We start from the raw sequence: 144,179 nt of genomic DNA on the forward strand, positions 1-144,179 counted from the left end.
GTAGAAAGCGTAAGCTTGTTGATGGTACATTCACAGCTGAATAGGGAGTCATTGGAACGCAGCGCTTTCAAAACCTGGGGCACTTCCGGATTGGATTTTTCTCAGGCTTTCGCCTGCAACATCAGTTCTGTTATACTCACAGACAATATCTTTACAGTTTTGGAAACGTTAGAGTGTTTTCTATCCAAAGCTGTCAATTATATGCATATTCTAGCATCATTTTCATGACAAAATATCCCGTTTAAAACGGGAACGTTTTTTTTCCAAAAATGAAAATACTGCCCCCTAACACCAAGAGGTTTTTTAAACAAGTCAATATTCACAAGGCCACAGGGCCAGACGGACTACGAGGACGTGTTCTCCGAGCATGCGCTGACCAATTGGCAAGTGTCCTTACTGACACTTTCAACCTCTCCCAGTCTGTAATACCAACATGTTTCAAGCAAACCACCATAGTCCCTGTGTCCAAAAATAATAAGGTAACCTGCCTAAATGACTACCGATCCATAGCACTGTGCTTTGAAAGGCTGGCCATGGTTCACATCAACACCATTATCCCAGAAACCATAGACCGACTCCAATTTGCATACCGCCCCAACAGATCCACAGATGATGCAATTATATTTCACTCCACACTGCACATTCACGCCTGGACAAAAGGAACACCTATGTGAGAATGCTATTCATTGACTACAGCTCAGCGTTCAACGCCCTAGTGCCCTCAAAGCTCATCACTAAGCTAAGGACCTTGGGACTAAACACCTATGAAACTGGATCCTGGACTTCCTGACGGGCCACACCCAGGTGGTAAGGGTAGGTAACAACATATCTGCCACGCTGATCCTCAACACGGAGGCCCCTCGGGGTTGTGTGCCCAGTCCCCTCCTGTGCTCCCTGTCACACTTATGACTGCTCCTCCAGGCATGACTCCAACACCATCATTAAGTTAGCAGATGACACAACAGTGGTAGGCCTGATATACGACAATGACAAGACAGCCTGTAGGGAGGAGGTCAGAGACCTGGCCGTGTGGTACAAGGACAACAACCTCTCCCTAAAAGTGATCAAGACAAACAAGTTTATTGTGGACTTCAGGAAAAGGAGGACCGAGCACGCCCCCATTCTCATCAATGGGGCTATATTGGAGCAGGTTGTGAACTTCAAGTTCCTTGGCGTTCACATCACCTACAAACTAACATGGTCCAAGCACACCAGGACAGTCGTGAAGACGGTACGACAAAACCTATTCCCCCTCAGGAGACTGAAAAGTTTTGGCATTGGTCCTCAGATTCTCAAAAGGTTCTACAGCTGCACCATCGGGAGCATGGTTACATCACTGCCTGGTATGGCAACTGCTCGGCCTCCGACCGCAAGGCACTACAGAGGGTAGTGTGTACGGCCCAGTACATCACTGGGGTAAAGCTTCCTGCCATCCATGACCTCCATACCAGGCGGTGTCAGAGGAAGACCCTAAAAATTGTCAAAGACTCCAGCCACCCTAGTCATGGACTGTTCTCTCGGCTACCGCATGGCGAGCGGTACCGGAGCTCCAAGTCTAGGTCCAAGAGGCTTCTAAACAGCTTCTACCCCAAAGCCATAAGACTCCTGAACAGCTAATCAAATCACTACCCAGACTGCTTGCATTGCCCGTCCCCCCCTCCCCCTCCCCCACTCTTCTACGCTGCTGCTACTTTCTGTTTATTATCTATGCATAGTCACTTTATTAACTCTACATGTGCATTTTACCTGAATGACCTTGACTAACCTGTGCCCCCGCACATTAACTCTGTACCGGTACCCCCTGTATAAAGCCTCGCCATTGTTATTTTACAGCTGCTCTTTAATTATTTGTTACTTTTATTTCTTCATTTTTTGGGGTATTTTCTTAACTGCCTTTTTTTTTAAGGGGTGGATCAGCTTAATATTGCGGAAAGAATATTGCTTCCAATGTAATTGTCTGCATCATTTCCAATCTCCCATATTTTTGGGGTAAATATATCCAAACACACATGCATACACATACACATATATACATACGCATACATACTTTTTTTTAAAGAATTTACCTTTATTCCCCGCAAACCCTACTGCCGATCCCCCAATTGGAGTAAACGAATAAACACTTCTGCTATTACCTTCAATTTATACATCTTATACACATTTTACAGCGTTAGTTCTAGGCAAATGTTGCAATTCTTCAGCCATTCCTGGACCTGTGACCAAAAACGAGCTACATATGGACAATACCAAAATAAATGATCTAATGACTGCCTCCTCACAGCAGAATCTGCAGAGCTGGGAAGATTGTATCCCCCATATATATAACATTCTATTAGTTGCAAGAATTTTGTATAGTCATTTAAATTGAAAAATGTGAAGTTTTGAATCCGGCGTTGTTTTGCATATCAATTCATAAACCATGTGCCAAGGAATGGGTACATCAAAAATCTCTTCCCAACTATTTTGCAATTTATATGGCACAGCTGTCAGTTTTTTGGTCCTTAAATGAAATTGGTATATGTTTTTATTTATCACACTTTTCTTTAACCATTTATGTTTTTAATACAGGGCCGACATACAAGTTCCTTACATTTTTCCTCTTCTGCTTGCCTCTTCCATTTTTGTGGTAATGCTGCAATTAATTGGTTTTAATTTTGGATAGAGCAGACATTTCCATATGTCTGTGTTCGCTGCATGTGTGACATAACTCCACCAGTCATATTTATGATATCATTCACTAAAATTATACCTTTTTTACACATTTCTTCGATAAATACAGTTTTTTTTAATCAATTAGTATATTTGAATTTAACCACAATATTTGTTGTACTATTTGTTCCGTCCTTTCAGGTGGAAAGGAGAAATTGCAACCAACTTTCTAAGGCTTGTTTAAAAAATAAAGATATTTTGGAGATGGTTTCCTTTTCAAACAACCGAAAGTGAGCAGGTGTAATCTGAATAAAGGGTTAAAGGCCCTTCCTAAATATAGGATGAGACATTCGTACCAATTGACTAGAGAACCAGTTTGGATTTAAGTATAACTTTTGTATGACTGATGCCTTTAGTGAGAGGTCTAATGCTTTAATATTTAATCATTTCTGCCCACTGAATTCATATTCATTATAGAAATAGGCCCTTTTAATTTTATCTGGCTTGCCGTTCCAAATAAAATTGAATATTTTTTGTTCATATAATTTAAAAAGCAGGTCACTAGGTGTAGGCAAAACCATAAGCAAATAGGTAAACTGTGATAGAACTTCACTGCCTTGTTAGTCTAGACCTGTTGTAGTCGGCGCATGTGACAAATAACATTTGATTTGATTAGATTTTCTAAAAGTGATACAAATGTGAAAGGAATGTCAAACATTCTTCCTCCCGTTGAAGTTTCTATATGAGAATTGCCGGAACAATCTGAGATATCAAAAATATTTTAAGTCCACACTCACATGGAATCGCCCTATTGGGCCCTGGTCAAAAGTAGTGCACTATTTAGGGAATAGGGTGCCATTTGGAATGTCGCCGCTGTTTTCTCCCTCCAATCTGTGTAGTGGTGTTGGCCGCCGAGCCGGATCCAACAGGGCCCCTTTCATAGCTGCTAGTAGCCAGTCTCGGTCAGCTGTTCTGGGGAGGGCAGGCAGCCCTGCAGCTGTTCCTCCAGGGTGGAGGAAGGAGGGGTGGAGGAGGGAAGGGGGTAGGGGCAGTGAATGAGGAGATCTCCCCAGCAAGGTCCCAAATGACACCATATTCCCTGTATAATGCACTACTTAAATGTAGTGCACTATACTGTATAGGGAATAGGGTGACATTTGGAACACAACCTTCTATTCAGCTGCACATCCAATCAGCAAGCTCACTGTGATCAACTAGACTAGGGGCATAAAACAACAAAGATTGGTCTATGCCAATAGTAGACTTTTCCCTTGGCTTGTGATGCTTTGATGTTGTTTTCTTGCATCTGTACTGTAGGTTGATGCTAGAAAGTGGCTGGTCATGTAGTCTACAGTGTATTTGTGGATGATGAACTAACTGCAAAGGCATGGTTGTGTTCTGCGCTATGTGATCTCTTTCACACGGACTTATTGATGACACAACAGGGGAAACAGAGTAGGGAAACTGTCAATAATGGATGTTTGAGGCAGGTCATAAATGGTTGAAAATCTTAGGCATCAGAATCCTGCCAAACAGAGGCTTTGAATCAAATTAGGAACTGGGGCCTTTTTTTTGTTCCATTTGTTATATTATTTATTTGCTTTGGATGGTCCCATGTGGATCAGTTGGCAGAGCATGTTGCGTGCAACGCATTGATTGTGGGTTTGATTCCTACCACTGAGAAAGTACAACAATATATTCACTCACTGTTGCTCTGGATAAGAGCGTCTGCTCAAATGTAAAATGTAGACCAACTTTCATCTGAACTGACATACTTCCCTAACTCATACATCGATTCAGTCTCTTGAAACACATTTTAGCATAGCAACCTAGATAATAGGGAGACTTTTTTCCTGTTTCTACAGCATAATAACCCATAAGCAGGCCTTCATGACTTGAGAACTGTTTTATTAGATTGTTGTTGCAACGTGTTATTATTATAACCTTCTTTGGGAAATATGAGCTGCCTGTCATTACTTTCTCTCTGGCTTTTATTGTGTCTGTCTGTCTGTCTGTCTGTCTGTCTGTCTGTCTGTCTGTCTGTCTGTCTGTCTGTCTGTCTGTCTGTCTGTCTGTCTGTCTGTCTGTCTGTCTGTCTGTCTGTCCTTATCACAACAGAATAGTGTGACAGCAGGTCGGTCCTCATAACAACAACAGGAAGTGAGTGACACAACACAACACTCTTCAATCATTCAGTCAGTCATCACCACAGAGGAAGTCATGATGAATCCATGTCTCATCTCAGCCGCAAATGCCCACAATGGCCAGAAGCCATCTAATAACCCATGGAGGGGGCTTACATGAATGGACTCACAGAGCTATATGGCTGTGCTGCTTCCAATAGACCCTAATCAATAGGGTCTATTCAGTTTACACTCTTAAGGCCGGTTTCCAGGACACAGATTCAGTTTAGTAGGTAGTCCTGGACTAAAAAGCATTTTAAATGGAGAATCTCTATTGAAAGTATTTTTTTAGTCCAGGACTAATCCATGTCTGGGAAACTACCCTTTAGAGAGTTAAATTATATTTATGTTGATGGCCTTCCCACTGGGCACAAACTTTTTGAATCAACATTGTTTCAGTGTAATTTGTCAACGTATTATGGTGTGTAATCTACATAGAAAATACACTGGATTTGAAAAAAGTAATCAACTGTTGTTTTGAGGATGAAATTTCAACCACAGGATTATGTCATCATAACCAAATTTGAACATAGACAAACCTTGTACAAAAAAATCAGAACTTTTAGGCTGGGCAGCACCTTATACTGGAGAATAGGATGCCACCTTTCCAACAAGTCAGTATGTCAATTTTCTGCCCTGCTAGAGCTGCCCCGGTCAACTGTAAGTGCTGTTCTTGTGAAGTGGAAACGTCTAAGAGCAACAACAGCTCAGCCGTGAAGTGGTGGGCCACACAAGCTCACAGAACGGGACCACCGAGTGCTGAAGCGCGTAGCGCATAAAAATCATCTGTCCTCGTTTGCAACACTCACTACCGAGTTCCAAACTGCTTATGGAAGCAACATCAGCACAACAACTGTTTGCCGGGAGCTTCATGGAATGGGTTTCCATGGCTGAGCAGCCATACACAAGCCTAAGATCACCATGCGCAATGCCAAGCATCAGCTGGAGTGGCGTAAAGCTCGCCGCCATTGGACTCTAGAGCAGTGGAAACACGTCCTCTGGAGTGATGAATCACGCTTTACCATCTGACAGTTCGATTGACAAATCTGGGTTTGGTGGATGCCAGAAGAACGCTAACTGCCTGAATGCATAGTGCCAACTGTAAAGTTGGGCAGAGGAGGAATAATGGTCTGGGGCTGTTTTTCATGTTTCGTGCTAAGCCCCTTAGTTCCAGTGTAGGGAAATCTTAACGCTATAGCATGTAATGACATTCTAGATTATTCTGTGCTTCCAACTTTGTGGCAACAGTTTGGGAAAGGCCCTTTCCAGTTTCAGCATGACAGTGCCCCCTTGCACAAAGTGAGGTCCACACAGAAATGGTTTGTTGTGATCGGTGTGGAAGAACTTGACTGGCCTGCACAGCCCTGACCTCAACCCCATCGAACACCTTTGGCATGGAATGCTGACTGCAAGCCAGGTCTAATCGCCCAACATCAGTGGCCGACCTCACTAATGCTCTTGTGGCTGAATCAAAGCAAGTCCCCGCAAGCAAAGTTCCAACATCTAGTGGAAAGTCTTCCCAGAAGAGTGGAGTCTGTGATAGCAGCAAAGGGGGGACCATCTCCATATTAATGCCCATGATTTTGGAATGAGATGTTCGACGAGCAGGGGTCCACATCCTTTTGGTCATGTAGTGTATTTGTCACTAACTATAACCAATGTGCTATCGTGAGAATTATTGTTGAGAGGTCTCCACTTAAAAGCTAAATAGATTCACTGTTGCTATTGAAGCCATTCCAAAGGTTAGGTTTAACAGAGCAAATTAAATGTGACCATACATTATCCTCACATATCATCAATGATGCTATTTAGGCCTACATAGCATTTGCAAAGTCACCAACAGCTATTGTTTCAATTTAACCCAGAATAAATAAATAAATAAAAAAAACTTTTCAGTCTCCTGAGGGGGAATAGGCTTTGTCGTGCCCTCTTCACAACAGTCTTTGTGTGTTTTGACCATGATACAGTAGTTTGTTGGTGATGTGGACACCAAGAAACTTGAAGCTCTCAACCTGCTCCGCTACTGCCCCGTCAATGAGCATGGGGGCGTGCTCGGTCCTCCTTTTCCTGTAGTCCACAATCATCTCCTTTGTCTTGATCACATTGAGGGAGAGGTTGTTATCCTGGCACCTGACGGCCAGGTCACTGACCTCCTCCCTATAGGCTCATCATTGTCGGTGATCAGGCCTACCACTGTTCTGTCATCTGCTAACTTAATGATGGTGTTGGAGTCATGCCTGGCCTTGCAGTCATGGCCTTGCAGTGGCCTTGCAGTCATGAGTGAACAAGGAGTACAGGAGGGGACAGAGCACGCACCCCTGAGGAGCCCCCGTGTTGAGGATCAGCGTGGCAAATGTGCTGTTACCTGCCCTTACCACCTGGGGGAAGCCCATCAAAAAGTATAGTCGCAGAGGGAGGTGTTAAGTCCAAGGGTTAAGTCCAAGCTTTGAGGGCACTATGGGTGTTGAACGCTAAGCTGTAGTCCATGAATAGCATTCTCACATAGGTGTTATTATTGTCCAGGTGTGAAAGGGCAGTGTGGAGTGCAATACAGATTGCATTATTTGGGGATCTGTTGGGGTGGAATGCAAATTGGAGTGGATCTATAGTTTCTGGGATAATGGTGTTGATGTCAGCCATGACCAGCCTTTCAAAGCACTTCATGGCTACAGACATGAGTGCTACGGGTCAGTAGTCATTTAGGCAGGTTAACTTAGTGTTCTTGGGCACAGGGACTATGGTGGTCTGCTTGAAACATGTTGGTATTACAGACTCAGTCAGGGACAAGTTGAAAATGTCAATGAAGACATTTGCCGGTTGGTCAGCGCATGCTCGCAGTACATGTCCTGGTTATCTGTCTGGTAATGCAATAGGCCTAGGCTTTAGTGATATTGAATTGTGTTTGGTTGTCAATGCAACCAAATATCAACATTTGAAGGACATTTGTATTCTGCTTGAATAGTTCCATCTGTGCCACTGGCTTTAATTTCCGTTTGTCTACAAATAAATCATTGATATGTTGGTTTGATGTCTCCATCTCAACCAAAAATCAAGGTTAAAGAATAGTACTAAATTAAATTAAAATGTAATTTAAAGTGCATTTAAAGTTTGATTTGATTTTGTCCTATTTTGTCCCCCGGTGCGCAGGCATAGCCCGTTGCGATACATAGCAGCGCCTCGTATCGGCCGGGCTAGAGTGGGCATCGAGCCAGGTGCCATGAAGCCGGCTCAGCGCATCTGGTCTCCAGTGCGTCTCACAGCCCAGTGCGAGCTATTCCACCTCGCCGCACTGGCCTGGCTACGGGGAGCATTCAACCAGGTAAGGTTTGGCAGGCTCGGTGCTCGAGAGCTCCAGTGCGCCTTCACGGTCCGGTCTATCCGGTGCCACCTCCACACACCAGCCTTCCGGTGAAAGCCCCCCGCATCAGACTGTCTCCCCGTCTCCTTTCTACAGGTGTTCCCGCCTGCTCAACTCTGTCAGAATCTTCCTCCTGCCCAGCGCTGCCAGAGTCGCACGTCTGTCCTGAGCTGCCAGAGTCGCACGTCTGTCCTGAGTTGCCAGAGTCGCCCGTCTGTCCTGAGCTGCCAGAGTCGCCCGTCTGTCCTGAGCTGGCAGAGTTGCCCGTCTGTCCTGAGCTGCCAGAGTCTCCCGTCTGTCCTGAGCTGCCAGAGTCTCGCGTCTGTCCTGAGCTGCCAGAGTCTCGCGTCTGTCCTGAGCTGCCAGAGTCTCGCGGCTGTCCTGAACTGCCAGAGTCTCCCGTCTGTCCTGAGCTGACAGAGTCGCCCGTCTGTCCTGAGCTGCCAGAGTCGCCCGTCTGTCCTGAGCTGCCAGAGTCTCCCGTCTGTCCTGAGCTGCCAGAGTCTCGCGTCTGTCCTGAGCTGCCAGAGTCTCCCGTCTGTCCTGAGCTGACAGAGTCTCCCGTCTGTCCTGAGCTGCCAGAGTCGCCCGTCTGTCCTGAGCTGCCAGAGTCGCCCGTCTGTCCTGAGCTGCCAGAGTCGCCCGTCTGTCCTGAGCTGCCAGAGTCGCCCGTCTGTCCTGAGCTGCCAGAGTCGCCCGTCTGTCCTGAGCTGCCAGAGTTGCCCGTCTGTCCTGAGCTGCCAGAGTCGCCCATCAGCCAGGAGCTGCCAGAGCCGCCAGTCAGCCAGGGGCTGCCAGAGCCGCCAGTCAGCCAGGAGCAGCCAGAATCGCCCTTCACTCCGGAGCTGCCGGAGTCTCCCGCCTGTCCTGTGCTGCCGGAATCTCCCGTCCATTCGGGACCCATTGCTAGGGTCCCCAGTCCGAGGTTGGCGGCGAGGGTCGCCGCTCTTAAGAGGCCACGGAGGCGGGCTAAGAGGCGGACAAGGACTTGTTGTCCCTGATTGAGAACCATATTTAGGTAGCCTATTGTGTTTCGTGGGTGATTATTTTCTGTTTTCTGTTGTGTGTCTGCACCAGCCAGAACTGTTTTCGGTCGTTCTCTTTGTTAGTTTTGTTATTTCCGTGTTCATTTAATAAATATGGACACATAACACGCTGCACCTTGGTCCTCACCTTCTTCCACCAACAACGACCGTTACACAGACACCTTCCCTTTCTCCACATGGTGTTACGTTAGACTTATTCTAAAATGTATGGAATAATTTTTTCCCTTCATCAATCTACGCACAGCACTCCATAATGACAAAGCAAAAAAAAGTACATTTTCTTTGCAAATCTATAAAAATAAAAAAAAAACTGAAATACCTTATTTACATAAGTATTCTGACCCTTTGCTATAAGGCTGAAGATGTTGCTCAGGTGCATCCTGTTTCCACTGATCATCTTTGAGATGTTTCTACAACTTGATTGGAGTCCACCAGTGGTAAATTCAATTGACTGGACATGATTTTGAAAGGCAGACACCTGTCTGCATAAGGTCCCACAGTTGACAGTGCATGTCTGAGCAAGAAGCTATGAGGTCGAAGGAATTGTCCATAGAGCTCAGAGACAGGATTGTGTCGAGGCACAGATCTGGGAAAGGGTACAAAAAAATATCTGAAGCATTGATGGTATCCCATGAACACAGTGGCCTCCATCATCCTTAAATGGAAGGAGTTTGGAAACACCTAGAATCTTCCTAGAGCCAGCCAAACTGAGCAATCGGGGGAGAAGGGCCTTGGTCAGGGAGGTTACCAAGAACCCGATGGTCACTCTGAGTATTTGGTCACCTACAAACAAGCAAGATTTCTGGCTCTCACAGATCTGTAACTTCTTCTTTAAGAGGCTCCTCTGTCCTCCACTCGTTACCTGTATTAACGGCACCTGTTTGAACTTGTTATCAGTATAAAAGACACCTGTCCACAACCTCAAACAGTCACACTCCAAACTCCACTATGGCCAAGACCAAAGAGCTGTCAAAGGACACCAGAAACAAAATTGTAGACCTGCACCAGGCTGGGTAGACTGAATCTGCAATAGGTAAGCAGCTTGGTTTGAAGAAATCAACTGTGGGAGCAATTATTATGAAATGGAAGACATACAAGACCACTGATAATCTCCCTCGATCTGGGGCTCCATGGCAAGATCTCACCCCGTGTGGTCAAAATGATCACAAGAACGGTGAGCAAAAATCCCAGAACCACACGGGGGGACCTAGTGAATGACCTGCAGAGAGCTGGGACCAAAGTAACAAAGCCTACCATCAGTAACACACTACGCCGCCAGGGACTCAAATCCTGCAGTGCCAGCCGTGTCCCCCTGCTTAAGTCAGTACATGTCCAGGCCCGTCTGAAGTTTGCTAGAGAGCATTTGGAGGATCCAGAAGAAGATTGGGAGAATGTGCAAATCAATCCCAGAACAACAGCAAAGGACCTTGGGAAGATGCTGGCGGAAGCAGGTACAAAAGTGTCTATATCCCCAGTAAAATGAGTCCTATATTGACATAACCTGAAGGCCCGCTCTCAAGGAAGAAGCCACTGCTCAAAAACCTCCATAGAAAAGCCAGACTAAGGTTTGCAACTGCACATGGGGATAAAGATTGTACTTTTTGGAGAAATGTCCTCTGGTCTGATGAAACAAAAATATAACTTTTTGGACATAATGAATATTGTTATGTTTGGAGGAAAGAGGAGGATGCTTGCAAGCCGAAGAACACCATACCAACAGTGAAGCACAGGGGTGGCAGCATCATGTTGTGGGGGTGCTTTGCTGCAGTAGGGACTGGTGCACTTCACAAAATAGATGGCATCATGAGAGAGGGTAATTATGTGGATATATTGAAGCAACATCAGGAAGTTGAAGCTTGGTCGCAAATGGGTCTTCCAAATGGACAATGACCCCAAGCATACTTCCAAAGTTGTGGCAAAATGGCTTAACGACAACAAAGTCAAGGTATTGGAGTGGCCATCACAAAGCCGTGACCTCAACCCCATATAAAATTTGTGGGCAGAACTGAAAATCAGAGTGCGAGCAAGGAGGCCTACAAACCTTACTCAGTTACACCAGCTCTGTCAGGAGGAATGGGCCAAAATTCACCCAACTTATTGTGGGAAGCTTCTGGTTACCCGAAACTTTTGACCCAAGTTAAACCATTCTAAAGGCAATACTACCAAATACTGTCACGACTCCTACCGAAGGTGGCTCCTCTTCCTGTTTGGGCGGCGGTCGTTGTCACAGGTCTACTAGCTGCCACCGATCCCTTTTCCCTTTTCTGTTGGTTTTGTCTTATTGGTTACACCAGTTTCTTGTTTAGGTTTTTAGTTGGGCTATGTAAGCCGGTAAGGCCCGCCTGCTCTTTTTGCCGGCTTATTTTCCTCTGTGTTTATTGTGTGGTGGTGTGTTACATTGTGTTTTTTCCTCCGCACTAGTTGGGTCCTAGTTTTGGGCCAATCGTTTATGTGCGCCCGGTATTTGGCGTGTATGATCTTCTCTGTGCCAGAATAAAAACATTATTCCGTACCTTTTGCCTCCTGCGCCTGACTCCCCACCCACTCCTCCTAGTGCGTCACAAATACTAAATGAGTGTATGTACACTTGTGACCCACTGGGAATGTGATGAAATAAATCAAAGCTGAAATAAATCATTCCCTCAACCATTATTCAACAGATTTCCTGAATTAAAATCACTTGGAACTGATTTTCTGGTGTTTTTCTATTATTTTATGTACATGAATAAAAATACAAATATTTATTTGAGTTTTGTTTGCATAGAAACTTGGGGGGGGGGGGGGGGGGGGTATAATCACCTGCGGGCCACCAGTTAGGAAGGAACCTTGTGCTAGAGTTTCACCATACTGTAACTATATGTTATAGACCACGGTCACCTACTGGGTATGAGACATGTAATATCTATTGTAGACCATGCCTGCAGGTAGCTTAGCTGGAAAACTATGAGAGACACACTGAAGCCACTTACCCGTTATACCACTCCCAAACACATGATAAAACAAGCAAAATATCGTAATCTACAGCCACAGTTTCTAATAATTTACAACATCACTCGAATGCGATGAGGATAGTCTTGTGATCTAGCAATGTAGTGTCGAACAACACATTGCCATCAGTGAGTGAGTGTGTTTGTGCGCGCGTCAGGCAGCTGAGCAGTACACGCACCCCTGCTAGGAGGAGTCAGTAAACGATTTGATTATCCGCCTCGCTCAACTCTGTGCGCTCAGTGGTTTACGGGGACCGATTTGAAGGGTTGACAAGGAGAATCGCTTCCCCGGTACCCTGTCCCTCTTCACCGGGCAGCCTAGAAGCATAGTATGCTATCCCTGTCCCTCCGCTCGTTCCACGTTGAACAGAATAGCCAGAGACGCATAGAGAACTGTCTGGATTTTGAAGGTGAAGGACTTTGTATTTACATAAAGTTCTGTAGGCTATAAATACTGAAAATTTGATCGCGAGGATGACTGCGAAGATGGAATTAATCAAAAGGATAGTAAGGTCCGATATCAGAGTGAAAGTTTGCACAGCACTCCCTCTGAGATGGAGACGCGAATGACATAATCATTTATTCACTTTTTCTCATAACGGAGCGGCCTTTTGGATTTATTGTCTGCAGCTATTACGCGGCGCCGGACACCTGCACCCGACTTGGCCGAGACGGCTTCTACGCGGCTCTCCGCTCAATAACAAATTGTTCAGAAGCGCTTCTTAAACTGAATCGATCATTTCTACTCGTATTTGAACTGTTGTCAATGGTAGGCTACTTCCACACAGGCAGTTCATTTGTTGCGCTTTGTTGTGCAGTTCTGTAAATCACTGAATGCGACGGATAGGCGACAGTGGACATCCGATAATAAATTGGTGAGCACCTCTATTCTCTTCATATTGATTATTATACAACCTCTTTGTAGTTACATGCAGGTATTTTATAAATGTTACATTATCCTGTTAATTATTTTCTGTGTTTGTGGGGATTCATTCATTGTGTGATGTTATTGTCTGAGGTTGGGGTTTGCGGCTTTATGCTCTTGTTATAGTGCGCACTGTGGCATGTTGTTGTAACCTGTCCTAGAATATCATTGTGTTTTGTGAAAAAAATAATAGTTATTGATTTATCCCACTGCAGTAGCCTAGGTTACAATATGTTGCATTGATTCGACAATTATTGCTGCATGTACAGGCTGTCTGAGTCAGTCTAGTGACTAAAGAGACAGGCGCATGAGGAACAGTCCTCACACTAGGCTAGGGAATTAATTGTCTGTACTAGCTCTGGTCCAGGGCGTTAGTTTGCGTTCGTAGATGTTAGTAGAAGAACACGCACTAACGTCCTGGACCAGAGCTTTGTCTTGATATGCATGTGGGAATAATGTAGCGTCGCTGCTTAACGGGATTTTTTTTTTTTTTTACATTACATTATTATACGTTATTACAAATGTATTATTTTAAATGTTAAAGTATTACCTTGTTTATTCTCAAAATCATGCGTTTGCCTGTTCTTATGTGTTGCAGATACTGGATGTGTTTGAATAGTGTCAGCATCAACTGAAAAGTAACAAAGCTCAACTAAGCTTTATAAATGTCTTCCTCAGTCATCTCTTCATATCGCTTCTCCGTCCAGTATTCACTGCCTGACTTGTAATAGCTAAAACAGGAGAGAACTGTGCCTCGCCCCTGTCCAAATTCAAAGCCAGTGTAATATTCTTTACAGCACTGACTCACAATGGGCACAGTATTATCCCTTTCCCCTGCATTCAGGAAGAACAGCTACTATGACACGCGGCCTGGCTCACTCAACCACTACCCGAGCCTGAGCAGCCGTTCGCTCAACACTCAGAAAGACCGCGCCAGTGGCCTGAAACGGGGACAGTCAATCTTTCTCCCAGCCCTCACCTGGAAACGCCTTGTCGCCTCCACCAAGAAACGAGGGGGCTCTAAGAAATGTCCTGGGGGTCCGGGGTCACTTGGAGACCCCCTCAACAACAACAACATCTACCAGAAGGATCCGGTGTTGCACCTCAACCGCGAGAATGTCAAGAAGTCTCTGTCGTGTGCCAACCTCTCAAGCTACGACGGGCCAACGGGACTGGGTCTGGGGATAGGCTTCGGCCAGGGGCACTACAGCTATGGCATGGGCATGAAGCCCCAGCAGCTGTCCTCTGTCAAGAAGGTGCCCCACCAAGGAACGGCCACCTCATCCCCCAAGCGCATCATTGTCCAGGCGTCCACCAGTGAACTTCTCCGGTGCCTGGGTGAGTTCCTGTGTGGCCGCTGCTACCGGCTGAAGCACCTCTCCCCTGCGGACCCGGTGCTGTGGCTGCGGGCGGTGGACCGCTCTCTGCTCCTCCAGGGCTGGCAGGATCAGGCCTTCGTGACTCCGGCCAACGTGGTGTTTGTCTACATGCTGTGTCGTGATGTGGTGGATGGAGACCTGGTGGCGTCAGAGCACGAGCTTCAGGCCACACTACTCACCTGTCTCTACCTGTCCTATTCCTACATGGGCAATGAGATATCCTACCCACTGAAACCTTTTCTGGTGGAGGCTGGCAAGGAGGCCTTCTGGGACCGCTGCCTAGCCATCATCGACGCCACCAGCGCCAAGATGTTGCGCATCAACGCCGACCCGCACTTCTTCACCCAGGTGTTCGCTGAGCTGAAGAGTGAAGGGGGCTGCAGCCCACAGGACTACAGCCGCGTGCTGGACCGGTGAGAGGAGGGGTAGTGGGGTACAACCCCCCCAATCCCCATCCCCCTGTCCTCCTCCCCCCCCCAGCCCCGCCCACCTCTCTGCCAAACATTTCCCACCCGCTCCAGCCACCTACCTCCAAGAATGTAACACAGGGATAAGGGACTGCCCCCCCCCTCCATCCCCCCCGTCTAATGGTACATCCCGAGACCCTGCCATTAACCATCAGTGAGCCATCCACATTAAGACAATGGGGAAACTTGTCCCCCTAAGACTAGATCAGAAATTTGCATGTGTCATCAATAGGGTTGAGTGCTTGTGTTGTTAGCACAAGCCCTTTTGTGTTATGTTATACTCACCTGATTTTACTTGAATGGTGGAACCATTTGGTCCACCTGTCCTTTGTGACCCCATTCTCACCTCTTGTGTCTCAGTGAGCTGGGGGAACAGAAACAGAAACAGTCATCTCAGCTGTTCCCCCCTCCAGTCTCTCCCCACTCTCCTCCCTTCCCTCTCCCCACTCTCCCCTCTTTCTCCCCTCTCCACTCTCTCTCCCCTCCTCTTTCTCCCCTCTCTTCTCTCCCCTATCTCCTCCCTCCCATTTCCTCTATCTCCTCTCTCCCCTCTCCTCTCTCTCTCCTCCCCTCTCTCCTCTTTCCCCTCTTCCCTCTCCTCTCTCCCGTCTCTTCCCTCACTTCTCCCCTCTCTCTCCTCTCCTATCCCCTCTCCTCTCCTATCCCCTCTCCCCCTCTCTCCTTTCTCCTCTCTCCTTTGCCCTATCTCCCCTTCCATCTTCCCTATGCTCTCTCCCCTCTCCTCACTCTCCTCTCTCTCTCTCCTCCCTTCACTCTCTCCTCTCCCCTCTCCTCGCTTTCCTCCCTCCACTCTCTCTCCTCCCACCTCCCACCTCTACCACAGCCAATAATCCCTGTCTGAATGTGATAGCAACATCCGTTTGCATGGAACAGTTTTTTTTGTCAGAAAAAAAGGCATTCACTATTACAACCACATTCAGAGCCGGGTCAGCGCTGCTACTGTGGCATTAATGAGACTACACCCTCCCACCTCCTCCTCCACCACTCCTCCAGTCTTACTCTGGCCCCATACCCTCCATCCACCTCTGTCCCCCTCTAGGCTACTTTACAGGCCTAGAGGTTCAATCACTGGCTAATCCAGGCTTGCCTGGAATTTACACACACACACACACACACACACACACACACACACACACACACACACACACACACACACACACACACACACACACACACACACACACACACTTAAATACCTAGTCTCCTGCGCCGGGAGTCCCCTGAAACAATGTATGAGAGGGAGAGAGGAGGGGTGTAGATATGAGTCTCACGTGCCCTGTAAAAGGGTAGAGGTAGCTGAAGGTGGTCCTTAGTCCCAGTGCAAGGCTGGCCTTGAATGGCAAGATGTGTGTAGTTGTGGTTAAATGCTGCTGTTATTGCTGTTAGCCTCGCTGTCTCATTCTAGGGATTACATCTGTGTCCCAAATGGCTCCTTATTCTGTTTATAGTGCACTACTTTTGGCCAGGACCCATAGGTCTTGTTGTTCTCCTCTTTATAAAATGTTTTTAATGAAACCTTGGAATTTCTGGTTCACACGTTTTGATCTAAGTCACATGTGCTCTAATGTGTGTTTGTGTCTGTCAGGAATAGACCACAGATGTACCTCAGGGCCAGAGGGCGGGATTTTTTCTGTGTGCAAGCTGTGCTCATAAAAATATATTTATCATGGTTGCCAAGGCATTAAAAAAATCTGATTTGAAATATGAACAGAGAGCGCGAGAGGCTTTGGATCCTCTCATTCCCTTCTGGCCATGGCAGACTGTTAGCCTGCTAATGAGCAAAACTACAATAGCTACAATATGAAAACGAGGTGTGTAGAATGTAGAAACACACCTAAGGTGAGACATGGGAATTGTCCCAAATGGCCCATAGCGCTCATAAGACCCATAGGCCCCTGGTCTATTAGTGCACTATGTAGGGAATAGGGCGCTATTTTGGGATGCACCCATACAGTAGGATCACAAAGATAGTTACTCCCGGTATGAGAGGGTGAGGACGTTCTTCTATCGCCTTCTATGCAGACAGGTCTTGCTGCGAAACCAATTGTATTTCTGTTGATGCTAAAGCAACATAACAGCCTCTCAGTCTCTCTTCACTCTGATTCTGGATGAGAGTGCTATAGGTTGCAATGGGTTGCTATGGGTTTGTTGAACCAAGGCAACTGGTCTACTGTCCTAGACCTAGAAGACATGTTTCAGGGTCTGGAACCTCGGCGCTCAATGCTCCTCTTTCGCCCAGACGGGTGGTGGGTGGCATTCAGGAACAGTATATGGCAGTACTGTGCTGTGCCACCCTAACCGTCCCCTCCCCCTCCCCCATGCCAGGCAAAATACATTTACACACTTATGTTATGTGGGCTGAGCATACTGTACTGGAATACCCCCTCACACACACCTATCTATGGATTTACACTCCACTCTCTGACTGACAAACCCTCACGCTAGATCCACCCCTTGACACGTGCATACAGTACGTACACACACACTCAAGCAGACACACACACCGTGGTAATCCACGATTAATCCTCCCATCCAATCAAATAGAGCAAGGGGGAATAAGTAAATGCCAAAAGGTTCAAAATCTGAGAGAGATTTGGTCTTGCACTTCCATCCTTCCCTCTGCGTTGGCCCTCCGCTCAGCCTTCCAATTCATGACACACTCCTTATAACAACTTGGAGGTCCCCCAAGACCAATGGACAAACCTCATGTTCACTCCTTCAGCTCAGACCGAGGTTTATTGGTGTTGGAGGCAGTCCAGTCCAGTGGTTCCTGCCTGCCTGCCCAGGGGCCTTGTATTTCTATCTAAGAAGTGGGAGACTAGAGCTGGGCGAGGTTGGCAAGGATGTCTCATTGCTGGGGACCACCGTCTCTGTTTCAGGAACCTTGGTCGACGGCCATCTTGGAAGACCGCCGGTCACTCCTATTGTTGTGGACGTTGTTGTGCATTCAGTACGACACTGGCCACTGTCCAGCACTCAAGGCCTCTAGTGTGTTGACAGCAATGAACCCTATCCCCCTCCTCTTACCCGCTCCTCCTTTCTCCTCCTCTCCCTGATCCCCGTCTCGCTTTCCACACACTCGGCTGTTGTTCCCCCGCCTGTTGCCATTTGATTGGATGTTCAACCACATTGTGGAGAGAGGAGCAGATAGAATGGTGGTGTTTGTTGGCCAACAGTCAGTCACAGACACAGCCTTAGTAATGGGGCTCTGTGGCCTCTATCTATACCGTGTGTTGTATGCTATCCTGTCTATAGGGGTGATAGGGATTGCACGTGGGTCATAGTATTGGGAGGATTTTGCTTACACCAGGAGTCTCCTAGTCAAGTCCTGTTCTCCTCTTATGTTATATTATTGCATCTTTCAGGGAAATCGTAAAATGTTGCATGTCTATGTGTGTGACCTTTTAGGCATCATAACGTTAAAACATGTACACGCTACATGTAACTGGCAGTTTTGTTGGAAATCATCATTCCATTGATGTCAGTGGGAGATAGGCATGAAGATTTCAGTTATGTGTATGGATCTCAAGTTAAGATGTGGCCCATACAGGTTACAGCTATGGGACTACGCTGTAGTCCATGTGAACAAGAGTATTTCTTACTGTAAAGTACATGTAGTCCATGGAGATATAGAGAGAGACATAGGCCCTGCAGATGGTATATTTATTATTAGCATGTTATTGTAATGTGACATCCATCAACCTTGAGTCCACCCTCACCTTCACCTTAAGCAGATTACCCCTTTATCTCTTTACCTCCACCCACCCAAACAAAACCTTGAGCTGGATCCCTGTTTATCCAATCGTATGCCTATACCAGACCTGTTTCTCTGTTTCCAACCAATCATATGCTACTCAACAGGAACTGTGACTCTACCTGTCCAATCAAACACCTCAGCAGAACCCTGGAACTCGGTTTGACTGTTGGATGAAACTACTGATTGGCCGACAGAATATTCTTTGCAACCCCGTTGGTCAAGAGATTCTCCTTCACTACAAATGGACTAAATATGGAAAGTCAACCAGGAATAAAACAAAAGACTGTTGGACCCTATTCTATGAACTACATGGGTAGGACTCAAGCAAAGACTATTGCACCTAAACCATCCAGGATATTTCAAATGGATCTCAGGCCCTAGTTTGGCATAGTGGGAGACTGTGGTTTGGCGGGAATATCAGGCGAAAGCTGTTTAAGTCACCATTGCTCTGTGAGTTCTGGTGAACTTGTTTTCTCAGTGTGTTTTTCTGCTGTGTTGGAGTAGAATTTCAATGGCACACCTATAACAGTCTAAGTGCAGACTTAAAGGGATAGTTAAAATGACAAAATGACATAATGGTTTGAAATATCCCTTTAAAAGAAGTAGAAAATTGTGCAGCTTAAATATGTTGCTGTGTGACAAAATAAACTGACGACAGGAAAAACAAAAAAAATAGGTCATATCTTGTTACTGTGGTGGTGAGCATGCCAGATAGACTAGCATTTTTTGTTTTGTTTTACGTTTGCTTTTTTGTTTTGATTAGCTTTTGTTTTAATGCCGTAAATGTGTTTTCAATTAAATGTTATTTCCTTAACTTAAAAAATGTAATCAGTTCATCCCTAGTCGTGGGAGAAGATCTGATGTCAAACAGTATTAGTATGTAATTCAAGGGGTAATTCAAGTCATGATGACTGTTATGATTATAACTGCACATTTGAAGTGTTATTGTCATTGTGGATGTTATGTTATTGAATGACAGAGATAGAGAATCTACAGTACCTGTATTCTCATTTTATTTTGATGAACGTTTGTCTTTAACATCTCGAAGAATGTGAAATCACGTAAACAATGATAACATAGTTTCTCCCATTTCTCCACCGCTATGTCTTAGTGTTCAAAGATGTCAACACTGCGATTTCAGACACAGCTTTTGACACAACACTGTTCAGACACGGCAGATCTGGTGGTATAATTGGCATCATTGTGATGGGTGGTGGGTCAGGAGGCTGGGTACGTAGGGTCGCATCCCAAATGGTACCCTATTCCCTATATAGTGCACTACTTTTAACCAGAGCCCTATAGACTATATAGGGAATAGAGTAATATTTGGGACACAACCCTAGCTTTCTGTTAGAGGGAAGTGTTTCAGTTTGTGCTTGTCTCACTTCCTCTGAGCATGTTGTGAAATGGGCGGATGATTGATTTTCACGAAAACATCAACATAATTTTGTAATGGCTGCTGTGTGTATAGCAAATGCATAATCAATGGAATCAATGGCGAGGCCTCATCAATGCGACAACAGACGGTGAATTGATGCACAATGGAAGACATTGTAGTGGTCAGATCACAGACAGGCGTCCCCACACAAGCACCTCCGTCCGGTCCTTACCCTCATTGTAGCTATGTCTTAACCCACAGCACTGCATATAATTGAGGCCTCTGCTTCTTTTCAAGGCTACATAGCACTCCTATTTATATGAAAGGAAAATACTTAAACAAAATACTGAACAAAACATCAATAAAGAACTGTCTGAATGATCAGTGCTTTGATTTAGACACTTACCTGTTGCCAACCCTCTCATAAGACCTGTACCCTTTAGTCTCCTCTCACCGTTGCTGCCAACTCAACCCTTACCCCAGGTTTCCATGGTTACCTGGCACTGACTGACAATGTCATTGTGATAAAACTCAGTTGAAATGGAGAGACCAGAGTTACTTTTATAAAGCCACCTCATATGTGTGTACAGATGTAGGATCTTACTTTGATCACCCTAGTGTGGGGACTTATTTATTTATTTATTTATTTCACCTTTATTTAACCAGGTAGGCAAGTTGAGAACAAGTTCTCATTTACAATTGTGACCTGGCACGTGGCACTTAACCGCCATGCTGGACATTTAAAACTTGTAGTGTATTTGAGGTTTAAAAAGGCTTCTGAAGTTTGTAATTTACACTTTGAAATTTCAGAATGAATGTCTTCCCTTTTGAAAAATGTATCAACCCTTACAAAATGTCCATTAATTATAATCCACATAATAATCCACATTTCCTGTTGCTGCAGGATTATTTTCCTGTTGTAGCAAACTGGCTCAAATTAAGATCCTACATCTGTATGCAACTCGATGTGTCTAATATTGTTGTTGGGGAACACTTGAAGATGAAAACAATGTGACTTTGTTTTTCATGTTAAAATGCAATTTTGTTTCCTTTTTTCATTACGATGTTGATGATTATTACTATTATTATTCAATAAAGTATTGAGGTGAAATTCCTCTCCTGTGGTGTTAACGTTATTTGGGTGATGGCTTAAGAGCTTTATATTGTATGCTCTCTCTCTCTGTGTCACACACTCACTCACTCACTCACTCACTCACTCATATGGTATACTCTGCCTGTCTGGGCCCAGCAACACAGCACCTGGCTGGCCGACAGTAAAATAGCATAATGTATGTCACCCACAATAGCCTGGCTGTGCAGATAGCACATTGGGTTTTAGTTAGTGGGCTGATCTGTGCTCTCTATTGGAGCATGTCTCTAGTCAATCAATTTCCCACTGGTGTGATCCACAAGAGGGACTGGTCTCTCAGCTCACAGGTGGGTGTGGGTGGCATGCTGGGTCTATGTATCTAAGAAAACAGCAACCCCGGGATTCAACCAGAGGAGAGTTCTCGCACTACCACAAGCCATCATGGTAAACCCTGTAGATGTCGGTTCAAGCAGAAATGACCTTCTCTACAATGCACCTTTGATTGAGTCCCAGCCTTGGTCAGGATGTGTCTGCAGCATGCTGTGTTATGCACTAGCCTGGCTGCTTGCACTAGCCTGGCTGCTTGCACTAGCCTGGCTGCTTGCACTACACTAGCCTGGCTGTTGCAGCATGCTGTGTTATGTACTAGCCTGGCTGATTGCACTAGCCTGGCTGTTGCAGCATGCTGTGTTATGTACTAGCCTGGCTGTTTGCACTAGCCTGGCTGTTGCAGCATGCTGTGTTATGTACTAGCCTGGCTGCTTGCACTAGCCTGGCTGTTGCAGCATGCTGTGTTATGCACTAGCCTGGCTGCTTGCACTAGCCTGGCTGCTTGCACTAGCCTGGCTGTTGCAGCATGCTGTGTTATGTACTAGCCTGGCTGTTTGCAGGATGTGTGTGTGTGTGCATGTGTGTGTTTATGAGAGGGAGATGTAGAGAGCACAACAGGTTGTATGTGTAGTTTGAGTACTAGCTAGCAAGCACTGGACAGTGGGTCTACCTCAGGCCACCTCTAGCTGCCTGTCACTATATATTATGGTGATACAGAGTACCCCTGTAGAGGGACTGGATACAAACACTGATGTGCCCTTGTTGTCTTCTTGCTGGTTAGCTTAAGTCTATGCATAAACAATTAAAATCCCTGCAACAAAGCAAACACATAGATATGCTTTAAAACAACACAGTAAAGCACATTATCCTTGACACGGACACACTCTCTCTCTCTCTCTCTCTCTTCTGACAGGAACAGAGTACTGGGCAATGCTGAGTAAAAGAAAAACACAACAATGAAACTAGTAACTAGAGGATTTAGGGTGTTTCATTATGAATAGACATTACATCCTCCTATAACGTTCATAGAACTAAATTAAAATAACTTTTCGGCAGTGAAGGCAGCTTACTTATTTTGGTAGAGTATTGTATTTGACAATTCATTTTAAATGGCCATTCATGATCTGGGCACAATGCTTAGAGCAGGGTGAAGCCATATGGTATTAGGGATGGGGCCGGGTTGTGTCCAGGGACCCTGCTCTTGGTCACTGGGGGCACAGAGGTTACCGAAGCCAGCCCAGGACACAAGGATGGAGGGAGGGAGGGAGGGATAGAACAAGATGGAGAAGAGAGGGGTGTCAAAAGGAGTGGATGCAGATGGTTGATCTAGACTGTTGGTCCGGCCCTCTCCCTCGTCTGTCGAAGACACAAATCACCCTGCTCACTCGCTTCCTCCCATCTCTCCCTCCCATCTCTCTCTCCCTATTTCCCTCCTTCCCAGTGTTGTGGTCCTTTGTGCCTCTGTGAGAGCCTCTACTGCTGTTCTCAGTCTTTTATCGGTCCTCTGCTATTAGTTCCCTATGGGGACAGCCGAAGAACCCTTTGGAACCGTTTTTTTCTAAGAGTGTAGCAGCCTTTCATAGAAGGGTGTGTCCCAAATACCAACCTATTGCCTTTATATTGAACTACTTTGACCAGGGCCCTTACGGTTCTGATCACAAGTAGTGCACTTTTAAGGGAATAGGGTGCCATTTGAGACTCAACCATAGGCTGTGCTCTGCCTCTCCAGAAGTTATTACCATTGGTAATTGGTATTTTTGACTGGTATACAATAATCCACATAGGTTACACAGCACTTTAAAGAGTAGCTTTGTCAATTTAGAATGATTAAAGCCAACCTAAATTGCTCTCATCTTAATACATAATAATGCATAATAGGATATACCATAGCTTGAATTAATATCATATAATTTACTCTAGGAAGATCATGTCCAAGTCTAACTCAAACCATATAGTCAGAATTAAGGAAATAGTCTAATTATACTATGGGGAGTCTCTAACTAAAAACATAAATATTGGGTCAGTTTCTACAGTGCATTGGTTTGTAGATCACAGTACAGTTCATACTTAAAGCATCAATATGGGGTCAGTTTCTTTCTACAGAACATTGGTTTAAATAGATCATGGTACAGTTGGGACCTTGAAAAGAGGCCACCTGCTGGCCTGGCAGCCTCCAACTGGGAGAACAGATGGTTGGTGAGGTAGTCGCTGTACCAAGTTCCAGAGCCATGTTGCACCCAAAAGGCATCGAGCCTAGGTCAGTGCCAGGGGCAACACCAGTCCAGAAGAGCCCAAGGGAACACCAGAAGACACATGGGCCCTGACCAAAAGTAGTGCACTAACTAGGGAATAGGGTTCCATTTAGGACACATACAAAGAACACAAAGTACAGCAGAACTGAGATTTGTTATCTTTTCATAAAACAACTGGTTGCAGTAAAGAGCCAACCTGGATACTAAGGAGATCCTGAGGGAAATCGACGAGTACCAACAGCTTTACGCTATGGAGGAACAACATAGTCCATCGTGGAAAGATCCGACTACCTCGCAAAACAACTTTAAACCGACAAAAAAAAGAAAAACAGATTAATCTACAGACATGGATGATTTTACTTGCCATTAAAGTAGAGGCTAGTGCTCTGGCTGGAATCCATGCAACACTGGAAAGGTTGTGTGAGGAGGTAGCAGGGCTGAGGGGGAGTTTGGAGTTTAACCAGAGTTAAATTCTCACGCTCCAATGAGAGAACAAGGCACCCACAGCCAAGGTAAAAATCCACGATTCCAACATGGATTGTCTACTCAGGGAAAACAGGGTGCAGAAGGAGTCGCTACTAGACATAGAAAGTCATAGCATGCGTGAAAATCTATTTTTACCTGGGATTCCTGAGGACGCATCCAATAATCCAGAGGGCGAGATCAGAGAAATCATGCAATCTGCCTTGAAACTTCCTATAGAGACTGTAAACAAGGTGGCTTTCCACCGAGTACACAGACTTGGAGCTCGGAGCGACAAGACCAAGTGTCCCTGACCGATCATTGCAAAATTTGAACACTACCAACAAAAGGAGCTGATCAAAAGCAGGGGAAGGGAGCTTAAAGGGACCAAATTCGGTCTCAATGACCAATTTCCAAGGGAGATGAACTAACTTCGTAAGAGACTGTATCCGGTACAAAGGCAACAGAGGGAGAAGGGTAAGCGTGCCTTTCTCATTGTGGACAAACTCTTTATAGATGGACAGCTATTCCGAGACAGCTCCATATCACCATGGCTGTACTAAATTCTACAGGGACTTCAGGTTACGACAAAAAGAAAGTATGGGAACTGTAAAAATATCTGAACACTATGAAGTGGATATAAACACAAGTACTCAATTACATGCTCACTTACACATTTTTTTTATTTTTATTTCACCTTTATTTAACCAGGTAGGCTAGTTGAGAACAAGTTCTCATTTGCAACTGCGACCTGGCCAAGATAAAGCATAGCAGTATGAGCAGACAACACAGAGTTACACATGGAGTAAACAATTAACAAGTCAATAACACAGTAGAAAACAAAGGGGGAGTCTATATACAATGTGTGCAAAAGGCATGAGGTAGGCGAATAATTACAATTTTGCAGATTAACACTGGAGTGATAAATGATCAGATGGTCATGTACAGGTAGAGATATTGGTGTGCAAAAGAGCAGAAAAATAAATAAATAAAAACAGTATGGGGATGAGGTAGGTGAAAATGGGTGGGCTATTTACCAATAGACTATGTACAGCTGCAGCGATCGGTTAGCTGCTCAGATAGCTGATGTTTGAAGTTGGTGAGGGAGATAAAAGTCTCCAACTTCAGCGATTTTTGCAATTCGTTCCAGTCACAGGCAGCAGAGTACTGGAACGAAAGGCGGCCAAATGAGGTGTTGGCTTTAGGGATGATCAGTGAGATACACCTGCTGGAGCGCGCGCTACGGATGGGTGTTGCCATCGTGACCAGTGAGCTGAGATAAGGCGGAGCTTTACCTAGCATGGACTTGTAGATGACCTGGAGCCAGTGGGTCTGGCGACGAATATGTAGCGAGGGCCAGCCGACTAGCGCATACAAGTCGCAGTGGTGGGTGGTATAAGGTGCTTTAGTGACAAAACGGATGGCACTGTGATAGACTGCATCCAGTTTGCTGAGTAGAGTGTTGGAAGCCATTTTGTAGATGACATCGCCGAAGTCGAGGATCGGTAGGATAGTCAGTTTTACTAGGGTAAGCTTGGCGACATGAGTGAAGGAGGCTTTGTTGCGGAATAGAAAGCCGACTCTTGATTTGATTTTCGATTGGAGATGTTTGATATGAGTCTGGAAGGAGAGTTTGCAGTCTAGCCAGACACCTAGGTACTTATAGATGTCCACATATTCTAGGTCGGAACCATCCAGGGTGGTGATGCTAGGCGGGCATGCGGGTGCAGGCAGCGATCGGTTGAAAAGCATGCATTTGGTTTTACTAGCGTTTAAGAGCAGTCGGAGGCCACGGAAGGAGTGTTGTATGGCATTGAAGCTTGTTTGGAGGTTAGATAGCACAGTGTCCAATGACGGGCCGAAAGTATATAGAATGGTGTCGTCTGCGTAGAGGTGGATCAGGGAATCGCCCGCAGCAAGAGCAACATCATTGATGTATACAGAGAAAAGAGTCGGCCCGAGAATTGAACCCTGTGGCACCCCCATAGAGACTGCCAGAGGACCGGACAGCATGCCCTCCGATTTGACACACTGAACTCTGTCTGCAAAGTAATTGGTGAACCAGGCAAGGCAGTCATCCGAAAAACCGAGGCTACTGAGTCTGCCGATAAGAATATGGTGATTGACAGAGTCGAAAGCCTTGGCAAGGTCGATGAAGACGGCTGCACAGTACTGTCTTTTATCGATGGCGGTTATGATATCGTTTAGTACCTTGAGTGTGGCTGAGGTGCACCCGTGACCGGCTCGGAAACCAGATTGCACAGCGGAGAAGGTACAGTGGGATTCGAGATGGTCAGTGACCTGTTTGTTGACTTGGCTTTTGAAGACCTTAGATAGGCAGGGCAGGATGGATATAGGTCTGTAACAGTTTGGGTCCAGGGTGTCTCCCCCTTTGAAGAGGGGGATGACTGCGGCAGCTTTCCAATCCTTGGGGATCTCAGACAATATGAAAGAGAGGTTGAACAGGCTGGTAATAGGGGTTGCGACAATGGTGGCGGATAGTTTCAGAAATAGAGGGTCCAGATTGTCAAGCCCAGCTGATTTGTACGGGTCCAGGTTTTGCAGCTCTTTCAGAACATCTGCTATCTGGATTTGGGTAAAGGAGAACCTGGAGAGGCTTGGGCGAGGAGCAGCGGGGGGGGGCGGGGCTGTTGGCCGAGGTTGAAGTAGCCAGGCGGAAGGCATGGCCAGCCGTTGAGAAATGCTTATTGAAGTTTTCGATAATCATGGATTTATCGGTGGTGACCGTGTTACCTAGCCTCAGTGCAGTGGGCAGCTGGGAGGAGGTGCTCTTGTTCTCCATTGACTTCACAGTGTCCCAGAACTTTTTGGAGTTGGAGCTACAGGATGCAAACTTCTGCCTGAAGAAGCTGGCCTTAGCTTTCCTGACTGACTGCGTGTATTGGTTCCGGACTTCCCTGAACAGTTACATATCACGGGGACTATTCGATGCTATTGCAGTCCGCCACAGGATGTTTTTGTGCTGGTCGAGGGCAGTCAGGTCTGGGGTGAACCAAGGGCTGTATCTGTTCTTAGTTCTGCATTTTTTGAACGGAGCATGCTTATCTAAAATGGTGAGGAAGTTACTTTTAAAGAATGACCAGGCATCCTCAACTGACGGGATGAGGTCAATGTCCTTCCAGGATACCCGGGCCAGGTCGATTAGTAAGGCCTGCTCACAGAAGTGTTTTAGGGAGCGTTTGACAGTGATGAGGGGTGGTCGTTTGACTGCGGCTCCGTAGCGGATGCAGGCAATGAGGCAGTGATCGCTGAGATCCTGGTTGAAGACAGCGGAGGTGTATTTGGAGGGCCAGTTGGTCAGGATGACGTCTATGAGGGTGCCCTTGTTTACAGAGTTAGGGTTGTACCTGGTGGGTTCCTTGATGATTTGTGTGAGATTGAGGGCATCTAGCTTAGATTGTAGGACTGCCGGGGTGTTAAGCATATCCCAGTTTAGGTCACCTAACAGAACAAACTCTGAAGCTAGATGGGGGGCGATCAATTCACAAATGGTGTCCAGGGCACAGCTGGGAGCTGAGGCAGGTCGGTAGCAGGCGGCAACAGTGAGAGACTTATTTCTGGAGAGAGTAATTTTCAAAATTAGTAGTTCGAACTGTTTGGGTATGGACCTGGAAAGTATGACATTACTTTGCAGGCTATCTCTGCAGTAGACTGCAACTCCTCCCCCTTTGGCAGTTCTATCTTGATGGAAGATGTTATAGTTGGGCATGGAAATCTCTGAATTTTTGGTGGCCTTCCTGAGCCAGGATTCAGACACAGCAAGGACATCAGGGTTAGCAGAGTGTGCTAGAGCAGTGAGTAAAACAAACTTAGGGAGGAGGCTTCTGATGTTGACATGCATGAAACCAAGGCTTTTTCGATCACAGAAGTCAACAAATGAGGGTGCCTGGGGACATGCAGGGCCTGGGTTTACCTCCCCATCACCCGCGGAACAGAGAAGGAGTAGTATGAGAGTGCGGCTAAAGGCTATCAAAACTGGTCGCCTAGAGCGTTGGGGACAGAGAATAAGAGGAGCAGGTTTCTGGACATGGTAGAATATATTCAGGGCATAATGCGCAGACAGGGGTATGGTGGGGTGAGGGTACAGCGGAGGTAAGCCCAGGCACTGGGTGATGATGAGAGAGGTTGTATCTCTGGACATGCTGGTTGTAATGGGTGAGGTCACCGCATGTGTGGGAGGTGGGACAAAGGAGTTATCAGGGGTATGAAGAGTGGAACTAGGGGCTCCATTGTGAACTAAAACAATGATAACTAACCTGAACAACAGTATACAAGGCATATTGACACTTGAGAGAGACATACAGCGAGGCATACAGTAATCACAGGTGTTGAGTTGGGAAAGCTAGCTAAAACAGCAGGTGAGACAACAGCTAAGAGATCAGTGTCCAGGGGGCAGCGGTGGATGGGGCAGGGAAGCTGGACTGGCGAGTGTTATCCAGGTTAAAAAAACTAACAATGACATACGGACTTATACATACTCACACACACCTGATCTCGCTCTCTTCTCTCACTCTCCCCTTCTCTCTTTTCTTTTCTCTTCTCTCACTCTCTCTATTGTCGAGACAAGTTTTATAATTTAATATGTTTCTTGTTTGTCTCTTTATTATGTATTTGTCTACAAGTTTATATATGTTTACAACAAGCAAGGTTTACAACAAGCAACAATATCAGAATAGAGGCATTGGGGAATAATAACCTATTGTACTGTAGTGAAGCCGTCTCTAGAGTAATGTAAGGTCGCTTTCATGATCATGTGAAACGTCAATTGCTGTGGAAAACTGGGATGTGTTTTTCAATGACCTTAAAGGTAATTATGATGCAACTATTATGTTGATATGATATGGATTACAATTATCATCATGAATATTAAGGCTATAAGCACTACATGTTACACACATAGACACTCAACCATGCAAATTGGCAGAGTTATTATTTATTTGGACAGCATACATTGTCTTCTTACTCTTATTTAGACATCGTACACACTCTCACTAAATCACATCCAATATCATACCTACTCAGATTTACTACACACATAATATCTTGTATCAATTTTTCTAACATCTGTGGTATTGGCTCACAGGCAAACAGGCAAGGGAATAAAACAAATATTGCTAGAACCTATTTCTTGAATTCTAAATATCAGACATTTGAAAGCTCTAATTGTGACCGTCATAATATCTCCGATGGAAGCAACTTTACAAGCACTAATTATGGTCAATTTAGACTGAGAATAGTATCTAGTTATATAAGTATACCCAGTTATAATTGTAACAGTTTAGCAGACTATAAAAAAAGAAGATCAGTCTTTACGTGGCTGAAAGAAAAGGAATATAACATATACTGTTTACAGGAAACTCACTCTACATCCTTAGATGAAGTTGCGTGGAAAAGGGAATGGGGTGGTGAAATAGTTTTCTGTCATGGACAAAGGAACTCAAAAGATGTGATGATATTAATTAACAAAAATGTCGATCTGAATGTGCAAATAGTCAGGAATCATTCTCAAGGAAGGTGGATCTTTTTGAATATGAAAGTGGACGAAAAAGAAATTTGGCTCATTAATCTATATGGTCCAAATCAGGATGATCCACACTTCTTCGAAAACATTTATACCGATTTATTGACAATGATCATATCATTATGTTAGGAGACTATAACACAGTGTTAAGTACCTCAATGGACCGTAAAGGTAATCACTCTACAAACTATCATCACCGTGCCCTCAAGGAAATCACAAATATTATGGACACATTAGAAATAGAATTAGAAAGAGACAGAATGCGATCGGATCACCATCTAATTGTCATTCACATAACTCTTATAGTTTTCCCATGTGGACACTGGAAATGTAATCAAAGTTTACAGTTTACTGTCTTTTTAACTAAGACAAAATAATTTATAACTGCATTTTTAGGTATAATATAGGTTCAGCGCATCCCCGTATTGTTTTGGATACCTTTAAATGTAAAATGTTGGTAACTTTTCTGTACTCTCTGGACTAAAACCTAATTATGATAAATGTACAAGATTACGTATTGGATCTTTCAAAAATACAACTTTTACATTACTCTGTGGTTTACCTATAAAATGGGCTGATGGTGAAGTAGACATTCTTGGTATTCATGTCACAAAATATATGAATAAGCTCTCCATATTGAATTTCAATAGAAAAAATAGACAAGATCCTGCAACCATGGAGAGGTAAATACCTGTCTATTTATGGAAAAATTGCCCTGATTAACTCCTTAGTCAGATCTCAGTTTACTCACTTACTTATGACGCTGCCTACTCCTGATGATTCGTTTTTCAAATCACATGAGCAAAAAATATTTAGCTTTATCTGGGATGCTAAACCAGACAAAATAAAGTGTTCCTATCTATATAATGAATATGAATTGTGTGGGTTGAGATTATTAAATATAAAAGCACTAATCCTCTCGCTAAAAGCTTCAATTATTAAAATGTTTTACTTGAACCCTAAATGGTTCTAAAGTAGATTACTAAGAAAAACTCATCCATTGTTTAAAAATTGCCTTTTGCCTTTGTGCAGATCGCCATGTCTCATTTCGATTAATTGAAAATGATACTTTTTTCAAAGTATCTCTCTTTTTCAAACAAGCATTGCAGAGCTGGCTATAATTTCAATTTCATCCCCCTGAAAAGATAGAACCAATATTCTAACAAATATTATGGTGAACTCAAATGTGCTGGTTGATAAAATGCCTGTATTTATGGGAAAGATATTTGAAAATGGTATTTTGTTCTTAAATGATATTCTAAATTGGAATGGTCGAGTTATTTCCTTCATTGAGTTATCAGAATTGTATGGGAAGGTCTGCTCAATCCAAGAGTACAACTAATTGATTATAGCATTACCCCAAAAATGGAGGAGGCAGGTGGCAGTGGTAGGAGGTAGGTAACTAGTCTGTCTGCCCAATATAAAGGATCAAAACTGGTGGACGAATATAAATAGCATAACTAAGAAAGTATACCAGTTTCATTTGAGAACCAGGATGTTGACAACTGTGCCATACAGATTTTAAAATAGCTGGGAAGAGATTTTTGATGTACCGATTCCATGGTATTCATCTGTATGAGTTGAAATATAAAACAACGCGAGATTCAAGACTTTGTGCTTTTACGCTAAAATTATTATATAGAATTCTTGTCACCAACAAAATGTTGAATGTTTGGGGCATAAAATCATCGAAGCTCTGCAGATTTTGTTGTGAGGATACAGAATCATTAGACCATTAATTTTGGTATTGCCATCAGGTAGCCTGTTTCTGGTCTCAAGTTCAGGAATGGCTGAAAATGCATAGCATTGATCTAAAATTGACCCTAGAAATTGTACTGTTAGGAGATCTGGAGAGACCGGGTTAGTCAATTACTAATATACTAATACTGTTAGTAAAATTATTTATCTTCAACTCACAATATGTGGATTCTATTAGATTAGATAGATTGAAATTGTACATTAAACATCACAGCATAGTTGAAAGATATATGTTGCATAGACATCCAAAGAGGGTGACCTTTAGAGATAGGTGGGATGGGCTGAGGGAAGCTGAGGGTTGGGATGTGGAATTGGAGATAGGTGGGATGGGCTGAGGGAAGCTGAGGGTTGGGATGTGGAATTGGAGATAGGTGGGATGGGCTGAGGGAAGCTGAGGGTTGGGATGTGGAATTGGAGACAAGTGGGAGTGGAGTTGCTGTGCAGGAGATAGAATGATGGTCAAAGATCAAAATTTAAAAAAAATAAGGGTTCGGTTTACGGAGGGTTCGGTTTACGTTTTTTGGCCTGGTGGGAGATCTGTCAATGTACCCTTGAGCAGGGTGTTGCCCCGGGATGCTTCTGTGTGTCACTCTGAATGGGAGTCTGTTGGATGACTGGTATGGTGTATATATATATATACACCATACCACCATATATACACCAAAAATATATGCACACAAAATATATATATATATATATATATATATATATATATATATATATATATATATATATATATTTTGTGTGCATATATTTTATATATATATAAAGAACAGCAGAACTCCAAGAAGTCACATGGGTCCTGAACATGCTGGTAAGTGTCTGAGAATATCACCCTCTCTCATACAGACTGGACTCTCTCATACAATCACATGCCTTGCAATTGACTAGCGTCCTGTCCAGCAAGCTGCCTTGAGCTACAGAAACAGGAGATAGGCTCCTGCCCTATGGGCCTTTCTGGCTTGGACAAGGCTTACTTACATAAAATCACATAGTACAAATATTCATTATCATTATACAACATTAAAATAGTATCAGAGTTCTCAGTGTAGGCGACAGGTTTGGTCTGTTAAACGTTTCCTGATTAGTTGTTATTACCACTGATGGCATGTTGATTCAGCTCAACCAAGCAGAAAGCAATCTCCCCCTCACATTAAAGTAATCTTTCCCATGTGACCTTCCTCTGCTCAGCCTAAAGGGGAGACATACAAGATATGTCCCAAATTGCACCCTATTCCCTATATAGTGGCATAGGGCTCTGGTCAAAAGTAGTGCATTATGTAGGGGAATAGGGTGCCATTTGGAACTCAGGATTAGAAAACCTGCAGTGCTTACCAAACCGGTGGTGGAGGCCTAGCCTGAGAGGATTTAGGAGAATAAAAACCTGCATGGTAGACTACAGTAGCTGCTCCTGGACCATGTTATATAATCCCAAATGGCACCCTATTTCCTATGTAGAACACTACTTTTGATCAGTGGGGGGCTCTGGTCAAACGTAGTGCACTACATAGGGAATAGGATGTCATTTGGGACACAGAGGTATTATATTCCCATTGACAAATCCTCCCCAACTGATTAACAAACTGTGGTGGGTTCTAATCTCTAAGTAGAGATAGAACCAGGTGCCAGATCCGTCCCGAATGGTACCCTATCACCTATTTAGTGCACTACTTTTGATCAAGGACCACATCGTTCTGGTCAAAATTAGTGCACTATATAGGGAATAGGGTGCCATGTGGGACGGATCCTTTTCAGTAATGGAATTTAATTGAACACCCCCTCTAGAGATAATGCATTAACAATGACCAATCCCAATAGATTAGTTTAGAATAAGACTTTGGATCCAATTAGTTGATAATACACTGAAGTACAATAGCCTAACTGTAACATCAACCAATGGGCCGAATTGCATCATCATCATCATCATCACAAAACAAAGAACAGGATTTAGAAAATGCCTTCTTCAGACTAGTTGAGTATCTGGAGCATCAGCGTTTGTTGGTTTGATTACAGGCTCAAAATGGCCAGAAACAAATACCTTTCTTCTGAAACTCATCAGTCTATTCTTGTTCTGAGAAATGAAGGCTATTCCGTGCGAGAAATTTCCAAAGCTTTGTACTACTCCCCTCACAGAACAGCGCAAACTGGCCCTAACCAGAATAGAAATAGGAGTGGGAGGCCAAAGTGCACAACTGAGCAAGATTACAAGTACATTAGGGTGTCTAGTTTTGGAAAAAGACGCCTCACAAGTCCTTAACTGACAGCTTCATTAAATAGTACATGCCAAACCCCAGTCTCAACATCAACAGTGAAAGGACGACTCCGGGATGCTGGCCTTCTAGGCAGAGTTGCAAAGAGAATGCCATATCTCAGACTGGCCAATAAAGAGAAAAGATTAAGAAGGGCACTGGACAGAGGAACTCTGCCTAAAAGGCCAGCATCCCGGAGTCGCCTCTTCACTGTTGACATTGAGACTGGTGTTTTGCAGGTACTATTTAATGAAGCTGCCAGTTGAGGACTTGTGAGGAGTCCTGTTTCTCAAACTAGACACTCCAATGTACTTGTCCTCTTGCTCAGTTGTGCACCGGGGCCTCCCACTCCTATTTCTATTCTGGTTAGAGTCAGTTTGCGCTGTTCTGTGAAGGGAGTAGTACACAGCGCTGTACCATATCTTCAGTTTCTTGCCAATTTCTCACATGGAATACCCTTCATTTCTTAAAACAAGAATAGACTGATGAGTTCCAGAAGAAAGTTATTTGTTTCTGGCCATTTTGAGCCTGTAATCGAACCTACAAATGCTGATGCTCCAGATACTCAACTAGTCTGAAGGCCAGTTTTCAGCTGTGCTAACATACTTGCAAAAGGGTTTTCTAATGATCAATTAACCTTTTAAAATGATAAACTTGGAATAGCTAACACAACGTGCCATTGGAACACAGGAGTGATGGTCGCTGATAATGGGCCTCTGTACGCCTATGTAGATATTCCATAAAAATCTGCCGTTTTCGGCTACAAAAGTCATTTACAACATTAACAATGTCTACACTGTACTTCTGATCAATTTGCTGTTATTTTAATGGGGACAACATGTTTTTTTCCCCTCAAAAACAAGGACATATCTAAGTGACCTCAAACTTTTGAAAGGTAGTGTATGTCAACACTAACTTTCATGCAGCAGTAGTCTGGAGATGTGTGTGTGTGTGTATGTGGTTTGGTAGCTAATTAACAAACAGAACAAGGGCTCTGTTATCAGGAGTAAAGAGCAGGCCTGTCACAGATGGAAGCATGTGATTGGAGGAGCTATCATTGAGTCTAGCAGCTGATAGGAGGAACGGTGCAGCTGATAGGAGGAACGGTGACAGAGATGAGTGCCTGACCCTGGAAGCCATGAGTGATGGTTGAGGTGATTGGAGGAGGAATTGTGGCTCTCTCTGTATAATGATTGGACCAACTGTCTTCAAACCTCATCCCATTGGAGTTTACTATTGAGGTGTAGTGGAGCTGCAGTCTATACAGTTCACTACTTTTGAGCAGAGCCCATAGGGTTCTTCATTCACCAGGGCCAATAGGACTCTCTATTCAACGTAGTGCACCATAGGGAATAGGGTTTCATTCAGGACACGTAGAATTGTACCTTATACCTCTACCTCATTCCTAACTGTAGAAGGCTGAAAGCATCCCAAATACCAAACTACATACAGAGGCAACAGTCAATCAATACCCAGTTAGAGTTATCTACTGTACTCTAACCTTAAAACATTATACGGGAAAAGATTGACTGTCCTATAGATCAATGATTAAGGGAAGTTACATAGACTTTTTGAATCAATGACCACTGTACGTGATAGCTACAGTAGCTGTCTCTAAGCAAGTTTGTGATTGGTGTATGTATTAGTAAGAACAGATGTCTATCTCAGCAGGAGAGACTGTTATGTCCCAAATGGCACGCTATCTATTTAGTGCACTACTTTTGACCAGAGCCCTATAGGCCCTGGTCAAAACTAGTGCACTATATAAAGAGTAGGGTGCCATTTAGGACACCACCAATAGATTACCACAGAGAGTTGTCAAGTAATCTGTTTTGGCCAAAGAACACACAACTATCAGCAAGAGAGCTCTGTCTCACTCAGGTTGGCAAAGGATAAGACACTGTTCAAAATATGTTTTGAAATTATCCTGAAAAAAGTTTCTGAGAAAAAAGTTATGTTTTAACAACTTCATATTCATCCAGTCCAGTTTAGATGACATCTAAGTCAAGTGTTTTGGACCAAAATGGAACTACACTCAGCAAAAAAAGAAACGTCCTCTCACTGTCAACTGCATTTATTTTCAGAAAACTTAACATGTGTAAATATTTGTATGAACATAACAAGATTCAACAACTGAGACATAAACTGAACAAGTTCCACAGACATGTGACTAACAGAAATGGAATAATGTGTCACTGAACAAAGGGGAGGTCAAAATCAAAAATAACAGTCAGTATCTAGTGTTGGTAAGTTGCATTAAGTACTGCAGTGCATCTCCTCCTCGTGGATTGCACCAGATTTGCCAGTTCTTGCTGTGAGATGTTACCCCATTCTTCCACCAAGGCACCTGCAAGTTCCCGGACATTTCTGGAGGGAATGGCCCTAGCCCTCACGCTCCGATCCAGAAGGTCCCAGGCGTGCTCAATGGGATTGAGATCCGGGCTCCTCGCTGGCCATGTCAGAACACTGACATTCCTGTGTTGCAGGAAGTCACACACAGAACAAGCAGTATGGCTGGTGGCATTGTCATGCTGGAGGGTCATGTCAGGATGAGCCTCCAGGAAGGGTACCATATGAGGGAGGAGGATGTCTTCCCTGTAAAGCACAGCATTGAGATTGCCTGCAATGACAACAAGCTCAGTCTGATGATGCTGTGACACACTGCCCCAGACGATGACAGGCCCTCTGGCTCCAAATCAATCCCGCTCCAGAGTACAGGCCTTGGTGTAACGCTCATTCATTCGACGATAAACACTAATCCGACTATCACCCCTGGTGAGACAAAACCGCAACTCGTCAGTGAAGAGCACTTTTTGCCAGTCCTGTCTGTTCCAGCGACGGTGGGTTTGTGCCCATAGGCGACGTTGTTGCCAGTGATGTCTGGTGAGGACCTGCCTAACAACAGGCCTACAAGCCCTCAGTCCAGCCTCTCTCAGCCTATTGCTGTTTTCATAACTGTAACCTTAATTGCCTACCATCTGTAAGCTGTTAATGTCTTAATGACCGTTCCACAGGTGCATGTTCATTAATTGTTTATGGTTCATTGAACATACATGGGAAACAGTGTTTAAACCCTTTACAATGAAGGTCTGTGAAGTTATTCTGATTTTTATGAATTGGGCGATTTGGGCGAGGGAGAGGGTAGCGAGAGAAGACAGCTATTTCTGCTCGGTATTAATTTGCACTATATCATCATTAATGAGATCTGAAAAAAAAAGAGGCTTCGCTTCTAACTTGTAGCCTGGTTGACGTGACTTACAACGCAGGGAGCGCTGTACCACTCTGGTCTGGAAAGGAGAACGTTTGTTATTGCACTATTCGCCAGAAATTGTGCAAGGGTTTTATCGGTTCTCTTAAATATTGTAATGAAACAGCAGGGAGCAGGTCTCAAACCCTCGACCTTCTAGCCCGAGGTCCGGCGCGGTATCGACTGTTCCGCAAAAGCATGCTCAAACGGCAGAGTCGATTTCCGCGCTTATAAACCCAGGGTCGTTACACTACTCCCTCCTTTCAAAGAGTGCGTCCGGCCAAGCACACGCACTGTCATGGATGAAAGGTCCGATCACTTCCGACACCAATGTAATGAAACAATAGGGAGCAGGTCTCGAACCCTCGACCTTCTAGCCCGAGGTGCGGCGTTCTATCGACTGTGCCGCAAAAGCATGCTCGTGCGGCAGGGTCGATTTCCGCGCTTATAAACCCAGGGTCGTTACAATATATATTTTGCTCTTCTGGGGTTGAAAATCCAACCATTTTTTTGGAAGGGGGCGGCGCTCGGGGGCTATGTGTGGTGTGGCTGTTTGAGAGAGAAAGACACAGATGTAGTAGAGTTAAAATGGTTATTCCATCAAACTTCAAATGATTAGAATAGTACACAACGCAGAACTGAACAACCAGGTTGAGGGTCAGTGGCCAAAGCCCGCGAACAGGAATATTCTAAGTTCAGACAGAAGGGGGAGTCAGATCGCTACGATCGCCAGGAACTTTACTTTTGGTGTCTATTTTTAATTGTTGCTCTACTGGTGCTGCCAGTTGACGTTAGGTAGGCAGCTACAGGAGCTGAATGATGTTAACATCTTCGGGTTTTGTTTCATGAAAATATATTTTTTTCATCTGGGTGCTTGCCTCACCTACTAACACCCTGGTACTACCCGTAGCTCCCGTTCTCCTCTGTCCGAGAAAACACAGAGAGAAAGGTATATGTTGCAGATTACTCCTCTGTAGAGGTCCATAACGTGAAATAAATAAAACATCCCAAGGTTAATGCTGTAGATATTGTTATAAGGGAGAGTGAGACTATTGCAACATGTAACTTTCAGAGTTTTATTGTTGTTATTAATATAGTTTACAGATTGCTAAAAGTGCTGCGGTTGCTAGCTAGCATGCCTTTCTGTGATGCAGACGGTTAGCTGAGCTGCCGACTGGTGCTGGCGTTGTATTATAGGAGATGTAGTTTTTGCCCTACAGGTCTGAATGGGATAGAGGCAATTTCACGTTGTAACTTGTTTGTGTTGCCGTGTTTTTGTACATGAGTTGTTGTATTCTGGTACTGTCAACACTGAAAGCACCTAGCAATGTATTGGGGATGTGAGACAGGCTATGTGGTTTACCTTTCTTCATGCTCCTGTGTAGAACAACTTGTCAGATGGTGCATTGGAGACTGATGTGTTCCTTTCCTGTCTTTTCACAATACTATTGCAGATCAACATAAAAGCCAAAATGACAGCCTTGGTGTCGCTCTTCATTTCTTGGTTCTCCTGTAGTACATACCAAACCCGCTACACAGAGAAGAGCCAAACAGTAAAAACACAGCCCCCTTCATTTATTATACACACATTGTGCCAACAACATAAAAGAGCCATTTCAGACTTTGAGGTATTAAGTGTTATCCAGACTAGCTGATTTAAGTTAGCAGGTTAAATAACACTCTGAGGAGAGAGGTGTCATGGGAGATGTTAGGCACTGTGTCTGTGTTGCAGCCTTGATGCAGGCCTATCATCTCCTAATGTCACGGAAAGTGGAGAGAGTACTTGACATCTCAAGAGGCTCAGCTTGAAAGAACAGAAGAAAGTGAAGATTAAGGGAGAGATAGATAGAGAGGAATGCTTTTCCGGTTGTCCGGTAAGATGAGAGACATGCTCAGACACATGCAATCACAAAGAAATACATGCAACCACACAAGAGGAAGTTGACACTAACCACGTTTCTATCCAACCATTCCATGAGGATGAATTATCTGAAGCATGAAAAAAGTCAAAACCAAGTTATTATGGAAATATGAAAACCGGTACAATTTTAGAAATGCTGACAGACAAGACAATTTGTTTGTTCAACCTGGTGTGATCTTTTTGTTTCTGTAAAATTAATTATGCGAGAAATGGCAGTGGAAATACAGTGCATTGCGAAAGTATTCACCCCCTTGGCATTTTTTCTATTTTGTTGCCTTACAACCTGGAATTAAAATATATTTTTTGGGGGGGGTTGTATCTTCTGAATTACACAACATGCCTACCACTTTGAAGATACAAAATATATTTTTTTGTGAAGCAAACAAGAAGTAGGACAAAAAAACAGAAAACTTGAGCGTGCATAACTATTCACCACCCCAAAGTCAATACTTTGTAGAGCCACCTTTTCAGCAATTACAGCTGCAAGTCTCTTTGGATATGTCTCTATAAACTTGTCACATCTAGGCACTGGGATGTATGCCCATTCTTCAAGGCAAAACTGCTCCAGCTCTTTCAAGTTGGATGGGTTCCTGCTGGGGTACAGAAATCTTTAAGTCATGCCACAGATTCTCAATTGAAATGAGGTCTGGGCATTGACTAGGCCATTCCAAAACATGTAAATGTTTCCCCTTAAACTACTCAAGTGTTTCTTTAGCAGTATGCTTAGGGTCATTGTCCTGCTGGAAGGTGAACCTCTGTCCCAGTCTCAAATCTCTCAAGAATTTTCCTGTATTTAGCACAATCCATCATTCCTTCAATTCTGACCAGTTTCCCAGTCCCTGCCGATGAAAAACATCCCCACAGCATGATGATGCCACCACCATGCTTCACTGTGGGGATGGTGTTTTCAGGGTGATGAGAGGTGTTGGGTTTGTGTCAGACATAGCATTTCCCTTGATGGCCAAGAAACTCAATTTTAGTCTCATCTGACCAGAGTACCTTCTTTCATATGTTTGGGAAGTCTCCCACATGCCTTTTGGTGAACACCAAACGTGTTTGCATATTTCTATCTTTAAGAAATTGCTTTTTTCTGGCCACTGTTCCGTAAAGCCCAGCTCTGTGGAGTGTACTGCTTAAAGTGGTCCTATGGACAGATACTCCAATCTCCGCTGTAGAGCTTTGCAGCTCCTTAAGTGTTATCTTTAGACTCTTTGTTGCCTCTCTGATTAATGCCCTCATTGCCTGGTCTGTGAATTTAGTGAATCTTGGCAGGTTTGTTGTGGTGCCATATTCGTTCTATTTTTTAATAATGGATTTAATGGTACTCTGTGGGATGTTCAAAGTTTCAGATATTTTTTATTACCCAACTCTGATCTGTACTTCTCCACAACTTTGTCCCTGACCTGTTTGGAGAGCTCTTTATCGTCCACCATAATGTAGTCCATCACAACTTTTTCCCACTGATCTTTGTCAATAGTGCCTGTTAACTTCAGGGCAGAAATGTGGAGAGAAGTAGCAACACTTTCAGTTCTTCATGATGTCTTTAAAAAAAAGCTGCGGTAGAAAGGATTATCTACACATACTGAGAAGCTCATGTTATAGACAGAAGCATGCTACATGGCAGACCAATCTGAACTCATCTCTCAGCATGTCCAGTCCATCCAATCGTGACTAAACCAACTAGGATCGTAATTTAACAATTGTATTTGTATTTACAGATGGCATACAAGTTTTTTATTAAGGCACATGAAAGTTCACGTTTCAAAAGGCAGTTCTGCCAAAAACACATTTAGAAAAAATATATATATAATCAAATGCCTGTCCTGTGAAGTAGTGACGTGTGACATTTTTTGAAACAGGTCTTGTGACAAAACCAACAGTAGAGTTGGAAATGCGATGGAAACTCATTTAACATTATAAGCAAAAGTGATTTTTATGTGCACTATGTCATCACGGCAAAAAGTATGCTTGATGGAAACACATCTCTGCTGGGAAAATGCTCATATTATTTATCGCAAATTGGATGGAAACCTAGCTATAGACACACAAATTGACACACTGAAAAGGGAGATACATGCACACATAGTGGTGTGAAGAACTTAAGTAAAAATACTTTAAAGTACTACTTAAGTCGTTTTTGGGGTATCTGTACTTTACTATTTACTATTTATATTTTTGACAACTTTTACTCCACTACATTCCTAAAGAAAATAATGTACTTTTTACTCCGTACATTTTCCCTGACACCTAAAAGTACTCGTTACATTTAGAATGCTCAAGCAGGACAGAATTATGGCACCTATCAATATAGCACTTTGTCATCCCTACTGCCTCTGATCTGGCAGAATCACAAAACACCAATACTATGTTTGTAAATTATGTGTTGGAGTGTGTCCCTGTCTGTCTGTAATTAAAAATAATAAGAAAATCATACCGTCTAGTTTGCTCACTATAAGGAATATGATGTATAGCATTTACTTTTACTTTGTACTTTTACTCAAGTATGACGATTGAGTACTCTTTCGACCATTGTACTTAAGTACATTTAAAACCAGATACTTTTAGACTTTTACTCAAGTAGTATTTTACTGGGTAACTTTCACTTTACATGAGTCATTTTCTGTTTTCGGTATCTTTACTTTAACTACAGTATGACATTTGAGTACTTTTTCTACCAATGTGCACACACACACTTGCGTACACACACACACACACACACACACACACACACACACACACACACACTTGTCAGAATGGATTAGAGAGAGACTGGGAGACTCACAATATGAGGGATGTCAGGGGAGGGGATGATGGAGAGGGAGGATGTCAGGAGAGGGGAGGAGAGGAGGATGGAGATAGAGGATGTCAGGAGAGGGGAGGATGGAGATAGATGATGTCAGGAGAGGAGGATGGAGAGGGTGGATGTCAGGGGAGGGGATGATGGAGAGGGAGGATGTCAGGAGAGGGGAGGAGATGAGGATGGAGATAGAGGATGTCAGGAGAGGGGAGGATGGAGATAGAGGATGTCAGGAGAGGAGGATGGAGAGGGTAGATGTCAGGGGAGGGGATGATGGAGAGGGAGGATGTCAGGAGAGGAGGATGGAGATAGAGGATGTCAGGAGAGGGGAGGATGGAGATAGAGGATGTCAGGGCATGGAGAAGAAAGCAGAGTCACACTGAGGCCAGGCCATCACTAAGCAGTACCATCAGGACAAAGTGGAGAGAGGCACAGAAAGAGAGTGTGAGAGAGAGAGATGGGGGGGGGGGCAGAGAAAGGAAGAGAGATGGAGGTAGAAAGGGAGAGAGGAAGACAGAGAAAGACTGATATGCTCTCGGTTACATTACAGTGTATAGGGTTGGTATCTCTAACCCAGAATAAGACTGTTCAATGGACTTAATCTGGGTCCAGAAAATTGGCCCATAATATAAAAATATAATAATATATCAAATGAAAATAAATAGTATGAATAATATAATATTAACATATTATATATACTTTTGTGGTAGAGTAAAAACATCTACACATACTGCGATAAAAGACATTTTAATAAATATTTATTAGCTTTTTTATTATTGCTATTAATCTCATGGTCTGCCCTTTCAAGGCAGTGTGTTGAGATGATGCGCTTTAAAGGAGTATTCCCATTTCTCAAAGGCAGTAAAATAGCTGTCTTCTCTGCTGAATATACAGTATAAAAACACTGTATCTAAACTAAGTTAGTCTGACAAAATGTATGTGAAATATTGCTATTCTTGTTTGCATTTCAATCTCTTGGCTATATATCTCTGTTAATTCCCTGAAAAGTGCAAAAACATGAAATCATATAGAAAATATGTTTTTAAAGTTAAATGTTATACCTGTGAGCATCTAAACCATACATAATGACAAAAAACATCTAATGGCCAGTGTGAGTCCCTGCCATAATGAGTAGTTCCAACTCCAACCATCAGTGCATTGGTTTGACATTTTCAACCAATAAGATTGAAGCTCCTTTTCCAAGAACATGAAAATCAGCAGGCTTTGAGGTCCAGATTAGAATGTGCCTGGGGTAGCTGGTGGTGACTGTTTCAGTTGGAGGGGATCAGGAGGGTGAAACCATCGCGGTTCTTACGGAAGTCTGCGTGGGCCTGGCCGGCCTTGGTCTCCAGGGTTACACTCTTGGGCTTGCCCCGCATGTACAGCTGGACGGCCGAGCAGCAAACCTTCACTGGTAGCGGGGCGTTCCTCACTCTGAAACACACACACACTGACTGTTAACTCACTGATCATGATCTACAAAACAAGATAAAATATATTGTATCATCGGAAAGTATTCAGACCACATTACATTTTCCACGTTTTGTTACTTTACAGTCTTATTCTAAAATTGATTAAATCGTTTTTTTCCCTCATCAATCTACACACAATACCCCATAGTGTTTATTTTTTTAGAAATGTTAGAACATTTGAAATATCACATCTACATAAGTATTCAGACCCTTTACTCAGTACTTTGTTGAAGCACCTTTGGCAGCGATTACAACTTCAAGTCTTCTTGGGTATGACGCTACAAGCTTGGCACACCTGTATTTGGGGAGTTTCTCCCATTCTTCTCTGCAGACCCTCTCAAGCTCTGTCAGGTTGGATGTGGAGCATCGCTGCAAAACTATTTTCAGGTCTCTCCAGAGATTATCAATCGGGTTCAAGTCTGAGCTCTGGCTGGGCCACTCAAGGACATTCAGAGACTTGTCCCAAAGCCACACCTGTGATGTCTTGGCTGTATGCTTTGGGTCGTTGTCCTGTTGGAAGGTGAACCTTCACCCCAGTGTATGGTCCTGAGTTCTCTGGAGCAGGTGTTCATGGATCACGGATCTCTCTTCATCACGGACCTCACCACCATGCTTCACCGTAGGGATGGTGCCAGGTTTCCTCCAAACTTCACGCTTGGCATTCAGGCCAAAGAGTTCAATCTTGGTTTCATCAGACCAGATAATCTTGTTTCTCATGGTCTGAGAGTCCTTTAGGTGGCTTTTGGCAATCTCCAAGGGGGCCATTATGTGCCTTTCACTGAGTGGCTTCCGTCTGGTAACTCTACCATAAAGGCCTGATTGGTGGAGTGCTGCAGAGATGGTTGTCCTTCTGGAAAGTTCTCCCATCTCCACAGAGGAACTCTGGAGCTCTGACAGAGTGACCATCGAGTTCTTGGTCACCTTCCGGACCAAAGGTATATTACACCTCTCATCAGCTCCATATGACATGTTTTAATTGGTATTCCAACATGTCAGTAAAGGACTGTAAACACAGCACCAATAGTGTGCCCATTAGTTATACTTAAGCAATAAAGCATGATGAGAGGGTGTGGTATATGGCCAATATACCACGGCTAAGGGCTGTTCTAACGCATGACGCAACGCAGAGTGCCTGGATACAGACTTTAGCCGTGGTATATTGGCTATATACCACAAACCCTTGAGGTGCCTTATTGCTATTATAAACTTGTGACCAACGTAATTAGAGCAGTAAAAATAAATGTTTTCTCATACCTGTGGTATACAGTTTGATATACCACGGCTGTCAGCCAATCAGCATTCAGGGCTCGAACTACCCAGTTTATAAAAGCTAATAGTCCTTATCTAATTGAAAACTCTACACTGCCTCTCAGAGGGGTTTGACTGACTGACTGCCATCCTCTCCTCTCATCTATCTAGTATCCTGTGTGCAGGTGCTGTGGTGTCACACACCCTATCCTTGAGCTGACAGCTGCCAAGGGGAGGGGAGAGATGGGGATGAGAGGGGGAGAGAGAGGGACAAGAGGGGGAAGAAGGGCTTTGGCCACTGCACAGTCAGCTGAAGATGATCTGTTCCGAAGGCCATACTACAGTCTCTGTTTCCATGCCAAATGGCACCCCATTTCCTACATAGTGCACTTTATGGCCCTGGTCAAATGTATTGCAAATGTATTGCACTATATAGAGAATAGGGTGCCATTTGGGACACAGGCTCTGACTGACCAGCGGGATCCTCCAGCCTGGCTGCACTTCTGCACCACACTGACTCTAGTTAACACACAGGACCAGCACATGGCCAAATACACAGAGAGCCTTATCTATCTGTCTATGCTATGGGATTAGATGGGTGCACAGTGCATTGTTAAACTGCTCTATATCTCGGCTGGTTAAGGAGCTTCTTGTGTGTTATTCTTCTGGGAGCACAGGCTTTTTTGTGGGGGGGAAATGGTTTGAAAGAGCAGTACCTGCATTTATCACAGTATGAATTGATGATGCCACTCCCTCTAGTATAGCAGGAAAGTGTGCCTGTGTGTCTGCGTGTGCCTGTGTGTGTGTGTGTGTGTGTGTGTGTGCCTGTGTGTGTGTGTGTATTGTTATTGTATCTGAACCCTTTATACAGTGCTTGGGTACTGTGCTAAAGCTTAATTCAAGGTTTCCTTCCAGTTCCAGCACCCTTGTTTCACAAAGCTGCATGGCGTCCATCAATAAGCCACTCTAACAGGTGTGACCCCAGTCCCATAGTCCCCAGTGCCCAAAGTCAAGTAAACCCCAAACCCCTTCTTCCTCCCTCTTCCTCTTCCCTTCCTCCTCCTTCCACCAGTTTCCACCAGCTGTCCCCCTCCCAGAGACACACCCCCCCAGCCCTGCGACCCATTACCCCACTGACTTCCTAGCTTCCCTGGGTTTTGATGATTTGCGTGCAATACTGATTTCAGCACAGATTGATTGACCAACTGTCCAGAGGAATGGCCCAGTGTAAACCGACACCAGAGTAAGGCTCTTTGAACTTCACACTGAGCCATGGGCTATGACAGAGAGATTTGACTACTATGGCTGGGCTAGAATGAGATGAGGGAATAGGCTGCCATTTCAGACACAGCCCAAGACAGGTCTACCTATCTATTTCTATGGCTGGGCTGTGGTACTGCAGTGTAGTAGAGGGGGGAATCTACAGGACATGACCAAAAGTATATGGACACCTGCTTGTCGAACATCTCATTCCAAAATCATGGGAATTAATTTGGAGTTGGTCCCCCCTTTACTGCTATAACAGCCTCCACTCTTCTGGGAGGGCATTCCACTAGATGTTGGAACATTGCTGCGGGGACTTGCTTCCATTCAGCCACAAGGTAATTAGTGAGATCAGGCACTGATGTTGGGCAAATAGGCCTGGCTCGCAGTCGGAGTTCCAATTCATCACATAGGTGTTCGATGGGGTTGAGGTCAGAGCTCTGTGCAGGCTAGTCAAGTTCTTCCAAACCGATCTCACAAAAACATTTCTGTATGGACCTTTGTGTATGGGGACATTGTCATGCTGAAACAAGAAAGGGCCTGCCCCAAACTGTTGCCACAAAGTTGGAAACACAGAATCATCTTGTATGTCATTGTATGCTGTAGTGTTAAGATTTTCCTTCACTGGAACTAAGGGGCCTAGCTGGATCATGAAAAACAGCCCCAGACCATTATTCCTCCTCCACCAAACTTTACAGTTGACACTATGCATTGGGGCAGGTAGCATTCTCCTTGCATCCGCCAAACCCAGATTTGTCCGTCGGACTGCCAAATGGTGATTCATCACACGTTTCCACTGCTCCAGAGTCCCATGGCAGTGAGCTTTACACCACTCCAGTCGACGCTTGGCATTGTGATCTTAGGCTTGTGTGTGGCTGCTCGGCCATGGAAACCCATTTCATGAAGCTCCCGATGAACAGTTCTTGAGGTAGTTTGACCCTCTGTAGTGAGTGTTGCGGCTGAGGAGAAGCGATTTATACACGCTACGCGCTTGGTCCGGTTCTGTAATCTTGTGTGGTCTAACACTTCGCGGCTGAGCCATTGTTGCTCCTGGACATTTCCACTTCACAATAACAGCACTTACAGTTGACTGGGGCAGCTCTTGCAGGGCAGAAATTTTACAAACTAACTTGTTGGAAAGGTGGCATCCTATGTTGGTGTCACTGAGCTCTTCAGTAAGGCCATTCTACTGACAATGTTTGTCTATGGAGATTGCATGGCTACGTGATCGATTTTATACACTTGTCACTAACAGCTGTGGCTGAAATAGCCGAATCCACTAATTTGAAGGGCTATCCACATACTTTTGTATATATAGTGTATGTGTGAAGCCTAAAGGGCTGTGGTGGGATTGATTGAGATGGTCCAGATTTCTCAATGAGACAGACCTGGATTGCATCTGAAATAGGATACTATTCTCTTTATAGTGTACTACTTTTGACCAGGGACCCTATTTCCTATTTAGTGCACTATCCGCATAGAGTGTAGTGCACTACGGCCTCCCGAGTGGTGCATTGGTCTAAGGCACTCCATCGCAATGCTTGAGGTGTCACTACAGACCTGGGTTCAATCCCAGGCTGTGCCTTGCTTCAGAGGACCCACGGCTCTCAACGTTCACCTCTCCTGAGTCAGTACAGGGGTTGCAGTGATGGGATAAGACTGTAACTACAAATTGGATACCATGAAATAGGGGAGAAAAAGTAAAACCCCAAAAAACATATACCCTTTGCACTACATAGGGAAAATGGTGCCATTTCAGGCACAGGCCTGGTGTTTACAACCTGGTTTGTCTCACTGCTCTGGTTCATAAACAAGGAGATGTGCCAACGAGGCCTCCTGATGCTGCAGCCAAATTATTCATTCTCCTGGAAATGACCGCTGACAGAACTGGGGCGCAGCAGCAACTCCTGGGCTGTGTCCCAAATGGCACTCTATTCCCTATTTAGTGCATTACTTTTGACAAGAACCCATATGGCTATGATCACTATGTAGGGAATAGGGTGCCATTTGAGAAGTAACCCTGCCTGAGGACCGCCTCCACACCTCCTTCCTTCTCCGCCTTTTCCTTTCTTCCTATTCCTCCTTCCCCACCTCCCTCTCCTCATCTTCCCTCTTTCCCCTGTCATCTCCTCTATAGTGTTGGAGTGTAATAATCCGATGTGAATATATGCCTCCTGTGTCTCCATTATGGAGAATTATGAGACCATTTTGTGCTGGGCTGTGGCTGGGTGTATGTGCTGTAAGACATTGCCTCTGCTGTGCCTCCTGCCACACTCAGTTACTGTGTTAGTGATGCTGCTGCTAGACTGTGTGTGTGTATGTGTGTGTGTGTGGGGGGGGGGGGGGGGCACCAGAGGTACCAGCACTAGATCCCATTGTGTAGAAATCAAATCATCAACACTGAGGCCTGTACAACGTCCCTGCCAGGAAATACGTGTCACTCCAAATAAAACATGTTTATGATGGGGGAGTGTGTGTGTGTGTGTGTGTGTGTGTGTGTGTGTGTGTGTGTGTGTGTATACACACAAGCTGTCCAACCTAGGACATTATTATCAGTGGAACCCCAAAACCATATTACATAATCTCTACATAATCTTGCCAAAGACAAGACAGCACAACGAGATCCAGGACCAAGCTAACAACGCTATGCTTTGAGAATAAAGTTACCATTCCTTTGGTTTACATATTCTCATACACCTTTTCCTGATTTCCAATGAAAGCAACACTGCCATCCACACTGACTCTCTGACTCACAATCTAGTAATCAATGGGTCCCAAGCAGTTAGCTGCCTGTTCTGTGGAGGCTCAGTGCACATTCATAAAGCATCTGAGAGTAGGAGTGCTGATCTAGGATTGCGTCCCCCCTGTCAATGTAATCTTATTCATTATGATATAAAAGGCAAAGCTGATCCTAGATCAGCACTCCAACTCTGAGACACTGTATATATACAGTGTCTGGGCTGCAGCTGTGATGACTGCTTCTCCGAATAATACCACTGACCACAGAACAGCCCGATGATGATCACACTACCGGAGCCTGAAGACACAGCTTACTGCCAAGCGACACAATGGCTGTCTGGGGCTCACTGAGTCACTACGGCTGCTCGGGCACCCTATTCCCTATATAATGCATTGCTTTTGACCAGGACCCATAGGGCTCAGGTCAAAAGTAGTGCACTGCATAGGGAATAGTGGGCCATTAGGGACACAGAACACTACATGCATCCATGCTGCACACACAACTGTCTCTGTAATCACTGCTAGCCAGTGCTTTCTCTGTAACAGCATAAAGCCTACTTAGCACATGGCATCACCTCACTCATAGCACCTCAATAGCACTTGGTTTACCACTGCATCTGTTTGTGAAGATGGCATGTAGGCTGTTTATAGCAGTGTGTGCATGGGGTGTTAAAAGTATGCCCTAGATGAAGTATGTTGCATTGTGTTTGAATGGTTGGAATAATATATATATTTTTTTTACTTATCCCAAAGAAAGGTATGCTTTTCCTTAACCTTCTTTTAACTCACTAAACTAACATTCTCCCCTCATCCCTCTCTCCCTCCATCCATCCAGGCAGGTATAATTGGCCCTGAGGGGATCAGAGAGGACATCTGTTGGTCAACAGAGTGAAAGAGAGAAAGAGTGAAAGAAAGAGAGGAAACTAACTGTGGAGGGGTCAGGCCCTCTACCGAGCCAGCTACAGTATCCCACCAGGTGAGACATTGATGGAGAGAGTGATAGAAGAGGAAATAAAGGAGTCATTTTAAGAAGGATAAAGAGGACATGGATGGACAGTTTCTGGAATAGACGTCTCTCCCCTGAGCATTCAAAAGACGCATGATGGTAGTTTACCGGACTAGTTCATCATGTACTTATGATGTACGGTACCAGTCAAAATTTTGGACACACCTACTCATTCCAGGGTTTTTCTTTATTTGTACTATTTTCTACATTGTAGAATAATAGTGAAGACATCAAAACTATGAAATAACATATATGGAATCCTGTAGTAACAAAAAAAAAACTTAAACAAATCAAAATATATTGTAGATTCTTCAAAGTAGCCACCCTTTGCCTTGATGACAGCTTTGCACACTCTTGGCATTCTCTCAACCATCTTCATGAGGTAGTCACCTGGAATGCATTTCAATTAACAGGTGTGCCTTGTTAAAAGTTAATCTGTGGAATTGTTTTCCTTAATGCGTTTGAGCCAATCAGTTCTGTTGTGACAAGGTAGGGGTGGTATACAGAAGATAGCTCTATTTGGTAAAAACCAAGTCCATATTCTGGCAAGAACAGCTCAAATAAGCAAAGCGAAATGAGAGTCCATCATTACTTCAACAAAAGAAGGTCAGTCAATGTGGAAAATTTCAAGAACTTTGAAAGTTTCTTCAAGTGCAGTCGCAAAAATCATCAAGTGCTATGATGAAACTGGCTCTCATGAGGACTGCCACAGGAAATGAGTGGCAGTCCTCATGAGAGCTCATGAGAGCCAAATGAGTTACCTCTGCTGCAGAGGATAAGTTCATTACAGTTACCAGCCTCAGAAATTGCAGCCAAAATAAATGCTTCACAGAGTTCAAGTAACAGACACATCTCAACATCAACTGTTCAGATGAGACTGTGTGAATCAGGCCTTCATGGTTGAATTGCTGCAAAGAAACCACTACTAAAGGACACAAATAATAAGAAGAGACTTGCTCGGGCCAAGAAACACGAGGAATGTATATTAGACCAGTGGAAATCTGTCTATTGGTCTGATGCGTCCAAATTCAAGATTTTTGGCTCCAACCGCTGTGTCTTTGTGAGACGCAGAGTAGGTAAAAGGATTATCTCCCCACATGTGGTTCCCACTGTGAAGCATGGAGGAGGGGTGATGGTGTGGGGGTGATTTGCTGGTGACACTCCAGGCTGGGTAAGGGCTATTTGACCAAGAAGGGGAGTGAAGGAGGGCTGCATCAGATGACCTGGCCTCCACAATCACCTGACCTCAACCCAATTGGAATGAGTTGGACCGCAGAGTGAAGGAAAAGCACCCAACAAGGGCTCAGCATATGTGGGAGCTCCTTTAAGACTGTTGGAAAAGCACTCCAGGTGAAGCTAGCTGAGAGACTGCCAAGAGTGTGCAAAGTTGTCATCAAGGCAAAGGGTGGCTAATTTGAAGAATTTCAAATAAACTATGTTTAGATTTGTTTAACACTTTTTTTGTTACTACATGATTCCATGTGTTATTTAATAGTTTTGATATCTTCACTATTATTCTAAAATGTAGAAAATACTTTTAAAAAATTGAAAAACCCTTGAATGAGTAGGTGTGTCCAAACTTTTGACTGGTACTGTACATTTATCTCATGGAACTGGAACTTCAGGTAACTGTCAAAATAAACACTTGAGAAAATGAGGGATACAAAGTATATTGAAAGCAGGTGCTTCCATACAGGTGTGCTTCCTGAGTTAATTAAGAAATTAACATCCCATAATGCTTAGGTTCATGTATAAAAATTCCCATTTTCCCATTATCTATGCCTAGGCGCATTGAATATGTTCTGGCGGCTCGTGGTGGCCCAACACCCTACTAAGACACTTTATGTAAGTGTTTTTTTATTCATTTAGCAGTTACCTGTACTATACAGGAGGTTTGTGGCACCTTCATTTGGAGTATGGGCTCGTGGTAATGGTTGGAGTGGAATAGTGGAATGGTATCAAATACATGAAAAACATGGTTTCCAGGTGTTCCATTTGCTCCATTCAAGACATTATTATGAGCCGTCCTCCCCTCTGCAGCCTCCACTGCTGTACAATATACTTGCTCTTCAGAGATTCACTTCCACTGGTGAGAAACATGCTCACTGTGTAGACTAGAACATATTTAACACTCAGAGGTACAGCATCTAATTCACACTACTCTACCACAGTGGTAAAACAACTTGTTCACACTACTCTACCACAGTGGTAAAACAACTTATTCACACTACTCTGCCACAGTGGTAAAACAACTTATTCACACTACTCTACCACAGTGGTAAAACAACTTATTCACACTACTCTGCCACAGTGGTAAAACAACTTATTCACACTACTCTGCCACAGTGGTAAAACAACTTATTCACACTACTCTACCACAGTGGTAAAACAACTTATTCACACGACTCTACCACAGTGGTAAAACAACTTATTCACACTACTCTGCCACAGTGGTAAAACAACTTATTCACACTACTCTGCCACAGTGGTAAAACAACTTATTCACACTACTCTGCCACAGTGGTAAAACAACTTATTCACACAACTCTACCACAGTGGTAAAACAACTTATTCACACTACTCAACCACAGTGGTAAAACAACTAATTCACACTACTCTGCCACAGTGGTAAAACAACTTATTCACACTACTCTACCACAGTGGTAAAACATCTTATTCACACTACTCAACCACAGTGGTAAAACATCTTATTCACACTACTCTACCACAGTGGTAAAACAACTAATTCACACTACTCTACCACAGTGGTAAAACAACTTATTCACACTACTCTACCACAGTGGTAAAACAACTTATTCACACTACTCAACCACAGTGGTAAAACATCTTATTCACACTACTCTACCACAGTGGTTAAGCAACTTATTCACACTACTCTACCACAGTGGTAAAACAACTTATTCACACTACTCTACCACAGTGGTAAAACATCTTATTCACACTACTCTACCACAGTGGTTAAGCAACTTATTCACACTACTCTACCACAGTGGTAAAACAACTTATTCACACTACTCTACCACAGTGGTAAAACAACTTATTCACACTACTCAACCACAGTGGTAAAACAACTAATTCACACTACTCAACCACAGTGGTAAAACATCTTATTCACACTACTCTACCACAGTGGTAAAGCAACTTATTCACACTACTCTACCACAGTGGTAAAACAACTTATTCACACTACTCTACCACAGTGGTAAAACATCTTATTCACACTACTCTGCCACAGTGGTAAAACAACTTATTCACACTACTCAACCACAGTGGTAAAACAACTTATTCACACTACTCTACCACAGTGGTAAAACAACTTATTCACACTACTCTGCCACAGTGGTAAAACAACTTATTCACACTACTCTACCACAGTGGTAAAACAACTTATTCACACTACTCAACCACAGTGGTAAAACAACTTATTCACCTCAGTCACAGTCTGCGTCCTAATTGGTACCTTATTTCCTATATAGTGCCTAACTTCCCTGTATATAGTGCCCAATGTATTCCCTTTATAGTGCCCAATAGGTAGTGCACTACACTAGGAAGGTAATAGGGTACCATTTGGGATGCAGTCACAGTCTCAGCAGAGAGCTCTGACACAATCTCAACTCCTGTTGAGTAAATCCCCATTCAATCCCCACAGCCCCAAAGCCCTAAATGAGCACTTCCTCCTCAGCTGCCTGGCAACAATCCCTGGGCAACAGCAGCATCTGCGTCCTGTACAGAGGGGGTGGGGACAGGAGGAAGAGGAGGTTATTTGGGTCTATGGGTGCTAGGCTGGGCAGAGGATGGGCCGGGGGGCTTGTTGAAATATGGATGGCCATTCGCCAGACTACTTAACAACCAACTGCACACTGATTGAGCACTGCCATCATCATCACCATCATCACCATCACCATCATCACCATAGGCCCATCTCAACCAGCTGCCACCTTAACCTATTCCCATATACTCTAACATGTACTAATATGTTCTAACATATACTAATATGTAGGGATGTACAGCAAAAACACCACATGTTGTGCGAACATGGACTCAAATCAAGTGGTCTGGGTAGGGCATGGGCAGGGGAGCTTGTTTTGACATTAAGGACCAGACTGCCTTGATTTAGCATTGTCGTCATTGTGATTAACATCACCATCACCACCAACACAGGACCATCTCAGCCAGCTGCCCCCTGCATCTTAAGGCTCACCAGGGGGTATTCTGTAAGAAAAACAATGACTCACGGAATGCATCCCAAATGGCACCCAAAAGTAGTGCACTGTTTAGGGAAAAGGATGCCATTTGGTATAAAACCACATAGGATACAGCACAAACATGAACATGGACTCAAATGGATAGAGCGAATATGACCCTTAATCTACACTCATTATGTATACACTCTTAGAAAGAAAGGTGCTATCTACAACCTAAAATGGTTTTTCGGATGTCCCCGTTGGAGAACCCATTAAAGAACCCTTTTGGTTCCAGGTAGAACCCCATTGTGAAGAACCCTTTCCCCAGAGGGTTCTACATGGAACCTAAAATAAATCTCCATGGAACCAAAAAGTGTTATCCTATGGGGACAGCAGAAGAACCCTTTTGAAACCCTTTTTTCTAAGTGTATGTTTACACCTAAGTGCTGCTACCAGGTATATTGGAGGATGTATTCTGAGGAGAAAGCCAATGAATGTAGAACGTAGGCAAAAACAGCAAACACACAACATGTCATGTGAGCATGGATTCAAATGATTTGAGCAAATATGATTCTTAACCTAAGTTTATATAATCTAATATGTACTAACATACACTGAACAAAAATAGAAACGCAACATGTAAAGTGTTGGTCCCATATTTCATGAGCTGACAAAAACAAATCCCAGAAATGTTCCATACGCACAAAAATATTATTTTGTGCACACATTTGTCTAAAACCCTGTTAGTAAACACATGTTGTGTTTATATTTTTATTCAGTATACTATATGTCTGGCAGAAACACCACATGTTTAGTGAACAAGGACTCAAATGAATTGAAGGAATAGAACCCTTAGCCTACGTTCATCTAGTGTAATATGTATACGTTTATACAGTGCCTTGCGAAAGTATTCGGCCCCCTTGAACTTTGCGACCTTTTGCCACATTTCAGGCTTCAAACATAAAGATATAAAACTGTATTTTTTTGTGAAGAATCAACAACAAGTGGGACACAATCATGAAGTGGAACGACATTTATTGGATATTTCAAACTTTTTTAACAAAACAAAAACTGAAAAATTGGGCGTGCAAAATTATTCAGCCCCTTTACTTTCAGTGCAGCAAACTCTCTCCAGAAGTTCATTGAGGATCTGTGAATGATCCAATGTTGACCTAAATGACTAATGATGATAAATACAATCCACCTGTGTGTAATCAAGTCTCCGTATAAATGCACCTGCACTGTGATAGTCTCAGAGGTCCGTTAAAAGCGCAGAGAGCATCATGAAGAACAAGGAACACACCAGGCAGGTCCGAGATACTGTTGTGAAGAAGTTTAAAGCCGGATTTGGATACAAAAAGATTTCCCAAGCTTTAAACATCCCAAGTAGCACTGTGCAAGCGATAATATTGAAATGGAAGGAGTATCAGACCACTGCAAATCTACCAAGACCTGGCCGTCCCTCTAAACTTTCAGCTCATACAAGGAGAAGACTGATCAGAGATGCAGCCAAGAGGCCCATGATCACTCTGGATGAACTGCAGAGATCTACAGCTGAAGTGGGAGACTCTGTCCATAGGACAACAATCAGTCGTATATTGCACAAATCTGGCCTTTATGGAAGAGTGGCAAGAAGAAAGCCATTTCTTAAAGATATCCATAAAAAGTGTTGTTTAAAGTTTGCCACAAGCCACCTGGGAGACACACCAAACATGTGGAAGAAGGTGCTCTGGTCAGATGAAACCAAAATTGAACTTTTTGGCAACAATGCAAAACGTTATGTTTGGCGTAAAAGCAACACAGCTCATCACCCTGAACACACCATCACCACTGTCAAACATGGTGGTGGCAGCATCATGGTTTGGGCCTGCTTTTCTTCAGCAGGGACAGGGAAGATGGTTAAAATTGATGGGAAGATGGATGGAGCCAAATACAGGACCATTCTGGAAGAAAACCTGATGCAGTCTGCAAAAGACCTGAGACTGGGACGGAGATTTGTCTTCCAACAAGACAATGATCCAAAACATAAAGCAAAATCTACAATGGAATGGTTCAAAAATAAACATATCCAGGTGTTAGAATGGCCAAGTCAAAGTCCAGACCTGAATCCAATCGAGAATCTGTGGAAAGAACTGAAAACTGCTGTTCACAAATGCTCTCCATCCAACCTCACTGAGCTCAAGCTGTTTTGCAAGGAGGAATGGGAAAAAATGTCAGTCTCTCGATGTGCAAAACTGATAGAGACATACCCCAAGCGACTTACAGCTGTAATCGCAGCAAAAGGTGGCGCTACAAAGTATTAACTTAAGGGGGCTGAATAATTTTGCACGGCCAATTTTTCAGTTTTTGATTTGTTAAAAAAGTTTGAAATATCCAATAAATGTCGTTCCACTTCATGATTGTGTCCCACTTGTTGTTGATTCTTCACAAAAAAATACAGTTTTATATCTTTATGTTTTAAGCCTGAAATGTGGCAAAAGGTCGCAAAGTTCAAGGGGGCCGAATACTTTTGCAAGGCACCGTACCTATTAGGTTTGCTGCTACCAGGTACATTGGAGGATGTATTCTAAGGAAAAAAACAACTCACTCATGAAGAGCAGAAACACCATGTTGTGCAATCATGGATTGAAATCAATTGAAGGAATATGACCTTTAACCTATGTTCATAATAATATAACATATGCCACATAGCAGAAGCTTTTATCCAAAGCAACTCACAGTCATGTGTGCATTCATTTTCCAATTGGGTGGCCCCGGTGGAATTGAACCAACGACCATTAGCATTGCAAGCGCCATTCTCGACCGAATGACCACACTGTTTAACGCATATTGACACATCTTAAGTTTTCTGCTACATGGTCTGTTGAACTAGAAACGTGCGTCATACCACAGTGAGTAATAGCATTAGCTAAAATAATTTTCTTGGAAACGATTAATGGACTCCTGGACTCCATAGGACACACACACACCTCGGAGTTAGGAGCAAAAGCATCCTACCTCACTACCTAAGTCAATCAAAGAGAGAAGGAACATAGAGAGTGACTCACCACCACCCAGATTGATTATCTATAATAGGGGGGCAGTTAAACAACTTAACACCCCAGGAGGGAATTTCTGCAACAGACTTTTCATATTGGGACATTGGTTCCTGCTGATTGTAGCCTACGGTGCACTATTGTACTAATATTGTTTAGAGGTGAGAAGCTATACTGTAGCTGCTCTAATTATAGTTATCAGTGTCTCTGTCTGCTGCTGGGTCAGAGACACAACAGGAAACAAACAATTAACACTGTCAGAACACATACATTAATGTATGATCTTGTGCACACATGCACACACACAGATGCATAAAATAAATATTTTGCTTTTGATGACAGCCTCCGCTGCCCTGCCTTTTTATCGGAAGGGTCATGCAATACACACAAATCAAATCAAATTGTATTGGTCACATGCGCTGAATAAAACAGGTGCAGACCTTACAGTGAAATGCTCACTTACGAGCCCCTAACCAACAATGCAGACAAAAAAATACGGATAAGAATAAGAGGTACAAGTAACAAGTAATTAAAGAGCAGCAGTGAAATAACAATAGCGAGACTATATACAGTGGGGTACCGATATAGAGTCAATGTGCGGGGCATCGGTTATTTGAGGTAGAATGTACACGTAGGTAGAGTTATTAAAGTGACTATGCATAGATGACAACAGAGAGTAGCAGTGGTGTAAGAGGGGGGGTGGGGGGGCACTGCAAATTGTCTGGGTAACCATTTGACTAGATGTTCAGGAGTCTTTTGGCTTGGGGGTAGAAGCTGTTTAGAAACCTCTTGGACCTATGCTTGGCGCTCCGGTACCACTTGCCATGCAGTAGCAGAGAGAACAGTCTATGACTAGGGTGGCTGGAGTCTTTGACCATTTTTAGGGCCTTCCTCTGACACCGCCTGGTAGAGAGGTCCTGGATGGTAGGAAGCTTGGCCCCAGTGACGTACTGGGACGTTCGCACTACCCTCTGTAGTGCTTTGCGGTCGGAGGCCGAGCGGTTGCCATACCAGGCAGTGATGCAACCAGTCAGGATGCTCTCGATGGTGCAGCTGTAGAACCTTTTGAGGATCTGAGTACCCATGCCAAATATTTTCAGTCTCCTGAGGGGGAATAGGTTTTGTCGTGCCCACTCCACGACTGTTCTGGTGTGCTTGGACCATGTGAGTTTGATTGTGATGTGGACACCAAGGAACTTGAAGCTCTCAACCTGCTCCCCTGCAGCCCCGTCGATGAGAATGGGGGCATGCTCGTTCCTCTTTTTCCTGAAGTCCACAATCATCTCCTTTGTCTTGATCACATTGAGGGAGAGGTTGTTGTCCTGGCACCACACGGTCGGATCTCTGACCTCCTACCACTGTTGTGTCATCGCCAAATTTAATGATGGTGTTGGAGTAGTGCCTGGCCGTGCAGTCATGATTGAACAGGGGTTACTGGAGGGTGCTGAGCACGTACCCCTGAGGGGCCCCTGTGTTGAGGATCAGCGTGGCGGATGTGTTGTTACCTAACCTTACCACCTGGGGGCGGCCCATCAGGAAGTCCAGGATCCAGTTGGAGAGGGAGGTGTTTAGTCCCAGGGTCCTTAGCTTATTTATGAGCTTTGAGCGCACTATGGTGTTGAAAGCTGAGCTGTAGTCACTGAATAGCATTCTCACATAGGTGTTCCTTTTGTCCAGGTGGGAAAGGGCAGTGTAGAGTGCAATGGAGATTGCATCATCTGTGGATCTGTTGGGGCGGTATGCAAACTGGAGTGGGTCTAGGGTTTCTGGGATAATGGTGTTGATGTGAGCTATGGCCAGCCTTTCAAAGCACTTCATGGCTACACACGTAAGTGCTACGGGTCGGAAATCGTTTATGCCGGTTACCTTAGTGTTCTTGGGTACAGGGACAATGGTGGTCTGCTTAAAACATGTCAGTATTACAGACTCGGACAGCGAGAGGTTGAAAATGTCAGTGAAGACACTTGCCAGTTGGTCAGCGCATGCTCGCAGTACACGTTCTGGTAATTAATCTGGCCCTGCAGCCTTGTGAATGTTGATCTGTTTAAAGGTCTTACTCACATCGGCTGCGGAGAGCGTGATCACACAGTCTTCCGGAACAGCTGGTGCTCTCATGCATGTTTCAGTGTTATTTGCCTCGAAGCGAGAATAGAAGTAGTTTAGTTCATCTGGTAGGCTCGTGTCACTGGGCAGCTCTCTGCTGTGCTTCCCTTTGTAGTCTGTAGTGGTTTGCAAGCCCTGCCACACCCAAAAGAGCGTCAAAGCCGGTGTAGTACAATTAGATCCGGTTTGGGTATGTACTTATGGTCACTGTGGATATGACGTCATCGATGCACTTATTGATGAAGCCAATGACTGATGTGGTGTACTCCTCAATGCCATCGGAGGAATCCCAGAATATATTCCAATCTATGCATGCAAAACAGTCCAGTAGCTTAGCATCTGCTTCCTCTTACCACTGTTTTATTGATCTAGTCACTGGTGATTCATGCTTTAATTTTTTCTTGTAAACAGGAATCAGGATGATAGAATTAGGGTCAGCTTTGCCAAATGGAGGGCAAGGGAGAACTTTGTATACGTTTTCTTGTTTGCTTATGGCGGAATACAGCTCATTCAATGATGTCTTAGTGCCATCCTCTGACTGTGGTGGTATGTAAATAGCTACAAAGAATACAGATGAAAACTCTCTCTGTAGGTAGTGTGGTCTACAGCTTATCATGAGATACTCTACCTCAGGCGAGCAATAGCGCGAGACTTCCTTAGATATCGTGCACCAGCTGTTGTTTACAAAAATACATAGACTGCCACCCCTTGTCTTACCAGAAGCCGCTGTTCTATCCTGCCGGTGCAGTGTATAACCAGCCAGCTGTGTGTTGATGTTGTCATCGTTCAGCCATGACTCCGTGAAGCATAAGATGTTACAGTTTTTAATGCCCCGTTGGTAGTTTAATCTTCCGCGTAACTCAGCGATTTTATTGTCCAAAGATTGTATGTTAGCTAGCAGAATGGAGGGAAGTGGGGGTTTATTCGACCGCCTCCGAATTCTCAGAAGGCAGCCTGATCTTCGGCCCCTCTTTCCCTTCACACAGATCACGGGGATCAGGCCCTGTTCCCGTGGAAGCAGTGTATCCTTCGCATTGGGCTCGTCAGAGTCGTGAAAGGAAAAAGAGGATTCTGCTAGTCCATGGTGAGTAATCGCAGTCCTGATGTCTAGATGTTATTTTTGGTCATAAAAGACAGTAGCGGCAGCATTATGTACAAAATAAGTAACAACGTAAATAAACGAACAAAAAACACAATCGGCTGGGGGCACGTAACCGTCTCTGGCGCCATCTTACAACCCCCTCCATCTTAAGATATAACTAAGTCCATAATTCAAATTAATCTATAATAATAGTTAGAAAACTGACTATCAATCTGTCACAATTGTGTTTCATCATGGTATTTCAGTTGATGATTCCCAAACAAAGCATCCACAAAGAGGTATTTTGATGCTGCACTGCTCTCAGTTTCATGGGTTAATAGCTGACTCTGTAAATGTAGTAGATTGTGCCGCTGTCCCAAATGGCACCCTATTCCCTACAAAGTGCCTATGGGTCCAGGTCAAAAGTAGTGCACTATATAGGAAATAGGGTGCCATTTGTAAAGCAGACCGTGAGACAGAGGCCTCTGTTGTCAAACAGAAAGCTTACCAGGAATGAACAGGGCCATGGTAACTTTCTGGTAGCTGCTGCTGCAGTGCAGTCAAACTGTCTTTGTGAAATGTAGCTGGGTTTGATGTGAACATGTGAAAACATTGTCATGCAAAAGATGGCAGAGCTCTCTCTCTCTCTCTCTGTTTCCCTTCTCTCTGCATACGCATGCCTGCATTTCTCAGTATAAACTATTATTTTTAGTTCTTCAAACTACTTCAATCAGTTCCATTGAACAACCTCCCTCTAATGACTACAACTTTGGAATCTCAAATGTATATAAGCCTTTTGAGTCTTCTCCATTCAGAATAGGCACAAAGCAAATAGTTCTTGACTCCCTTTTAGATTTTAGAAATGACTCCTCCAAAATAGGACTTTTCCTAAATAGGACAAACAGTCAGCCATGGCCGGGACAGAGAGAGAAAGAGTGGGAGTGTAAGAGAGCGAGAGAGGTGAGAGAGTGGGAGAGAGTGAAAGAGAGGGGGAGGGGGAGAGCGAGAGAGAAAGGTGAGAAAGAGCGAGAAAGAGAAAGAGAAAGGGAGACAGAGAGAGGTAGAGGAAGAGTGAGAAAGAGAGAGAGTGGGAGAGAGATAGGTAGAGAGAAAGAGGGGGGAAGAGAGAGTGAAAGAGAGAGAGAGGGGAAGAGATAAAAAAAAGGGGAAGAGGAACAGAATGAGAGAAAGGGAGAGAGAGAGGTAGGGCCGTGGCTCGCCTCTTTTAATGCTGAAATGAGCGTATCGAGGACAGGCACTGAGGGAGAAGGGTAGAGCAAGAGGAAGAGGAAGAGGAGGAAGAGCAGGCTATTTCAGAATAGGATGACGCCTTTCACAACCTAAAAAGCGAGTCAAGTTTAGAAAAGAGCGGAGACCATTTAGGTCTGTGATGTCTGCTACTGACATCACACTGACCTTGACCAGGGTCACATAAGGTAAAAATGAGGGAGGGAGAAGAGGGGGTGAGGGAAGAAGGGAAGAAGGGGAGGAAGAGAGTGGGGGTGGTTAGAAGGGGAGAGTGGAGGGGGGAAGAGGGGTGCAGGGTAGGAAGAGAAAAGGGGGATGTAAAGGAATATCCCCTCCCCAATCTTTCAGATAAGGGGCTGACCAAACCCTAAATCTCCAGCCCTCAGCCCCTGCCCTGACACACACACCCAGCTGTCTCAGCAGATGGCCCAAAAGGGGTCTAACCCCCCAATACACACACACACCTACTCCATGAGGCTCCAAATACTCATCAGTACGTAATAGGCATCAGTGTTTGGCTCGGAGCAGAGGGAAACAGACTGGTACCACAATCGCTCCATTGACTCACTCTCTCACTCTCCCTCCCAGACCAAACCAGACTACATGTGAAAACAAGCCTGACTGGGGCATGACTACTGTGGTCTTGGGACTGACTTCCTGGGAAAAAAGAGTGATGAAAAAGAGAGAGGAATAAGAAGGTGTGTGTATTGTCATCTGCCATTCTCCTCCTCCCCCTCGTTCATGCTTACACACACTCACCCCCTCACACACACTTCTGTGGTCGGCAACCCCCCAATCCCACTATCCCCCAACCCCCCGAATCTAAGTCTCCAAGTCTCTCTTTTGACGAGAGCCTGTGGGGGTCACGACCCCCAGATGGCGGCACAAAGGCACATGGGGGCCACGCAGGCAGACAGGCCGGCACAGTGATTAGCCTTTCTCAATGGCCGCCACTAACTATCTGACGCCAGCCGCTCCGAACAGCAGCCAAAGACACACAGCTGCTGTAGGAACCCCTCTGACACAGACTGACTGACTGACTCCCCCAACACAAACACAGATCAAAAGACACACACACACCAGACCCAAACCTAAAGTCCAGGAGTCTAGGATAATGCTCTGTCATTAAAACACACACGCTGTCCCACATGCAGACACGCACACACGCTCCAAAAAATACCCCAAAACACAGCCTGGTACGGTTGCCACACGGTGGTCCTATAAGCCTCTCCCTAGGGGGTCTAGTCTATCTATCTGTCCTGTGAGAAAATGCCTGGACACAAGACATACCACCACTACATTAATGAGATGGCAGTCTGCTGCACAGACAAGACTGGTCCTGTATTCCACACAGACCTGTGCCACATCTAGAGTATATATGATGTAATATCCTCTATCCCGCACAGACCTGTGCCACATCTACACTATATGTGATGCAATATCCTGTATACCCCACAGACCTGTGCCATATCTACAGTATATGTGACGTAATAGACATACGATTGACATGAGGGAGAAAGCATGTCCTACAGCACATGAGGAATGTGATATTCCTCATTATATTTGGACAGTGTGAATGTCGATTCAGAGGTTTGAACTGAAAAGTTTGTAGTACAATTAAAATAAGTGGGAGTATGGTCTTTGGTGTTTTTAAGTAAGTCAGTAAGACTGGATTTGGGGATTAAGATTTAGGAAACCAATCAATTTAGGATGGGTGCTGTTAGCTACAGCCTGCAGGAGGCTTAGTGGTGAGACACATAACAGACAGGTTGACTCTGGCCTGCAATGCAAAAAAATAAAGATTTGTTTTATTTTATTGAGATAATAAAGTAAAAATAACTTGGTTTGAGTGGATTTCCCTACCCCAAAAAATTGCATTTACTTGTTTTGAGTTACCCAGAAAATGCATCAAGATATGGCCTTGAATTAAGCCTTTTTTTAGGTTAAAATAAGCAAAATGGTCTGCCAGTCCAGAAAGATAATTTAGCTTGGTAAGACATCTTATTACGTGTGAACACTGCCTGGTTGGCTGCCTGGGAATTTCAAATCAGTCTGACGATGAATGAATCACATGTAAATATGGCAGTGATGACTGTCATGAATCTGAATCATATAGAGTACCAGTCAAATTACTAATTCAAGCAACTTTTTTATTTATGACATTTTTTTCTACATTGTAGATGTCACACCCTGACCATAGTTTGCTTTGTATGTTTCTATGTTTTGGTTGGTCAGGGTGTGATCTGAGTGGGCATTCTATGTTGGATGTCTTGTTTGTCTATTTCTATGTCTGGCCTGATATGGTTCTCAATCAGAGGCAGGTGTTAGTCATTGTCTCTGATTGGGAACCATATTCAGGTAGCCTGTTTGGTGTTGGGTTTTGTGGGTGATTGTTCCTGTCTCTGTACCAGATAGGACTGTTAAGGTTTTCACACATTTATTGTTTTGTTAGTTTATTCATGTATAGAGTCTTTATTAAAGAAACCTGAATAACCACCACGTTGCATTTTGGTCTGCCTCTACTTCACCACAAGAAGACCGTTACAGTATCACCCACCACAACAGGACCAAGCGGCGTGGTAACGGGCAGCAGCAGGAGCAGCGACAAAGACTTCTGGACTTGGGAAGAAATCCTCAACGGGAGAGGACCCTGGGTCGTCTGCCCAGCGCAGCCAGTGCCGCCAGTCTGCCCAGTGCCGCCAGTCAGCCAGGGGCCGCCAGTGCCGCCAGTCAGCCAGGGGCCAGTGCCCCTCAGCCCAGAGGCGCCAGTGCCCCTCAGCCCAGAGGCGCCAGTGCCCCTCAGCCCAGAGGCGCCAGTGCCCCTCAGCCCAGAGGCGCCAGTGCCCCTCAGCCCAGAGGCGCCAGTGCCCCTCTGTCCCGAGCTTCCGTCCCGAGCTTCCGCCCCTCTGTCCCGAGCTTCTGTCCCGAGCTGTCCCTCAGTCCAGTGGGGTCATTAAGTAGGGTCGCCGTGGTTAGGAGGCCACGGAAGCAGACAAGGTGGGGGACTAAGACTATGGTGAAGTGGGGGCCACGTCCAGCACCAGAGCCGCCACCGCGGACAGATGCCCACCCAGACCCTCCCCAATAGGTTCAGGTTTTGCGGCCGGAGTCCGCACCTTGGGGGGGGGGGGGGGGGGGGACTGACTGTCACACCCTGACCATTGTTTGCTTTGTATGTTTATATGTTTTGGTTGGTCAGGGTGTGATCTGAGTGGGCATTCTATGTTGGATGTCTTGTTTGTCTATTTCTATGTCTTGCCTGATATGGTTCTCAGAGGCAGGTGTTAGTCATTGTCTCTGATTGGGAACCATATTTAGGTAGCCTGTTTGGTGTTGGGTTTTGTGGGTGATTGTTCCTGTCTCTGTGTTTGCACCAGATAGGACTGTTTAGGTTTTCGCACATTTGTTTTGTTAGTTTATTCATGTATAGAGTCTTTATTAAAGAACCATGAATAACCACCACGCTGCATTTTGGTCCGCCTCTACTTCACCACAAGAAGACCGTTACAGTAGAATAATATTGAAGGCATCAAAACAATGACATGACAGATATGGAATCATGTAGTAAGCAAAAAAGTGTTAAACAAATATTTGAGATTCTTCAAAGTAGCCAACCTTTGCCTTGACAGCTTTATGTATTTCTTAACCTGTTAGATCTCTAGGGGCGCTATTTCATTTTTGGATAAAAAACGTTCCCGTTTTAAGCGCGATATTTTGTCACGAAAAGATGCTCGACTATGCATATTCTTGACAGTTTTGGAAAGAAAACACTGAAGTTTCAGAATCTGCAAAGATTTTGTCTGTAAGTGCCCCAGAACTCATTCTACAGGCGAAACCAAGATGATGCATCAACCAGGAATTAGCAGAATTTCTGAAGCTCTGTTTTCCATTGTCTCCTTATATGGCTGTGATTGCGCAAGGAATGAGCCTACACTTTCTGTCGTTCGCCCAAGGTCTTAGCAGCATTGTGACGTATTTTTAGGCATATCATTGGAAGATTGACCATAAGAGACTACATTTTCCAAGTGTCCGCCTGGTGTCCTGCGTGGAATTCGGTGCGCAATTGCCAGCTGCTCGTACTTTTCCATTTGATATAGGGGATAAACCATGTGTCCAAGAACGATGTATCAATGAAGAGATATGTGAAAAACACCTTGATGATTGATTCTAAACAACGTTTGCCATGTTTTCAGTCGATATTATGGAGTTAATTTGTAAAAAAGTTCGCGTTTTGAGGACTGAATTTTCGGATTTTTTTTGTAGCCAAATGTGATGTATAAAACGGAGCTATTTCTAATACACAAAGAATATTTTTGGAAAAACTGAGCATCTGCTATCTGAGTATCCTCATTGAAAACATCAGAAGTTCTTCAAAGGTAAATTATTTTATTTGAAGGCTTTTATGTTTTTGTTGAAATGTTGCGTGCTGGATGCTAACGCTAATGCTAATGCTAAATGCTAACGCTAAATGCTAACGCTAGCTAGCTACTCTTTATTCTATTTATTTCATTTCATTTGCGATTTTCATGAATAGTTAACGTTGTGTTATGCTAATGAGCTTGCTGATAGATTTACACAATCCTGGATACAGGGGTTTTTTCATAGCTAAACGTGACGCAGAAAACGGAGCGATTTGTCCTAAACAAATAATCTTTCAGGAAAAACTGAACATTTGCTATCTGAGAGTCTCCTCATTGAAAACATCTGAAGTTCTTCAAAGGTAAATGATTTTATTTGAATGCTTTTCTGTTTTTTTGTGTAAATGTTGCCAGCTGAATGCTAATGCTAAATGCTACGTTAGCCATCAATACTGTTACACAAATGCTTGTTTTGCAATGGTTGAGAAGCATATTTTGAAAATCTGAGATGACAGTGTTGTTAACAAAAGGCTAAGCTTGAGAGCTAGCATATTTATTTCATTTCATTTGCGATTTTCATGAATAGTTAACGTTGCGTTATGGTAATGAGCTTGAGTCTGTATTCACGATCCCGGATCCGGGATGGGGAGATCAGAAAGGTTAAGTGTTATTACATACAGCCGGGAAGAACTATTGGATATCAGAGAGACATCAACTTACCAGCACCACGACCAGGAATACGACTTTCCCGAAGCGGATCCTTTGTTCGAACCACCCAAGGCATTCAAACTGTTTCCAGAGGCTGACCAAAAACAATGTCGCCGCAGGAGAGGTAGACGGAGCGGCCTTCTGGTCAGACTTTTGAGCATGGCGCAGACAGAGATGGTCGCCTTGCTTCGAGTTCTTAGGAAACTATGCAGTACTTTGTTTTTTTATGTATTATTTCTTACATTGTTACCCCAGGAAATCTTAAGTCTAATTATATACAGCTGGAAAGAACTATTGGATATAACTTACCAACGTTACGACCAGGAATACGATTTTCCCGAAGCGGATCCTCTGTTCGGACCACTACCTAGGACAATGGATCTAATTCCAGTAGTCGACCCAAAACAACGCAGAGGGGGCAGACGAAGAGGCCACCTGGCCAGGCTCCGTTGATGTGCCCATCGCACACCACTGCCGAGTATACTACTAGCCAATGTCCAGTTTCTTGACAAGGTAGACAAAATTAGAGCAAGGGTTGTCTTCCAGAGAGACATCAGAGATTGTAACATTCTCTGTTTCACAGAAACATGGCTCTTGCGCGATATGTTGTCAGAAACGTTTCAGCCACCGGGCTTCTCCATGCATCACGCGGACAGAGATAAACATCTCTCTGGGAAAAGAAAGGGCAGGGGTGTATGCTTTATGATTAATGACTCATGGTGTAATCATAACAACATACATTAACTCAAGTCCTTCTTCTCACCCGATCTAGAATTCCTTACAATCAAGTGCCGGCCATTTTACCTACCAAGAGAATTCTCGTCAGTTATAGTCACAGCTGTGTACATTATCCCTCAAGCAGACACCAAGATGGCCATCAAGGAACTTCGCTGGACTATATGTGTAACGGGATTCGTCCTCCTCTGACGAGGAGTATGAAAGATCGGACCAATACGCAGCGTGGTAAGTGTTCATGATATTTAATAGAACAGAAGACTTAAATACAAAAACAACAAGAGAACGAAAAATGAAACCAAAACAGTCCTGTAAGGTGCAGAAAACACTAAACAGAAAATAATCACCCACAAAACACAGGTGGGAAAGACTACCTAAGTATGATTCTCAATCAGAGACAACAAACGACACCTGCCTCTGATTGAGAACCATACTAGGCCAAACACGTAGAAAATATAACATAGAAAAAATAACATAGACAACCCACCCCAACTCACGCCCTGACCAACCTAACACAAAGACACACAAAAAAAATAAGGTCAGAACGTGACAATATGCAAATTGGAGACCATACATCCTGAGGCTGCATTTATTGTAGCTGGGGATTTTAACAAAGAAAATTTGAGAACAAGTCAACCTAAATTCTACCAGCATATTGATTGCGCTCAGCGCATGCACAATATCCTCGACCACTGCTACTCTGACTTCCGCGAAGGATACAAAGCCCTCCCCTGCCCTCCATTCGGCAAATCCAACCACGACTCCATTTTGCTTCTCCCCTCCTGTAGGCAGAAACTCAAACAGGATGTACCCGTGACTAGGACCATTCAATGCTGGTCTGACCAATCGGAATCCACGCTTCAAGATTGTTTTGATCACGCGTACTGGGACATGTTCCGGGTAGCCTCAGAGAATAAAATATATTTATACACTGATTGATTCAGTGAGTGAGTTTATAAGGAAGTGCATAGGAGATTGTTCCCACTGTGACTATTAAAACCTACCCTAACCAGAAACAGTGGATAGATGGCGGCATTCGCGCAAAACTGAAAGCGCAAACCACCGAAAGATAACTACGAATATGGACGAATACAGACAATGTAGTTATTCCCTCCGCAATTCAACGGCTCAGACACGTATGTGGCAGGGTCTACAGGCAATCACAGACTACAAAAATAAAACCAGCCACGTCACTGACACTGACACTGACGTGTTGCTTCCAGAAAAACTAAACACCTTCTTTGTTCGCTTAGAGGATAATACAGTGCCACTAACTGCGGCCCTCCTCTCTCCTTCTCCGTGGCCAACATGAGTAAGACATTTAAACGTGTTAACCCTCGCAAGGCTGCTGGCCCAGACGGCATCTCTAGCCGCGTCCTCAGAGCATGCGCAGACCAGCTGGCTGGTGTGTTTACGGACATATTCAATCTCTCCCTATCCCAGTCTGCTGTTCCCACATGCTTCAAGATGTCCACCATTGTGCCTGTACCCAAGAAAGCAAAAGTAACAGAACTGAAGGACTATCACCAAGTAACACTCACTTATGTCATCATGAAGTGCATTGAGAGACTAGTCAAGGATCATATCACCTCCACCTTACCTGTCATCGTAGACCCACTGCAATTTGCATACTGCCTCAATAGGTCCACAGACAATGCAATCGTCATCACACTGCACACTGCCCTATCCTAAACCTAAACCTATGTAAGAATGCTGTTAATTGACTACAGCTCACCATTCAACACCATAGTACCCTCCAAGCTCATCATTAAGCTTGAGGCCCTGGGTCTCAACCCCACCCTGTGCGATTGGGTCCTAGACTTCATGACTGGCAGCCCCCAGGTGGTGAAGGTTGGAAACAACATCTCTACTTTGCTGATCCTCAACACTGGGGCCACAGAAGGGTTCGTGCTCAGCCCCCTCCTGTGCTCCCTGTTCACCCATGACAGCATGGCCATGCACGCCTCCAACTTGATCATCAAGTTTGCAGACGGCACAACAGTAGTAGGCTTGATCACCAACAACGACTAGACAGCCTATAGGGAGAAGGTGATGGAACTTGGAGTGTGCTGTCAGGAAAACAACCTCTCACTCCAAGTCAACAAAACAAAGAAGATGATCGTGGACTTCAGGAAACAGCAGAGGAAGCACCCCTCTATTCCCCTCTAAAACCCTGACATATTTTTACAGATGCACAATTGAGAGCATCCTGTCGGGCTGTATCACCGCCTGGTACGGCAACTGCATCGCCCACAACCGCAGTGCTCTCCAGAGGGTGGCGCGGTCTGCTCAACGCATCACTGGGGGCAAACTACCTGCCCTCCAGGACACCTACACCACCCGATGCCACAGGAAGGCCAAAAAGATCACCAAGGACAACAACCACCTGCACCGCTGCCTGTCCACCCCGCTACCATCCAGAAGGCAAGGTCAGTACAGGTGCAGCAAAGCTGGGACAGAAAGACTGAAAAATAGCTTCTATCTCATGGCCATCAGACTGTTAAACAGCCATAACTAACACAGAGAGGCTGCTGCCTACATACAGACTTGAAGTCATTGGCCAAAAGGATCACTTGTCACTTTATTAATGCCACTTTAATAATGATGTTTACATATCTTGCACTACTCATCCCAGATGTATATACTGTATTTTATACCATCCATTAGATCTCGTCTATGCCGGTCGGTCATGGCCCATCCATATATTTATATGTACATATTCTAATTCCATCCCTTAACTTAGATGTGTGTGTATTAGGTAGTTGTTGTGGAATTGTAAGATTACTTGTTGAATATTGCTGCAGTGCAAAGTCTTTTTTTAAATTATAAAATAAAATGTACCCCTTGTTTCATGGTATCCAATTGGTAGTTACGGTCTTGTCTCATCGCTGCAACTTCCGTACGAACTCGGGAGAGGCGAAAGTTGAGACCCATGCGTCCTCCGAAACAAAACCCAGCTAACCCGGAAGCCAGTCGCACCAATGTGTCGGAGGAAACAGCGTGCACCTGGCGACCGTGTCATCGTGCATTGCGCCTGGCCCGCCACAGGAGTTGCTAGAGCACGATAGGACAAGAACATCCCTGCCGGCCAAACCCTCCCCCGGCTGGCTGCAACAGAGCCTGGACCCGAACCAGGATCTCTAGTTGCACAGGTAGCACTGCGATGCAGTCCCTTAGACCACTGCGCCACTCGAGAGGCCCGTTAAAAGTTCATGGAATTTCTTTCCTTCTTGATGTATTTGAGCCAATCAGTTGTGTTGTAACAAGGTAGGGGTGGTATACAGAAGACAGCCCTATTTAGTAAAATACCAATACCATGTTATGGCAAAAACAGCTCAAATAAGAAAGAGGAATTACACTCCATCATTACTTTAAGATATGGTCAGTCAATCCAGAAAAATTGCGCATTTGCAAAAACCATCAAGCGCTATGATGAAACTGGCTCTCATCAGGACCACCACAGGAAGAGAAGACCCAGAGTTACCTCTTCTGTAGAGGATAAGTTAATTTGAGTTACCAGCTTCAGAAATTGCAGCCAAAATAAATGCTTCAGAGTTCAAGTAACAGACACATCTCAACATCAACTGTTCAGAGGAGACTGCGTGAATCAGGCCTTCATGGTCGAATTGCTGCAAATACTATAGTACACCAATAGGAAGAAGAGACTTGCTTGGGCCAAGAAACACGAGCAATGTACATTAGACCAGTGGAAATCTGTCCTTTGGTCTGAAGAGTCCAAATTCGAAATGTTTGGTTCCAACCGCCGCGTCTTTGTGAGACGCAGAGTAGATGAATGGATGATCTCTGCATGTGTGGTTCCCACCGTGAAGAATGGATGAGGAGGTGTGATAGTGTGGGGGTGCTTTGTTGGTGACACTGTTGGCGATTTATTTAGAATTCAAGGCACACTTAATCAGCATGGCTACCACAGCATTCTGCAGTGATACGTCATCCCATCTGGGACAATGACCCAACACATCTCCAGGCTGTGTAAGGGCTATTTGACCAAGAAGGACAGTGATGGAGTACAGCATCAGATGACATGGCCTCCACAATCACCTGACCTCAACCCAATTGAGATGGTTTGGGATGAGTTGGACCGCAGAGTGAAGGAAAAGCAGCCAACAAGTGCTCAGCATATGTGGGAACTCCTTCAAGACTGTTGGAAAAGCATTCCAGGTGAAGCCGGTTGAGAGAATATCAAGAGTGTGCAAAGTTGTCGTCAAGGTAAAGGGTGGCTACTTTAAAGAATCTAAAATCTAAAATATATTTTGATTTGCTTCACAATTTTTTTTATTACTACGTGATTCCATGTGTTATTTCATAGTTTGATGTCTTCACTATTATTCTACAATATAGAAAATAGTAAAATACAGAAAAACCCTGGAATGAGCCGGTGTGTCCAAACTTTTGACTGGTACTGTGACTATAAAAGAGATAAATACCATAAGGGTTGCAGGTAGCCTAGCGGTTAGAGAGGCGAGCCAGTAACCTTGCCAGTTCGAATCCTGGGAAAAATCTGGGAGAAGTGACCTGTACAGCTCGGCTCGGCTCAGTAGTGTGAAAAGCCCTTGAAAGTGGTCTAATTCCATCCCAGTCTTTACACAACGCAATACCTGTGTAGCATAGTTAAACCAGCCTGAATGCTGCACTCACCATTGTTCAGGCTGGTTTGACCACGCTAACAGGTCGTCACTGACTACAGTTAATACTTAACCAGGCCAGCTCAGTAAAATTTGGTTTGGCTTGTTTCAACTCGGCTCCCCTCTGTAGTCTAAACCCAATCCCAGTCTCAACCCAACACCCCCTGACAGTTGCCACTGACCGTGTGAAGTGGTCAATGAGCGTTCCCAGCAGCTCCCCGATGCGGTCCTGGTTGGGGCACAGCTCTCCTCTCTGGATGTAGAGAAGGACATCATCCTGGGAGGAGGTGTGTAGCGCCACCATCTGGTCAACGCCTGCAGTGATGCTCAGGCCTGTCATCTGGGGGATAGACAGACACAGAGGGGTTTGATACACCCAGACACAAACACACACATACGCATGCACGCAGGCTCACACACAGACTCACATGCACACACACACAGGCTCACACATTCATAGTTCCTCCTAAAACAAAACACAGGTTACTCTCTCTATCCATGTGTGCGTGCGTGCGTGCGTGCGTGCGTGTGTGTGTGCGTGCGTGCGCGTGTAGTGCACTTTATAGGGAATAGGGTGCCATTTTGGATGCAAACATAGTCATAGTAGAGAACAGTGTTGAGGTACTACTATTTTGTTGGGCATCATGCTAAATGGGGCAGACATACTACCTGTCACAACATACATGCATCACACAGAGCAGTAGAAAGAGATTCTCTGTTGAATCGTGTCTTCCACTTCCTCTTACAAAGGAAAAGTCTAAACGGGATCCTTGCGACGGCCCAACTCTGATGTCACCCCATTGAAGTTGACATTTAAAATGGTTAAGTAAGGGTTAAAGATAGGGTTAGGCTTAGGTAAGGGTTATGGTTAAGGTTAGGGTTAGGGTAGGGACGTCCCAAGGATACCAGATAGCACTAACCCTTTCACAATGCGTAAGCTCCATGGGGAACCACCGCGTTACCCTGGGGAACTACACTGTAATGTCGTGAGTCAGACAGTTAGTTGTGAGCTACACGCACCATAAACACAACTTTGTGTCCTGTCATTCATACATTCTAAATAAAACTTAGTTGAAAGTGATTTATAGTACTAAGCCATCCTCTATAGCCATCCTATAGGTTAAAGGGGTAGTGATATTGCTTTGGATAACTTTACAGCGCTACTGTTTCTCCCCCATGGCATGGTTGTGTTCTATCCTAACTGGTGTCCAGCTGTGTTGTACCTCATTAAGTAATACTGTGTATTTAACTGCCTGATCTGTTGCCTAAACCTACAGTCTGTTCTTTAAAACGCACAGCCTCCAGGCCAAAACACACTGTGTACACGTACAGACACATTGTGCGTATTGTGAGTAGTGTGGTGCTCTATTGTACAGTACCTAACTGACTGTCACTGAGGCAGAGACTGTCCCAGTCACACACACGTCATGTCCCACATGGAGCTCTCTCTCTCTTTATTTGTTTCTCTCTCCCTGTCACCCCATTTCTCATTCTCTCCCTCTCCCTTTCTCTTTCTCTTTGTCTTTCACGGTCACTTTTTTCTCTCCCTCGGTCTCAGTCTCTCTCTCTTTCTCTCTCCCTCTCTCTCCCCCTGTCCCTCCCTCTCTATTCCAGGCTCCTCCTTGTCCTTGTGAGCACGCGCCCCAGAGAGATCCCTGATCCAATTTCTCAGATCAGCTCCTGAAATGAGACAGGCCCGCCCCACACTGCAGTGCCGCATTTTGTGACCGAAGACACACACTCACACATACACACAGAAAACACACACACAACACACACGTCCCTCCTTTGTGCAGCACTGTACCACTCCTCAGCCTTTCTCCCATCTGTTCCCCTCTCCCTCCTTCCCTCTCTCCCTCCCTCCATCTCTCATCTGACCTGGGTCACTTTAACTCACATATACAGACAGAGGGCACAGCCATTGTTCATCTCTGCATCCTAAATGGCACACCGTGTATGGAATAGGGTGCCATTTGGGACGTCCCTCATGTTATAAAGTAATACCAAGGCAATGAATATGAGAGGGTGTAAAGTGGGAACTCAAGGGAAGGACTAGAGAGCGTATGTTTATTGACACAATGGGAAAGTTTACAGATGTAGGAAATTAATTTGAGCCAGTTTGCTACAGCAGGAAAATAATCCTGCAGCAACAGGAAATGTGAATTATTATGTGGATTATAATTCATTGGCATTTGTTGTAGGGGTTGATACATTTTTTGTTGGGGCAAATAAAGTCTGGCATTTTTAAACCTTGAATACTAAGTTTGCATTTCCTGCTGTGCAGAACAATTATCATCAACAAAAGAGTGATCAAATGAAGTATACGTGTGGTTGTATGACTAAGGTGTGTGTGTGTGTGTGTGTGTGTGTGTGTGTGTAGAGTTCTTCTGAGCCAGTACTCACACTCTCTAGAGGCAGTCTTTTCAACACCTTGAACTGTTTTTTGGGGTCCAGTTTGTAGATATGTTTTTCCGTAATAAACAAGGCTCGGTCTGTGCTTTTATTGAACCGATTCACCTGAGAGAGAGGAAGAGATAGAAAGAGAGAGAGACATACAGATATAGACAGAGAGAGAGAGATAAAGAGAGAAAGAGAGCGAGAGGGGGGAGCAAGATAGAGAGGGTGAGGTAGAACAAGGGAACAAGAGGAGACATCAAACACATTTATCTACATTTCTGTTTTCTATGTTCTATTCTGTTCTACATCTTTAGAATATATCAGGAGATTAAACCAGACAAAATCCAGGACAGATATGTCAGGACAAAAAGGTATATTGAAGATGATGAGTTAATAGTTTATATAATTTCATGCATTCCCTACACACCTATCCAACAAGGATGGTAATTAAAATAGTCGTAATAACTAGGTGGATGTGGGGTCTCATAGCCTGGTAAGGAGGTTAAGTGGTCAGTACCCACTACTGCTGTGGTACGTCCAGTGGATATGTACTGGCAGGTTTACTATATTGTACTGTGTCTGGAACTGAGCCTATATCTAAAGTTAAAGTGCGACAGACAGACAGACAGACAGACAGACAGACAGACAGACAGACAGACAGACAGAGAGAGAGCGAGATAGAGAGTGAGAGAGATAGAGAGTCACAGACAGACAGACAGACAGACAGACAGACAGACAGAGAGCGAGATAGAGAGTGAGAATGAGAGTGAGAGTGAGAGTGAGAGAGATAGAGAGTCACAGAGACACAGACAGAGAGCGAGATAGAGAGTGAGAGTGAGAGAGATAGAGAGTCACAGAGAGACAGACAGACAGACACAGACAGAGAGCGAGATAGAGAGTGAGAGTGAGAGAGATTGAGAGTCACAGAGAGACAGACAGACAGACAGACACAGACAGAGAGCGAGATAGAGAGTGAGGGTGAGAGAGAGAGTCACAGAGAGACAGACAGACAGACAGACACAGACAGAGAGCGAGATAGAGAGTCACAGAGACACAGACACGAACAACAACGAGAGAGAGAAAGAAACTCTTTGTGGCAGTACAGTACAGTAGGCTATGGTACTGTAACACACCTTCCTACAGAACCCTGAGAAGAGGACCTGGTTGTATTGGTCTTTGTTTCTCAGCTCTTTGGAGATCCGTATGAAGTTAGAGCTGGTCTGAGGGCAGTCCCTCACCTGCAAGCAAAGAGGCACATTACAAAGGCACACATTAGGGATGCATCCCAAATGACACCTTATTCCCTATATAGTGCTTTTGACCGGGGCCCATACCCTATTCTCTTTAAAGTGGACTACCTTTGACCAGGATCCAATGGCACCGTATTTGCTATATAGTGCACTACTTTTGACCATAGAGCTCATCTAGGGAACAGGGTGCCATTTGGGATGCAAACAATGCTACACCAGCCTGATCCACCATCCTGAGTGCTGCGCTCTTGTTTCATATGTTGAGATCAAGATGGTGAAACAAGGGTAATATTACACGACCCCGTTAGCCTTCTGCCACCATCTAAATAGTGTCATTTGGGACACAATCCACAGACCACTCGAGGACTAACTAACTGACTGATTTATTGAGTGATTAATATGATACCTAGAGGGGCCTTTCATGGCTCTACAGACCAAACGCTATTGGATTAAGCCGTTAGAGAGGTGTGAGTGAGACCCATTAGAATGAGACTGATTGTGGCTGCCTTTGACTTAAGCAGTCAAACTGAGTCTCATGGCAACTGCAGGCCATGTGGTTTATCACAATAATTCCTTCATGGGATGGATGACCACTCGGGAGCCCCACTCGGAAGAGGCGTCACTACAGTCCCTGGTTTGATTCCAGGCTGTATCACATCCGGCCGTGATTGGGGGTCCCATAGGGCAGCGCACAATTGGCCCAGCGTCATCCAGGTTTGGCTGGTGTAGGCCGTCATTGTAAATAAGAATTTGTTCTAATTCTTAACTGACTTGCCTAGTTAAAGGTTCCATTTTTAAAAATTCAGGAACTCCCCATCCCCCCATGTACTAGTCAGGGTGAGTGGGGAGAGTCTATTCACCTTATTTACGAACATGGAAACAAAACAATGTCCGAAACGTTCTGTTTTGTGGAGGACTTCCGTTGAAATTGAGGTGAATAGGGACACGCCTGGTGCCCACATTGATGACGTACAGTAAGTCGTGCAGCTGAGTGGAGAGCAACAGATTGGATTCAGTCAGTCGTCCTGATGATGAGCCCTTCCCAGCTATTTAGTTTATGCTGGCTATCTGGCAACAACAGCAGAATGGCGCTAGTTAAAACGTGTAAAGGAAAGTGATGTTTCTTTCAATGGGCCAGCGAGAAAGAACTTGCAGTATTGGTCACCATCTAGATGTCACCATGACATGCCAATTAGCTAACGTAATGACAAGCGAATGACCAGTACAACGTTGTTGTATTGAGGTGCTTCCTAATTCCCACTGTTGCTTCCCACTGGGCAGCTGTATCACATGTTGCTGGCGGTAGCTACGTGGCCAATTTGTTCCATCCCACATAATTATATTTGGAGTAGGATAGCAGACCACAAGAGAAATAACTTATAATATTTGTATTTGGTAGTATAGTAACCATCTGGATGTCACCGTGATACAGTCTACTGCTCAATAGGGAGAGTTTGCACTGCAAGCCGGCAACACAACAACACGGGGCACAGTGTGTCCTTCGCTCTCACTCGCGGACTGCTGACCACCGCTGTCCTGCAATAAGGAGAGGGAAGTAGCGAAGTAGCTCCATTTGTCCCCACTCAACTCTCGTTGCGAGACATTTGTCATACATTTTGGGCACCAGGCATCCATATATCCTCTCCCGGGTGAGTGTGTGTATGATGTTGTTTTGGTGTTTCAATGTACAGTGCCATCTAGATTTATTTTACAGAATTGTACTTGGGGCCAACCTATGGGGACAGAATATGAACGTTGCAAAAAGTTGTCGTGAAAGTTGCCTTCTCCATCTTCCGTGACACAGATACTAATTTAATTTTCACATTTTACTGTTTGTTGAAATACTATAAACAAGGTGTGATGATAGGAAGACGTGAGGATGTTAGCCAACTGTTCAATTACAATTCAAACCCTTGCCCCTATTCTCTGGCCACTCCTGTAGATATGAGAGGATTGGATAGATGGAAGCAAAATGCTGGAAGGAGGAGCTAGGAGGTCATTTGACATACAGCTAACGTGTTGTGACTCACGTTAGACAGGTAGTCCCTCTCCCAGGGTCGGCCACAGCCCCAGTCCTTCCTCTCCCCACTCAGAGCCCCCAGAGCAGCCACCTTGGCCCTCACCTCCCCCATGTCAGAAGGAGGGATGTTCTTCACTATCTGCCTGGCACGCCACCTGGGAACAAACATGTATAACAGAGAATACTTCAAAGACGTTGCAGAAAAAAGTGCTGTCATTCATTCTTAGCCACACTCTGATAAGATAAAAAATAACCCGTGTGTATAGGCCTGAAATGAACAGTAACTACATTTTATAGTGAAGAAAGAGTATGTGCCGTGCCCTTCGTCCCACTAAGATAATTACAGACTTCCTTACTGTAGTTACCAAAATATACACGACCGTTCAAAAGTTTGGGATCACTTAGAAATGTCCTTGTTTTTGAAAGAAAAGCAACAAAAAAAAGTCCATTAAAATAACATCAAATTGATCAGAAATACAGTGTAGACGTTTCTAAGTGACCCCAAACATATATAAACCAATGAACGAACAAAGCCATTGATCACGTGACACCATTCATTCTTATTTTAAGACTCAATAGCGCATTTAAGCCAAATGAAGTCGGTTAAGATGGAGGCTCATGGAGACATCCAGGAAGTGACGTTGCAGGCTAGCTCTGTGCTGCCCCCTCCCATTGAGTAACACCAAATTAAAGGCAGACCGAGGTACTGCAGCCTGCCATTAGCAACTAAAAGATCCTTAAAATATCTTCTGTGTATGATTGAAAAATAATCGGTTCAAGGACATACATCTGGTGTATTAGAAGTAATTATTGGTACCATGATTGTCTTCTAAACATATTTTTATTTACACGAAGATTGGCAGTTTTCCATTCACTATAATGGAGGATGCTGTTTCTACTAACAATGCCTGCAGTACGGCGGTCGGCCTTGAACTTCGTAGCTTCAATGAGAGGGGGCAGTCGTTTTCCCCTGATATAAATGCATGCACATTCTATTTCTCGTTGTGGTAACTATGGGGGCTGACTGACCTGCGATGGAGCTGTTGAGTGATGCTGTCGAACTGTGCGAGGGCTGCCGGCGGCGTGGGCCACTCCACACTCTTCCCATAGTCAGCCATGTTGCGTACGTTGGTGAAACGTCGTTCTACCTCCCAGAAGTGGGCCTTGACCTTGTAGCGCTTGTAGCAGCCCATGATGGCATAGATGGCACGCATTCGCTGGCACCTCATCCTCGCCAGTGCCCCGCGCCATACCTGTGGGAGGGAGAGAGAGAGCGAAAGAGAGAGTGAGGGATGGAGAGAAAGTGAGAGAGTAAGAGTGAGAGAGAGAGATGGAGCACAGCAAAATCCAGTGTTAAATCAATACTGTCAGTGTTGTTCCAGTGTCTATACGGGTCCACACTTTTCAGTGGGCACTCAAATGAAGTAGCAAGTTAGGAAAATACTAATAAAAGATGAAACAAATGAGGAAGAGGAAGAAAGACAGGTAGACTAGTTGTCAAATCAAATTCTGCAAAGCAAATTTGCCAGTGTTGATTTAGTTGTTAAATTCACTCTGTAAGACTGAAATTGACACCCAGTGGTGTAAATGAAACCCCAGTGTTGGTGTTAATAACCAGAGTTATTGTTTTACACTTTGGAGAGTAAAACAGTCCCATATAAACCACACCCATCCTTATCATATTTCCCAGAATGCTCTATTGTAAAATATATTCTTTAGGATTGTTTTTAATATCTCTGTATTTGCATGTACATTGATTGATTAATCTTATGCTACACAACTATAAATAACATACATTTTTCTAAACTAATCCAATCAGTTGGTTAGATTTATTGCACCCATTACTGAAATGGTTGTTCCAGTTTAATTGGTTTAAGGAGTCTTCTTATCAACTTTCCTAACCTTGGCATTCATTCTGAATGCAGGTTGCAGGTGAATAAAAATCCCAACTGTTGGATATCATAACTCTGTCTGAAATCCAATATGAATTACACATCACTTTACAAGCCAGCATAATGTGACAAGGTGTTTCCTAACAGCACAGTGTGAAGATTAAACTTGGCCATCAAAGGAAAGCCTAATGATATAAGTATTGTATTGTCATAGAGTTCTATTTTAATGATAACATTTGCCTAGGTACTCACTTAATGAAAGCCACAGGTCTTTAAAATGAAAGAATTCAATAACCATATCTCTGTCAATAACAAATACAGTCATGGGTGGTAACTCTACAATTCACTCGAAAAGAAAAGGCACCCTGGGAAATGTGCAAATCAGGCTTTAGACCATACAGCGTTAAAACAACACCCCAAAATGATTTACTGTAACACGACAGGTGTTAATTTATTACACTGAGAAAGTGTAACAGCGTTAGCAGTTAGTGAGTCCAGTTTACTCTAAATCACGTGTTATGTTTTACACTGTAAGTGTTGCGTATCACTCTACAGTAGAGCTATACAAACATCACAATCAAGTTCATTTGAACACTTTAAAAGTTAAATGGGGAACACTGCAATAGTTAAATCTTTAACTCTTTCAAAGGTGTTATTTTAACACCAGTTCAGCAGGGCTCACATGTTCACTGAAAATAGTGTACATTTAACTCTCTGAGTTAAATGTACACCATTGATTTTTCTGTGTGGGACAAATCAATGTCTGTCCAGAGACTGTCTGGGTTAGACTCCTGCTGAGTTCCAGACAAAGTTCTGTTCCAGTTAGAGAGGCTTAGCTGCAGATAGATTCATCCGGGTTACGTCCCAAATTGCAACATATTCCCTATATAGTGCATTACTTTTGACCAGAGCCTATACGGTGTAGTACACTATATAGCAATAGGGTATTATTTGGGACGCAATCCCTGAATTGGGTCAGAGAGAAAAGCAGGGCATTTAATTCACAATCACAGAGCAAGAAGAAGAGAATAATTAACGAAATGTAATGTAACGATGGCTCTGATCGCATTCATTATCCCAATTATTGTATCAGAGTGATCTCCATTTGACTCAGCAGATGAATCACACTGAGTTGAATATAACACATCCCAAATGGCACCCAATTCCCTATTTTGTGCTAAGGGCGCTGGTTTAAAAAAGTAGTGCACTACAAAGGTAGAGGATGCCATTTGGGACTCAAGCTGTGACTGGGAGCCAGATCATCATCAAGCTGGAGACAAATTAAAAGCTTTTCTTTTAAAGGGGCAATCTGCAGTTGCAACATCCATTTTTGGACTTGTAAATTAATGATATTGTACCCATTGATTCTTTAAGAATATAACTTATAAATACCGAATTAGCTAAGTTCAACTGATATACCCCATCAGAACTTAAAATATAAGTTTGTTTTACATGTAAGTAAAAATATTGTTGATGGTCAGTCCTTGCATCCATAGGTCTTTCTATGAATTTGAGAGTGGTTACATTTCTCCAGCCCCATCCCTCAGCTTTTTACTGAAGCAGAGGCTTTGTTATTGTTTCAACTGCGGATTGCCCCTTTAAATGCAGAGGTCTTAATGAGATGTGGATGCTGCTGTGTGATTCACATTCTGACACGCAAGCTGTCGATGGGGTTTTAATTAGGACTAGCTGCCAATGCCATGGGTCCTTGGACAATTAAATGCATCTCTGTCTGTTTTCATACATACATGGATAATTTGGTCTATGAAAGTAACAGGAAATATAAATTCAGGATAAATGCCATAGAATTATGTGTGGAGTATCTGAACGCGGCGGTTTGTTCATTAAAACCAAACAGGAGAAAATGTACATTTGGCAAAACAGATATATACCATTTTCTTCCCATTGATTGAACACAACCCAGTTTGTGAACTTTTACTATCAGTACAGCCTCTGGCCACTAGGGGTCCCTACCTTCTGTAGGAACAGCACCAGGATGGGGATGAGCGCAGCTCTCTCCTGCTCCAGCGTGAAAAGGGACCGAGGTGTTCGCACAAACAGCTTGGTGTGTCCATACGCCACGTCGTCCTGGAAACCGTGCTGCGTAACGATAGCCTCCACTGCCTCTCTGTCTGTCTCCATCAGGTGATTGGGCCAGGTGTACTCACACGTCATCTTATACCTACAGTACACACAGGAGGGAAGACGAAGAGTTCAAGATACAGGCAGTTGTGCTAAACATGACAATGAGTGACAAGGAGTTGGTATGATAGAACAAACAGAGTGGCACTGAGGCTAGGATTGGACATTGGACAGATTTAAATTCCTCTGTTATACACATGGTTGAACACAGTCATATAGAGCTTGTTATTCACATGAATACTGTGGCAGAATGTTATTAAAATCATGGACAATGACTCTAATTGCTGAGAAATGACTCATTCTTAATGTAAAGCTTTCACCCCAATGACGTTAGACCTCAGGGTGTGCATGACCTCTGACCTCTGTAGGAAGCGTGCGTAGGGCTGGCGGTAGGCGAACCCTGCCCTCCGCACCCTGACGTTCTCCAGCAGGCCCAGGTACGCCACCTGGTGTTGGCATCGGGCGTCGTCAAACAGCACGGGAGACTTCATCTCATTGGGCTTGATGCAGCGCACATAGTATGGCTCCTACAATACAATACACAAACTCATTAACAGCATAGTTATATACTGTGTAGTACAGTCTCACATAGTACCTCTCCTGTAATACACAGAATAATACACAGTCAATAAGTATGCCTCCTAGAATACAACACACAGAATCCTCTAATATAATACTGTACTACTACAATACACAACACAGTCGTATACTGTGCAGTAACACATAGTACGGCTCTTACAATACACCGAACACAGTCACAGTCCAACAGGATACAATACACTGTCATAGATGCAGTAAAGAGGTCAATGGAACGCAGACCGCAGGGGATAGAAGAAGGACTCCGGATTGGCGCACATTCAACAAATCTGATCTAACAAAGTGGATATTGCTCGAATCCATCATGATTGATGTACTGTAACAGATCCACAATGTGGTTACTGAAGTCCGATTTCGATATTTTGGGCTGTTTTCGCTGCATAACATTTAGAAGTTGTCCCTTTTCATGTTATGAAGGAGTGACTGCTAAATGATAACTCCCCTTTGTATAAGCTGGTAGCATAGCTAGCATACAGAAATCAGTGGTGGTAGTCAAAGTTGTTTTAAACTGTAACGCAGTTGCTTGGTGACGATGACATGAACATGTATTGTGGTTGACATCCATACAATCATTATACTTAGATTCTTACCTCAACATAGTGTGAAATACACATATAAACAATAGCTTAAATACTCAGTAGGCAAATTTTGCTTGAGGGCAACGAGGAGATTCAGGATCTTCTACGCATTTCCATTGTTTTGGTCGAGTTCCATTGACCTCTTTACCGCATCTATGTACTGTATAGGAGATACTGTAACCACATAGTACCGCGCTCACAATACAGAGAGTAGTGGAACAGTCAAATACTGTGTATTACTATAGTATCACATAGTACAGCTCCTGTAATAGACAGAATAACCTATACTGGTCATAATAGTGGTAAGAGTCCAAAAGCAATATAGTGACAAACATTAGAAATACTTATTTTGCCCAAATTGGTTCTGTAGACAACTTGGCATGGACCAGACTGTACAGAACTCAGTGGAACATAGCCATCCCAAAGAGGACTGAATCTGCCTTGTACAATCATGCAGAAATACATCCAAGCCTATTGGAATATCAATGCATTGTTAAAGTCTAGCTCGGCCAAACTCACAGTGTCTGTCCTACAGAAAGAGACTATTAAACTCCTAAAACGGCATAATACTAAAGTTTTTAAAGTGCACAGATAGTGGTAGCATGACAATTAGTAACCTATTCCCTATGAAGTGCACTACTTTTGACCAGAGCCATGTGAGGCTCTGGTCAAAGTAGTGCACTATGTAGGAAATAGGGTGCCATTTGGGACACAGAGAGTGTGTCCTTGTGCTACCTCTGTGTGCCAGACAGGAGCTTGCTGGGACACATTAAGGGACACATCTTCTTGTCAAGGGAATGGGCATGTTGTGTGTTCCAAATGGCACTCTATTTCCATTGAAGAACACAACTTTTGACCAGGGCTCATAGTTCGCTATATAGGGAATAGGGTGCCATTTGGGATGCAGACATGCTTTGTTCTCTATGTTCTTAGTGTTCTGTGGTCTGTCTCTCATTCACTGCCCCCTGCAGGATGAATACAGTTGAACAGAGCACACACACACACACACACACACACACACTCACACACACTCACACACACTCACACCAGCACAACAATTTTAGCTCAGACTTGAGAAAGGAGGCAGTTAGACTGGGAGGGGTACAACGAGGAGAGGAGAGGCGGTAGGTCAGATTGGGTACAGGTGTCCCCCTGGGACTAACAATCAGGGCATCCAGTCCTTCAACATGACCTAAAAACTGTCCCCAATGTGTCCATCCCACCCCCCCCTCGTCCCCGTCCCCCCACCATACACACTGGCCTAGCCCATCCTCATAGAGAAGCACTGAAGCACAAGTCGGTCATCTCAAAATAACAGCAGGAAACGTCACTTCTCAGTCAGGGTTACAGGGAGACATATCACCTCATGTAGAAACAGATTCCTCATGTGATGTAAGACATGCTTAATCACTCATATGTCCAAAACGTTGCATATACTGTAGATATGGCACAGGTCTGTGTGAGATACAGGATATTACATCACATATACTGTAGATATGGCACAGGTCTGTGTGGGATACAGGATATTACATCACATATACTGTAGATATGGCACAGGTCTGTGTGGGATACAGGATATTACATCACATATACTGTAGATATGGCACAGGTCTGTGTGAGATACAGGATATTACATCACATATACTGTAGATATGGCACAGGTCTGTGTGGGATCCAGGATATTACATCACATATACAGTACTGTAGATATGGCACAGGTCTGTGTGAGATACAAGATATTACATCACATATACTGTAGAACTGTAGATATGGCACAGGTCTGTGTGGGATACAGGATATTACATGACATATACTGTAGATATGGCACAGGTCTGTGTGGGATACAGGATATTACATCACAGATACTGTAGATACGGCACAGGTCTGTGTGGGATACAGGATATTAAATCACAGATACTGTAGATACGGCACAGGTCTGTGTGGAATACAGGATATTACATCACATATACTGTAGATATGGCACAGGTCTGTGTGGAATACAGGACCAGTCTTGTCTGTGCAGCAGACTGCCATCTCATTAATGTAGTGGTGGTATGTCTTGTGTCCAGGCATTTTCTCACAGGACAGATAGATAGACTAGACCCCCTAGGGAGAGGCTTATAGGACCACAGGCAGCCGGGTGGAAACCGTACCAGGCTGTGTTTTGGGATATTTTTGTGTGTGTGTGTGTGTGCCTCAGTAATAATCCCTGCAGTTTGTCAGTATCTGACTGACCTTTCAAAAACAGACATTGTTATCTCTGACAACGTTATCCATATTTCTAGGAGCTGGTTGATTCGTCCAGCTGTTAGAAACACAGGTGTGGCTAGTGCACAATGTCCAGAGGACGATGATGACAGAGAGGTTAAGCTCATGTTAGATAAAAAGCATAGAGAGTGACGGACGAGTGGCCTTGATTTGACAGCCGTTGCCAAGCAACACGGATGCATATTATTTTGCCAAAAAGTTGGGAGAGAAGTAGGAGTGGGACTAACATCAAACCTACCAAGCACACCAGAGTCACCATGAACAGAATGAAGGTGTGAACTTTTATCGCTATGAGAAGTTGCCCATGTGTCTGTTTTGGTCACATAAGCAACCAGTATACAATACAACCAGTCTGCAATCAACCACCACTGACCTTGCAGCCCAGTTTATCCACAAGGGCCACAATGGAGTTCTTGAAGAGGGTGGCTGCAGTCAGGGGTCGTTTAGTGACCTCTGTGATGCTCAGCTGACCATCTGGCCACATCTCCTTCAGCACAGGGTTGGAACTACAGAATGAGAGAGAGAAGCGAGAGAGAGATGGAGAGAGAGATGGAAGGAGGTTATAAAAGTGAACACAGGCTCAAATGTAAGAGTTTAAAGAGAGTTTGAACAGCTGAAGGAGATATCAAGTAGGATTAAGTAGTCTAGGAGAGAAGAGGAGAGCAGAGGGTACTGTAAGGACAGGATGAAGTAGTCTATGAGAGAAGAGGAGAGCAGAGGGTACTGTAAGGACAGGATGAAGTAGTCTAGGATAGAAGAGGAGAGCAGAGGGTACTGTAAGGACAGGATGAAGTAGTCTAGGATAGAAGAGGAGAGCAGAGGGTACTGTAAGGACAGGATTAAGTAGTCTAGGAGAGAAGAGGAGAGCAGAGGGTACTGTAAGGATAGGATTAAGTAGTCTAGGATAGAAGAGGAGAGCAGAGGGTACTGTAAGGACAGGATTAAGTAGTCTAGGAGAGAAGAGGAGAGCAGAGGGTGAGACACCTGTTATACATGAGCCGCTTGAAATCTTGGAAGAGTGGGTCCTTGTTCTTGTCCAAAAAGCCCTCGACGGAATATCTGAAATAGAGAGAAAGACAGACAGAGGTTATAGAAACTAACACAGCCTAAAATGTACAAGAGACCCCCCCGCAAGAACATGAATTGAAGTGACAAGTCGAGAAAAGCCTGAAAGGTGCTATAAAAATGACAGTACATGAGTTCTGACACTGAAACCATAAGTGAAGTAACACAGACAGTACATTAGAGTCAGTCCTAAACTCTTTCCTAATGGGAGACTATGATGGATCACTAATGGCACCCTATTACCTTAGTACTATACTACTTTTGACCAGGGCACGTAGGGTTCTAGTCAAAAGTGGTGCACTACAGTGCCTTGCGAAAGTATTCGGCCCCCTTGAACTTTGCGACCTTTTGCCACATTTCAGGCTTCAAACATAAAGATATAAAACTGTATTTTTTTGTGAAGAATCAACAACAAGTGGGACACAATCATGAAGTGGAACGACATTTATTGGATATTTCAAACTTTTTTAACAAATCAAAAACTGAAAAATTGGGCGTGCAAAATTATTCAGCCCCCTTAAGTTAATACTTTGTAGCGCCACCTTTTGCTGCGATTACAGCTGTAAGTCGCTTGGGGTATGTCTCTATCAGTTTTGCACATCGAGAGACTGAATTTTTTTCCCATTCCTCCTTGCAAAACAGCTCGAGCTCAGTGAGGTTGGATGGAGAGCATTTGTGAACAGCAGTTTTCAATTCTTTCCACAGATTCTCGATTGGATTCAGGTCTGGACTTTGACTTGGCCATTCTAACACCTGGATATGTTTATTTTTGAACCATTCCATTGTAGATTTTGCTTTATGTTTTTGATCATTGTCTTGTTGGAAGACAAATCTCCGTCCCAGTCTCAGGTCTTTTACAGACTCCATCAGGTTTTCTTCCAGAATGGTCCTGTATTTGGCTCCATCCATCTTTCCATCCATTTTAACCATCTTCCCTGTCCCTGCTGAAGAAAAGCAGGCCCAAACCATGATGCTGCCACCACCATGTTTGACAGTGGGGATGGTGTGTTCAGCTGTGTTGCTTTTACGCCAAACATAACGTTTTGCATTGTTGCCAAAAAGTTCAATTTTGGTTTCATCTGACCAGAGCGCCTTCTTCCACATGTTTGGTGTGTCTCCCAGGTGGCTTGTGGCAAACTTTAAACAACACTTTTTATGGATATCATTAAGAAATGGCTTTCTTCTTGCCACTCTTCCATAAAGGCCAGATTTGTGCAATATACGACTGATTATTGTCCTATGGACAGAGTCTCCCACCTCAGCTGTAGATCTCTGCAGTTCATCCAGAGTGATCATGGGCCTCTTGGCTGCATCTCTGATCAGTCTTCTCCTTGTATGAGCTGAAAGTTTAGAGGGATGGCCAGGTCTTGGTAGATTTGCAGTGGTCTGATACTCCTTCCATTCAATATTATCGCTTGCACAGTGCTCCTTGGGATGTTTAAAGCTTGGGAAATCTTTTTGTATCCAAATCCGGCTTTAAACTTCTTCACAGCAGTATCTCGGACCTGCCTGTTGTGTTCCTTGTTCTTCATGATGCTCTCTGCGCTTTTAACGGACCTCTGAGACTATCACAGTGCAGGTGCATTTATACGGAGACTTGATTACACACAGGTGGATTGTATTTATCATCATTAGTCATTTAGGTCAACATTGGATCATTCAGAGATCCTCACTGAACTTCTGGAGAGAGTTTGCTGCACTGAAAGTAAAGGGGCTGAATAATTTTGCACGCCCAATTTTTCAGTTTTTGATTTGTTAAAAAAGTTTGAAATATCCAATAAATGTCGTTCCACTTCATGATTGTGTCCCACTTGTTGTTGATTCTTCACAAAAAAAATACAGTTTTATATCTTTATGTTTGAAGCCTGAAATGTGGCAAAAGGTCGCAAAGTTCAAGGGGGCCGAATACTTTCGCAAGGCACTGTACATGGGGAATAGGGTGCCATTGAGAATGTATGCTATATTACTAGCGCAATCCCTTCTACACAAATAGAACAGTACTCTCTCAAGTGAGTCAAGGAGTCCTCAGGCAGAAGCTTATAATAATAGTTACGGAGCTTAGTGGATTGAGTAAACTCCCCGAGAGCTTACATTTAAGAAACAGGAGGGGATAAAAACTGAGTTGAACCACATCAACAACGTGTTTTATGATATTATGCACCACTTTGCGGTACTAGTTACTATTAAAAAATACACAATATGTCTGCATGGGGCAACCTGATTACATTAAATAGAAAATAGAACAATTAATTAACTTTATTAATTGTTTAGAACTAAATGAGGTAAATTGAGTTGAAACTTCGCCGAAGTGATATCTCGTGGCATGCTGCTTCACTGGATTAGAGACCCAGATGTGAAAGGCTAAACCCTTAAATACACACACACACACACACACACACACACACACACACACACACACACACACACACACACACACACACACACACACACACACACACACACTCATGCATACACAATAACTCTCTGTCTCTCTCAAACACACACACGCACACACAAGTGTGCAGGTACATACTCATGCATACACAAGAACTCGCTCTCTCTCTCAAACACACACACGCACGCACACACAAGTGTGCAGGTACATACTCATGCATACACAAGAACTCGCTCTCTCTCTCAAACACACACACGCACGCACACACAAGCGTGCAGGTACATACTCATGCATACACAAGAACTTGCTCTCTCACTCTCTTTTTCAAACACACACAGACACACCCCTGCCACACACAGATATGGCACTGTGAAAGAATGTTCTGTCTCTCCATGACTGTCACATCTGGACAGAGAGGCAGATGAAGAGCTTGTGTTAGTATGACAGATGTGCTCCTGAGGCTGATGGAGGCTCTGTGTGTGTGTGTGTGTGTGTGTGTGTGTGTGTGTGTGTGTGTGTGTGTGTGTGTGTGTGTGTGTGTGTGTGTGTGTGTGTGTGTGTGTGTGTGTGTGTGTGTGTGTGTGTGTGTGTGTGTGTGTGTGTGTGTGTGTGTGTGTGTGTGTGTGTGTGTGTGTGTGTGTGTGTGTGTGTGTGTGTGTGTGTGTGTTGTTGTTGTGTCAACACCACCTGACCGGATTCCAGGAACCTCTCTAGAGAGAAGAACACACCATGTGTTCCAAATTAAACCCTATTCCCTATATAGTGCACTACTTTTGACCAGGCGCTGGTCAAAAGTAAAGCCCTACGTAGGGAATAGGATGCCATTTGGAAGGCAGACACATACAGGGCCAGGGCAGATGCTACAAGGACAGGACAGACAGGGTGACACAGGGAGGAAAAGCAGCTATCGAGAAGATGAAGGATGATTCAGGGTATATATGAGCATTTCCCAAACTCTCTGTTTTTCCCTAACACTACAGAGCTGATTCTGATGATCAAAGCTTGATAATTAGTTGATATGAGTTAACTGTGTAGTGTTAGGGCAAAAACCAAAACGTGCACCCCTTGAGGTCCCGAGGACTGAGTTTGGTTAACCCTGGTATATACTGTATTGTACAGGTAACTGCCAAAATGAAGGAAACACCAACATAAAGTGTTGTAATAGGGCATTGGGCAACAACAATAATATACTTTGTATCCCTCATTTTCTCAAGTGTTTCCAAAAATATAAACGCAACATGCAACAATTTCAAAGATTTTACTGAGTTAACACACACATTTCTTCACACAGGGTCGTGGGGTTAGACAGGGATGCAGCTTAAGCCCCACCCTCTTCAACATATATATCAACGAATTGGCGCGGGCACTAGAAAAGTCTGCAGCACCCGACCTCACCCTGCTAGAATCCGAAGTCAAATGTCTGCTGTTTGCTGATGATCTGGTGCTTCTGTCACCAACCAAGGAGGGCCTACAGGAGCACCTAGATCTTATGCACAGATTCTGTCAGACCTGGGCCCTGACAGTAAATCTCAGTAAGACCAAAATAATGGTGTTCCAAAAAAGGTCCAGTCACCAGGACCACAAATACAAATTCCATCTAGACACTGTTGCCCTAGAGCACACAAAAAACTATACATACCTTGGCCTAAACATCAGCGCCACAGGTAACTTCCACAAAGCTGTGAACGATCTGAGAAACAAGGCAAGAAGGGCATTCTATGCCATCAAAAAGAACATAAATTTCAACATACCAATTAGGATTTGGCTAAAAATACTTGAATCAGTCATAGAGCCCATTGCCCTTTATGGTTGTGAGGTCTGGGGTCCGCTCACCAACCAAGACTTCACAAAATGGGACAAACACCAAATTGAGACTCTGCACGCAGAATTCTGCAAAAATATCCTCTGTGTACAACGTAGAACACCAAATAATGCATGCAGAGCAGAATTAGGCCGATACCCACTAATTATCAAAATCCAGAAAAGAGCCGTTAAATTCTATAACCACCTAAAAGGAAGCGATTCCCAAACCTTCCATAACAAAGCCATCACCTACAGAGAGATGAACCTGGAGAAGAGTCCCTTAAGCAAGCTGGTCCTGGGGCTCTGTTCACAAACACAAACACACCCTACAGAGCCCCAGGACAACAGCACAATTAGACCCAACCAAATCATGAGAAAACAAAAAGATAATTACTTGACACATTGGAAAGAATTAACAAAAAAACAGAGCAAACTAGAATGCTATTTGGCCCTAAACAGAGAGTACACAGCGGCAGAATACCTGACCACTGTGACTGACCCAAAATTAAGGAAAGCTTTGACTATGTACAGACTCAGTGAGCATAGCCTTGCTATTGAGAAAGGCCGCCGTAGGCAGACATGGCTCTCAAGAGAAGACAGGCTATGTGCTCACTGCCCACAAAATGAGGTGGAAACTGAGCTGCACTTCCTAACCTCCTGCCCAATGTATGACCATATTAGAGAGACATATTTCCCTCAGATTACACAGATCCACAAAGAATTCGAAAACAAATCCAATTGTCCATATCTACTGGGTGAAATTCCACAGTGTGCCATCACAGCAGCAAGATTTGTGACCTGTTGCCACGGAAAAGGGCAACCAGTGAAGAACAAACACCATTGTAAATACAACCCATAATTACAGTGCCTTGCGAAAGTATTCGGCCCCCTTGAACTTTGCGACCTTTTGCCACATTTCAGGCTTCAAACATAAAGATATAAAACTGTATTTCTTTGTGAAGAATCAACAACAAGTGGGACACAATCATGAAGTGGAACGACATTTATTGGATATTTCAAACTTTTTTAACAAATCAAAAACTGAAAAATTGGGCGTGCAAAATTATTCAGCCCCTTTACTTTCAGTGCAGCAAACTCTCTCCAGAAGTTCAGTGAGGATCTCTGAATGATCCAATGTTGACCTAAATGACTAATGATGATAAATACAATCCACCTGTGTGTACTCAAGTCTCCGTATAAATGCACCTGCACTGCGATAGTCTCACAGGTCCGTTAAAAGCGCAGAGAGCATCATGAAGAACAAGGAACACACCAGGCAGGTCCGAGATACTGTTGTGAAGAAGTTTAAAGCCGGATTTGGATACAAAAAGATTTCCCAAGCTTTAAACATCCCAAGGAGCACTGTGCAAGCGATAATATTGAAATGGAAGGAGTATCAGACCACTGCAAATCTACCAAGACCTGGCCGTCCCTCTAAACTTTCAGCTCATACAAGAAGAAGACTGATCAGAGATGCAGCCAAGAGGCCCATGATCACTCTGGATGAACTGCAGAGATCTACAGCTGAGGTGGGAGACTCTGTCCATAGGACAACAATCAGTCGTATATTGCACAAATCTGGCCTTTATGGAAGAGTGGCAAGAAGAAAGCCATTTCTTAAAGATATCCATAAAAAGTGTTGTTTAAAGTTTACCACAAGCCACCTGGGAGACACACCAAACATGTGGAAGAAGGTGCTCTGGTCAGATGAAACCATGTAACTTTTTGGCAACAATGCAAAACGTTATGTTTGGTGTAAAAGCAACACAGCTCATCACCCTGAACACACCCTCCCCACTGTCAAACATGGTGGTGGCAGCATCATGGTTTGGGCCTGCTTTTCTTCAGCAGGGACAGGGAAGATGGTTAAAATTGATGGGAAGATGGATGGAGCCAAATACAGGACCATTCTGGAAGAAAACCTGATGAAGTCTGCAAAAGACCTGAGACTTGGACGGAGATTTGTCTTCCAACAAGACAATGATCCAAAGCATAAAGCAAAATCTACAATGGAATGGTTCAAAAATAAACATATCCAGGTGTTAGAATGGCCAAGTCAAAGTCCAGACCTGAATCCAATCGAGAATCTGTGGAAAGAACTGAAAACTGCTGTTCACAAATGCTCTCCATCCAACCTCACTGAGCTCGAGCTGTTTTGCAAGGAGGAATGGGAAAAAATGTCAGTCTCTCGATGTGCAAAACTGATAGAGACATACCCCAAGCGACTTACAGCTGTAATCGCAGCAAAAGGTGGCGCTACAAAGTATTAACTTAGGGGGGCTGAATAATTTTGCACGCCCAATTTTTCAGTTTTTGATTTGTTAAAAAAGTTTGAAATATCCAATAAATGCCGTTCCACTTCATGATTGTGTCCCACTTGTTGTTGATTCTTCACAAAAAAATACAGTTTTATATCTTTATGTTTGAAGCCTGAAATGTGGCAAAAGGTCGCAAAGTTCAAGGGGGCCGAATACTTTCGCAAGGCACTGTATGCTTATTTATTTTATCTTGTGTCCTTTAACCATTTGTACATTGTTAAAACACTGTATATATATATAATATGACTTTTGTAATGTCTTTATTGTTTTGAAACTTCTGTATGTGTAATGTTTACTGTTAATTTTGATTGTTTTTCACTTGATATATTCACTTCATATATTATCTACCTCACTTGCTTTGGCAATGTTAACACATGTTTCCCATGCCAATAAAGCCCTTGAATTGAATTGAATACTGTTCATAGGTGGAAATCAGTCAATTTAAACACATTCATTAGGGCCTAATCTATGGATTTCACATGACTGGGCCTGGGAGGGCATGGGCCCACCCACTTGGGAGCCAGGTCCACCTACTGGGGAGCCAGACCCAGGCAATCAGAATTAGTTTTTCCTCACAAAAGGGCTTTATTACAGACAGGTTGGATGTACTGCCAAATTCTCTAAAACGACATTGGAGGCGGCTTATGGTCGAGAAATTAACATTAAATTCTCTGGCAACAGCTCTGTTGGAAATTCCTGCAGTCAGCATGCCAATTGCACGCTCCCTCAAAACTTGAGACATGATCTGTGGCATTGTGTTGTGTGACAGAAATGCACATTTTAAAGTGGCCTTTTATTTATTGAGAGAAATAAGCTTTTTGTGCATATGGAACATTTCTGTGATCTTTTATTTCAGCTCATGAAAAATGTACATGTTGCGTTTATATTTTTGTTCAGTGTAGGTTTGAAGGTGGAGGGTAGCATATGGAAGAACATTGTGTGCAGTAAACAGTATGGAAATATATGGTTATACAAAGCAAAGGTATATAGTGGTGAGAGACTGAGAGTGAAGTGCTAAAGGCCATGGTTAAAATATAAAGGCTAAGCTATAGCATGAAGTTCAATAGTATCTAGAGTTAGGATGGGTTTGAGGAGTCGGCAACACTACAGGGCAATGAGATGGAAAGGTATGGCTGTAGGATACAGATGATAGCGGTAAGACAGAGAGAATAAGACAGAGAGGAAGAGAAAGAGAGACGGAGTGAGAAAAGTCAGGAGGGAGGGGGGAGCAAAGTAGGTCAGTGCTGGAGGGGCGTGGGATGGGAGGGGTGGCGTTGTGACATGGGGGGGTGGCAGGGACGAGGCAGGGTATATTTAGCAGGAGCAGGGGATGGGATAGGTTGGGGGGGGGGGTCTGTTGCAGTCACAGGGGAGAGGTGTAGGGACCTTACGGGGGATGACAGCTAGGCTGAGGCAGGCTCTCCCCTGGGTCCTGGCTGTGACAGAGTGACAGACAGACGAGGACAACACAGTGACAAGGAGAGCCTTCCATCTTGGCCGCCCAGGAGCCCTGTTGTACTGGAACAACGTCTAATCCTTTTAACTATATATTGCACTACCTTGGACCAGAGCCCTGCTCAAAAATAATGCCCTATATAGGGAATAAGGTGTAATTTCAGATGCAGGCGAAGACTAGTACATTAGCATGTTGTGCACTAAAAGGCATGACTGTGATGTGTGAGCCAGCTGGGGATTCAGGGATGGATGAATGTAAACCAAACATGGCCTAATTGCTCAGTGTTGAAGTCATGTTATACATCATGTTAACCTGGATTCCCTGACTGTCATTTCTCGTCACATGTACTTGGCACTCCACTCGACTTCTCCCTTATTATTAATACTGCTCGAGACTTTCTAAGGGGAAATAGTCTGGTTCTCTCTCTGTCTCTCTCTCTCTCCCATCCTTCCTCTCTCTATGCCTCCCTCCCTCTCTATCCTTTCCTCTTTCCCTCCCTGGCTCCTTTGATGCCCTACTATTTCTAAAATTGAGGGCAATGTAGACCCTTCAAACCCACTGTAAGCCAATGGAAGACCTTTTTACTGGATAAACCCCCAGTGTTAGCCAATGGAAGACCTTGGTACTGGATAAACCCTCAGTGTTAGCCAATGGAAGACCCTAGTAGTGGATAAACCCCCAGTTTTAACCAAGTACAAGGGTCTCTCTCTCTCTCTCTCTCTCTCTCTCTCTCTCTCTCTCTCTCTCTCTCTCTCTCTCTCTCTCTCTCTCTCTCTCTCTCTCTCTCTCTCTCTCTCTCTCTCTCTCTCTCTCTCCCTCCCATCCTTCCTCTCTCTATGCCTCCCTCCCTCTCCATCCTTTCCTCTTTCCCTCCCTGGCTCCTTTGATGCCCTACTATTTCTAAAATTGAGGGCAATGTAGACCCTTCAAACCCACTGTAAGCCAATGTAAGACCTTGGTACTGGATAAACCCTCAGTGTTAGCCAATGGAAGACCTTGGTACTGGATAAACCCTCAGTGTTAGCCAATGGAAGACCCTAGTAGTGGATAAACCCCCATTTTTAACCTTTGCTTTGTATACCTTTGCTTTGTATAACCATATATTTCCATACTGTTTACTGCACACAATGTACTTCCACCCCATATGCTACCCTCCACCTTCAAACCTACACTGAACAAAAATATAAACGCAACATCTACATTTTTCATGAGCTGAAATAAAAGATCACAGAAATGTTCCATATGCACAAAAAGCTTATTTCTCTCATTAAATAAAAGGCCACTTTAAAATGTGCAGTTCTGTCACACAACACAATGCCACAGATCATGTCTCAAGTTTTGAGGGAGCGTGCAATTGGCATGCTGACTGCAGGAATTTCCAACAGAGCTGTTGCCAGAGAATTTATTGTTCATTTTTCGACCATAAGCCGCCTCCAATGTCGTTTTAGAGAATTTGGCAGTGCATCCAACCTGTCTGTAATAAAGCCCCTTTGTGAGGAAAAACTCATTCTGATTGCCTGGGCCTGGCTCCCCAGTAGGTGGACCTGGCTCCCAAGTGGGTGGGCCCATGCCCTCCCAGGCCCAGTCATGTGAAATCCATTGAAAAAACCCCAGTGTTAGCCAATGAAATACGCTGGTACTAGATAAACCCAAAGTGTTAACCTATGAAAGACCCTGGTACTGGATAACAGTTTGGTCTACTCCCTCACTGCTCTCTCCTACCTCCCTTCCTCATCCCTCCCTCATTCCTCTCTCTCTCTCTCTCTCTCTCTCCCTCCCTTGTCCCTCCCTTCCTCTCTCCCTCACTCAACAAGATGATGTCCTTCTATTTCAAATGTTTTCCTGTAGGTCCCACAATACTAGTGCCAACAGTGCTAGCCAAGTCGCTAATGGCTTGGCGCTGGTATTGGCTTGACTCCATTTATCTACACTGCCATTGATTTTTCATCCAATCAACATTAATCTTATAGGTCCTATAACCTATGACCTTCCCTGTGTTACATCATCATGACATTTCACCTGTTGAACCACCATAGTTTCCTGTCATGGTTGTGGTTTAAGTGCAGGCTGAGTCAGCCGTAACCCAACTGTTGTGTTCGTTTCATGTTAATTAATTTTGTGTTCCCGGTTCAAAATGAACGCCCCGTTATAGCTGATTATAAATCCATAATAATACATATATTATCACCTAATGTTGTGTTATTTTGACTATAACATTATGTATTATTTTGACTATAACAAATACTCAGATGAACATATTGTGCTATTTATCACACACTACTTTCTCCTCTAATGCATCTTCACTGTCAGTTTCCTGTCCTCTCTCCTCCTCACCAGTGTCATGATCAAAGAAATGATCAAGAGCCTCACATACAGTATATTGTTTGGTCATTGTGCTCCCACAGAACGAATTGTGAGCAAGGCCTTTAAAAGCTGTATATACTAGAGCTGCGAGAAAAGTTCTATATATTATTGAAACAATCTTGCGATTGTTTGTGAGAATGCAAACAGGTGTGGTTCCCATGGGGGAAAGATTCCATTGGGGAAAGGTTCCCGTGGGGGTTGCCATGGAAGCCAAGAAGGGAGTGAGGTGTGTGTGTGTGTGTGTGTGTGTGTGTGTGTGTGTGTGTGTGTGTGTGTGTGTGTGTGTGTGTGTGTGTGTGTGTGTGTGTGTGTGTGTTTGTGTGTGTGTGTGTGTGTGTGCTCAAACACACATGCATGTGAAGAGGAAGTGTGTTCATCTGATGAATGGGCATGTGCCTGAACTCAATTTTATACACTAATAGTAGTCTCAACCCATTCATTTCTAATGACCTGTCATGTTTCACTGGGAACACTACATGTGTACAAAAGTTCAATAAAACACCCCAAATGTAATGACAATCATCAAAATGTATTTTGTGTGTTCAGATGCCCTGTGTGGACAAAGTCATGGAACCTTATGACAATCAGATTAAATGAACTTCATTTTTCAGAGAGAACACAGCAGGATGGCCAAAAGGGATGAAGGAGAATAAAGTATGTGACTTTACAGCAAATACAAGTATGTGACTCACGTGACATCCCCAGCATAGTGGCGGATACGGAAGTCTCTGTGGAACTCCATGGTCTTGTCTGATGGGGTGAGCTACAATGGAGATATTATCCCCATCATCATCATCATCATCATCACCATCACCTTTATCATCACTATCATCACCATCATTGTCATTGTGACAATCATCATCACCGTCATCACCATTGTGACCATCATTATCACCATTATTATCATCATCAACCTCCTCATCACCATCGTCAACATCATCCTTATCCTCATCATCATCATCATCATCATCATCATCACAGTTACCCTCTGTAATATAGGCTGGCCAAGGGGGATACAATCATCTCTTACACCTCTCGTATGTCTCTCACATAGTTCTCTTCAAGAGATCAAGACATCTTACAGTAGTTGGAAGTGGAGCATTTAGACCCACTACCATTGGATGCTGCTGTCTGTCTCAATGGTCTCAATGGAATGTAGCTGCCTTCTGAAGTATAACGAAACCACAACAGAGTGCAAATAGTGGAATGGATACCCCTGCTCTCTATTGACCATCCAGTGTAACTGCACTAACAATATCACACCAGTGGGGTGTTAAAGCCATTCTTAAACCGTCAATGGGGTCCTGATGGGAGTGTTGCAGTACAATGAAGACAGTAATGGAGAGAAGACATATTCAGTGAGGTAGAGGAAGGATTGGTGTACCTCAGCATAATTCACGTTGTGGGTTTTTAGTGTAAGTTGCAGAAGGAATTACTATTTTATGGTTATAGGGACATGGTTATAGGAGCTGTAGAGAGGAAATGTTGAGGTATTTGTGTTATAAGTATGGCCTGGGAGAATAAAATAGACTAGATTATAAGAGAATAACATATAATAGATTAGAATAGAAGAGAATAACATAGAATAGAATAGAGTTTATTCTATTGAAGGCAGCGTTGCTCGTCTGACCCACCTTGCGGGAGGTGTAGTGAGGGTGTTGTCCCAGCTTAGCATCCATGCTCTCCAGGCAGATGGTGTCTGTCACCTTGCCCACAGTGAGACAGGCCTCGTCCAACACAGAGATGATGCCCTTATGGGGCTGTTCCACCAGGTCCACGATGATCTGGTTGTTAAAGTAGTCAATCTGGAAACACACAGGGGGAGAGGAACTGTTAGATGTAGGCTTCTGAATACTGCATGTGTTGCTTATGGGAGTGTGTTTGTGGAGAGAGCGAGAAACAAGAGACAGAGAGATAGAGTGAGAGAGAGAGAGAGAGAGAGAGAGAGAGAGAGAAAGAAAGAAAGAAAGAAAGAAAGAAAGAAAGTGTGTTTCTGCGTGCATGCGCATCTGTGTGGGCATGTGTTTGTGTTAGTCCGCGTGCACGTGTGTGTCTCACATGCTGCCAGGTGATACCCTCTCTCTGGTACTCGTCTTGTTCCTGGCGAAGGATCAGCTCGATGAAGAGCTGCTGCAGCTTCTCATTACAGTAGTTAATACAGAACTGTTCAAAGCTGCCCGACGACAACACAGAAACACAGGTTTCAACATGGAACAACAGATCATGTAGTCACCATGACTACCATACATTTTGAATAAATGCAATCTTCAGAGAGGTTTCAAAAAGTTTGAAATTGTAGATATTGTGAGAAATATTCATATCAAGATATATCCATCTGGTCAAATACAAGGTTGATCCACCATCCTGATAACTCACACGATTGTAAATACATGGACAGGGAGGAGAAGGTAGATAGATACTATTGGAGAGTCTAACCTGTTGTTTTCGAAGATTTCAAAGCCGTAAATATCCAGCACTCCGATGACTGTGTTTTTCCCATGGAGCACTGGGTTGTAGTCTTTCACCTCAATAACAGCATTGATACGAGCCACAATCCAACAAAACAATCTCTCATAGAGAGCCTAAAGAACCAACATAGAGCAGGAGAGAGAAAAAAAGAGAGAGAGAGAGAGAAAGAGAGATTGAGAGAGAGAGCGAAAGAGAGAGAGAGAGAAAGAGTGAGAGAGAGAGTGAGAGAAAAAAAAGACAGAGAAAGAGTGAGAAGGAGAAAGAAAGAGAGAGAACGAGTGAGAGAGAGAAAGAGTGAGAGAGAGACAGAAAGAGAGAGAACAAAAGAGAGAGAGAGAAAGAGAGAGAGAGAGAGAGAGAGAGAGAGAGAGAGAGAGAGAGAGAGAGAGAGAGAGAGAGAATAAAAGACAGAGATTATGCAGTACACAATAATGAGTCAACATTGATGGGATTTGTCATTTATGAAGACAAGTCTTGCTGTGCTAATAGTGACCAGCCCAGTACCTTGGCAAAAGCGTCACGGCCAAAGCAGGCCTCCTTTTCAGTGTGTCCCTTCTCTATGACCTCTCCGCCCCCGGTGGCCACAGTGCGGAACAGCAGGCTCTTAGTCACGTTGTCTGGCTTTGTGGTGGTCAGCCCAGCGATGTGACTCACAGCCTCCAAACCCACCACCTGGACACTCTCACTGTCTGTCTCAAACTGCAGGTTGCCCTGGGGAGTGGCAGAAACACAGTTCATGATCCTAGTATTATAAAACTGGATTTGGTATAAATCATAGATCACAGGGTTGAACTTTATCTCGCAAGTAAATTGCAAAATATGTACTAAGAAGTAATATGGTTTCCAAACAGGATATTAAATGTTCCTTTGTCTGTGTATCAACTGACATGTATGTGTAACTGATAGATGCGCACACACACACACACACACACACACACACACACACACACACACACACACACACACACACACACACACACACACAGTGCATGTTAATGTTTTTAAATGTATGTCAATTGTAAAGTACAGTATTTTGTCCGTAATGTCTTTTTTGTTGTGTCTGACCCCAGTAAGACTAGCTGTTGCCATTGGCGTTGGCTAATGAATCAAATCAATCTCTGTCAAGCATGCTAAGTTTTACTGCACTGAACCTAACACTAGCTCTTAGTTTAGAGGTAAGTAACCAACATGCTAAGGTGTTATAGTTGCGTTAGACCATTCAGGTATCATTTAGTATGTATGGCCAATAGAAATGTGACCAAGAATATACTGAATACAACCAACCAGGATGAGGATGGTCCCCAGGATCCTGTAGATGGAGTCGATCTCCTCCTCTGAGAAGCCAATCACCTGTAAGGCACTCAGCACAGCCCTGTGATTGGACCGGTCATTGTTGGATGTCTACAGAGAAAGAGAGAGGTAAATTACAGACTACAGAACAGTATCTGCTTCTCTTTACTCTTTACCTTACTTTATGTTACTGTACCCTAGGTTATTTAACGTCAATCTACTTTACCCTAGGTTATTTAATGTTATTCTACTTTACTTTACTTTACCCTAGGTTATTTAATGTTATTCTACTTTACTTTACGTTACTTTACTTTACCCTAGGTTATTTAATGTTATTCTACTTTACTTTACTTTACTTTACCCTAGGTTATTTAATGTTATTCTACTTTACTTTACTTTACTTTACCTTAGGTTATTTAACGTCAATCTACTTTACCCTAGGTTATTTAATGTTATTCTACTTTACGTTACTCTACCCTAGGTTATTTAACGTTATTCTACTTTACGTTACTTTACTTTACCCTAGGTTATTTAACGTTATTCTACTTTACGTTACTTTACTTTACCCTAGGTTATTTAATGTTATTCTACTTTACTTTACTCTACCCTAGGTTATTTAACGTTATTCTACTTTACTTTACCCTAGCTTATTTAACGTTATACTACTTTACTTTACGTTACTCTACCCTAGGTTATTTAACGTTATTCTACTTTACTTTACGTTACTCTACCCTAGGTTATTTAACGTTATTCTACTTTACTTTACGTTACTTTACCCTAGGTTATTTAACGTTATTCTACTTTACTTTACGTTACTCTACCCTAGGTTATTTAACGTTATTCTACTTTACTTTACGTTACTCTACCCTAGGTTATTTAAAGTTATTCTGCTTTACTTTACCCTAGGTTATTTAACGTTATTCTACTTTACTTTACGTTGCTTTACTTTACCCTAGGTTATTTAACGTTATTCTACTTTACTTTACGTTACTCTACCCTAGGTTATTTAACGTTATTCTACTTTACTTTACGTTACTTTACCCTAGGTTATTTAACGTTATTCTACTTTACTTTACGTTACTTTACCCTAGGTTATTTAACGTTATTCTACTTTACTTTACGTTACTCTACCCTAGGTTATTTAACGTTATTCTACTTTACTTTACTCTAGCTTATTTAACGTTATTCTACTTTACTTTACGTTACTCTACCCTAGGTTATTTAACATTATTCTACTTTACTTTACGTTACTTCTCCCTAGGTTATTTAACGTTATTCTACTTTACTTTATGTTACTTTACTTTACCCTAGGCTATTTAACTTTATTCTACTTTACTTTAAGTTACTTTACCCTAGGTTATTTAATGTTATTCTACTTTACTTTACACTACTTTACTTTACCCTAGGCTATTTAATGTTATTCTACTTTACTTTACCCTAAGTTATTTAACGTTCATCTACTTTACTTTACGTTGCTTTACTTTACCCAAGGTTATTTAACGTTATTCTACTTTACTTTACATTACTCTACCCTAGGTTATTTAACGTTATTCTACCCTACTTTACATTACTTTACCCTGGCTTATTTAACGTTATTCTACTTTACTTTACGTTACTTTACCCTAGGTTATTTAAAGTTATTCTGCTTTACTTTACGTTACTTTACCCTAGGTTATTTCCTGTTATTCTACTTTACTTTACGTTACTTTACCCTAGGTTATTTCATGTTATTCTACTTTACTTTACGTTACTTTACTTTACCCTAGGCTATTTAAAGTTATTCTACTTTACGTTACCCTAAGTTATTTAACGTTATCCTACTTTACTTTACGTTACTCTACCCTAGGTTATTTAACGTTATTCTACTTTACTTTACATTACTCTACCCTTGGTTATTTAACGTTAATCTACTTTACTTTACGTTACTCTACCCTAGGTTATTTAACATTATTCTACTTTACTTTACTTTACCCTAGGTTATTTAAAGTTATTCTGCTTTACTTTACGTTACTCTACCCTAGGTTATTTAACGTTATTCTACTTTACTTTACATTACTCTACCCTAGGTTATTTAACGTTATTCTACCCTACTTTACATTACTTTACCCTGGCTTATTTAACGTTATTCTACTTTACTTTACGTTACTTTACCCTAGGTTATTTAAAGTTATTCTGCTTTACTTTACGTTACTTTACCCTAGGTTATTTCCTGTTATTCTACTTTACTTTACGTTACTTTACCCTAGGTTATTTCATGTTATTCTACTTTACTTTACGTTACTTTACTTTACCCTAGGCTATTTAAAGTTATTCTACTTTACGTTACCCTAAGTTATTTAACGTTATCCTACTTTACTTTACGTTACTCTACCCTAGGTTATTTAACGTTATTCTACTTTACTTTACATTACTCTACCCTTGGTTATTTAACGTTAATCTACTTTACTTTACGTTACTCTACCCTAGGTTATTTAACATTATTCTACTTTACTTTACTTTACTTTACCCTAGGTTATTTAAAGTTATTCTGCTTTACTTTACGTTACTCTACCCTAGGTTATTTAACGTTATTCTGCTTTACTTTACGTTACTTTACTTTACCCTAGGCTATTTAACGTTATTCTACTTTACGTTACCCTAAGTTATTTAACGTTATTCTACTTTACTTTACGTTACTTTACCCTAGGTTATTTAACGTTATTCTACTTTACTTTACGTTACTTTACCCTAGGTTATTTAACGTTATTCTACTTTACTTTACGTTACTCTACCCTAGGTTATTTAACGTTATTCTACTTTACTTTACGTTACTCTACCCTAGGTTATTTAAAGTTATTCTGCTTTACTTTACCCTAGGTTATTTAACGTTATTCTACTTTACTTTACATTACTCTACCCTAGGTTATTTCTTGTTATTTTACTTTACTTTACGTTACTTTACTTTACCCTATGCTATTTAACGTTATTCTACGTTACTTTACATTACTTTACTTTACCCTAGGTTATTTAATGTTATTCTACTTTACTTTACGTTACTTTACTTTACCCTATGCTATTTAACGTTATTCTACGTTACTTTACATTACTTTACTTTACCCTAGGTTATTTAATGTTATTCTACTTTACTTTACATTACTTTACATTACCCTAGGCTATTTAATGTTATTCTACTTTACGTTACTTTACCCTAGTCTATTTAATGTTATTCTACTTTACTTTACATTACTTTACATTACCCCAGGCTATTTAATGTTATTCTACTTTATGTTACTTTACCCTAGTCTATTTAATGTTATTCTACTTTACTTTACATTACTTTACATTACCCTAGGCTATTTAATGTTATTCTACTTTACGTTACTTTACCCTAGTCTATTTAATGTTATTCTACTTTACTTTACATAACTTTACTTTACCCTAGGTTATTTAACATTATTCTACTTTACTTTACGTTACTTTACATTACCCTAGGCTATTTAATGTTATTCTACTTTACGTTACTTTACGCTAGGTTATTTAACATTATTCTACTTTACTTTACATTACTTTACATTACCCTAGGCTATTTAATGTTATTCTACTTTACGTTACTTTACCCTAGGTTATTTAACATTATTCTACTTTACTTTACTTTACTTTACTTTACATTAGGTTATTTAATGTTATTCTACTTTACTTTACGTTACTTTACATTACCCTAGGCTATTTAATGTTATTCTACTTTACGTTACTTTACCCTAGGTTATTTAACATTATTCTACTTTACTTTACGTTACTTTACATTACCCTAGGCTATTTAATGTTATTCTACTTTACGTTACTTTACCCTAGGTTACGTAACGTTATGCTACTTTACTTTACATTGCTTTCCTTTCTTAGAGACAGGTGGAAACACTGTATTCACAAATTAGTGTTGAGTGTCTATGCGTTTTGTCCAGCAACCAATGTCATGGTAAGGTTGTGGAACTACTGTAGAATAGTGAAGGAGAACTCACAGTGGAGGCAGCTCCTTCTCTGGTGTACACATAGTTGACAGGGTCATTCTGGAGGTGAAGTGACCCCAGCATTTCCTCTGAACCTCCACGCAGTAACTGTGGAAATACACACACACACACACACACACACACACACACACACACACACACACACACACACACACACACACACACACACACAGTACAGTACAGTACAGAAGTTGAATTGGGAAAATGTGGAAACATTCATAACAAATGATGAATCTGTAATAGAACGAATGAAAATAGCCTTTTCCACGTGCTCCTTTCCTGATCCAGCCAAACATGTCCTGATCCAAACAGCATTAAGCCATTATTAATCATACTTATGACTTTATTTTAACAATATATGCCATTTAGCAGACTTTTTTATCCAAAGTGTCTTACAGTCATGCGTGCATACGTTTGACCAGTAAAGATCAATATTTACCTGATAGAAGGAGTGAAAGTTCCTCTCTCCTCCCTGCTGCTGAACAACCCTTGACTTTGTGAGAACAGAGAAAAGTCCATGAATACACACACATACACACACAAACACATACACGCAGCAAGTTTAACCAACCACAGAACTCCCAAAACAAGACGGGAGAACAGGGTTCAGACAGTTCACTGATCCACAGTTAGTAAGGTTGCATCTGAGCAGTGAGCATGGATGACACCGTCGTTCACACAGCCCCACTGTGTCAGATGGTGTGATAGGCTGGCTCATAGAAAATATTAAAAACAGCAACCTATCTCATCATGCCCCCAGACGAGCCCTTCATTATCATTCAACAGAACCAGAACAGAACAGGGTGTAATTCACAGGCATTTCTATTCACGGACCCACTCTCTCACCTCTCTCTGCTTCACCACCTTTATCAAACATACAGTGGGGCAAAAAAGTATTTAGTCAGCCACCAATTGTGCAAGTTCTCCCACTTAAAAAGATGAGAGAGGCCTGTAATTTTCATCATAGGTACACTTACACTATGACAGACAAAATGAGAAAAAAAATCCAGAAAATCACATTGTAGGATTTTTAATGAATTTACTTGCAAATTATGGTGGAAAATAAGTATTTGGTCACCTACAAACAAGCAACATTTTTGGCTCTCACAGACCTGTAACTTCTTCTTTAAGAGGCTCCTCTGTCCTCCACTCATTACCTGTATGAATGGCACCTGTTTGAACTTGTTATCAGTATAAAAGACACCTGTCCACAACCTCAAACAGTCACACTCCAAACTCCACTATGGCCAAGACCAAAGAGCTGTCAAAGGACACCAGAAACAAAATTGTAGACCTGCACCAGGCTGGGTAGACTGAATCTGCAATAGGTAAGCAGCTTGGTTTGAAGAAATCAACTGTGGGAGCAATTATTAGGAAATGGAAGACATACAAGACCACTGATAATCTCCCTCGATCTGGGACTCCATGCAAGATCTCACCCCGTGGGGTCAAAATGATCACAAGAACGGTGAGCAAAAATCCCAGAACCACACGGGGGAACATAGTGAATGACCTGCAGAGAGCTGGGACCAAAGTAACAAAGCCTACCATCAGTAACACACTACGCCGCCAGGGTCTCAAATCCTGCAGTGCCAGACGTGTCCCCCTGCTTAAGCCTGTCCAGGCCTGTCCAGGCCCGTCTGAGGTTTGCTAGAGAGCATTTGGATGATCCAGAAGAAGATTGGGAGAATGTCATATGGTCAGATGAAACCAAAATATAACTTTTTGGTAAAAACTCAACTCGTCGTGTTTGGAGGACAAAGAATGCTGAGTTGCATCCAAAGAACACCGTACCTACTGTGAAGCATGGGGGTGGAAACATCATGCTTTGGGGCTGTTTTTCTGCAAAGGGACCAGGACGACTGATCCATGTAAAGGAAAGAATGAATGGGGCCATGTATCGTGAGGTTTTGAGTGAAAATCTACTTCCATCAGCAAGGGCATTGAAGATGAAACGTGGCTGGGTCTTTCAGCATGACAATGATCCCAAACACACCGCCCGGGCAACGAAGGAGTGGCTTCGTAAGAAGCATTTCAAGGTCCTGGAGTGGCCTAGCCAGTCTCCAGATCTCAACCCCATAGAAAATCTTTGGAGGGAGTTGAAAGTCCGTGTTGCCCAGTAACAGCCCCAAAACATCACTGCTCTAGAGGAGATCTGCATGGAGGAATGGGCCAAAATACCAGCAACAGTGTGTGAAAACCTTGTGAAGACTTACAGAAAACGTTTGACCTCTGTCATTGCTAACAAAGGGTATATAACAAAGTATTGAGATAAACTTTTGTTATTGACCAAATACTTATTTTCCACCATAATTTGCAAATAAATTCATAAAAAATCCAACAATGTGATTTTCTGGATTTTTTTTCTCATTTTGTCTGTCATAGTTGAAGTGTACCTATGATGAAAAGTACAGGCCTCTCTCATCTTTTTAATTGGGAGAACTTGTACAATTGGTGGCTGACTAAATACGTTTTTGCCCTACTGTATATGTTCCACCACGAAATGAAAACCAGAAAGTGGATAACTTTTCAAAAGAAGACTATGGACACAGACACATATTAAGTATATTCCCTCACTATTATATATTCCTTCACTAAAAAGCATGTTCAATCTCCGTTTGTAGTTCAGGACAAGGCTTAATCTGTGTCTGGGAAACTTGGCCTATAAATACGACTTCTGTTCAAACCATCCAATCAAATCTCCCCGCCTATCTGCTAAGTCCTTCCCCTCACTTCAAGTGCCAATCACTGTATGTCTCTCTCTATCCTATCTAATCATATTGCTCTTACCTTCTCCAGCAGGTAGTTGTTAATATGGCCGCCGGTGGGGTCCCCGTTGAAGTTGAAGTTGATGTCCATGTACTTGCCGAAGCGGCTGGAGTTGTCATTGCGGTTGGTCTTGGCGTTACCGAAGGCCTCCAGCACACAGTTTGACTTCAGCAGAACGTTCTTCACACTGTGTAAGAGAGGAGAGGGTGGTCATCATTGATAGTATCAGGTGACAATGTGGCCCAAAGAGTGAGAGGAGAGGAAGAGAAAAAGAGAGAGGTGAATTGGAAGTCCTTTCCACCCTTCAATTGTGAATTTGTGTCTATGACATTGAGACTGACACAATATAACCTTGTCTCTGGGCTATTGTACTTCTGAGGTTAGGGAGGAAGCCTGATGCATAAGACTAAATGCAATATACTGAAGTTCCTTTCAGAAACAAAACCTGTAACCAAGTCTAAGATGTAGTTATTTAACTGGGAGAGGAGAGCCTCCTGTCCCCCAACACCTTGCTGACCCCTGACATTTGACACTGACTCACCTCTCGACCTCTGCTCTCTGGCTGGGGTTGGTAATAGCTGCAATGTACTGCATGATGTACTTGCTAGCCTCTGTCTTTCCTGCTCCACTCTCACCTGGGACACACAGACCATTAATAACAAAGAAGCAACTCACATATAGCAGTACATGTACATTACTTGTGTATTTTCCCACAGATACTGGATATATTAGTAGACATACAGTATATTTGTACTTCTATGATGTATGCATGGTAAACTGAAGTGTATTTATGGCATGAATTTTCTTAAAGTAGTTATTGACTGTCAGTCACCAATCACCATGTTTCTATTCCTCTTTCTATGACCGTAAAGTAGCCTGCTACACACTGCAGATGAGGAAACAAGACATTATGAGCTAGTGTAACTAAGAAAAGACCATTGCAGCAACAGTGAAGACCAATAAGCATCCTGGAGGAAGTGAGGAACTGAGAACACTCAGAAACTGCAGACATTGGCCTTTTCTCAATTAGATTAGCTGTGTCCTCTCTCCTCCGTCCTCTCTGGCCTCCTTTTAAAAAATATCAAAAGTAATCGAGGAGTGGTGGCAAGGAGAGGGAAATAAGATGAAAATGCGCTGGTATGAAATGAGACTCCCCTTCTTCAATCGCACGTCATCAGGCAAATTACGTTTACAGGGTGGAATCCCCATTTTTTTTAATAAAGTGATAAAAACAAGCTAGTTGTGCAAGACATTTTATAGATAAAGGGATAAGTAGCATATCGTTTTTTAAGCATGTGTGCATTCTTTTCTCCTTCGAGAAAACAACAGCTGATTCAAAGGGGTTGTGGCAGATTTCAAAACTCTTCCGCGAAGGACTCACAAGTGTAGGACTCGCAGGATACAGTACACTTGTGCTTCCTCACCAAAAGGAGGCTATCGAGGAGAGGAGGACTGTCTTCCGTTTGTCGAATTGACACACTCCTCAACCATACTACCGCATATCGGTTTCCGGGTCATGGAGGAGAGCGGACGGAGGACAGACTTTTGCTCAAACGAGAAAACCTCATAGACAGACAGAGTGGCATGATGGGGTCTGCAACAGGTCAGACTGTGAATTGATTAGGGACCCTGCTCAGTTCTACTTCCCTCAGTAAACTATTGATAAAAGGGTGCTACTGTATACGCCAGGAAGCAATTCTGTGGCATGAATGTTCCATCACATGATAGTGCCCTTAGAAATATTACATACATAAATCAACAAAACTGTCCTCAATTTTATATGAAGGCAACAGGACATAGCCAGTTAAAAAAGTATTCATGCACCATGCCTTCTGACCTGCTCAGAAACCAGCAAGGTGTGAGTCAAACAAGCTGAGCAGGACTGTGGTAAACTAGGTAAAAGACGATGGTTGGAGCATGAGATGGAATGAATGAATGAATGAATGAAAGAGTAGGAGACTGGAGTCTGAGACAGACCTGATATGACGATGCAGGTGTCTTTGGCCCGTCTCTTCATGGCCTTGTACGCAGCGTCGGCCACAGCATACAGGTGGGGTGGGTTCTCGTACAGCTCCCGGCCGCGGTACGCGTCGATAGCCTCTTTCCCGTAGATGTCCATCTGTTTGTAGGGATTGACTGACACCACCACTTCACCTATGAAGGTGTAGATACGGGCTTTCTCAAACCTGCCAGGCACACAAACAAACACAGAGACAGAGTTGAATTTATTGTAGCTTTTTGAAGTATGGTTTTATATTTTTATGTAATGTCTTCATGTAGCATTTGAGTATACTTGAAATGACTTGAAAACTGTCCAAGTATCAATGTCCACAACAGAAACATAATTTTGATATGAAAAAGCCAAATCGTGATAATAACACTGTAACAAGGGGGACCAGAATCATTTGTGTCACAGCAATGCTTATTTATATAGCCTACAAATAGCCACACCACATTCAACAGTCAGTATCTAAGTCTCTACCCCATCAACACCAGAGAGAGAGATGTTTACATAGACATTAGATAACCTATTTTACAGAGAAACACCCTGACATAAAAACGACAACATATTTTTGCACCTAAAGTCAGACCTCTCACCCTCAAGGGAACACGCCCCAAAGGACAGGAAGTGACACAGGTGGGAAGTGAGAACAGGAAGTATGTACAAATTATGGCTCAAGAGGGGTTTCCACTAGAAAACTCAGCCATAAAGTCAGTTTCAACAGCACTATGTTTAAGGTTAGAGTTAGAGTTAGGTTTAATGGGTGGAGTTTAGCCATAATTATGACTTTGTGGCTGTGATAATTAGTGACAACCCACAAGAGGTGTCACTTCCTTCACCTTGTTTAATCTTCCTGGGTATTGGTTTGACATGTTGTGGTACCTATTCTGCTGAAATTACACAGAATTGTCTGTTTCTATGTGTAAAAATACAATATGCATGAAGTCATTAATCAACTCTATTTGCTTCTAGACCAAAAATACTGTAAATGTCACAACCTGTGATACAAATATGGGAACAGACAGTCATTTACAGTGTATATTAGATATATACTAAGACCAGGAAGTGACAATGACTGATCCTAATAGTATCTTGATGGGCAATATTACAGGAAAGCTTTATTTTATAAATTCCTATCTAACATCAAGTGGCCCTGAATGTTTCTCCAGACATTGCCATGGGGCAAGTCTGGTCAGGCAGGGCATGATCAAATGAATGGGAGCTTCAGGGAATAAGAATTTGTTGCATGCATTGCCTAGCTTACCTTCTAGGGCAAAGGCCTGACTAAAACACATGGGCTACATGTGAAACAGGATCCTATTTCCTATTTATTCCCTATAGTGCACTAATTTTGACCCACTATATAGGAAAGGGAATAGGATGCCATCTCAAACGCACCTGTGGACTATGATGAGAAAAGTGATATGAAACTAGTGTCCATTTGCTAAGAATCTGTGAGCTGTATAAAATAAATTATTGACATTTTTGGCCACTGTAAATTCTTGAGTGATATTCTACTCTAACTCCTCGGCGTCCACTGGATTCTAAAGATGTGGTGCTATGTGGTTTCTCAATACTGTCTCAAGAGAAGGGCATGTCACGACGTTACCAAACTTGAGAGATAAAAGCGAGATGTGCTGTCTGACAAGTGTTGGAATGGAGAGATGCTGAGAAGGGTGAATTTAGCAGCAGATGCAGTCCCACACCCAAAATAGAGGAAAAAAAGGTCACCTGATTCACTCAAACTCAACAGAATACGTCACGGAGAAAACCAATCAGAAAGGGTGGGCTTTTACAGGAAAGTAGTTCCCGTTAGTGTGAAGTCAAACAAAATGACTTTAGACTCAGGTCTTGATCAATGGGTTGATGACGTATTCTTGACTTACAATGCATCTATTTATGTGACCGTTTCTATGGTGATAGCAACTAACTGAACATTACAAGTTCATATCGCAACCACTGAAGGTGGGCGGGAAAGTCAAACCAGAAATGACTCATCCTTCTCCTTTTCCTGTCTCTCTCTCTCTCTCTCACGTTCTCTTCAAGTCAACTTCTTCACAGTGGTTCTTGTACAAACAAAGAGTTTGTAACACTCCTATAAGAGAGGCCCTGAAAAGTTTCCATTGTTGTGAGGCTGATGAGTACACACTCTCTGACAACAGAGCCCTCAAATATCAAGCTGTGACATCACAACCCTACAAGCACACAAACAGACAGTTTGAGATAACAGATACATATACAAGATTTGAGGGCCCACAAAGTCATCAGTAGGTGTCCCCATGACAGATTCATCTCCATCCCTGTGTTACAGACAGCTGCTTCCTCCTCCCCTCTACCTCATTTCTACCAGAGGAGACTCTACAATCAGGACTTACCTTAACTTCAGATTCTCCATAAACTGCTCCATGTTCACCTCATCCAGAAGGACAAAATCAGACTTCCCAAACTCCAGACCCTCCAGCTCCGCCATCCTGACGGACAGACAGATAAACAGAGAGGAAGGAACGAATGAGGACTGAAGAGACAAGAGAGAGAAGTGAAGGCAGACAGAAGTGCTGCTGGGGCCCGGTAGCGTGCTGTGGGTGTGGCGTAAGTCTGTTCTTTTGTGGTGTGGTGGATTCTGGGATGTGTGCTGCTTAGTCAAGTCACTGAGGGCTGTGGTCGGCATGCTGCAGCACGTTATCCTCTCAGTGGTGTGTGTATGTGAGTTTGTGTGTGTCTGTGTGTGTGTGTCTGTGTGTGTGTGTGTGTGTGTGTGTGTGTACATGCGTGTGTGTGTGTGTGTACATGCGTGTGTGTGAGAGAGCTGAAGGCACACACTGGTTGAATCAACATTATTACATTGAACCAACATGGAATAGATGTTTAATTGATGTCTGTGGCTAGTGGGAGAGTGAGTGTGTGTGTGCGTGTGTTGTGTTTGTAGCGGGTATATATAGTGTACATAACAGGACAGAGAAGAGCTATCATTAAATACATACAGCACTTCTGCATCCTCCTTTTCCTGCCACAGGCCTCCAGACCTCCTTGTTTCCATGGGAGATAGACCACAGCGAGTGAACCATTGCAGAAGCTCTCTCAGGCTCTCCCTCTCACTGTCTCTTTCTCTCTTTCCGCCATACTTGCGTGTATCTCCATCTTTCGAGCTCTCTCGCTCTCTCTTTCCTTCTCTCTGTCTTTCAGCCTCCCTTTGCATGCCTCTTTTTTCTGTTAAGACTTCACATATTTGACAGAAAATAAAAACAGAACAGAGACACATAGGCTCTCTCCACTGCCAACCATGTACAGTTAATCCTGTAAATCTGCTGTAAATTTGAGAACAACGTTCCCTTATCTCCTGGGAAGGATCAGGGCATTTCCTGCTTCTGACTCCACAGCAGCATTCATCATCCCCCTGGGGTTTGTCATGAGCTAGACATCAGGCTCATCCTTATCAGACATTAAACCACATCATAATTGAAGGCAAAATATTTCTGTAAAATTTGCGAGATTGACCGATTCCTGTGTAGACAACCAAGATTTCCACTCTGTTTCAACAGTATGGTATTTCCCAATGCAGGACAGGTAATCTGGCTCCTGACATGAGTCAGAACGTATGAAGAGCAGTCTTCTACCAACCTCTGGAAAAGGATGGTGATACATTGTGTGGGGGTGGCATCAGTGTATGAGAGGACAAAGAGGGATTCAGTCTTTGTCAATATTGCCAAATAATAAAATGTAGTTAACAAACAAAATCTGTTTTCAGACATTTCAGTCAGTGTACTTCTGTCAGCCTCTTGAGTCGCAGCCTTAGTCGTTGGTGGTCATCTAACATCTTACATTTGAACTCAGCTATTTGTTTTTCTACGTGTGAACCAACGTTGTTTGGGAAAGTGTATGATGAGGCAATGGACGTCAACATAAAACCTCAGAGCACTCATTGGCTAGGAGTGGTTTTTGCTTCTCTAAAGCTGCGTTTACACAGGCAGCCTCATTCTATTTTTCCACTAACAGTATTCTTTAACAATCAGATTAGCTCTTTTGCCAGTAATTGGGGGAAAAAAACGGAATTGTCTTGAGTGTACAAAACATTATGACTTAGACTGACCAGGTGAATCCAGGTGAACCCTACAGTATGATGATCCCTTATTGACGTCATGTATTAAAACCACTTCGATCAGTGTAGATGAAGGGGGGGACAGGTTCAAGATTTTTAAGCCTTGAGACAATTGAGACATGGACTGTGTACGTGTGTCAAGAACTGCAACACTCCAGGAGTCAACATGGGCCAGCATCCCTGTGGAACGCTTTCGACACCTTGCAGTCCATGACGAATTGAAGCTGTTCTGAGGGCAAAAAGGCGGAGTTGCAAGTCAATATAAGGAAGGTGTGCTTAATGTTTTTTCATAATATTAAGAACATGCCCCATTACCTCATAAGTATCATTCCATAGACTGCACTACCACTCACCCCCTCCTAACCTGCTTATCTCTGATCAGCACTTCCTCTGTCAGTGTGCCTTGTGTTCTGTCATGTCGACTGCGTGGGGCCGCCTCACATCCTGTGTAGAGAGGGGGGGATGGCTGTGTCAGTGAGCACTTCCTCTCTCATCTGCTTCTGGCTCCATCATCACACAACATGACACTCTGAGTCCAGAAGTTACACACACAGAATCAGTTTGACAAGAAGCACACAACCAGATACTAAGGCAAAAGCATAGAGGCAGACTGATATAGTAACAGAATTAAGTGGAATGTGGAGTCAATGGCAATTCTAAAGAGAGAATATGTTGATTTTAATCTATGTGAAGAATTTAAATTAACACATTCCATGACAGTTTCCACAAGTGATTGAATGAGATCATCCCAGAATAGGCAAATTGTTCCAAATAATCAACACAGATAGATTATGATTAATCAATAGGCTACATTGAAAGTCTACTCCAGAAACGAATTGCGTTTTCATTTGCATATTTTATACAAAACCTTTCGAAAGTGATTTAGTCTCAAACACAATGAAAATAATAACAAATATCACAGCAACAAAAAAAGATTTACAAATATAATACATTTGTCATACTCTTTAACCCTCAATAAATATAAATAAAATCAACCACATTTATTAACAATAGTAGTTTCAAAACAGACCACAAGAAAGAACATATTAGAATCTGTCATAATCAATTTTATGCCCCACATCATGACATATAAGATATTCAAGAAATACACAGTTAAAGCCAATTGTATTATAGGTGTCAGAATGTAAACTAGTGACTTGTTATGGCTTTTTCTTTTTTTTCCCTGATAGCACATCCTTCCAACCTGCTTTGTTGGTAGGAATTTTGGGAAGTAATGACTTCTTTTTCATCACTGGCATCTGAGCTCCAGCAGAGGGCCCTACCACATCATCCACCCTTTCTTGCCTCGAGAAGTCCCTCTGTGTTACTCTCTGCTCCTTTACTTTCTCCTGTGAATCAGAGTGACTTCTTCCCCTGTGACTGGGTGTGGATGTATAGGGTACTGGGCTTCCAGCCCTCTGTACAGTCCTTTCATGCCCAGAGTCACCCTGGTACTTTGAGGGGGAGTAATCTGGTACAGCAGCAGACACAGGGGCAGTGTCATGATCCCATGGGATGGGGGCATCCTTCCTTTTGGGCAGACTCGATAGAGAACTGCTTCTCCTGTCCCTTGAGCCCCTGTCCAGTGCCCTCCCTGTTCGCCCGGCTGGTGGAAGTTCTAGGGGTTTTCCCAAGAGAATCTGCATCATGTCATAACTGTCCCTGGAAGGCCCTACAAGGCGGAGAATATCTCCGACCTGATTGACGAGGACAGTAGGATAAACACTATTAAACTTCTGAATCCGTTTACTAATTCTAACCTGCCCGTTGTGATCGATTGTTCCCAGTGGGATTTCTTGGGTGCGTAGTGTTGTGTTGAGTGTAGTGAGATAGTCTTGCAGCTTTTCCATAGCAGCCTTTGGGTTCTTCCCCTCGAGGCTAACAGAACTGATATCGGAACATTCACTAGGCTGCACATTCATTTGAATGTTGTTGCTTACAAGGATTGTATCAATGTCTTTTTTCCTGACGCACTGGGCATATCGGAGCACATCTGCGTCCATTAGGAAGGAGACCACACTGCGAGACCTGCTGGGAGATGGGTTCCTCCTGTGGGTCACATTGGCCCCATACCCTGGTGCCAGAAGACTGGGAGATAGGTTGTCACTCCGGGGGCTGGAGAGGCTACAAGGTGACCCTGAGTCCCGTGAATAGTTGGTAGGGGAAGAAGACTGCAGGACATGTGCAAACTGCTCTCCATTGACTGAAATAGGACTCCTGCTCCCAGCATACATAGGACTAATGTTCCCAGCATGCATTGCAGTGCCATTGGTCTGGTGCATCCTGGTGGATTCTTTGTAGGTCCCAGAGGCATGGCCACTGAGGCTAGGTGGGGAAGGGTTGTATTGGGGCTGGTTGTCTTGGTGTAGGAGCTGCTGCAGTTGGGCCTTCACTGCTCTGAGCTTCAGAAAGGAGCCCTGGACAAGCAGCTGACCATGTTGAAGCTCGTTCACCTTAAAGCCATGGATGTCTAGGAGTCGCCGCACCTCTCTGTCATTGGGGAACATTCTCACATCCAGAGTTGCCTTGACTGGCATGTCCACCTGTGATACACATAAAAATAAAACAAAACAAGATAAACATTAGGATTTAATTACACTTGAACAATATGACAATATGATATGTAATACAAGGGACGGGGGCTTTTCCCTACCTCAGGCCTGTCAACTATTCTGACTTTGAGACAAAATTGTTGTTGGTCCACCTCCAACACATGGGTCAACCGCGAGACACGGGCAGCCACTGCAAAAGAGAGAGGGTAGGTTAAAGAAATTCTCAAGTATTTGTGGTGGTTTTATGTATCAATAAATTCAGGGGGAAAGAGTAGCCTACTTTAACACCTACTAATATTGTGACATATATTCATTGCATCCATTTTTGTCCCTGATCCCCTTCATGTCTAGTTCAGCCACTGAATATATGTAAGTTACCCCGCCATCAGTTACAGTAGACCGCCTACCTTCTGGTTCCTCAAATATGACAAAGGCCTGTCCCGGGCTATCAGATGGAAACAGCACTCTCTGCACCTCTCCTCCCCCGTTCCGTGGTCGCAGGAAGTGTATAGTGAGCTTGTCAACCATTCTATCAGAGGCAAGGATATTGGGGACGCCAAGAACCTCCACGACTATACCATCCATTGTGAAGTTCTGTCAACACTGGAGAAAGAGATGAGCAACGTGACCGAAGTTGAAACCACATCATGCAAGTAATGGAGACTATAAAGGCCATGTAAGGTGAAAAACTGAATCTTACTGAAAGTAAGCATTTTAACAGTACGAAATATTCCATTCAACGCAATATATTCTTACATTAGATTAACTGTTTAAGGATATGTCAGTTAAGGGGAAGAAGTTTTCCCAATCAATGTTATTTGTTAGGCAATGTTGTTTTAATCCCTGTCAAAGTTTCACACTCGTTTTCCACCAGTTTTTCCTCTAAGAAAACACATAGCAAAGATACTGACGCAAGTTTAGCATTTTACAGAACGTCTTGTGTTTTCCTTTTCCTAAAAATTGTGTAATTCGAACCTAAACTTACCTATCTATCTAGTGTAGTCGTTCGTTCAAAACAAAGGTCGTCACTGTGCATTTCGAGAAAACCGAAAGTGAAAGGTGCGCATATTTCTCACGATAGCCACTATGGGGCGCTGCTTGACTAAATAAGCTATGCCTTCTACTCACAGGGGTTCTGTAGTGTACTGAACCCCTTGTAATAATACATTGTCAAACAAATGCTCTCATTGTTGGAATCATGTCAATGCAATGTAATGCACTCGAGGCTGTTTAAAATATAAACCGAGACCAATAACTATCGTAATATCTGTTTAAAATGGTATAATGATACAGTATATCCAGCGTTGTTGAAGAGACTGCCGGTAGGCCTATATCAACAATCTGAGGGCACGGTGTACATTGGTCTACTCAAGGTTCATCTTCTAACATACCTTCAACACATTGAGCGGTGACAAGACAATAAATGGTTTATAACATCTGTATTTGTATTCACATTTTGTTTTTTTCTTTATTTATTTCAGTACAAGATCGTAGGGGTTGGTGTCTTGGACCCAAATGTCAATTATGGGGTTATCCAAGAAGCTGAACTTCCCATATCAGCCAACAAGGAAGTTCAATTGAATGAGACAAGATTGGATGAGAGTATCCAAGATCCATGTTTGTTCGGCTGGATTCCATCTTGCTTGAAAAGATCCTGTCGATTCCAAAACAAATCAAAATTGTCAAAGGCTGGTGACCCCTGATTAAATGAGGCATACTAGTGCACTAGTTGGCTAGTTCATATGCACCATTTGAATTTAAATGTATTTACAAAGCCCTTTTTTACATAAAATGTTGTCATGTGGTTTTAGGGTATAAGTGCCTTGCTCACAAGCACAACAGTTCAAACCAGTAAATCGAGATTCAAACCAGCAACCCTCTGGTGGTAGGTCCATTTCTCTAACCTCTAGGCTACCTCCCAAACTCCTGGGAAGGAAATCTGTCCAAGAATAAATCAAGAAGCCCAAATTATACCAAGTCAAAGACAGTCCTGTTATAGGGGTTTTAAACAAATAGTGATTTGATACAATCCTATTATAGTCTTCAATGATACATGTTAAGTGTAAGCATGTCTGATGTTTAGCTAACTTAGCCTTGGAAACACTGCAGGGCCTCAAACCATCCCAGTTCAGAGCCACGACAGACCAAGCCTTGCGGAACAGCTTGCGTGTTATTGATATAATATTGTTTTACCAGATAATGAAAAGCAAGAGAAGCCTACGGTAATATAATTATTTAAACATTCTGAGGCTTTAAAAAATTTTTCCTTTTCAGTTATGGTATCGAGTCAACAATGTAGCCCCACAGTTAGATGTTTTTTTACTGATTACTATTTGGTTTCATTTGACCATTAACAAGTATGAGGTCCTAGGATTGACTTAACTCATTCTTAGGTCAAAAGCGAGAAAGTTTATATACACTGCTCAAAAAAATAAAGGGAACACTAAAATAACACATCCTAGATCTGAATGAATGAAATGTTCTTATTAAATACTTTTTTCTTTACATAGTTGAATGTGCTGACAACAAAATCACACAAAAATGATCAATGGAAATCAAATGTATCAACCCATGGAGGTCTGGATTTGGAGTCACACTCAAAATTAAAGTGGAAAACCACACTACAGGCTGATCCAACTTTGATGTAATGTCCTTCAAACAAGTCAAAATGAGGCTCAGTAGTGTGTGTGGCCTCCACATGCCTGTATGACCTCCCTACAACGCCTGGGAATGCTCCTAATGAGGTGGCGGATGGTCTCCTGAGGGATCTCCTCCCAGACCTGGACTAAAGCATCCGCCAACTCCTGGACAGTCTGTGGTGCAACAGACTTGGTGGATGGAGCGAGACATAATGTCCCAGATGTGCTCAATTGGATTCAGGTCTGGGGAACGGGCGGGCCAGTCCATAGCATCAATGCCTTCCTCTTGCAGGAACTGCTGACACACTCCAGCCACATGATGTCTAGCATTGTCCTGCATTAGGAGGAACCCAGGGCCAACCGCACCAGCATATGGTCTCACAAGGGGTCTGAGGATCTCATCTCGGTACCTAATGGCAGTCAGGCTACCTCTGGCGAGCAAATGGAGGGCTGTGCGGCCCCCCAAAGAAATGCCACCCCACACCATGACTGACCCACCGCCAAACCGGTCATGCTGGAGGATGTTGCAGGCAGCAGAACGTTCTCCATGGCGTCTCCAGACTCTGTCACGTCTGTCACATGTGCTCAGTGTGAACCTGCTTTCATCTGTGAAGAGCACAGGGCGCCAGTGGCGAATTTGCCAATCTTGGTGTTCTCTGGCAAATGCCAAACGTCCTGCACGGTGTTGGGCTGTAAGCACAACCCCGACCTGTGGACGTCGGGCCCTCATACCACGCTCATGGAGTCTGTTTCTGACCGTTTGAGCAGACACATGCACATTTGTGGCCTGCTGGAGGTAATTTTGCAGGGCTCTGGCAGTGCTCCTCCTGCTCCTCCTTGCACAAAGGCGGAGGTAGCGGTCCTGCTGCTGGGTTGTTGCCCTCCTACGGCCTCCTCCACATCTCCTGATGTACTGGCCTGTCTCCTGGTAGCGCCTCCATGCTCTGGACACTACGCTGACAGACACAGCAAACCTTCTTGCCACAGCTCGCATTGATGTGAAATCCTGGATGAGCTGCACTACCTGAGCCACTTGTGTGGGTTGTAGACTCCGTCTCATGCTACCACTAGAGTGAAAGCACCAGAAAGCACCATTCAAAAGTGACCAAAACATCAGCCAGGAAGCATAGGAACTGAGAAGTGGTCTGTGGTCACCACCTGCAGAACCACTCCTTTATTGGGGGTGTCTTGCGAATTGCCTATAATTTCCACCTGTTGTCTATTCCATTTGCACAAGGGCATGTGAAATGTATTGTCAATCAGTGTTGCTTCCTAAGTGGACAGTTTGATTTCACAGAAGTGTGATTGACTTGGAGTTACATTGTGTTGTTTAAGTGTTCCCTTTATTTTTTTGAGCAGTGTATTTAGAAAGATAGAATCCTATTATAGAGTCTTTAATGATACAATATCACTAGAAAATCTACAATTGAAGTTGGGAGTTTACATACACTTAGGATGGGGTCATTAAAACTAGTTTTCCAACAATTCCACACATTTCTTGTTAACAAACTATAGTTTTGGCAAGTCGGTTAGGACATCTACATTGTGCATGACACAAGTAATTTTTCCAACAATTGTTTACAGACAGATTATTTCACTTATAATTCACTGTATTACAATTCCAGTGGGTCAGAAGTTTACATAAACTAAGTTGACTGTGCCTTTAAACAGCTTGGAAAATTCCAGAAAATGATTAAATGGCTTTAGACTCTTCTGATAGGCTAATTTACATAATTTGTGTCAATTGGAGGTCTACCTGTGGATGTATTTCAAGGACTTCAAGGATCTTCAAAGTCAGTGCCTCTTTGCTTGACATCATGGAAAACTCAAAAGAAATCAGCCAAGACCTCAGAAAAAAATTGTAGACCTCCACATGTCTGGTTCATCCTTGGGAGCAATTTTCAAACACCTGAAGGTACCACGTTTGTCTGTACAAACAATAGTACACAAGTCTAAACACCATGGGACCACGCAGCCATCATACCGCTCAGGAAGGAGACGCATTCTGTCTCCTAGAGATGAACGTAATTTGGTGCGAAAAGTGCAAATCAATCTCAGAACAACAGCAAAGGACCTTGTAAAGATGCTGGAGGAAACAGGTACAAAAGTATCTATATCCACAGTAAAATGAGTCCTATAGCGACCGCTCAGCAAGGAAGAAGCCACTGCTCCAAAACCGCCATAAAAAAGCCAGATTAAAGTTTGCAACTGCACATGGGGACAAAGATCATACTTTTTGGAGAAATGTCCTCTTTTCTGATTAAACAAAAATAGAACTGTTTGGCCATAATGACCATGGTTATGTTTGGAGGAAAAAGGGGAAGGCTTGCAAGCCAAAGAACACCATCCCAACCGTGAAGCATGGGGGTGGCAGCATCATGTTGTGGGGGTGCTTTGCTGCATGAGGGACTGATGCAATTCACAAACTAGATGGCATCATGAGGATGGAAATTATGTGGATATATTGAAGCAACATTTCAAGACATCAGTCAGGAAGTTAAAGCTTGGTTGCAAATGGGTCTTCCAAATGGACAATGACCAAGCATACTTCCAAAGTTGTGGCAAAATGGCTTAAAGACAACAAAGTCAAGGTATTGGAGTGGCCATCACAAAGCCCTGACCTCAATCGTAGAAAATTTGTAGGCAAAACTGAAAAAGCGTGTGCAAGCAAGGAGGCCTACAAACCTTACTCAGTTACACCAGCTCTGTCAGGAGGAATGGGCCAAAATTCACCCAACTTATTGTGGAAAGCTTGTGGAAGGCTACCCAAAACATTTGACCCAAATCAAACAATTAAAGGCAATGCTAGCAAATACTAATTGAGTGTATGTAAACTTCTGACCCAATGGGAATGTGATGAAAGAAATAAAAGCTGAAATAAATCATTCTCTCTACTATTATTCTGACATTTTACGTTCTTAAAATAAAGTGATGATCCTAACTGACCTAAGACAGGGTTTTTTTACTAGGATTAAATGTCAGGAATTGTGAAAAATTGAGTTTAAATGTATTTGGCTAAGGTGTATGTAAACTTCCAAATTCAACTGTAAGTGTTATTACTTTGATTGGCCTCAAACCAACCAACTAGAGTGCATTGGGAAAGTATGTAGTTGCGTTACAGCCTTATTCTAAAATTGATTAAATTGTTATTTTTTTTCTCATCAATCTACACACAATACCCCATAATGACAAAGCAAAAACAGGTTTTAGACATTTTTGCAAAAAAGTAAATAAAAAAACTACTGAAATATTACATTTACATAAGTATTCAGACCCTTTATACAGTACTTTGTTGAAGCACCTTTGGCAGTGATTACAGCCTCGAGTCTTCTTGGGTATGACGCTACAAGTTTGGCACACCTATATTTGTGGAGTTTCTCCCATTCCTCTCTGCAGATCCTCTCAAGCTCTGTCAGGTTGGATGGGGAGTGTTGCTGCACAGCTATTTTCAGGTCTCTCCAGAGATGTTCGATCGCTACAGTCTGAGGACCTGAGCGCTCTGGAGCAGGTTTTCATCAAGGATCTCTTTGTACTTTGCTCTGTTCATCTTTCCCTCGATCCTGACTAGGACTTTTTTGGTTACAACATGATTTCATATGTGTTATTTCATAGTTCTGATGTCTTCACTATTATTCTACAATGTAGAAAATAGTAAAAATAAAGAAAAGGCCTTGAATGAGTAGGTGTGTCCAAACTTTTGACTGGTACTGTATATACGTATCAATGAGAGTACGCTGGTGGGAGGACCTATAGGAGGACTGGCTTATTGTAATGGCTGGAATATAATAAATGGAATGGTACCAAACACATTAAACATATGGAAACCACATGTTTGACTATGTTCTATTTGATTTCATTCCAGCCATTACAATGTGCCTGTCCTCTTATAGCTCATCCCACCAGCCTCCTCTGGTATCAATCTATCAATAAGTCTAATGTCATTTGGTATGATAATACTTCTTTTTCATATCCATTTTAAATTGTTGCCAGGCATTAGCCTAGATACTCCCTACTTTTTAATTTGGTCTTTTGTATCAGCAAAACACCTACTGTTTTGGAATTGATTAGCTGGGTGTTTATTCTGTATTGATTTCAGAATGTATTCACAACAAACATACATTTAGATTGTGCAAACTCAATAGGCATTTTTTTGTTGATTCATAGTGGAAAGTGACACTTTCCCCACTAGGGGACAGCGGAGGACTGCTGAAGGTGTCTGTTAGGTCACAATCTACACAGTTACCATTTCAGCAACACAGTCCATCCAGAACAATCTCACTGTCTGTGTAGCATACAGTAAGTCTACATATCTAATCTTCCTACGTGTAAAATAAGTCATTCATATGTAGTATGATTAGAATTATATAGAATATCTTGTCTTTCCCATTTTAGTCATTTAATAGACGCTCTTATCCAGAGCGACTTACAGGAGCAATTAGGGTTAAGTGTCTTGCTCAAGGGCACATTAGCAGATTTTTCAGCTTGTCTGCTGAAGGATTCAAACCAGCGACCTTTGAGTTTAGAACCAACGCTCTTAACTGCTAGGTTACCTTCCGCCCATTTACATTTATACTTCCTCTTGACCTTTTTTCAATTCAAATTCAAACTGAGTTTACCATGCATTCTGACCCCAACCCTTGGTCTGTTACACTACAATATAGATAGTTAGATACTGATGCAGTAACGGCTTTGATGGTGGGTGGTGACTGTGGTCTCACAGAGCCCCTTACACAAAGGACTAGCATGGTGGATGACTCAGAATACATCATTAGACAACAACAATACAGCCCATAGACAGAGCTCTGTCATTGGCATAGCGTCTATGATCACAGGACAGGCTATGAATTTCAGCTTTGTTTGTCTATTGAAATGCTGACTGTCTCTCAAGTTGACGTGGTCTGCATGCAGATAGGTTGACCACCAAGCTTGAACGCTTGCATCTGTGTTGGCAGGAAAACACTGGTCATTCATTTCAGGCTCGTCTGTGTCATTGCAGAGCTCAGGAACTCTGTGTTTTTAAAACTAGGCCTAGGGAGGGAGTTCAATGTGACACACAGCATTTATCAAATCCTACTGGAAGAGCAATAGAAACGGCACAGCTCTGGACAGAACAATCCGATTAAACCCATTTTTTTTCTCTTCTCAGAAGCATTGTACCCATCTGTGGCAGTGTCCTACACGTGGCCATAATTGAATTCAGTCTGTCTGTGTATAATTTCATTGAAGAAAATCTGCTCAGATTCATATTAATAGTGTACTTGACCTCATGTGTATGTCTGTTGTTTGCATTACATCAGCAGCAATGACAATTCAAGTCTGTCCAGGTTTGAATAGTCGCCCATCTAAAGGACTTTGTCATTGCCTAGTCAAACAGTCTGATACCTGTGTGTATTGGAGGAGTAATGGTTCTGCTTTATGGTAATGATACTGGCAATAGCAATGTGCAGGTCTTTTTTGACTTCGAAGACATCAATGATGATGCCCACACACCTGCAACAAGGAAACGCAGATGTGCAAGTGCATTTTATATTCTGCTTAAAGGCCGGAAGTTCTTCCCATTGACTCTTAATCATCCTGATGCGTGAGGAAGAGGTCAGATTCTGGTATTAAGCTTGTTTAAGACAGAGTATTGGCTTTGGCCCTAATGACGGCACAGCAACCACTGGGACAACCGATTAAGAGCACTGACTGCGTAACCTAGCTACCTAACTGAGTTCTGGGTACTAGTACAATATTTAACTCCTGTAGTCTCTCTCACGGCACAGTGACACAGCTTAGTCTGTGTCAGCAGAGGAGATTGGAGGTGGTGGGGTTCTTAGAATCAGTTAGAGCAGTGGTATCCAAACTTTTTATAGTCCCATACCCCTTCAAACATTCAACCTCCAGCTGCATACCCCCTCTAGCACCAGGGTCAGCACACTCTCAGATGTAGTTTTTTGCCATTATTGTAAGCCTGCCACACACACACTATACAATACATTTATTAAACATAAGAATGAGTGTGAGTTTTTGTCACAACCCGGGTCATGGGAAGTGACAAAGAGCTCTTATATGACCAGGGCACAAATAATAATATAATAATAATAATTTTGCTCTTTATTTAACCATCTTACATATAAAACCTTATTTGTTCATCGAAAATGGTGAATAACTCACCACAGGTTAATGAGAAGGGTGTGCTTGAAAGGATGCATATAACTCTGCAATATTAAAGGCCGGAAGTTCTTCCCATTGACTCTTAATCATCCTGATGCGTGAGGAAGAGGTCAGATTCTGGTATTAAGCTTGTTTAAGACAGAGTATTGGCTTTGGCCCTAATGACGGCACAGCAACCACTGGGACAACCGATTAAGAGCACTGACTGCGTAACCTAGCTACCTAACTGAGTTCTGGGTACTAGTACAATATTTAACTCCTGTAGTCTCTCTCACGGCACAGTGACACAGCTTAGTCTGTGTCAGCAGAGGAGATTGGAGGTGGTGGGGTTCTTAGAATCAGTTAGAGCAGTGGTATCCAAACTTTTTATAGTCCCATACCCCTTCAAACATTCAACCTCCAGCTGCATACCCCCTCTAGCACCAGGGTCAGCACACTCTCAGATGTAGTTTTTTGCCATTATTGTAAGCCTGCCACACACACACTATACAATACATTTATTAAACATAAGAATGAGTGTGAGTTTTTGTCACAACCCGGGTCATGGGAAGTGACAAAGAGCTCTTATATGACCAGGGCACAAATAATAATATAATAATAATAATTTTGCTCTTTATTTAACCATCTTACATATAAAACCTTATTTGTTCATCGAAAATGGTGAATAACTCACCACAGGTTAATGAGAAGGGTGTGCTTGAAAGGATGCATATAACTCTGCAATATTGGGTTGTAATTGTAGTCTCAGCCTTAAATAATTTTCCACACACAATCTGTGCCTGTATTTAGTTTTCATGCTAGTGAGGGCTGAGAATCCACTCTCACATAGGTAGGTGGTTGCAAAGGGCATCAGCATCTTAAATTCAATTTTCACAGAACCGCTTGTTGCAATTCTGATGAGGTTCTCTTGTTCAGATATCGGTAAGTGGACTGGAGGCAGAGTCAGACCCTCACTAGTGAATGAGGGATAATGAATCCAGTTGTTTGTGTCATCCGTTTCGGGAAAGTACCTGTGTAATTGCGCACCCAACTCACTCAGTTGCTTCACTATATCACATTTGACATTGTCCGTAAGCTTGAGTTCATTTGCACACAAAAAAAAATCATACAATGATGGAAAGACCTGGGTGTTGTACTTGTTAATGCAGACAGAGAAGAGCTCTAACTTCTTAATCATAGCCTCAATTTTGTCCTGCACATTGAATATATTTGTGGAGAGTCCCTGTAATCCTAGATTCAGATCATTCAGGCGAGAAAAAACATCACCCAGATAGGCCAGTCGTGTGAGAAATTCGTCATCATGCAAGCGGTCAGACAAGTGAAAATTATGGTCAGTAAAGAAAACTTTAAGCTCGTCTCTCAATTTAAAAAAACGTGTCAATACTTTGTCCCTTGATAACCAGCGCACTTCTGTATGTTGTAAAAGCGTTACATGGTCGCTGCCCATATCATTGCATAGTGCAGAAAATACACAATAGTTCAGGGGCCTTGCTTTAACAAAGTTCACCATTTTCACTGTATTGTCCAAAACGTCTTTCAAGCTGTCAGGCATTCCGTTGGCAGTAAGAGCCTCTTGGGTGGATGCTGCAGTGTGCCCAAGTGGCGTCAGGATCAACTGCTTGCACGCACGTTACCAGTCCCTGTCATGGCTTTTGCACCATCAGTACAGATACCAACATGAGCAGAAGCTACGAACCGTTAGTGGTATTCCCGCGAGAGAGTAACGGTTAATGTGATTGGATGTTCATTATTTGACTAGGCTACCTGTATTTGACATTGTGTTGTTATTTCACTGAACACTCGATGGTTTAATTTTATTTTTGGCAGTAAAACGAGGCTACTCAGGTGATATAGCCCCGTTGAAAAATATAAATGAACTGTTTGAAAATGTGAAGATTTATTTATTTATTTATGTTGTAAATGTGAATCACAAGTTTATTTGGCGTACCCCCGACGGCATTGTGTGTACCCCTGGGGGAATACCCGAGTTAGAGGTTAGAGGTATTTAGAGGTACTTTTCCATGTGGAATGGACTTCTAGGAAATAATGTTTTGAAATACTATGTTATAGTTCTGTTCAACCTTTCTGCCCATTACCTAGCTGTAGGATACAATACGCAGAATATATGGTGTCTAGCCCAAAATGAAAGGCTTTGTATCTGAAGGTTATGTAAGGGCCCGTGTGAATGATGTCTTTGTGTTGAGTCCGCATGCTTCACACTCCCTGTCATGGGGACGGGGATAGGCTGGATAGGAGATACACACCAACTGACTCCCCCCACTGGGCACAAACTGGTTGAATCAACGTTATTTCCATGTCATTTCAACAAAATAATTCAATGTGGAATCAAGGTGGAAAATTGATTAGATTGCAAAAAGTAATCAACGTATTTGTAGTATTTTTTTCCACTGACTTTAAACCTACATCCAATGACTTGAACAAATGTTTTTGTTGATTTCACATTGAATTCATGTTAGTTGACAACTCAATCAAAGGCACATTAAAACTCAATGTTAAACTGGATTCTTTGCCCAGCGGATCAACTCAAGTAGTTTGTTTGTAAGCTACTGAACCAGCTATTTGTATTAATGCTTCTGAGTAAAAACTGCACCTGATTGTGCATGCATAATGTGCATGAGTGTACATCCGCACATACGGGTGCGTCCCTTTAAAGTGCACTACCTTTTACCAGGGCCTATAGGGCTTTGGTCAAAAGTAGTGCACTATATCAAATTAAATTGTATTTGTCACATACACATGGTTAGCAGATGTTAATGTGAGTGTAGCGAAATGCTTGTGCTTCTAGTTCCGACAATGCAGTAATAACCAACGAGTAATCTAACCTAACAATCGCCAGCCAACAAAAATAGAACATGAGAGGTACAGCTGTTGGGGTTTGGGCTCTTAGAAGGTTGTAATTTGTGAATAATGAAGACTCACTCCAGCCAGGCCTTGGGCTGCTCCTTGACTAGAGCATAGCTAATCCTTTACACCTGACCCCCTGTTCAGCACACTGAGATTAAAGATATTCTCCCAGGTCACGAAGGGTGTAATGGTCCATGCAAAGTGTGGTCAGGAATCAGGATCTGGACATTTTCATTCATGCAGCTTGTTTTGCATGGAATCCAGGGTATTGGTATTTCAAACAACCAGATTAGCTCTTTTGCCAATAATTGGGCAACATATCAGAATTGGTCTGTTTGTGTAAACGCAGCCTTAGGCCCCGACCTGACCCTCAAAAGATGCCTAACACATGAACCTCAAAGCAAATGATTGACTTGACCCTCATTGTATGCAATGGGCCATGCAAAGTGTGGTCATGATCTTCCCATTTTCATTCACCCAGTGTCCTAGCTCTCTGGGCAGCTTGTTTTGCATGGGATCCAGGCCAACTGTTGTACAGATATTTTGAGGGTCTCAATATTGCGTCAAGGCAAATGTGAGGCCTTAAAGCTTTAAATGTAACATTTGGATGTACGTACTACAGCCCTAAGTTTAATCATCAGTAGTGCATGAGTGCAGTACATAAGAGGTTCAATGACGCATTAAGGGATGTCATCAAAAAGCCTGTGGGTCCTGTGCTCCTATGAAGGATTTCACTATTGTACAGAAGGATGTATTCAATAGAACATAATGTAGTTCTTGTTTAGGTGCATCATTCCGAATAGGAGTAGAGTACCCTATGTATTTAGTTATGATCTCCTGAGCAGATTTCTAGAACACGATTATCCCCACAGCATAGCATGAGTCAGGCTTTTAGCTACCAGCCCTGATGCTCCTGCATCTGAATGGAATGCTCTCTCTCTCTCTCTCTCTCTCTCTCTCTCTCTCTTTCTCGGAACAGTCAGGGGAACAAGGGAGAGACTAAGTCCAGGTTATTTCTGGAGGCCAGATCCTTTTCTAAGAGTCTTATCACACCACTGAATGTACCATTACTGTGCAGATGGTAGTGACTGTAGCCAAGGTTATACACCTCACAACTACAGTACCTAAGCACAGGTGAGGACAGGTGAATGAATTGGCATCAAGATGAAACTAACAGAGAAAACACGTGTGATTAATGACCAGTACGACCTATGAGGTAAATCAAGATCTCAGAATAAACATATCTACCACAGTAAGAGTGGCTTGTGTCCTCTACAAGTGAGGTGAATGAATGGGCAACCTGTATGAATCACCAACAATACACCATAAATGACCTATGACTTCAGGATATCAGAATAAGCATATGTACAGTGCACAGTAAGAGTTGTGTGTCTGCTACAGGTGAACCAATGACCGCCTTAGGTGCTTCCCAATAATATCTCCTTCTTCCTGATGTGTCAACTCATTCACTACTTCCCACAAATCTAAAAGCATTGGATTAGTGAAGGGATGGACTAGAGGGTGTTTCCGCCATATGTCTTATACTAGTAATTTCCTGTAAAGTCAGTGATGGAAAGTGAACAAGTGCATACTTCTGGAGGAGAAGAGATTATTCAGACACAATCCAAAGTCAGCATGGCTCAGTGGGAAAGATTCTGGTTTGATTTCAGCGTAACCAGGATGTTCTGTCTTCTCTCCTCCGGCACATCATTGTTGGTTGGCATGACTGGAATTCCGGAATCCACAGTAATTTCAAAATGTTCCATAAACACACAATTACATTTTCTGTAGCCAATAACATAAAATCACCACATCATGGTTGGTTGGCATGACTCATATTCCGGAATCCTCAGTCATTTGAAAATGTCCCATGAGGACACAATGTTATGTTCTGTAGCGACAGTAATACAGCAACATCTCATTTCTTTGAGTCACTGTGTTATCATTAAACTCAGTAACAAACTGGTTGTTGTTGTGATACGGGAGTTTTATTGTCTGTACTACTTCCCTCCTTGTACGTAATGTCCACTGTCTCTTACGCAATGAACATAGACAACTTCCCTTTTTGAGAAGTGTTAACAGTGAAGCAGTCACATGTCTGGGTGTGTGCAATTCACCAACATTTAGTACTCAGTGTTTGTTTTGTACACTTCACTTTTTCAGAAAGTGATAGCCTACTGTTTGTACACTATACTGTCGTCATGGCCCATGGAATATTATAGAAACCCAAAGGGAAAAGTTGCATGAGATAAATTACAATCTAGAAACCTCAAGATGCGTATCTTACCCCAGATAACAAACATTTTCTTCGAAGAGCATATCATCCATTACCTACTGTGCCATTTGCATTGCACTACAGCCAAGCTAAGATCTGTGAGTATGATGAATAAATAGTTTTTACGTTACACAGCAAGTAGAACAGTGTAAACAAGATGAAAGTGTTTTTGGTCCAGCACATGGTGCATTAGATCAGAACTACCTGTCTGCCTGTCTAGCCCACTGTGCTGTGCAGTAACCCAGTACAGCTGTGTTTGATGGATGGGACATTTCATTCATACAGAGCCTCATTAATCAGCTCTATCTAACAGTTTCACGTATAGGCCTGCTGGATCAACACGGGACTGTGTCCTAAATGGCACCCTATTCACTACATAGTGCACTACTTTTAACCAGGGCACTGGTCAAAACCTGGTCAAAAGTAGTGCACTGTGTAGGGAATAGGGTGCCATTTGGGACTCACCCTAGGATACAATCACGAACAACACCGCTGCCAAAACAGCCCTCGCTAAACTGCCTGTTGTTTTTGTTTGAGGCTGTAAGCACTCTGGCATATGAAAGGTATTCTGCTGTTATTCAGTTGTTTGTTTAGAAGCTGCATCATGCTTTAGTACTGCTAGCTAATGGACAGTGGGTTATGCGTAACTGTGCATAACAAGTGCATAACTGTTTTGATGAACCCAGTTGTTTACATGTGGGCATGCATGATTGCTTGCCAACCCGACACTTTGATGGCCCCACTTGGACCCTCTGTAAGCCAGTCAGTCTGTTTTTTCTGGCAGCTTGAATTGATTCTCCAGTGGCCCATGGATTGTATTCTGAACAGGGTATCAGGGTGAGATGGAGTGTAGAGGGGGCCAGAGCTAGCCTCTGTGGCCCCAGACGGAGTTAGCCCCTCAGAGAGAAGGGAGTTGCTCCCTCACTGTCTGTGTCCCAAATGGCACCCTATTCTCTATGTAGTGCACTACTTTTGTGTCTAGGTCCGGTCTTGGTCACAGCAGACTCATGTGCCCCTGGGGCAGCTTGATTTGATTGGTGCAGCAATTAGTGCTCTATCAGACTGCACTAATGATGACATAGATGTGAAGAGACAGGCTGAGGTGAGGTCAGTGGTAGAGTACAGAGGTACTGTACTAAACACAATCAGACAGGCAGGGTGAGGCACCGTCCTCCTGTGTAGAACATACTGATCTGGAGAGCACTGGAGGAGGTTGAATGGGGAGTCTGTTTCTTGGGCTACCTGTTGGCTTCCTCTCTATTTCTCTGTCTTTCTCACTCTCCCTCTCTCTCTCTTTCTCTCTATCTGTGTGGCTCTCACTCTCAATCTATCCGTCTCTCTCAGTCTACCCCCCTCTCTCCCCTCCTCTTTCTTTCTCAATTTCCCTCTCTTTCTCTCAAATGTTCTCTCTCTCTCGTTCCCCCTCTCTGTGTGACTCCATTAATCCTTCCTTCCATAAGTTTTTCCAGTCTGCATATTTCCCCTTCTCACCTCCTCGGTGCCCTGACAACCACTCTCGGGGAAACTGCCTCTCTCCCTCTCTCTCTACATCCGATGGCACAGTCAGGGGAATGTGGGATACCTGTGCTTCTTGGGCTCCCTGTGGGTGATCAGACTGAAACCCCACTCCAGGTGTGTGACCCACATGGCACCCTATCGCCTATGTAGTGCACTACTTTTAACCAGGGCCCAGAGGAATAAGGTGCCATTTGTGACGCACTCCTGGCCACATGAGGAAGTCATTCAACCTCCTGGGAAAGGAATGGCCAGAGATAAAAGAGGCTCACAGATTGGTCAGACCCTCACAAGTGAATGAACATTGGACATGTTTTGATCTATCTAGGGGGCCAACCAGGAAATTAAATGAGGGGTGACTAATAGGAAAATGCTATTTTCTTTTGTTCCTTCCCTGGACTGTAATAAATGGATATGTAATATCCTGTCATTGCATTTCTTTTGAGTGCTGAGGTAAGGGGTTTTGGGTAATGTTTAAAAAAATATATAACCTCCAACTCCAACACATTCCTTGTGCCTGAGTGTACCTTCCACTAATGTTATCAGATTACCTTTGATGTTTTGTCTCCCCGCACTTTAGTTTTAATGTTTTAGTCAGTTACCTAGGCAGTTAAAGGCAGTTTAGTTCTAAATACAGTACAACATGTTTCAGCTGACACTGCAGGCCTTGTGGGGCTTAAAGAATGCTGATTTGTTTTTTCCGTACACTATGATTATAAGCACGGTAGCAACAGTGCAGAGAACAACATCGGTCAGTCTCTTCTTTTGGTTATTCTGAGTTTACCATGCTCAATCAGACTTTGTTTCTCTGGTTTGAGTCTTTGAGACTTGTGTATTTGTTATGTTGCTCAAACTGACCTCAATATTGGCATCTGACCGTAAGGCGGTTCAGAAGGACGTGCACATGGCCCAGTACATTACTGGGGTCAAGATCCCTGCCATCCAGGATCTATATATCAGGCGGTGTCAGGAAGACCTTAAAAATTGTCAAAGACTCCAGCCACCCAAGTCTAGACTTCTTATGATTTTGAATGACGTGGGAAGGGACACCTATTGCTGAGTTAGATATCAACTCCTATTAAGACTACTGTCTTTGTCGATGAGTTAGGCCTAATACTCCTTTTAACCTGTTAGCCAATCGCCTGGTAGGTTACTGGTTGGTTGGAGGCCGGTCACGAATCAGGATACATATGACCTTTGACCTGCTGTTGAACGCCAAAGTACAGGCTGGATTCAGGCTAAGTGGGGATCTGGTTGCTAAGTGCCCTGGCTCAACCAATCAGCTTCAGCTGAGGCCAGTTGAGCAAGCGGGCGGGAGTGCGGTAACCATGGGAACCTCCTGTGGTGAATTTCCATTCAGTGGCTCAGTGGCAAGGCAAGGTCTCGGCCATCATCAACTCCCACGCTTATTCAGAGTTACAGAAGTATCTGTCTAGATTACTTGTCCTTTTGCAATATCAGACAGAGGGTGCCGGTCAGGCAGGTTGATGTTTACTGTCATGAATTTTGCCATGGAGGCAGAATTGATCGATTTTTGCTAAATGGGCCAGCTGCAAGGTAAAAATTGGGTGTATATTGTAAACATTTATGGAAACAGAAATTACTTTGTGACTGTGGCAGCTAGTGACCACTGCAGTGCTGCCTCCATAACAAGATTCATGGCAAAAAAATGCTAACCTTCAAAGATTAGTTAGACAACTTAAAGATGGAACATGTTCCGGGACTCTTCCGATGGCATTGAGGAGTACACCACATCAGTCACTGGCTTTATCAATAAGTGCATCGAGGACGTTGTCCCCACAGTGACTGTACGTACATACCCCCTGTACGTACATACTCCAACCAGAAGCCATGGATTACAGGCAACATTCACACTGAGCTAAAGGGTAGAGCTGCCGCTTTCAATGAGCGGGACTTTAACCTGGAAGCTTACAAGAAATCCTGCTATGCCCTCCGACGAACAATCAAACAGGCAAAGCGTCAATACAGGGCTAAGATTGAATCATGCTACACCGGTTCCGATGCTCATTTTATGTGGCAGGGCTTGCAAACTATTACATACTACAAAGGGAAGCACAGCCGCGAGCTGCCTAGTGACACGAGCCTACCAGACGAGCTAAATCACTTCTATGCTCACTTCGAGGGAAGCAACACTGAGGCATGCATGAGAGCACCAGCTGTTCCGGACGACTGTGTGATTACGCTCTTCGTAGTCGACGTGAGTAAGACCTTTAAACAGGTCAACATACACAAGTCTGCGGGGCCAGATGGAATACCAGGACGTGTGCTCCGGGCATGTGCTGACCAACTGGCAGGTGTCTTCACTGACATTATCAACATGTCCCTGATAGAGTCTGTAATACCAACATGTTTCAAGCAGACCACCATAGTCCCTGTGCCCAAGAATACAAAGGCAACCTGCCTAAATGACTACAGGCCCGTAGCACTAATTTTGCACGCCCAATTTTTCAGTTTTTGATTTGTTAAAAAAGTTTAAAATATCCAATAAATGTCATTCCACTTCATGATTGTGTCCCACTTGCTGTTGATTCTTCACAAAAAAATACAGTTTTATATCTTTATGTTTGAAGCCTGAAATGTGGCAAAAGGTCGCAAAGTTCAAGGGGGCTGAATACTTTCGCAAGGCACTGTATATATGGGGGATCTGAAATGATGCAGACACCTCCCCCTCTTCCCTGGCACTACCACCAGGTTTCACAAAGAAGAATGGCTAAAACTGGCCCCAGTTTGTGTAACAATAACCTCTTTGGGGTGAGATTTCCCCTAGGCATAGATTTAGGATCAGCTTCAACTCCCCCAATATTAACCATTAGTAGGGGAAATGTAAAACTGACCCCAAGATAAGCATCTAGGGGCAACTACACCCTACTCCCTGTTTGTGCCATTGACATGACAATGATCAAATGATCAAGGACCATGCTGAAGTCAAAGTCAATGAGAGGGCTCCAAACCATGCCTCAATGGCCTGACTGGCCTCAATGGAAAAACTTCAGAGAAGATTTAATGGAGAAAAAAAACAATAGTCTCATTGTGAACTCTCAATCAACGCTGTAAAGCTGTCAGAAAAGGATGGATGACAAACGCACACAACACCAGGTGTCTAAAGTTCTCTCCATTGGGAGGGAAACTAGCTATTATTAGCCAGGCACACTTCAGTCAGGGCCAAGGTAACAGCATATCTGCAAACGGTAATGTCCAGGTCACCCTCTCTCTCACACTGTACTGTTCCGAGCCTGACGGGAACAGGCGTATCATAAATATATCAAATAAAATAAAATGTATTTATATAGCCCTACGTACATCAGCTGATATCTCAAAGTGCTGTACAGAAACCCAGCCTAAAACCCCAAACAGCAAGCAATGCAGGTGTAGAAGCACGGTGGCTAGGAGAAACTCCCTAGAAAGGCCAAAACCTAGGAAGAAACCTAGAGAGGACCCAGGCTATGTGGGGTGGCCAGTCCTCTTCTGGCTGTGCCGGGTGGAGATTATAACAGAACATGGCCAAGATGTTCAAATGTTCATAAATGACCAGCATGGTCAAATAATAATAATCACAGGCAGAACAGTTGAAACTGGAGCAGCAGCACGGCCAGGTGGACTGGGGACAGCAAGGAGTCATCATGCCAGGTAGTCCTGAGGCATGGTCCTAGGGCTCAGGTCCTCCAAGAGAGAAAGAGAGAATTAGAGAGAGCATACTTAAATTCACACAGAACACCGGATAGGACAGGAGAAGGACTCCAGATATAACAAACTGACCCTAGCCCCCCGACACATAAACTACTGCAGCATAAATACTGGAGGCTGAGACAGGAGGGGTCAGGAGAGACTATGGCCCCATCCGATGATACCCCCGGACAGGGCCAAACAGGAAGGATATAACCCCACCCACTTTGCCAAAGCACAGCCCCCACACCACTAGAGGGATATCTTCAACCACCAACTTACCATCCTGAGACAAGGCCGAGTATAGCCCACAAAGATCTCCGCCACGGCACAACCCAAGGGGGGGCGCCAACCCAGACAGGAAGATCACATCAGTGACTCAACCCACTCAAGTGACGCACCCCTCCTAGGGACGGCATGAAAGAGCACCAGTAAGCCAGTGACTCAGCCCCTGTAATAGGGTTAGAGGCAGAGAATCCCAGTGGAAAGAAGGGAACCGGCCAGGCAGAGACAGCAAGGGCGGTTCGTTGCTCCAGAGCCTTTCCGTTCCCCTTCACACTCCTGGGCCAGACTACACTCAATCATATGACCCACTGAAGAGATGAGTCTTCAGTAAAGACTTAAAGGTTGAGACCGAGTTTGCATCTCTCACATGGGTAGGCAGACCATTCCATAAAAATTGAGCTCTATAGGAGAAAGCCCTGCCTCCAGCTGTTTGCTTAGAAATTCTAGGGACAATTAGGAGGCCTGCGTCTTGTGATCGTAGCGTACGTGTAGGTATGTACGGCAGGACCAAATCAGAGAGATAGGTAGGAGCAAGCCCATGTAATGCTTTGTAGGTTAGCAGTAAAACCTTGAAATCAGCCCTTGCCTTGACAGGAAGCCAATGTAGGGAGGCTAGCACTGGAGTAATATGATAACATTTTTTGGTTCTAGTCAGGATTCTAGCAGCCGTATTTAGCACTAACTGAAGTTAATTTAGTGCTTTATCCAGGTAGCCGGAAAGTCGAGCATTGCAGTAGTCTAACCGAGAAGTAACAAAAGCATGGATACAGTTTTCTGCATCATTTTTGGACAGAAAGTTTCTGATTTTTGCAAAGTTATGTAGATGGAAAAAAGCTGTCCTTGAAACAGTCTTGATATGTTCGTCAAAAGAGGGATCAGGGTCCAGAGTAACACCAAGGTCCTTCACAGTTTTATTTGAGACGACTGTACAACCATTAAGATTAATTGTCAGATTCAAAAGAAGATCTCTTTGTTTCTTGGGACCTAGAACAAGCATCTCTGTTTTGTCCGTGTTTAAAAGTAGAAAGTTTGCAGCCATCCACTTCCTTATGTCTGAAACATAGGCTTCTAGCGAGGGCAATTTTGGGGCTTCACCATGTTTCATTGAAATGTACAGCTGTGTGTCATCCGCATAGCAGTGAAAGTTAACATTATGTTTTCGAATGACATCCCCAAGAGGTAAAATATATAGTGAAAACAATAGTGGTCCTAAAACAGAACATTAAGGAACACCGAAATATACAGTTGATTTGTCAGAGGACAAACCATTCACAGAGACAAACTGATATCTTTCCGACAGATAAGATCTAAACCAGGCCAGAACTTGTCCGTGTAGACCAATTTGGGTTTCCAATCTCTCCAAAAGAATGTGGTGGTCGATGGTATCAAAAGCAGCACTAAGGTCTAGGAGCACAAGGACAGATGCAGAGCCTCGGTCTGATGCCATTAAAAGGTCATTTACCACCTTCACAAGTGCAGTCTCAGTGCTATGATGGGGTCTAAAACCAGACTGAAGCATTTCATATACATTGTTGTCTTCAGGAAGGCAGTGAGTTGCTGCGCAACAGCCTTTTCTAAGATTTTTGAGAGGAATGGAAGATTCGATATAGGCCGATAGTTTTTTATATTTTCTGGGTCAGGTTTGGCTTTTTCAAGAGAGGCTTTATTACTGACACTTTTAGTGAGTTTGGTACACATCCAGTGGATAGAGAGCCATTTATTATGTTCAACATAGGATGGCCAAGCACAGGAAGCAGCTCTTTCAGTAGTTTAGTTGGAATAGGGTCCAGTATGCAACTTGAAGGTTTAGAGGCCATGATTATTTTCATCATTGTGTCAAGAGATATAGTACTAAAACACTTGAGTGTCTCTCTTGATCCTAGGTCCTGGCAGAGTTGTGCAGACTCAGGACAACTGAGCTTTGAAGGAATACGCAGGTGAGGCCTCATTTAACACAGTAAATTCATCAGGCTTAAGCCATGTTTCAGTCAGGCCAATCACATCAAGATTATGATCAGTGATTAGTTCATTGACTATAATTGCTTTTGAAGTAAGGGATCTAACATTAAGCAGCCCTATTTTGAGATGTGAGGTATCATGATCTCTTTCAATAATGACAGGAATGGAGGAGGTCTTTATCCTAGTGAGATTGCTAAGGCGAACACCGCCATGTTTAGTTTTGTCCAACCTAGGTCGAGGCACAGACACGGTCTCAATGGGGATAGCTGAGCTGACTACACTGACTGTGCTAGTGGCATTCTCCACTATGCTGGCAGGCTGGCTAACAGCCTGCTCCCTGGCCTGCACCCTATTCCATTGTGGAGCTAGAGGAGTTAGAGCCCTGTCTTTGTTGGTAGATAAGATGAGAGCACCCCTCCAGCTAGGATGGAGTCCGTCACTCCTCAGCAGATCAGGCTTGGTCCTGTTTGTGGGTGAGTCCCAGAAAGAGGGCCAATTATCTACCAATTCTATATTTTGGGAGGAGCAGAAAACAGTTTTAAACCAGCGATTGAGTTGTGAGACTCTGCTGTAGAGCTCATCACTCCCCCTAACTGGGAGGGGGCCAGAGACAATTACTCGATGCCGACACATCTTTCTAGCTGATTTACACGCTGAAGTTATGTTGCGCTTGGTGATCTCTGACTGTTTCATCCTAACATCGTTGGTGCCGACGTGGATAACAATATCTCTATACTTTCTCTATTTTTCTTTTTTAGCTTTAGCCAGCACCATCTTCAAATTAGCCTTAACGTCGGTAGCCCTGCCCCCTGGTAAACAGTGTATGATCGCTGGATGATTCGTTTTAAGTCTAATACTGCGGGTAATGGAGTCGCCAATGACTAGAGTTTTCAATTTGTCAGAGCTAATGGTGGGAAGCTTCGGCGTCTCAGACCCCGTAACTGGAGGAGTAGAGACCAGAGAAGGCTCGGCCTCTGACTCCAACTCGTTGCTTAATGGGGAAACCCGGTTGAAAGTTTCTGTCGGCTGAATGAGCGACACCGGTTGAGCATTCCTACGGCATTTCCCTCCAGAAACCGTGAGAAAGTTGTCCGGCTGCGGGGACCGTGCAAGAAGATTTATACTAACGTTACTATCTGTACTTACTGGTGGCACAGACGCTGTTTCATCCTTTCCTACACTGTAATTACCCTTGCCTAACGTTTGCGTCTGAAGCTGGGCTTGCAGCACAGCTATCCTCGCTTTAAGGCGATCGTTCTCCTGTATATTATGAGTACAGCGACTGCTATTAGAAGGCATCATGTTAATGTTACTAAAAACCGTAAAGTTGTCAGGTAGCAAAGTAAGGTTGGCAACAAAATGCACAGCAACACGTAAACAAGTCTGCAAGATGGATGCACCTGACCTCAATTCGTGTATATACATATATACAAATATACAAGTCCTGACTTCCCAAAGATTCTCTTCCATTATCAACACACACATTGGACCCAAGGTAATCTAAAAAACAGAGGCCATCAATCAGGTCCATCTGTCAATCATTGAGGAGGAAAATGTCAGCACCCATTTTCAATTAAAACAATTTCCAAGGATCATAGACCAAGGCAGGTGTCTTTGCATGGCATATTCCATATGGCCTAAAGAGACCTCTTGTTGTTGGGTCGTTGCACCTTGTAGAAGTGTAACTTAGTAAAAAATTATTTTACCTCATTTTTACATTCTGGCATAAAGAGCATGTTCAACTTCATTAAAAACGTGTTTTCCCATCTCAAGAGGTTAAATAAATAACAAATACTATAATAAGTGCCAAATAAAGTGACAGGGTTGACCGTAACAGGGTTAACCATAACAGGGTTGACTGTAACAGTGTTGACGATATTATGATGTATTTCCTATTCAACAAAACTGTATGATCAAGGCTTAAAATTACTTAGATTTTCATTAAATATAGTATAATCAATTCATAAAATGACTAACTATAAGATTTAACCTTATAACTGTTAAATACATGCCTGTATATTTACTGTTAGAGAAAATGTGCATGTTTTCTAAAGGTCTCTCTTGATCATAAAGTCTGCCCCCATCACTTTGAATGTCTCACAGAGCTCTAGCTAGGCTTCCTGAACTTGTTAGGAATTCGCCTTTCATCATATATTAATATTTTTCTTTCCATCTATGACAAACAGAAAGTGTTTTTTTTTTTGTATCTATGAATTAGTTTAGATTACTGGCTATAAATCGATCTCTGAATGTGCTAAAGAGTCAAAACCACTCTCCCGCTGCGTTACGATGTAAGGCATATGCTTTGTTAGTGACTGTGACGTATGGTTCAGTCAGGAGTGGATGGACAGTCGAAAAAAAAAAAGAAATGGTAGGACATCCCATCTTCAAGTGGAGTCAGATTTCACATCCTGCTTCACACAGGCAAAATGGAATCAGAGCTTTCGCTCAATGCAAGCCATTGCGATCTACGGTGTCTCACCCTAACCCTAACCGGTACCAGAACCACGCAGGTCTCCTAAACAAGGGACTTAACATCGAAGAGATTTTAAATCAGCCACTACTCTCCTTGTGACAGGGGCATTTGAATGCAAGCTTTTTTAATTTTTATTATTTCTAACATTTCTAGTCTGACTATCTATGGGTGACAGGGTTGATGTGTTATGTTGACCTGCTCAGTATTCCACCACAAATCACCAGAAAATGTTGACCTTAAAATGAGGGCCAGGCGTAAATGAATCACTAATCACAGGAAATAAAAACAATCTACAGAAATGACTTTGTTTTAAGCAACCAAATGATTAGGGCTTTACAATGATGGTGGGTTCAAATGTTCCTAGAAGTCACATAGGGTACACAGAGGGACGTCAAAATGCGGAATTTTAGCACTAAGTCTTTATTCATATTAAAAATCGGATTTATTGAATTCTCTATCTGATCTGTATTAAAGGGAACTTCATTTAATATAACAGGCTTTTAAAATGCAGTATTGGTGCACAATTTCTACTTCAAATGTCAAAAGGGACGCAAAAGGCACTCAATTGTGGAATGACCCTGTTATTCACTCTTTTTAATTCCCTGAGCCTTTCTGCTCTGCCGTACTGTAACCATTTTAAGCTCTTCTGTACTCTGGATTCAGAACAGAGTTTATAATCCATAAAAACACAACAGTTGGCCTGTTGTTTGTGTTGTGTTCTGCGAAAGATAACTGTCATTGTTACATCCCAAATGGCACCCATTTCCCTACATATTGCAATACTTTTGACCATAGCTATGGGCCTTGGTCAAACGTAGTGCACTAAATAGGGAATAGTGTGCCATTTGGGATGCCACCATACTGTCATAACTGTTCCTGCAGCTCCAACCTCCTGCTTCCAGCTGTTGTTGCAGCATGGGAGGGGGCGGTGTCCCTCTCCCCTCTCTGCCTGCCTCCTTCCTGTCTGGAGCACTGGGCTATGCCCTCATATGACACACTCTCACACAGGAAATAAACCTTCCACCTCACGCCTCAAATCCTCCATGATCTCTCCATTTATCAATCCATCCAATCACTCCATCCATCCACTTCATTCATCCATTCATTCATTAACTGAGCTTAATCTATGTCCACTATCTTCCTCTCTCCTTCTCTCCCCAAGTCGACCTCCATCCTGTCCAATTCCCTTCCCGTATCCGCCCTCCATTTGCAATCTTATCCTGTCTGTGTAGGAGATTGAGAGTTTTTCTTTTTTAATGATGTAATGGTGTATAAATGCTGGGTAATCTCGTTTTTCTCAGAGGGCCTAATCCCAACCAACCAAAGTCCACTCAGTCCCAGGTGTTGAGAGAGAAGTACTGCCCTGTCCCTTAGGAGGAAAAGAAAGGCCCCTATCTGCGACCCCTTGTGATTAGCAGGAGTGTTTCCCATATGGCACCCTATTCCCTATATAGCGAACTACTTTTGACCGGAGCCCTGGTTAAAAGTACTGCACTACTAGGGGAATAGGGTGTCATTTGGGACAAATACTTGCATACTAACCAACAATGATGGGTTGCAGACCACACATGGTTCAGGTCAACACTGAGCTCCATAGGGCCAGTGGTAAATATCATGATGTTAGGCTACACAGGAATTTACTAGTAGTGGTACACCCTGTAACACATATCCACTGTGTTTTTGCATTAAATCATGGGTTGTTTCCCTTTGTGGGCCTGTTCATAACAATGGTGATGTTACTGTTTTATTACACCCACATACTGAAATCCATGAGCAGACAAATTACATAGGCCTAAGATTAGGGCCTAATGAATTTATTTCAATTGACTGATTTCCTTTGAAATTATTGCGTGTTGCGCCATGGGTGGACCTGGGAGGGCATGGGCCCACCCACTTGGGAGCCAGGCCCAGCCAATCAGCCCCCTCCGAGTGGACTTTTATTGCCCCCAGCACAAGATGCACCTGTGTATTCAAGAATCTGTTTAATCGCACCTAATATGTCACACCTGTCAGGTGGATACTGTATATTATCTTGGCAAAGGAGAAATGCTCATTAACAGGGATGTAAACAAATTGGTGCACAAAATTTGAGAGAAATAAGCTTTTGTGATTTCAGCTCATGAAACATGGGACCAACACTTTACAAGTTGTGTTTATATTTTTGTTCAGTATATATGTGTACATGGTCAAGTGATAAAATAAGGGAATGGGATAGAAAGTACATGGCATCCAATAACCATTTGCTTCCATGAGTGATGCAGTGAATTGTAATTTAGGAGGACTGTACGTACTGTATGTTCCTAACGGAATCGAAACAAAGGTTAAGGAAGTGGCTCTGTGTCTACAAGGGCCATGTCTTGGTACATAACATACTCAGTCTCTCTCATGGGATATGAGCATAATTCCACTCATGTGGTTCAAAACAGTTAAACTGTAAGAACATAAAGGAATGTGGAATGTGCTCGTTGAGTCAGTCACATGATAAGGGGTGTGTCTGCTTGTGCTTGTGGGGAAGTGGGGGTTGTGTGTATCTGTACCCTTTTGAGCGCATGCATGTTGTGGGTGTGTTTGGGGGAGTGTGTGTGTGCCAGAGAGAGGGAGGATGAAGGAGAAATTAAGGAATGCTGCTGTGTGGAAAAAGGACATAACTTTACATGACAGAGCTCCTCACATGACAGGTCTGCATTCCTGAGTCTGAGCCCCAAATGGCACCTCATTCCCTACATATTGAACTACTTTTGACCAGGGCCCCATATGGCTCTGGTCAAAAGTAGTACACTATGTATGGGATAGGGTGCCATTTGGGCTGCGGTCAGAGATTAGGCAGCAGTGTGCCTGGTGTGCACTACTGATCTGATCAACCTCTCCTTCCCATGGTTCAGCTCACTGGATACCAGTGCTTTTATGATCACCACCTTGTAATGAGATTCCATAACACCATGTGAAGCTTAAAGCTAGTTCCTTAATTATTTTAATAGTTACACTTACTGTACTACCACATGCACCATCATCATATTGGTACATTTAGAATCTGTTTGAGCTAGGATTGGCTATAATAATGTGATATTATATATCTATTTTCAGACTTGCAGACAGATAATGTCAACAATGTGAAAATGAGATGTCTCATCTCAAAGGTTTTACCTTCTCCCAAACGTTCTAACAAACCACAACTTAACCCACTCATTTTTTAACTTAACCTTTATTTAACTAAGTCAGTTAAAGAACAAATTCTTATTTACAATGATGGCCTACCCAGACCAAACCCTCCCCTAACCTAGACAACGCTGGGCCAATTGTGTGCCGCCCTATGGGACTCCCAATCACGGCCGGCAGTGATACAGCCCAGGATCGAACCCGGGTCTGTAGTGCCACCTCTAGCACTGTAATACAGTGCCCCACTGAGACACTGCTGAAGGGGTCCAGTGCGTTTGCGGTGGTCGGCGGAGGCGGACAGAGCTTTTGGTCGTCTGAAGGCGTTGTTTACCGATGCTCCCGTATTGGCGCATCTGGACCCCTCTTTGGCATTCATAGTGGAGGTGGACGCATCCAAAGCTGGTGTTGAGCCGTGCTATCACAGCGTTCGGGCACTCCCCCGAAGCTTCGCCCCTGCACTTTCATTTCGAGGAAATGTAGTCCGGTTGAGCTAAACTATGATGTGTCAGACCAGGAGTTTCTGGCTGTGGTAAAAGCTCTGAAGGTGTGGAGAAATTGGCTTGAGGGGGCAAAACACTCTTTTCTCATCTGGACTGACCACCGTAATCTGGCGTACATCCGGGCGGCAAGGAGATTGAATCCTGGTCAGGCAAGGTGGGCGATGTTTTTCACCAGATTTCGTTTCACCATCTCTTACAGACCAGGTTCCCGTAACGCTAAGGCCAACACACTGTCCCGTCTCTATGATACCGAGGAGCGGTCCATCAATCCCACCCCCATACTTCCGGCCTCTTGTCTGGTGGCACCGGTAGTATGGGAGGTGGACACGGACATCGAGCGGGCGTCTCGGTTAGAACCTCATCCATCCCTGTGTCCATCCCTGGTCGGAGGTACGTCCCACTTGGTGTTCTTGATAGATTGATCAGGTGGGCCCACACGCTTCCCTCCTCTGCTCATCCGGGGATTGAGAGGACAGTGGGGCTCTTAGGGGGAAGTACTGGTGGCCCACCTTGTCTAAGGATGTGAGGGTTTATGTTTCCTCCTGTTCGGTGTGCGCCCAGTGTAGGACTCCTAGACACCTGCCTAGAGTGAAGTTACAGCCCCTCCCCGTTCCACAGCGGCCCACAGCGGTCCACCTGTCTGTGGACTTTCTTACCGATCTTCCTCCGTCACAGGGGAACACTACGATCCTGGTTGTTGTGGATCGGTTCTCTAAGTCATTTCTTAAAGATATCCATAAAAAGTGTTGGTTAAAGTTTGCCACAAGCCACCTGGGAGACACACCAAACATGTGGAAGAAGGTGCTCTGGTCAGATGAAACCAAAATTGAACTTTTTGGCAACAATGCAAAACGTTATGTTTGGCGTAAAAGCAACACAGCTGAACACACCATCCCCACTGTCAAACATGGTGGTGGCAGCATCATGGTTTGGGCTTGCTTTTCTTCAGCAGGGACAGGGAAGATGGTTAAAATTGATGGGATGATGGATGGAGCCAAATACAGGACCATTCTGGAAGAAAACCTGATGGAGTCTGCAAAAGACCTGAGACTGGGACGGAGATTTGTCTTCCAACAAGACAATGATCCAAAACATAAAGCAAAATCTACAATGGAATGGTTCAAAAATAAACATATCCAGGTGTTAGAATGGCCAAGTCAAAGTCCAGACCTGAATCCAATCGAGAATCTGTGGAAAGAACTGAAAACTGCTGTTCACAAATGCTCTCCATCCAACCTCACTGAGCTCGAGCTGTTTTGCAAGGAGGAATGGGAATAAATGTCAGTCTCTCGATGTGCAA

The 144,179-nt window shown here is 43.4% G+C and overlaps 3 protein-coding genes and 1 long non-coding RNA gene across 5 annotated transcripts in view; 2 read left to right on the forward strand and 2 right to left on the reverse strand.

Annotated features, from left to right (window-relative positions):
* Positions 1-12,450: 12,450 nt before the first annotated feature.
* On the forward strand, positions 12,451-15,946 carry LOC110488094 (cyclin-dependent kinase 5 activator 1-like). The gene is made up of 2 exons (XM_021560104.3): positions 12,451-13,098; positions 13,747-15,946. Exon 2 carries the CDS (start codon positions 13,958-13,960, stop codon positions 14,942-14,944), a length of 987 nt encoding a protein of 328 aa, XP_021415779.1. The 5' UTR covers positions 12,451-13,098; positions 13,747-13,957; the 3' UTR covers positions 14,945-15,946.
* A 26,583-nt stretch (positions 15,947-42,529) lies between these two features.
* Positions 42,530-113,046, reverse strand: LOC110488095 (myosin IG). Its single transcript, XM_036971333.2, has 22 exons — positions 111,097-113,046; positions 108,697-108,905; positions 107,261-107,354; positions 106,741-106,906; positions 104,390-104,443; positions 103,942-104,037; positions 99,941-100,057; positions 99,161-99,367; positions 98,624-98,769; positions 98,246-98,360; positions 97,822-97,992; positions 96,880-96,950; positions 85,771-85,845; positions 85,160-85,292; positions 81,704-81,870; positions 81,176-81,383; positions 78,339-78,562; positions 77,320-77,464; positions 75,173-75,277; positions 74,046-74,159; positions 71,825-71,982; positions 42,530-43,232 (listed from the first exon to the last, which is right to left on the reverse strand). Exons 1-22 carry the CDS (start codon positions 111,978-111,980, stop codon positions 43,070-43,072), a joined length of 3,822 nt encoding a protein of 1,273 aa, XP_036827228.2. The 5' UTR covers positions 111,981-113,046; the 3' UTR covers positions 42,530-43,069.
* On the reverse strand, positions 111,323-116,448 carry si:dkey-154b15.1 (N-myc-interactor). 2 transcript variants are annotated; one of them, XM_090227810.1, is made up of 5 exons: positions 116,355-116,448; positions 115,777-115,972; positions 115,471-115,559; positions 115,271-115,360; positions 111,323-113,261 (listed from the first exon to the last, which is right to left on the reverse strand). In XM_090227810.1, the coding sequence occupies exons 2-5, from the start codon at positions 115,952-115,954 to the stop codon at positions 113,211-113,213; spliced, it is 408 nt and encodes a 135-aa protein (XP_090083936.1). In that variant the 5' UTR covers positions 115,955-115,972; positions 116,355-116,448; the 3' UTR covers positions 111,323-113,210. The 2 variants fall into 2 exon arrangements, with proteins under 2 accessions (XP_090083936.1, XP_021415782.3); XM_021560107.3 differs by lacking the exon at positions 111,323-113,261 and having other exon boundaries at positions 113,654-115,360.
* Positions 116,449-129,123: 12,675 nt separating this feature from the next.
* Positions 129,124-144,179, forward strand: part of LOC149970234 (uncharacterized) — a 16,600-nt gene continuing 1,544 nt past the window's right edge. The window contains exons 1-2 of the long non-coding RNA XR_016493550.1: positions 129,124-129,402; positions 136,672-136,725. This is a non-coding gene — a long non-coding RNA (uncharacterized LOC149970234). The remainder of the gene's footprint in view (positions 129,403-136,671; positions 136,726-144,179) is intronic.

Source organism: Oncorhynchus mykiss, chromosome 30 (assembly GCF_057628025.1).
Source record: "Oncorhynchus mykiss isolate SJ-2025 chromosome 30, ASM5762802v1, whole genome shotgun sequence".
NCBI lineage: Eukaryota > Metazoa > Chordata > Actinopteri > Salmoniformes > Salmonidae > Oncorhynchus > Oncorhynchus mykiss.

Coding starts and splice junctions, on each gene's coding strand:
- LOC110488094 (XM_021560104.3), top strand. CDS start 13,958: ATGGGCACAGTATTATCCCTTTCCCCTGCATTCAGGAAGAACAGCTAC.
- LOC110488095 (XM_036971333.2), bottom strand. CDS start 111,980: ATGTGTCTCTGTTCTGTTTTTATTTTCTGTCAAATATGTGAAGTCTTA. Junction 104,444..106,740: donor ACAACTACCTGCTGGAGAAG/GTAAGAGCAATA, acceptor GTTCTCACAAAG/TCAAGGGTTGTTCAGCAGCA. Junction 81,384..81,703: donor TACGCACGCTTCCTACAGAG/GTCAGAGGTCAT, acceptor TGTGTACTGTAG/GTATAAGATGACGTGTGAGT.
- si:dkey-154b15.1 (XM_021560107.3), bottom strand. CDS start 115,954: ATGGATGGTATAGTCGTGGAGGTTCTTGGCGTCCCCAATATCCTTGCC. Junction 115,560..115,776: donor CATATTTGAGGAACCAGAAG/GTAGGCGGTCTA, acceptor TCTCTTTTGCAG/TGGCTGCCCGTGTCTCGCGG. Junction 115,361..115,470: donor GAATAGTTGACAGGCCTGAG/GTAGGGAAAAGC, acceptor TGTGTATCACAG/GTGGACATGCCAGTCAAGGC.